This window comes from Carassius auratus, chromosome 3 (assembly GCF_003368295.1).
Source record: "Carassius auratus strain Wakin chromosome 3, ASM336829v1, whole genome shotgun sequence".
NCBI lineage: Eukaryota > Metazoa > Chordata > Actinopteri > Cypriniformes > Cyprinidae > Carassius > Carassius auratus.
Window position 1 is genome coordinate 2,877,843 of NC_039245.1, and position 143,560 is coordinate 3,021,402.

The window sequence follows — 143,560 nt, forward strand, 5'->3', positions numbered from 1 at the left end:
AACATTCACTTTTTATAATGGCTATAATTAGGGGCTTATGAGTGACCTTAAAAAGGTTGGTTAGTTGACATCTGTTTGGTTTAAAAACTGAACTTTCCAGATACATCAGTCATGTTAGCATTTTGCAAAGTTAGGAAATGAGGCCTGAAATATTGTTGCAACCACCATCAATATTTCTCAGCAATTTTCCTAAAATATATAACGGTTGCTGCACCCGTAGGAACAAGGCAAATGGACTCAAGTATAATGCCAGTGCCTCCAGGGACGTGTAGAGGAAAGGTTTTATGGAGCATGGAAATAATGCTTCATAAACAGAAACCATATTTAGGTACAGTTTATTTGTGAAATAAATGAACATTAATAGTTCCTTTCACTAGAAATTCTTCAATCCTACAAATTACATTTAAAGCTCTGACCAGAGCGTAGCTGTTTTGTGCATGTGAAACATAAAAAATCCAGAGAGCTTGTGGTTCGATGATGAGTTGAGAGGATTTGATGGATGTTCTACCTACAGTACATAATCAATTAGGCCTGCATGACGGTCTCCACCACAGCACACTTATGAACCCTTTTCCTTATTTTACACCAATTTTGCCATCTGATAAGCCATAATATATGGCACACCACACACTGACACAACTCAAAAACTGTATCTATGTGATCACAAATTATAAATTGACTTCAAGCCGTTTTTGATAATGCATTTTCCAGTGGAGAAATCAAACTCACATTACTTGTAAATGTTCTGATAGTGTGGGCTCTCTCTCCTTTATTATATTAGGTTGGAGGACATGCCTTGTCTTATTGTTTTCTTATGCATGCTGTTGGGCCTGCTGAAGTTGTTGGGATTCTAGGAGCAGTCTGTCATTGTACAGTTTTCTGAGTGCTAAAGCGGATTGGACAGAACAGCTTCCCCGGGCTGGAATGAGTGTTGCCCTGAGCGACCTCTCTAGGCTTCCTCTAATTTAAGATTGCTCTTTGAGGAGGTTTATTCACCTCTCTTTCTGCGACATAGCTTTGGACACACTGCATAATAAGCATATTAAACAGTTCTACATGGGGCAAAAAATATAAGTCCTTTGCAAATAAGCACAGACAGTGTCAATGAAAATACTACTTTACAACTTTACATCATTGCAGAGGCAGGAATTGCTATCACTGGTCAAAAACCTTGCTGCTTACATATAGACTGTTACCCTCTAAACTAATCAGCTTACAAAAATATGTTCTAAGAACTTTTAGCTAAAGCCATTCTTTTTATAGTTTTGTAAACATTAAAGGAAGGTTAGTTTTGAATGCTCTCTGAACTTTCTGAAACAAGTAGTAACATTTAAAGGGGTCTTATGATGTTGCTAAAAAAACATTATTTTGTGGTTTAAATAAAAAAAAAAACATTATTTTCCACATACTGTACATTATTGTTTCTCCTCTATGCTCATATGCAAAGCTTCTCGCTCTGAAAAGCAAGTTGTGCTCTGATTGGCCAGCTATTCAGCTTACTACACTGTGATGCCTGTGTCCTGGAGCGCAGAGACAAAAACATTAAACCCATTATAAACAAGACATTTATTGCATCCAGTGGGAACATTATTACAGATTATAATGACAATACCAGCAGTTTTGAGTTCCTCAACTGGAATCATGGCGGAATATCCAGTGATGTCCACTTTGCAGGGCACTTATGTTTGAAATTAGAACAAACATCTGAAGCCATAAGAGAAAATTTGCAGAGCAGGGGGACGCGAGGTCATAACACTCCAAAGAGAAAGGAAAAATTTAAATTGCATCATATGACCCCTTTAAAAAATTGACAAATATCCAACTTAAACATTTCAGAATGAAAAAAATCCAATGAACTATGTATGAAATTTTGTTTTTGTGCTGATATTTTGAGGACATTAAAGAGCAGGTAAAGATCCTAACCATCATGACACTTCATAAGTGATCAGTTGGGGACGCTCTACTAAATAGCAAATATGAGCACCGCACAAATCGCAAGCTTTATGAGAGATGCAAGCATGGCCAATACTCTAGTAAGCATCCAAACCATATACAATAAGTGTGAAATAACCACTTTGTAATGACTCTAAACTCCAAAATTGCACAATTCACTGCAGTTTTCAAAAGAAATTAACACAACTGGCAGTTAAACCCCACAAATATTTATTTTCACTAGAGTTGGGGTATTTGAACTCCACTCAGGTGGACTTGTGGACAGGTGGACACTCGAACTTGACAATGACTTTTTTTTTCACTGAATACACTTCATGTGTAATATGAAAGATATAAAAAAATTAACAACATAAAATTAAGATGATAAGACATTTATAAATGTCTCTCACTCAAACTGGTTAAGAACTGTCTGAAGACTTTTCATGCCGTCCCTTGCACAATACTGTTATCATCACCTCAAATCACTTTTACCTTGTTGCATGATTTGTAAACTAATACACTTTAATGTTCACATAACATAACCAGCTCTACTTCTCTAACATAGTAAAGTTGCCCATGGTACAGTGTTGCACTTGAAAAACAGAGCAATCAGTATGAGTCCAGTGAAACACAAGTCATAATAAAAGAGCTCAAAGAATTGCAGACGTAAGCTAAAATGTAATAGTTGCTTCAGCAATGCATTTTTACCATATGTTTGCTTTTATTACACCATCAGGTTTAATATATGGATTAGTGTATGTAACGTTATTTTAAAACACGTTAGAGCATTAACCTACTAGAGGCACTTACCAGATGTTTCTCTTCTGAAAGTAATGAAACATCGCCATATTCAAATTTCGAATAAAACTGAAGGCAGCTTTAGAGCCACTCACCAGCATTTCACTTGTGTTGCAAAACCTGCAAAAAGCTACGTGATATCATTCTGCAGATATTGTTTCTAATGAGCCTGGGTTGTCTAAAGAATTTTGTCAGTAAAAATATTGAATGAAATCCAAGTTTGTTGGATCTGTCGTAATTAATTGCCTTCGAGTTAAAATAGTCATGAGAATTCCTTACTTTGCTGACTCTCTAGGCATCTCTCTTGATTTTTGTAACATAACTCATACAGGTTTTGAAGAGGACAGAGAGAGAGAAGAAAAAGAGAAGGAGTCCAAGAGAGCCTCATGGGGGGTCAGACACAGAAAAGGCGAAGGTCATGCACATACAGGACCTGTCACACAACAATTACACAAAGGTGAAGGAGGAATCTTATAGGCTGCAGTTTGCTTCTTCCAATCCAGTTCTCAAACTGCCTGGGGCTTCCGCTGCTGTTTCTCTTTTCAGCTGAAAGACATCCACTTTTACATTATTCAGACTAACCACTTAATGGAACAGGCAATTCCACAAACTCTCTTCTGATGTGTCAGATTTAAAGGGGGGGGGGGTGAAATGCTCGTTTTCACTCAATATCCTGTTAATCTTGAGTACATATAGAGTAGTACTGCATCCTTCATAACTCCAAAAAGTCTTTAGTTTTATAATATTCATAAGAGAAAGATAGTCTGTACCGATTTTTCCCGGAAAAACACGACCGGCTGGAGGCGTGACGTGTGGGTGGAGCTAAAGAATCACGAGCGCGAGTAGGCTTTTATGTTGAGAGCGTTTGGAAGCTGTGACATTACCGTGAGGGAAAACCCATCATCCAAAACAAACCATGGCTTACAGTCAGATTCAGCCGTTTATTTATGATCCAGAATCAGATCCAGAGGCTGAAACTGAACGAAAGCAGCAGCAGCAATGACTCGCTCTGAGCGGGGCTCGAACCCGGGTCTCTGGCATGGGAGGGGACGCACTAACAAGTAGGCAGAGATATTTTAAGCAGTTTTACTCACCGCCTGCGGTTCCAACACACGATCGTGACCCTTTTTCCTTGGGATTGCATCATCCTTAAGAAATAAACGATACGCAAATCCGTCGTCAAACTGGGCCTTGTGAACAAGCATCGTCGAAATGCAGGGAACAAACACAAACACTTGCACAACTCCGTTGATGCTCCGTAAAAATAAACTCCATCCACTGGTCCCTTAATGCTGTTTTTTTTTGGTAATCTGTGCAGGGTTGTCTTACCCTGGCAACTAAAAACACACTTCTTTTGTGACTTTTCGCGACGCTCTCGCTCTGATCAGTGAATCGCTCTGATCAGTGAATGTCTGTGCTCTCAGTGCTCTGCTATACGGGAGCGTGCGCTCTTCCGGCAGACGTGCCCTAGGACCCATATAAGGTAATTCCGCTCCATCTAACGTCACACAGAGCCATACTCGAAAAAAACTTTCCGAAACTTGTGACAAACCGGAAGGAGTATTTTGGGAACAAAAATACTCTTTCAAAAGTACAACTTAATTTTTTAAACTTTGTCCATGTTTAGCATGGGAATCCAACTCTTTAACAGTGTAAAAAACTCAGTATGCATGAAATAGCATTTCACCCCCCCCCCCTTTAAAGTGAAATAAAAGATTTAGCATTCTTTTCTTCTCGTATGTTGAACTGCAGGAGATCTGTAATTCCGTTCTGAGTCATCTGATTGGCACTGAATCATCTCATTTGAATAAATCTTCCTTTTTAACCTACTTAGTCACTGATAGAGTTTCCGGTACAAAATTTAAATGTTATTGTATTTAATACTAGACTTCATAGGTTACACTCATTTCACCCCCCAAAAATAAAGAAATTAGGAAACACAGTTAGGCTGTTAGGGGTTGCACTTTATTTTACAGTACGTGTACTAACATGTACTTATAGTGTACTTACAGTGTATATATCTAAGAAAGTTCTGGTAACACAAGGTAACTACTTGGGGGTAGGGTTAGGTTTAGGGGTAGGTTCAGGGTTAGTACCTAGTTATTACATAGTTATTGTAATTACTATAATAAGTACATAGTATGTACATGAGGAACAGGACTGTAAATTAAAGTGCTCCCCTATAGGATTGTTTATTTGTATTGTGATCAAATATTGCCTATTATAGTTATTGTTAAAATTATTGTTACATTATTTTCAAAGATTATTCCCAGTATTATTTCATACTTTATTTTTTTAATCAACATACATTAAAGACAAGTAATGCCTGATGTATACATTCTTTACCATTGAAATAATGTGCTTTATTTACAATATGACAAAATTGAGCTAAATCCAATTATCTGTCAAATTTTTTTCAAGATTTTTTCCCCTTTCGTATTTATTTATTTTAATTCCCACAATTCTCAATGGTGATTCTTATCATGACAATGCCGTCATCTCTCATACTTTATTGATATTAATATATAGGTTTCAATACATTGTTCAAGGTTTTTTTTTTTTTTTTTTTTTTTTTTTATCACAATGCGTTACATGTTTTAAAATTATTTAAATATGTCTTAATAAATTAAATCTGCCTTTACCATCATGAGAATTTGGGGCAACTGTACTTATTTCCTGATGAAAATAATGTAAATACAAAACATCTTACCATTGTCTTGTCTTGTTATATATATATATATATAGAGAGAGAGAGAGAGAGAGAGAGAGAGAGAGAGAGTTTGGTTCCAAAACGCAATAAATCCATTTTGATGCTTTTGAGTGAGAAGTTTTCTTTACCCAAGAAAGTGGCTAGATGAAAACCACTATTTTTTGTTTCAAACTTTCACATAATCTACGACCATGATGCCATCTTTCTGCCAGGTTGTGTGAGATTCTGTCCTTTACAGAAGACATTGAGAGCAACCCATACAAACACCATCCTTTTTTCCTCCTGTGAACTGCAAATGCTCCCTGAGTGACAAAGGCAAGCCATTGGAGACATTGATCTCCTTCCACAATCACCTCTGTCGAGCATGTCCTGTAAATCTGGCCGCCTAAATCCTGCACATGCCGCAATTGACTAGTCTCGAAATGGACCCAACACACAGTCTCAACTGGCATTTACCAAACCCATCGATCTGTGTAGCCCAAATACTCTCGCTTAGATAGGAAATGTAATGACCTCCGCCTGGGGAGAATTAGACGGCCAAGTGCTGTGAAGAGCAACAGAGCTGTGATGACGATGGTGGAAAAACAAAAGCAAACTCTTTTCAGTATGTGAAGCATCGTCTTCCTGTCAGAGGTGTAATCCCACAGATGAATGTGTGCAGGGACGTCCAACCCTGATTAAACTTTGTCCAAAAAGCCATAACATCGCCACATAATACTCATTCTCTTACCCACCATCTATCCCTGGCTGCTTTGCTTAACTGGCTCAATAAATTAGCTTATGTTTGAGCCTAAGAAGCAGCTCCATATGAAACATGTTCCATTTAAAAATCATCTTTTTCTCTTTCTCTCTCTCTCTTCCGCACAGTGTGAGGTGTGACTGCTAATCAGCAAAAGCAGCTGACGCTTGTTAAATTGGTCTAACCTGTTTGCTGAACTGTGGCTGGCCTATGAGAGTATCTTGGCTGGCATGCTAGGTTTTTGTCCCTATTCTATTCAACATCCATTCTGTTCCATGCTACTATTTTTATTGCTCTATCAAAGTTCCGGGCAGGGTGTGCAGGAGAGCTGCAGGTGCCTCGTGGGAAATGGATGGCCTCGTCATGGCTAGAGTGCCCTTTGGAGCGTGAGGGGTGTCGCCCCAAGGACTAGTGGCAGCTGTGGAAGGTCACAGAAGTGTGAGTAGACACCGGTGGCTCACAGTGGAAAGAGACTGAGTGACACATCTGACAGACCTGACCTCCACTGCCGCAAACTCAGTATGCTGTTTCTAGTTTTTGGAAACTGCATCTCTCTGCATCTTTGCATTCCTTTGGCTCAATCCTCGTTTGAGAATTAAAAAATTTTCTCAACACAAATAATTCTCTGAACATCTAGTTTCTTGTTCACAATAGATTTCAATTTCTGACTCGTTTACAGTTTTTGTTTAGTCTCCAAGACCCATTTCTCTATACCTAGGTCATTTTTTCAAAACTCTTCACACATTAAGCATAGTTTATGTTGGCTAAAAATATATATATATCTAACGACTACATCAGTCAAATTATAAGAATTGTTTTCTTGGACCTATACAGGCCAATTTGCATGTTACGTTTTCAAACGTGCACTCTGTGAGCCACATGGAGAGGATATAGATGGGCTTACTGAGTGTATCTCGGACTACATAAATTTCTGTGTGGACAGCATTGTCCCAGCAAAAATTGTATGTTGTTACCCAAACAACAAACCGTGGGTAACTAGGGACATTAAAGACATTCTGAATGCCAAAAGGAGGGCTTTTAGAGACGGGAATAGGGAGGAGATGAAGGCCATTCAGAGGGAGCTAAAGATGAAGATCAGAGAGGCTAAGGATAAGTACAGGAGGAAGCTGGAGCGTAAACTCCAGCAAAACAACATGAGGGAGGTATGGAGCGGCATGAGGAACATCACTGGCTTCAGATCGAATGGCTGCAGTGGAGTTGAGGACAGCTTGGACAGGGCCAATGAACTTAATCTGTTTTTCAACAGATTTGATACTGTCTCTCATGCACATGTACCCACTAACTCTGCGGCTGTCTCACCTATTATCCAACTACTCACTTCTCCTCCTCACTGTCCTCCCTCCTCATCTTGGGACATCCTTTCACCCGCATCCTCCACCCCACAGGTTAATAGCACTCTCCAGCCAAATGACTCATCTCTTCTTCCTCCTCTTCCAATCTCTGTGTGCCTCACTTCTGAGCAGGTGAGAAGACAGCTGAGGAGACTACACTCAAATAAGGCTGCAGGGCCTGACGGTGTTCGTCCTGGGGTGCTTAAAGCCTGTGCCTCCCAGCTGTGTGGAGTACTTCATCATATCTTCAATCTGAGTCTGAGTCTCCAAAGGGTCCCTGTACTGTGGAAGACATCTTGCATAGTTCCTGTGCCAAAGACGCCACGTCCTAGTAACTCCAGGGACTACAGACCAGTGGCACTGACCTCTCACATTATGAAGACCCTGGAGAGACTGGTCATGGAGCAGCTGAGGCCTATGGTTAGTTCCATCCTGGATCCACTCCAGTTCGCATACCAGCCCAGAATTGGTGTTGAGGATGCTATCATCTTTCTGCTCAACCATATCTACCCCCACCTGGACAAGCCGGCGAGCACGGTGAGGATCATGTTTTTTGACTTTTCGAGTGCTTTCGACACCATCCGGCCGGCCTTGCTGGGTGAGAAGCTGACAGCGATGCAGGTGGATGCTCCTCTTGTGTCCTGGATTGTTGACTACCTGACTGGCAGACCACAGTATGTCCGCCTGCAACACTGTGTATCAGACAGCATAATCAGCAACACCGGGGCCCCGCAAGGGACTGTCCTCTCTCCCTTTCTCTTCACTATTTACACCACGGACTTCAACTACCATACAGAGTCTTGCCATCTTCAGAAGTTTTCTGATGACTCTGTTGTGGTTGGATGTATTAGAGAGGGTGATGAGACCGAGTACAGAGCTGTGGTGAGGGACTTTGTCACATGGTGCGGGCAGAACCATTTGCAGCTCAACATGACAAAGACGAAGGAGCTGGTTGTGGATCTAAAGAGAGCAAAGACACCGGTGAACCCAGTTTCCATCCCGGGGGTCCCTGTGGACACTGTGGAGGATTATAAATACCTAGGAGTGCACATTGACAAGAAACTGGACTGGGCTAAGAACACTCAAGCTCTCTACAGGAAGGGCCAAAGCCGTCTCTATTTTTTGAGGAGGCTGAGGTCCTTCAACATTTGCAGGACGATGTTGAGAATGTTTTATGAGTCGGTGGTGGCCAGTTCTATCATGTTTGCTGTTGCATGCTGGGGCAGCGGGATGAGGGTTGCAGATGCTAACAGACTCAATAAACTGATCCGTAAGGCTAGCAACGTTGTGGGGGTAGAGCTTGACTCTCTGGCGGTGGTGTCTGAGAGGAGGATGTTGTCCAAATTACATGCCATCCTGGACAATGTATCCCATCCACTTCATTATGTGCTGCTCAAACACAAGAGCACTTTCAGTGAAAGATTTATTCTTCCGAAATGCACCACAGAGCGTCACAGGAAGTCATTTCTCCCTGTGGCCATTAAGCTTTATAACGCCTCCCTCTAATTGCCTGATACACTGACATTTAGTTAATTTTTAACTGACAATATCCCTGTTTCTGTGTAATATTATATTTAATACTTATATGTGAAATATTCCATGTTGCTTTTTATATTTATGTTTATTTATACTTTTATACTATTTATATTTTTATTTATTCATTTCTTATGCTTGAAAGGCGGGCTATTGTGACAAAGAATTTCCCCTTGGGGATTAATAAAGTATTCTGATTCTGATTCTGATGATTCTGAAAACTGTTGAAACTGTTATAAACAATTGTTAGGACCCATTTTCAATCCTTAGGACACCAACAGAATACAACAACAGTCTATGTGTTCTATCCTCAACTTTCAAATGCTGAATAAAACAAGCAATTTATCATAAGGTGGCAATAACACGAGAAGTGCTAGCAATACGGATTTTCAAACTTTGTTCAGAATAGTACAAAGAGGGAGGAGCTATATAAGAATAATAAAAGCATAGAAAAAACGAAGTGCTTTTATAACACCAAACCCAACTATGGGTATCTACATAAAAGCCAATAACTTAATAATTTTGTACTGTAATGCAAACATGGACCATTTGCATATACAGTAAAATGAATTCTATGAGTTCTAACAGTACAGAAGGATGATTAATTAAAAAATAAAATAAATAAACTGTAAAATGCAACCCGTTTTTAGGTCATTGTTTTATAAGTGGAATAGAGTGTTTGTTGGGTCATAGTATTATGGAAAAATGTTTGATTTTAGACAAAAATGCATAATGTGTTTTGGTAGTTTTAATGCATTTTGGATGTGAAAGTTACAACAGTGCCAAGCTAAAAATTGAGAACTGTGGGAAGAGTTTTGAAAAACTGACCCAGGTATTGAAGAATATGTCCTAGAAAGTCACAAAAAAAACACACACATAAGAGTAAGTACAATCGTCTGAAATGTGCACAGAAAATAAATGCTCGTGGCTTACTGATCAAAACTAATGAGTAGATTCTCAGTGTGAACCGTCAAACATTTCAAAATATATAAACTTTCAGTCATCATGAGAGCCATCGTGTAAACTAATCCATCCAATTATACAAATCTGACAGTCTGTTATATTAGCAAATGAAGTGCCATAATAATGAAATAGGAATTATAATTTTTACAATCAACTTTCTTTTCCCAGTAAATCTAAAGAAAAACACAGTAGCATTAAGCTAGAAAAAAACTGACATTGTTAGTAGAGTATAGTTAGTAAGCAGCCAGTCTCAACTAAAATGTGTAACAAAATGAAATTTGTATATAACAAACATTTTGACCCAGGCATGCAATATATTGGACATGCAATAGAGTTTTGATGACCAGTAAAACAGCTTTGATAGTTGCACTTTAAAATTGAAGGAATGTTAAGACAAAAATTTGCCAAAGCAATTGAGAAAAACTGTAATACAAAAGCATCTCTTCCAGGTGCTGGAAATATTCCCGCCTCATAACCCACAATGTCATAGCAAATGCAAACAAAATCAGAATGAACTCAGGCCTAGCCGTCACAGGAAACATGAGCAAGAGAAGAAACAATTTGTCAATTAACAATGATAAATTATTCAGTGAATCAATGATTCGGGATAAAAAAGATCCCTGTCTATAAGCACAGGATCCGTATCAGCAGCCTGGATACTGACAGATGCGAGCGCTGTGACAGATGAGAGCCTGGCGGTGTCTGAGGTCAAAGTCAGTGGTGGGGCCGTGATGGGAAGTGCTCTGTGACTTCAATCTCACACTTTCATTGAGCAATACCATAAATCAAAGCTTGCATTAGAGGAAAGTGCACAAACAAAAGGCAGACCACGCTGCAACAGAGCTTTTCCAATGAGAAATTAATTTACTCTTAATTTTTGCGTAATACAGTCATTTAAATCCGAGCGAATGTCATTCTTAGAAATGCTTGAGTATTTCATGATTGACTCTGACGAGTGTCACTGTTTCTTTCCCTTGGGGCTGTGCAAGGGGTTCAACCTGATGATGCGTCACTTGCCCCGGCTCGTCCTGATGTTGCTCAGCGGCGGATCTGATGTATGGAATTAAAACTGTGAATGAATCAGCCAAGGACAAACCATAGCAGGAGGATTCAAAGTTACTTGAAATGACGGAGAGGTATAACAAGAAAAGAGTGCTTGGAGATTTCTGTTATCTAACTCTACTTGAATCTTAGATCTTTTGCTCTTTATGTTTTGTTTTTTTTTTGTTTAGTTTTGTTTCTGATGATGGTGGTGAAAATTAAATGTGATTGATTTAGCATGCATGACGACCTTTTCAGCGAGGGATTCACTGATCCATGGATTTATTGCAGCGGAGTTCTTATCAGCGTGACCAATTCAAATGCCCTCCGCGGTCTTAAGAGAGTGAATGAAGTGGCAGTGTGAGGCTAACTATGAGCTCAGACAATTTAGGAGATGCTTCAGTAACTGCTGGTGAAACTGAAACAGATGTGTTTTACAACCCAGCAGGCCCAGATGATCCGCCTGTCAATACAAGGAGGACTTGTTTGTCACTATTGACAGAAAGGTGGACAAATTTTTTTATCGTATTTCTTTAAAAAGTATTTTTAGATCAAGCAAATAATGCAAAAATAGCGGACCCCCACCCATTTACTCCCATTCATTCATCCCATTTGTCACTTTGACAGCGAATAACTTTACATCTGAGGCATTTAAAGACTCCATTTGACCATTCATTATTTCTAAAGAAACACGAAAATGTATAAAAGGCCCCATTACTTTGTATCTTGCGTTGTGGCCCCATAGAAGCAGTTTTTGTAAAAAAATAGGCTAACGATTGTGTCATAACCTGTGACTCTCAGTCGCACAGTAGAGAAATTACTGTACTATCTATGAGGCAATCGGGTGGACGTGGAGGCATGAAGCCAAGGGAGAAGCCCATAAAGAGTCTGTAAAAGCAACTAGAGCTGTAATCGGGCCTAAAAAGTTTGGCCCAACAGGATCCGAGCCCAACAGGTTTCGGCCCGTGCCTGACAAGTACATTTGGATAGACAGCTTTTTAAAAGACCGAACCCATTTACAGCCCGACATTATTCAAATGAGCGTGCACACACAGCTCTTTTTCCTTGTGTCAAGAATGAGTCATTTATACAGTATTGTTCAAAATAATAGCAGTACAATGTGACTAACCAGAATAATCAAGGTTTTTAGTATATTTTTTATTGCTACGTGGCAAACAAGTTACCAGTAGGTTCAGTAGATTGTCAGAAAACAAACAAGACCCAGCATTCATGATATGCACGCTCTTAAGGCTGTGCAATTGGGCAATTAGTTGAAAGGGGTGTGTTCAAAAAAATAGCAGTGTCACCTTTGACTGTACAAACTCAAAACTATTTTGTACAAACATTTTTTTTTTTCTGGGATTTAGCAATCCTGTGAATCACTAAACTAATATTTAGTTGTATGACCACAGTTTTTTAAAACTGCTTGACATCTGTGTGGCATGGAGTCAACCAACTTGTGGCACCTCTCAGCTGTTATTCCACTCCATGATTCTTTAACAACATTCCACAATTCATTCACATTTCTTGGTTTTGCTTCAAAAACAGCATTTTTGATATCACCCCACAAGTTCTCAATTGGATTAAGGTCTGGAGATTGGGCTGGCCACTCCATAACATTAATTTTGTTGGTTTGGAACCAAGACTTTGCCCGTTTACTAGTGTGTTTTGGGTCATTGTCTTGTTGAAACAACCATTTCAAGGGCATGTCCTCTTCAGCATAGGGCAACATGACCTCTTCAAGTATTTTAACATATGCAAACTGATCCATGATCCCTGGTATGCGATAAATAGGCCCAACACCATAGTAGGAGAAACATGCCCATATCATGATGCTTGCACCTCCATGCTTCACTGTCTTCACTGTGTACTGTGGCTTGAATTCAGAGTTTGGGGGTCGTCTCACAAACTGCCTGTGGCCCTTGGACCCAAAAAGAACAATTTTACTCTCATCAGTCCACAAAATGTTCCTCCATTTCTCTTTAGGCCAGTTGATGTGTTCTTTGGCAAATTGTAACCTCTTCTGCACATGCCTTTTTTTTAACAGAGGGACTTTGCGGGGAATTCTTGAAAATAGATTAGCTTCACACAGACGTCTTCTAACTGTCACAGTACTTACAGGTAACTCCAGACTGTCTTTGATCATCCTGGAGGTGATCATTGGCTGAGCCTTTGCCATTCTGGTTATTCTTCTATCCATTTTGATGGTTGTCTTCCGTTTTCTTCCACGTCTCTCTGGTTTTGCTCTCCATTTTAAGGCATTGGAGATCATTTTAGCTGAACAGCCTATCATTTTTTGCACCTCTTTATAGGTTTTCCCCTCTCTAATCAACTTTTTAATCAAAGTACGCTGTTCTTCTGAACAATGTCTTGAACGACCCATTTTCCTCAGCTTTCAAATGCATGTTCAACAAGTGTTGGCTTCATCCTTAAATAGGGGCCACCTGATTCCCACCTGTTTCTTCACAAAATTGATGACCTCAGTGATTGAATGCCACACTGCTATTTTTTTGAACACACCCCTTTCAACTAATTCAACTAATTGCCCAATTGCACAGCCTTAAGAGCGTGCATATCATGAATGCTGGGTCTCATTTGTTTTCTGAGAATCTACTGAACCTACTGGTAACTTGTTTGCCACGTAGCAATAAAAAAATATACGAAAAACCTTGATTATTCTGATTAGTCACATTGTACTGCTATTATTTTGAACAATACTGTACATATTTTAACATAATTTATTCATAACTAATGTAGACTAGGCCACTTGGAAGTTGGAATAAAGAAATAAAATAAATCCTGTAACATTGTAACATCTCAGCACTCTAAATAGACATAGGCTCATTTAGCCTATAAATAGACCAACGCACCAATAAAAATGAGTTTTTTAAACAAATTAAATTAACATAAACTTTAAATTAAGATTTGTATTTGGCAATATCAGAATTAAGATAAAGGCTCCGCCGGATTTGCTTCGCCACTAGCAACTGACATTTAATAAAAGAATAATGCCAACATTAGCGTATATACTCTGTGCACATTATGCATTTAAGACTCAATGAATATTTAGTTATCATTTGAAAAACCTTTACTCACAGAGACCCGTCAGGTTCGGGCAAAGATCTTCAGCTCTAAAAGCAACGGGACATTATTCAACAACGTCTGCAAGACTCGGTGGGTGATTCAGATTTCTCTTGGCACAGCGATTAGAAGACTTACAATTGTCAGACAGGTTGCTCACGTGACATCTATGTCATCAAACTCAGTTTGAGTCTGCGCAGTACACTCGACCCCCAGAAAGTGCGTGCTTCTAATTGACTTCACTTGTCTCCGTTGAATCCAATGGGGTCACTGTGTCCATTTCTTTTAGTGTCTATGGATAGACCCGAACTAAGAACTAATCAATTCTCTTTCCGGCTCAAGACAGCATTGACTGACACAGGTGAATTACTACTAGCAGAAAATAACCTATAGAATATTGTGCATGCGCGACTGAACGAATCCCTCCCTAAGACGACTCGTTCTTCTCGAGTCAAATTAAAGATTCGTTCAAAATGAATGAATCGTTCAAGAACGACACATCACTACAGTTCCATATCACTTCGCATAGTCAACTGTAATAATGGTCACTCAATTTGCTCAAAAAAGGTGTTGTCAGTGCTGCCCTGACGATTTTATCAGTTAGCCTATATAGTGTAGCAATTTAAAGGCTATCTATGACATTTTTCACTAGCGAGGTAATAACAGCGCTGTTAAGAGAAGCTGTTGCAAAACACTGTTGAGGGACACAGAGGTGTTACAAGCTCTCTCTTTCCCTCTCTCTCTCTCGTTCTCTTTCAAATAACTTAATTAATAACTGCATTAGAATGCTATCAACGGCTCAAGCTCAAGACTCACAATAGCAATTTAAGTGCAAAAACTGGACGAATCCCTTTAAATATATCATCTGATCGATTTCTTGAGGTGTGGCAACAGTATACGAGGAATAATTGACTCTGGGCTTTGTATTATTAGAAAAATAATGCACACCGCTTCACGATCACCACCTCAGGTGTGCATTATTTTCTAATAATTCAACGGCCTGGAGTCAGTTATTCCAGTTATTCACAGCAGTTCAGTCTGTGTACTGTTTGAGTACATGAATTACTCTGGGATATTGGTTTGTTTGAACTCAGAGGGAGGGTCAGCCACATTAAAAAAGTTAACAGCTTAAGTCATTTGTGAATTAATGCGTATTGGAGACTCAAACCGTTTTAAACGATTCAGTTCGATTTGGTGAACTGGTTCAGAAAGATCCGGTTACATCAAATGATTCGTTCGCGAGCCGCATATCACAAGCTGCTTTGTTTTGAACGCCTAACCTGATTTTACCAAGTGAGACATGTTCCTGGGACAACATCGTTGTTGACCCTGGAACAACATTGTGATTAACCAATCAGATTTGAAGAACCAGTTTATAGATTTTGTGAAGTTTACGCTTAAAATCAGTGTTTGGTGCTTGTACATCAGTGTCATTCATCTATCATTTCCTCTGATTTTAGGGATTACTCATGGTTAAGGTTAGGTTTAGGTGTAGGGATATGGTTAAGAATATATTTTTGGAGTAAAATGTTGTTCCAGGGTCAACAAAATATGTTGACCTAGGAACACATCGGACTTGGCAAAATCAGGACGTGCGTTTTGAACTCTCTCACAACAGACATGGAAGAGAAGACAATGATGAATAAAGTCGTAGTTTTTGCTATTTTCGGACCGAAATCTATTTCCGATGCTTCAAAATCTAAAATATCTTAAATTGTGTTCCGAAGATGAATGGAGGTCTCACTGGTTTGGAACGACAAGAGGGCTATTAATGACATAATTACATAATTTTGATTTTTCAATGAACTAACCCTTTAATATTCAAAAATCATATAATTTCATATAATTTAATCCTTCAAAACGTATCATGGTTTCCACAAAAATATTAAACATCATGACTGTTTTCATTATTGATAATAAATGTTTCTTAGGCATCAGATCAATATATCAGAATGATTTCTGAAGGATCATGTGACACTGATGTTGTAAAATAAATAGTTTTTGCATAAATGTTGCTGATAATTCAGCTTTGACATCACAGGAATAAATTAAAATATATTTTCAAGTAGAAAACAGTTCTTTTAAATTGTAATAATGTTTCAAAATAGTTATTATTACTGTTTTTTTTATTATCAAATAAATGCAACCTTGGTGAGCATAAGAGACTTCTTTCAAAAACATAAAAAATAAATAAAATAATAAAAAAAAATGTAATCTAAATAGGTAAATGTTACAATGATGACAAATTTTAGCTATTGATATTTTATGTTCACTCAAGATATTTAATGCAAACAGTTTCCATCAAGCAAAGAAGATTGGTGTAGAGACCAGGGGCATCGGACTGGGGGTAAAACCAGTACTGATTACCAAGGCCCCAAAGGAAGAGAGGGCCATTGAAAAGCCTGGAATATATATTATATTACGGGCACACAGACTGCCGAACATCTTAACCCTGAATATATAGCCCATTAGGACTGCCTATAGGCCCGGGATCTTGTGCAGCGCCCCTGGTAGAGACTACTGTATGAGAAGTTCTGTCAGAGAAGGCATATGGAGAGAATATCTGCCCAAGGGCACCTTCCTGACTTCTTACTCCAGCTCCCCTTCTGCTAGATCTAACGACCCATACGTGCTTATACTGACAGCGAATGTCGACATGCGTAGCCCCTTCATAACTGCACACCTCGGTGTCTTCTGCCCGAGGGAGTTTCTGCCATTTCTGCGAGAGGAATGAAGTGTGACTTTGCCCCGTGCTTTCTTTCAAATTCATCGAAGCCTTGTGATCTCCATCTCAATGAGAGAGTGGTGAATTATAGAGCAGCAGCGTCGGGGTAGCAGATTCAACTTTAATGATGTCAAGAATGCTGTGAACAAACAGCAGTGCTCGGTTAGCTCTGAGATGTCTAAGCAGAATCGCACTCTCACATATCTCTCTCTTTATTTCTCCTTCTCCTGAAGAGGGACACAGAGGGTATTCCCATGGAAACCGTGTCTCCTTGCCGTGCAAGTCTGTGCAGTGCTATGAGGGATGAAAGATGGTCTCAGTCTTGATTAAAAAACTGTAGGCAATGCTTTACCTGGGTCCATTGTATCGGGAAGTTATCTTGATGGCTCCCCGGGGTTATCTCTCTTTTTCTAAATCTGACAGGTTAACACTATCAATTAGCAGCCATTGATCGGGTGAACAATAATAAAGGCTGGTTGAAAGATGATGTAGCCATTCACCTTCACCCTGAGGCTATACTCACTCATACAGCTGCACACACATCAATGTGAAACCACTCAGCAGAAAGGGGAACCTCACAGTCTTGAAACTTGCTAAAGTTTCACACAGACATTACAGTATTTTGTGGGGGGGTTTATATATATATTTTTGCCAAGATTTATTCTTAAGCAATCATGTTTTTTCTGGTCCCTTCTGAAAACTTCACATGGGTATTTCCACTAAAAGGTTGGGTTTTGTGCCCCTCCCTATGAGTAAAAACAGACTTTTAATGAATATGTGATACCAGTAAAAAAAAAATATATATATATATATATATATATATATATATATATATATATATATATATATATGATGCCATTCTTTTATTGTATTAAGCATTTTTCTAAACACTTATACAAAAATCCAGTAACTTTATTTTTATTTTTATATGATTTAATATCTTCATTCTTTCTGAAAAGCTTATCCCCACTCATGTCTTTCTTTCTCCATGCTGTATTACAAATTGAAATTTTATTTTAAACAAAAAATGGAAATAAGAATGTAGTATTTTTATTTTCTCCATATGTTTCAATATACATTAGTAAACACATTTTAATAAAAAGACAAAATGTACATGTATTTAATGTCAACACTGTTATCATCATAACTTTCTCTCTTTTAAAAATAATGAACAACACCACTCAAAAAAGAAAAACATATTTTCTTAGGGTTGTCTACAGACGAAGATATATCAGTGTTGAAAACAGCAAACCAAAACAGCATATGTGTGTATATATATATATATATATATATATATATATATATATATATATATATATATATATATATATATATATATATATATAGTAGGCTATATATAAAGGAATAAATACATAAATTATCTGTATAATAAGTACCTTGTAGTATGGTGACCTTGCCTTGAGCATGCCTGGTAATTAACTATATTTGTCACCCTGTTGCTTTTTTAAAGGCACAGCTATATCTCAACATATCAAACCACCTTAATGTGAGACAATGCAGGTGAATAGGGTAAAAAAATAAAAAATAAAATACTATTATTTATCGCCTTATCCACCTGATTGATTACATTGATAATTGCAAACATTTTTTTGTATTACAAGTTTTCTAAAATGTTAGGTGTACATGACCAAATGAGTCATTATTTAATGAAATATGCGCTAATTTGCATAGATTTCTAGTACACAACTCTAAACACTGGATGATGTCAGTTTCAAAATTCTTGTTTTAATCATTTTAATTTCAGCATTTTGGGGAAAATACAATGTTGTATATAATCAAGCAAATTAGGTATATATGAACAGCTATAGACAGGAATAAAAATGTAAAGTTTGGTGTGTGTAAGTGGTACTGAGGAGATTTATGGAGAAAAATATGTATTGTAATTGAAATATGTTGACACAAATAGATAAAGTGCTATAAAAGAAACACTTAAACGTGTCTTTTGGATGTTTTCCTTCCAGTAGTCTGAAAATAAAAGAAACACTTTATAAAAATATATGTTTTTGCCTACAGTGTCTCCCTTAACTAACTAACATAACATAGTTCAGGCATTATTTATCTGATAAAATTTGATTTAAAAAAAATCCCCTTTCCAAAATGGAAAAGGCACCCATTTCGGGGAATGACCCTCGTGTAGTTTACATGTGTCACCACGAGGGGGCGTATTTCCTCCACTCACTCTCTCTCTCTCGCTCTCCTCCAGCGGAGCACTACCTAACCGCCCCCTCTCTCCCTCTCTCCCTCTCCACGCTTCTTTCGCGACGCCGAACCACAAAGCGGACTGTCGGCGCAAGGCAGTGGCCCCTCGCCGCTTCAGGGTGAAGATGTTCGGCAGTCTGTGTGCCCGTAAGCTGGCTCGCCGATCGCGGTCAGCGTTAATCGCCGCGCTGACAGTGCTTCTGGTCCAAACGCTCATCGTGTGGAACTTCAGCAGTCTGGACACAGGAGAAGAGCGAAAAGACAACGGCAGAGAGAAGAGGGACCGAATCAGCATCAACAAAGCCTGGAGCGAGTACCCGAAGAGCGGCTTCCAGAGGAGGCATCAACATCAGCAGCCGCCGCTGGGGAAAGCGTCTGTTCGACACAAACAGCAACCGGTAAGGCGGAATATCCCCGTTAATCGCGCTCCATTCATTCCTCACGGTGCGCCGTCATAGCGGGCCCGTTCTCGCTCGGAAATGATGCCTGATCCCCAGACCCCGCGTCTCGGGGTGTTTCTGCGCCCTCGAACGCAGGCTGGATGTTTTGTTTATGATGTGCTGAAATGTATTCGCTCTTGTTGTCATGACGACATTCCGCGGCTGAGAAGAATGTGACAGTCGCGCGCGGCGCGCAAGATGCAGTTTTGTTGGATACTTTAGCATCTCGCGTGACGGATCGCTGTCCGTTAAAACTCACATTAAGTTGTAATCGTGTATACCTGCGGAATAGGCAACTCAGGTATTCCGCGGTGCTTTAAGATCATGTTGATGTCATATTATAAATGATATGCGCTGAGAATGAGCTCTTCATGACCTTTATAAAGAGTGAAAGAATGCATGATCAGTAATCTATGGATATCTTGTAAATGCGTCTGATTTCTTATTGAATGCGCTGCATTTCTTTTCCTCTTATTATTGCATAATAAAAACTATACACGTGTTTCGTCAAGTAAATTAAAATGCGTTTTATGTAGTAACATTAACTTATTTAAGTCAAAATATAGACTGAAGTAACCTGACTGGGCAATTCTGCAGAATCGTCCTCTTGCTATTCAACATGTCTTTAAATGTATTTCATTTTTTAAACTTAGGTTGCAGTATGAATTTACATTTGTAACAGATAATTGTCTCAATATTTAATCTGTCCTTAAAAAATGTAGTTCATAAAATGTTATAAATTAATAGAGTAAATGAAATTAAAAACCTTTCTTTATCATATAAGACTCTTGATTTAAAAAGATTTGAGCAGATTGTCCAAACATGGGCACGAAAAGCACCACAGAATTTTGTCCTCACTGACACCTTGGATCAAAAAAAAAAAAAAAAACTTTAGTGGCAGTTTCAACTTAACATATTGTATTATTGATTTTGTGGATTCATATCAACCTCGAGGATGGATGGATGGATCCATTCAGACTGAAATACTGGGCTGTCTGTCTGGACACGATGCTCATGCTCTCAGTCTTTGCCTGTGGCTTCGCTTCGTTGTGGACAATGACCCGACTACATTAGGTAACACGAGTTAGAGTAGGGTCAGATCAGTTAAAAATAGCTCTTTATAGTTATGTTGAACAAGTGTCTGCTTCTAAAAATCTGATCTTTTTGCAACAACAGTTTTTCACACCACTTGAGAGCATGTATCCATCATGATTGTGTCTTAAAATCTAGTTGGCTCCAGACGGCATTTTTGGGGTATTGATGTTTATGTTTTATAATATTTATAATGCACATGCCTAGGAATGCCTCCGAGGCATCTCTCTCAGTTTTGATACACAGCCAGAGTGTATAAAACATTAAAGTGTTTCTAATTAATTCACACAGAATTCCTCAAACGCCCCACCTCAGTGAAAGCGCTACACTCCCTCATCAGTCTGCCTCGTTTTTTTTTTTCTTTTTTTTACAGTTAATTGATCCTAATTATCATGTATCATCTCATTAACATAATTCTCTCAAACATAGGTTTGCCTAATCTAATTAGAAATCGTTCTGTCATCAGTAGCTGTGTTTGAACAGCTTTTTCCTCATTGAAGAAAAAACCATCCTAATTGTGTTCATGTATCTGGATAATGTAAAAATACAGAGGGCTGGAACAGATTTCCACTGCAGGCTTATACTGACTTCCCCATTTGGCTTCCATGTGCTACGGTTCTTTTTAATTGCAGAGGTGTTCATTTAGCTTTCTAATCCAGGTGTAATGTAAAGTACAGCGAGCCTGGAGCAACGTTCCGTCTCATTTAGTCTCTCGCTAATAATAATATCCCCACAGACTTGTTGCTCTGTCTGTGTCTAATGTGATAATTCTATTCTTCTGTGGTCGTATTTAAGCCCGCAGTCTAAAGTGCACGGTATAATCCCTCCAGCACTAATCGACGGCGGAATTCTCAGCAGGTTTTTGCTTCTCAAACAGTTTTGCCTTCAAGTTGTCGCAGTTTGGCAGGAGTGTTAATGTCCAGTAAATGTTTGCATGTCAGCAGAATGGCTCGATGCCATCCTGCCTAGGCAGTGTGAAGTGTGTCCGTCTTTCAGTGTCATCTGCTCCAAAATGCGCCCTGTAGAGCCATCATCCTGCTTGAAGCCGGCTCTGCTGCATGAAGCGCCCTATACCAATCGATTCGTTTGAACATAGCTGGTAGCAATAATAATAGAGTGTGCTTTGACCCAAGCGCCGGTCACCTTTCTGTCCGTGCTGGGTTGATGAGGTGCTCTTGTGTACACTGTCTGCTCTTCCGTATCTGTTCTGCTCTCGGATTTGTTAGTGGCCTCGATGGGCTGTTTATTCTAGCGAACAGGATTGGCAGAGGATTAAAGCGGGCACCAGTTACCGTGCGATTGTATTAGCTGTTTATCTCGATCTTCGTCCCGAGACCGCATGGATACGGCGAGGGGGGATGTCTGGAGCGAGAGTTGGAAACATGAGAGTGTTTCAGAAGATGCATCTGAACCCCCTGAAGGCTCTTAAACCTGCCGAGTCCCACAGACAGGAAACAGACGCCTATTGGTTCGATTTTGTCTGAAATGAATCTTCATCCTTAAGTACTGTGTCTTGTTCTGACTTTCGTCAGTGCAGATAATCAGAGTCTAGGGTGTTCGTGCCTGTTTAAAAAGCAGCGTGAGTCTTTGTTGTCTGGTTATTTGGCTGTAGTGCTGCACTCTACCTGGCCTGTGTTGACTCAAAGAGAGCAAAATAGATAGGAGAGTGATTATTCCCTTTTTGTACTGCACTTTGCGTAACTGTCGACTGCTCTTTAATACCACAGTTACAACTCTGTCGGCTCAAGTTGTCTGCTTTTCAGCCTTTTTGATTAAAGAGATGTGAGACACAAATAACCTCTCACCTATCGTCTGCTTAAACATGGCATTAACCCAAGCCCACACACAATCTGTGCCCAGCGGAAACTCAGCAGAGTTGAAGAAAAATACAATCTTCTGTTTAGCGTATATTTAGACTCATTTGGCATGATTAACATATATGACAAAATCGGCGCGGAAAAGTCTGAAGACTTCGGCTGGTCCCCAACATTTGCATGTTATTTTGTTATCCAGTTCTGGATTTCTTGTTTGGTTTCTTTTGCATGTTCCTTCCTAAAACTGAAACTGGAAGTTCCATTGCTTGTGGAAATGTTAATGTTGGCTATGCATAATGGGAAGGGGATTAAAAAGTAAAATGTATGATTTTCTGTAAAAGGTGATATTGGTTCAGATTTTATTTATTTATTTATTTACTTTTTGAGTCCATTTTAGTTGCAACTTTGTGGGGATTTTTTACTTTTGTGAATAAATACTTTTGTACCACCTTGAGCAAAGAATTTCCCAACCCAAATGTAAAATCAGCTATTAAAGCCTGGGTTGAAATTAAACTACAAATGGGCAAAAAAAAAATTATTTTCAAAATCATCTAGTCGGTGGATTGGTTTAATGACTACTTGACTAACTGGTCTTAAGGAAAGCCTGTATAATTAGATTGCATTTATATAAAAAAAAATGTTTATAAAACATCAAACACACACACACATGTATATATTTATTTATCTATTTATAATACAATGCAGTCTTGTATATCATTTATTAGAAGAAAATATATATAAATTATATATATTTTTAATATTTGTATTATTATTTTATTATGAATAATTGTTATAATTTATATAACAAAATATAAAATGTATATATAATAGGTAACTGTAAGAAAATTTATTTGTAAGAATTTATAAGAAAAAAAAATAAAATATATATATATACACACACACACATTTTTACGTTTTAATTTGTTTTTACTTTTTTTCTCTCTTCCTCTTTCTCTACTAAAAGAAAAAATCTAGATAAATTAGTCAACCTCACTAATTGAAAGATTTGTGTGGACAGATGTACGGTTGATAAACATGGCAGTGAAGGGCTGTGATGTTGGTGATTAAGTTAGTTCCACATGTCCTTGGCGTGTTTTGAGTCCTGTGTTAATGCAGCAGTAAACGGCACTTCCTTCATTTGCTTCAACACGCTCTCATTAGTCAGATGCTGCTGCGCACCAGGTGAGCAGAACACCACATTTGTCCTGTTACTGCATGTTGTGATTCTCTTCAGGTCAGCCGGTCCCACATGCTCAAACACCGCTCGGGTCCTGATGAGGGGAGTCAGGTTTGATGGTGATCAATCTCATAGGTTGTGCCCAGCGTGTGCTGAATGTAAATGTGTTCATTATCTGCCGACCGGTCGCCACCTGAATTAGCAGTGGGCTCCCAGAGGGAGGGGCTCTGGGGACCGACAGTGACATAATTGTCCAGACACACACACACACACACACACAAGTTGACTAAAACTTAAGAATAAAAAAAAGCATATTCTTCACTAGCACCCTTATCACACAGCCAAGCTTTTAGGTATATAAGAGGGTTTATGTGTGTGTGTGTGTGTGTGTGTGTGTGTGTGTGTGTGTGTGTGTGTGTGTGTGTGTGTGTGTGTGTGTGTGTGTGTGTTTAAAAAAGGTTTAAAAATTCCCAATGACACAATGTCCGGGTTAACACAAAATAGTCAAATAATTTTTTTGTTTTATTCAAGTTAATTTCCTAGTGTGGATGTCAGAGTAGTTACATTAATAGTAAAAATAGTACAAATTACATGATATACACAGTAATGAGTATACTAATGGCCATTACTTTTATCAGTAACACAATAATAAAGCAATTTTCATAATAATCATTAATAATAAAAAATAATAACTATAACTGACCAGTTGCACCAGACTAATGCTTAATCAGTCATATGTTATTAATAATATGACATTTTGTGACCTAATTTGACATATTTTAATTAGATAAATGAATGCAGAGGCCCCCTTTATTCAAGACAATATTTAGAGGCCCCCTCATTTACAGTAGGTGCCCCCTGCGTGTTTCCTCTGGTTGTTCTCCTGTAATGATGACAAAATGTTGTTTTCAAACATTTATTATTCACAGAAACTAGGATTATAAAGCATTACACGAGTGCCATAGAAACAATGAACAGAGAATTTTTTTTTTTTTTTAATTACAGTACATTCATTTCAAGAACTGTTTTCCACTTCAAAAAAAAATAATATATACATTATTATAAATATACATTCACTACTGGCCATAACAAGATGCACAACTGTGTACATGCACAAATCAGGATAACAAGCCAAAATAATCCATGACAGAAATGTTACAACTCAGTAAGTATGTTACAAGTCAGTCAGTAAAGTAGATAATAATTATTTGTTTGTACAACCTCTACTGTACACAGTCCATCATGCTACCGTGTTAAAATAAACACAAACATTTTTCCTTTTTTGTCCGGCCATCTGTGTCATTCCTAGTCACACATCAGAAACTCTGTAGTGGATACATTGTCTTTCTCTCAGTCTGTTCCTGTTATTGAGTTGTTCCATCCTCTCCTCCCCGTGCAGTGCTGACTCACACTCCGTCAGTATGTCTGAGTGCTTACAGGCCTCTCTCTCTCTCTCTCTCTCTCTCTCTCTCTCTCTCAACACTTAATCCAGGCTGGTCATTGTTTTGCTTGATCATCAGAAGTTGCCCCAGGGTGCTCATTTGCCCCAGCTTCACTTGGACAGCTGCCCTGTTAGGATTTCCTCCTCTCCATTAGCTCTTAAACAAAGAGGGGAGCATATCTCAGACCTTGTAAAGATTGATGACGGTGAATCGGGAAAGTTGAGCCAGGTTGTTTTTGCATGGCGAAGTCAAATGGTTTTTCATAAGGGTACCTTCGTTCCAGAAGAGCAGAGAAGACCAAACAGAGCACTTTCATCTCTCTCTGACTGTTACGTAATGAACCGAGCCAACACCTATTGATTTGTTTCTCTGTGTTAAGCTGATGGTTATCAGAAACAATTCCATGATGTGCTCTCTTAATGAGCGGGCTTGGTCCTGTTGCCTCGCCAATGACTTCATCTAGTAAATAGAAAGTAAGCGCTCAGGATGATTTTATAGTTTACACAGAGCGCGGTGATAATGACTTTCTTTTCCTGGCGCAGCCACCGCCGAGAAAATGCTTTCAAGCGGCTGAATGTCTATTGTGTTAGAGTAGAATATTTTGCTAACAGTGCTTTATGTCCTTTGTAAACATGTCCATAAAAAGTGAGCTAATTGTTATGTAAGGTTGACAGCACAATAGTGGCCTGTCACAGATACTTGAGAAACAGCAAATTGGTGCACCGTAATGCTACCATTAACATAACTATGGTCGGTCGCTATTTATACTTGGATAAGTATGTTTCTTCAGGCCCTTAATTCCGTCTCACCCCTGTCATTGTTGACATCTATTTGTTTTCACTCATTGTGTGGAAATGGAAGAGGGCGGGGCTTAAGGATGCTCTGTGAGTAGTGGGCGGGGTGATGGAGTGACATTTGTGCATTGACTCTTTTCTTATTTTTATTTGTTTATGTGTGCGGTCATGCGTCGATGAATTCTATGCAGAATATTAGGGATGAACTGATAATAAAATTATGAATGAAGCTAATACAGGGTTTCCGCGGGTCCATAAAAAGTCATAAATTTAACAATGAGAATTTAAGGCCATAAAAGGTCATAAAAACGTCCGGATTTTCCATACAAGGTCATAAAAAACATTTAGCCACGTCTTAAATTGATATGCTAGTCCATTAATTTGTTCTTCCATCAAAATGCTCTCGCAGCGGCAATGGCATTCATTTGTTTTGCCTGTTGTAGTTCTGTATGAGGAATCTGGGTGGTATCACACTGGTATCACAGCGCTCCAGAACTACAAGGTCCATGCGGCAGCATACAGACTTGTCAGAAGGACTTTCACAGAAACCTGCGCGAACTCCGAACATAGTGTATCATACTGAGTCAGTGCTTAGCTTAATTGAAATCATCCTGGCTAACACAATGGGAAAATTTACCTTTAACGATCCATGACTCGAAGACGGTGCGTTAAGTAGCTGGCTCAAGCCCGTCACTAGCAATCGGTATCAAGCATCCAAACACAAGACGCGGAAAAGCTGAACTGAGTAACTGGTTACTCACGCACTCTGTGTTCGGTGCAGGGAGAGAGAGCTGCGTATCACGGACAGTCCCTCCTGCACATGATCGAACAAATACTAATCGCAGTTTTGAACAAACAAAAATATGTGAAAGAGCCCAATTCAGTACCACGGTGTTCTGGGGTTCAGGGCTCACGCAGAGAAAGGCGTCTCAAAACGCTTGTACGCCGAATTTGCTTCTTTTTGCTCTTGTGCCGACAAATACATACAAAATATGTCAAAATACACGCCTTGGATAGTATGCTCGAAAAAACTTGTATTTTTTAAAACCGTTATTTCTTAAGTGAAAGTAAACAGTTGAGGAAAACGATGCGTTCATCGTCTCTTAAAGTGACCGCGCCTATTTTAGCTAGCTGCTGTAATGTTAATCCAAGAAAATGAAAGAAAAATCACTCACTGCTCTTGACTGCATTACTTTGTAAGAATTTATGCACAGTCAAACCAAAAATTATCCAGACTCCAGATATAATTTTTGATATACATATTTTTTCCTAGTAGGTACAGAACACTAATACATTTATGTAAGTGAGTATAAGCAAACTGTGACATATTATACCCAAAGAATCTTCATACAGTGAACTACTAGTGAAATAGATAGATATAAATGTTTTGTCTATCTATATAAAATTCGGACCAAAAATTATTCAGCACCTTATAAAGCACCATGCATTGCTTATGTGTTTTTTTTTCTGAATTGCTAATGCAACCTTTTCACACCACAGTCTGAACAAAATGAAGCATTGCTTGGTAATTGGTCAACAAAGTATTGATAGTTGTGTAAATATTATCATAATAACAGTTGTCTGTAGTTTTGGTTGATTGTAATCCATTACATACATTTCTATTAAAGTTATGACATTATCCAGATTAATTTGTTCTGACAGAGTTTAACTCTAAATTCTTGTCATATTTTATAACCATTTTAGAAGCAATAGCAAATACACTGTAATAATGTGAAAAATGTTCAATGTGTCTGAATATATTTTGGTTTGATTGTATATTTTATTTTTACATTGAAGACTATCCAGTGCTATTTTACATTTAATTATTCGGTTTCTGTACCTGGACACCTACAAACTTGAAAAAAACTTAAACATTGTGCAAATAAATAAATAAAAATAAACAAACATACAAATTAAACAATTTCAAACAGGGCTCACTGGTACAACCTTCACCGGGTCATATATCTGACCCCAGCTACGCCCTGTGGGTGTTGAATACTGTGACCAAACACCAATAACACTTGTTATTTTGGAAAGTAATGCCATAAAATAATTGTTAATATTCAATGTTACTTTCCAATGTTACAATTGTTAAGTGTTCCTGTGTTCTTGATACTCAAGAAAAATAAGGTGAAGGCTATAGGGAATAATAAAATAACTCTAATAATAAAACTTGTTACTTTCAATGAAAGTCAATAATAAAAAAGACTTTTGAAAGGAATTATTTAGATTATATTAGAAAGTTATTTATCGTAATCCGTGTAGGTCATAAATTCAAATCCTAATAGTCATAAAAAGGTCTTAAAAAGTCTTAAATTTGACTGATTAAACCCTGCAGAAACCCTGTAATAATTAGTTTCATGCTATGGCTGAGATTAAATTTTATGTATAAATTAATAAAAATAAAAACTGTAATCACTCATTCTTCAAATAAATTTAGGCATCACAACATATATAATATTTATATATTATATTAATTGCAACTACAATTACAGATGCACAATAGCACAATAGTGTAATCGTTCAAAGTGGAAAGTATACTTACGTTATTCCATGTGCTTTAAATGTTTGTTGTTGTTCTTTCTACAGCTTATCTTATGGGTTTTTCCATTGTTTAGTTTTGGTTATAATACCATGAAAATGTTTACTTTATTTATTTAAAGAAGAAACCAATCCAATGTATAGTTGACATTTGAGGCTTAATACTATAGAAAAACAATAAAAGTTTTTCAGTTAGAGGGTTTTCAGCTTCTTTATTTTCATACTAAAAATATGTCATGAAGTTGCTTTAACTGGTATAAACATCATTCACATTCAGTGTAAATTGTGATAATCACAATTACAGTTGCAAGGGAATAATTATGATTTTTCTCTTAATCGTGCAGCCCTAGTATAAAATATGGATATTCATGTGGAGATGTACTAAATTATTATAAATAATTATTGTGTACTTCTAAAAATACAAAGGATGAACAGCATGCATATACAAAATCAAATGACACTAATTTTTCTTTTCAAAATCAATATGTTATATAGGCCAAAAACCAAAATGGTACTGATACAGTATATTATATATTTCTGTAATACATACACACAGAAATACTGCTTAACTGGTTAAATATACTGCAATACAAAGACATCAGTAAAGGCACTAATGCTGTACGTGTTACAGTTCAATATTTTAGTGTTAAATTGATGACTGAAGAAGACGGCGGTTGCGCAGGAGTCATCAGGGCGCTGCAGATGAAGAGAGGGGTTCTGTATTCATGTGAATGTCTTCAGTGTGAGCGGTGGAAAGCGCTGGTCAAGGTGTGTGACTGTCAGTGTGACTGTGTGTCTGTGTGCTGCTCATATGAATGAGGCTAGTGTAAAATGTGTTACAGCTCAGTCAGTTACGGCCGAAAGAAAATAAACTCTGGCGTTCACCGACTACTTTGCAACCACCATCCAGACAAGTACACCCCCCAACACTACCCCCCCCCCTCGCCCTGTCTATGTGCTTTATTAGCAGGACATATAATTGTACATCAGTATGGCCAAAACATTTGCAGCTTTGCAGCATATTGGAAAAAATATCACAGAAATAAATAAACAAATATCTTCATTATGGATCATTCTTAATTCATATTACTTTACTGATTTATTATAATCTAGTTTTTGTTATTTTTATTGTTCACAATTTGTTTACTTTGAAGTACTATGAATTGCACTGAATAGTTTGAAAGTTTCTCTATGAATAAAGATTGATTTATTAATTATAAACAACATTTTCCCACAATTTATAATGAAAAACTGTTATTAAATAACCCACTGTAATATATAAAATCTCAGCGCTCTTCATTATGTAAATTATAATGCCATGATACCTAAATTCACTTTTTGATTGATTTTTTTAGTTTTTAGTTTTTTATGGTTTATTTATTTACACAAAATATTATAGAAATATTGTCCGTTTATCAGTATCACCTATAACATTAATATAATTATTGCCTGATCTGTGTTCTCTTTTCTTTTTTTACAATTCTATTCAGCTTTATTTTCAGCAGTGTATACTGCAGGTTTGTTGTGGATCGTGATCATGTTTTAGACTTTTGTCAATTTTTATTGAGAGTGGTTTTAGCAGTTTAACCAGAGTAAATATCTGAATTTCATCAATGTATTTAAATCAGACAATATTCAGTGAAGTTTCTCAGTCTGAATATCTCTCTTTCTGTCTCTCTGTATTCAGCCTCTTTTAGTCTGTCTCTATTTCCCCCACACCACCGCACCCCCCCAGTAGCACTCACACACATCCAACTATCTTCTCACACATGGCATTCAAAGATATGCCATACACACACACACACACTCAACTAGAGTAGATCAGCTGTAGTCTAACAGGTTGAAGGGTCTCAGTACACAGGGTCTCAGAGTTTGTTATGTCTGTCCGTCTCTCTCTCTCTCTTCCTGTCTCCTCTCTGAATAGGTCTCACAGTCTGTTTCTATCTGCTGTGTATATTGGGTCCTGGGTATATTGCATTCCTGCGCTAAACATGGGCCAAACCACCATAATCCCCCCAGCATCAGATAATCACGCTACTCCACAACAACCTCATTACACATGGCCTAATATCAGCCACGGATTTTAGCAGATGCAGTAACAAATACTTCAAATCCATAATCCCAAGAGTAGACTAAAATCCCATTGGTAAGCATCTTAAACTAGTTTTTGTGTTTGTTTGTTTTTGTCTTATGCAGATAGCGAGAGGCATCCTGGGAATAAGGCCTGGTGTTGTTTTGTGCTTGAGTGTGAAATTCAGAGAATTTAAATCACTCCGTGAATTTCCAAGGCCTCGTTTGCGGCCGTCTTCTGTTTTGAGAGACCTCTCATATTTCATTTTTGTTTTGTAAACTCCTTCGACACCAAAGCTGATGATCTTCTTGTCATTTCTGCATGTGATGGAGAATCATTTGCGGATGTCTGTGAATGTCGGCGATGAATTTAAGGTGGTAAATCTGGAGAATATTGTCTTATTATATCATAATCACAAAAAGCTTTGTCTACAACCCAAAGGGTGCTCCCAAAACGCCTTTTTCCGAGACACAAATGCAATTTCACCCATTCCATTGTACAATATGCATCCCACAACGGAGACCTAATTAAAGTGTGCTGGAAGGGCATAATTCTAGGCAATGCCTGCTGGGGCTTGTGAATCATGTCGGCTGCATGTGACCAAGACGCAGACTCTTTCACAGCCCTGATCACGTGACTCTTCCACTCTCTTTTTTAGCGGCGAGCGAATGCAAGTGTATCACACGCTGGTGTGAATTCCCACCGAGCCTCTGAATGTCCTTTAGTCTGCAGGCTAGGTTATGCTAATAAACCCCCTCTGCCACCCATGGTTAAATTCCCCCGACTCATCCCGGCAGGACAGAGGGTCCCGTTTGCACTCTTTTAGACAAACCCCCAATGAATCCCTCTAAACAGCTGGTCTGTGAGTTTCTTATCGCTGTTTGCACAAGCAGTGGGTGCAAATGCAAAGGTTGCAATTGATTTCTGACAGGGATCTGGAGACCCCCAAGCCCACTGTTGAAGATACAGTCATAGACCAACCAGAGAAGAGTCTCAAGCTTCCAAGCCCAGTCTCTAGCAGTGATTAAGTGCATGCTCCATGTTCAAGGAGAAAACCACAATTTATCTGTATTTTCTCCTTTAAAAAAAAAATCTCTTAATCCAGTGTCTACTCAAATCCCTGTAATCCTCAGCAATCCCACAGGGTTTGAGAATACTTTGTGTGTTGCTAGAGTGTCTTTATTAACTCTTTGTCAGCCCAGAGCACTATACTAGAGCTTCTAATATGAGTGGTATATTATTTATTTGTTTGCAGATCGTCCAATGCATATTTCATACAAACCTAGAAAGCAACTTTCTCAGTCTGGCAATCTATAAACTGACTGAAGTTAGTAATGCACAGTATATACATAATATAATGTATCAAGTTTGTTTTTATCTGAATTTAAGAGTTTTGGCCAATATTAGATATTTAATTGAGCTCATTTCCTCTTTTTTTTTATTTCAATTTCCTTTAATGTCATCTAGCACTCAATACCGAGTTAATTTCAACACTGATAAATAATAATAATAATAATAATAATAATAATAATAATAATAATGTCTGGGGTAAGTAATATTTTTACTATACTTTTAATCAGCAAGGATGCATTAAATTCATCAAAAGTGACAGTAAATGTATCACTTTAGAATAGGTATAACCTATTAGTTGCTTATTAGTATGCATATCACTAGATTATTAGCCATGTATTAGTGCTAATTAAGAACATATTAATTCCTTATTCTACTTGACCTTATTCTACATCCTTACCCAATACCTGAACCTAACAACTACCTTACTAACTATTAATAAGCAGCAAATTAAGAATTTGTTGAGAAAAATGTTGTAGTTCATAGTTAACAAATGTTACCTGTTCTTAAGTGTTACCGACATTTGTAATGCTATGTTACAAAAGATTTCTAATCCAAGTCAATGTTGTTATTGTTATACTTTCTATTCATTTATGGATTTGAAAATACAGCTTCGCCATCACAGGAACACATTACATTTTAGAATATATTCATATACTAAACAGTTACTTTAAACTGTAATAATATTTTACAATATTACAGTTTTTACTGTATTTTTGTTATAATAAATGATGCCTTGTTGAGCATAAGACTTCTTTCAAAAAAACAAACATTTATAATGACCCAAAACTTTTAAGTTAATTGATGACAAATTGCAGAATGAATATCTTTTTATGCTGTACATTACAATGTGGTGATGCCTGAATTCACTTGTGCTATTTAAAGTGACTGATTTTAGAGTTTAATTTTAATTAATTTAGGCACCTTATCCTTTAGGCAAGGCAAGTTTATTTATATAGCACATTTCGTACACAATGGTAATTCAAAGTCCTTTACATAAAAGAAAGTAAAATAATCATGAAGAAAAATAATACAAAAATAAAAACGAGCCATTTTAAAACTTTGGAAATTATTAAAAAATTGACTTGTGTGATATGCTCAGATTTTCTGGTTCTAGTCAGAATCCTGGCAGCAGGTTCTGGATGAGCTTCTGCTGTCTAACGGTCTTTTTGGGAAGGCCTGTGAGGAGCCCATTACAATAGTCCATCCTGCTGGTGATAAAGGCATGAACACGTTTCTCCAAGTCTTGACTGGAAACAAAACATCTAATTCTTGCAATGTTTTTTAAATGATAGTATGCTTTACACACCTAATCCTTTCTAAGTGTGCTTATCTTACAGAAAATGTGGACCAGACCTTTAGCCATTTCGTTGAACATGACTATAACATGGTTGGTAGCTTTAGTCTTTTGATTTGAGTATTATTCGGTGGACAGGTGAATCATCTGATTACGATCTGTGCTTCTTTGCTTTAAGCTGTGGAAAAAGAATTGCTTAATGTCAAGTGTCTGGTGTTCAGGGATTGACCAGTCACTGGAGCACAGCTCTCAGTTCGACTTTTTCACTTTGGGGTGCCCTTTTAGAAACTCCAGAGAAGAGAAATGGGGTATCCATTTAAGGCCAGAATGAAAAGAATACTAATGAAGAGGGAATTGGCTTATTCTGACTTTGCTTGTGCCCTCTATTTCTCCATAGATGATAATGGATGAATGAGGCCACTGAACTGAGAGGTGTCAGTTTATGGTCAATTAAAATTTTAAGCTATCTTTAGTTTTGTTCGCCCATTAGTCTATTAGACTACTAGGTAAAAAGTCTAAATTGAGATCTGTCTCTGGTCCCTTTATCAGACACAAGTCTATAGGACCTTGATTTTGTTAGCATTATGTTTAAGCACCTGAATCAAGGTAATAAAATGTGTTAGCTTGGAGAATAGGCTATAGTTTTGTCCATGGTGTTTTGGAGATTTCATGCAGTATAAGTGCTTCATACCATCCAGGCCTTGTAATATCACAAGCACCACCAAGAACACCATGCACATGCTGATCCGCCTGAACACTGATGCCTTTGAGTGAGTGGAAGAGCCTCCCAGATGATCTTGAGCTCGCTGAAAAGATCCAATTGAGACACACCACTGAGTAATGGTGACTGAAAGCCTGCCAAAGCACTGGCTCTAAGAGTCGATCTTTGCTTCTGTAATCCACTCTTGAGCCAATAGGAGGGGGCAAATAAATGACCGTAATTATCCTGAGAGCTGTTATTTGCATATCTTTGCATCCTTTTTCTCTGACATCAGTTTTCAATCATTTTGCCATTTAAGTTTCTGTTTAAGTTGATTTAGTGTAAGTGTTAGTTACAGCCTCCATGACTTTAAGGTAGCACTGTTCATAAAAGATGTCGCCAAGTGTGTAAGTATTGCTGCTAATCTACCTCAGCCCGCTGTTATTACTCTTCAACACCGAGGCGACCTGGAAGCATTGTGCCAGCCTGCCACTGTGCCCGCAGTGTGTCAGAACGGCCTGTGAAACATTTTAGGGCAGTTTATGGAGCACTTCCATGAACTTCCATAGTACTTCCCTTCCATAGTTAGTGTAATTAAAGTCTATGGCTGCCTCAAAGTTCCCTAATCATCATTTTCCCCCTGGAGTGCTCTCTCTCTCTCTTTCTCTCTCTATCTGTCTCTGCCTATATCGCTCATCCTTTTTCTCTCTCTTTCTCTGTAATGGGAAGGATTTAGTCATCTGATGAATAGCACTGCACTGGCTAACTGATCCCATAGGGTCTGAAGGGATGCTGATTCTGGCCAAGAGAAAAGGCCACAGCCCTAGAGATCGTCTGATGACGGCAGTCACACACTCCTCCAGCTGCATCACTTCAGGGCTCTTCTGCTCAAGAGAGAGAGGCTACTTCTCTTTTACAGGTCCTCTGTTTTGCCCTTTGGGCTCCACTGTGATCAAGTAATGCCGAAAGCCTCATTGCACACTTTTTGCCACTTGGCTTAAAGCCATTAGGTTGAATTCTGTGGAATTTAAGCAATTTTGTCTCAAGGTACAGGGTTGTTCATTTATTGCAAGTTCATACGATGATCCCGTGTAAGTGGGGTTGTAACAAAACATTAGCATTAGCATTTTTTTTTTTGTTGAAAATATTACAGTTATTTGCAGATCTACATGTAATTATGAATAACTTTATATATTTTAGGAATTATGTTATTAACATTTAAACATCATTTAAACTCCCGATAGAGTGGATAAGTATGTGATTACAAAGTCCTATTTCTGCCACATTTCTGTATTATCATTTCCCCAGTAGATTGACCTGATGGTACTAAAACATTAACATATCTTTTTTTATATATGTCATCCAAACATGCCATGGCACATGCCCACCTTACTGCTTTTTAATACTTTGCTCGCAGGGACAAATCCCTCACACCAGCAGGAAAGTGCATTGTGGGATTGCATCTGTAGTCACAGTGTCAGTCTCATCCATAAACCCCAGTGTTCTTTTTTCCTTTCTCTCACAAGCACAGTGATGTACAATGCAACCACATTCAGCACATAGCCCTGACCACAGCCACATACAGTAAAGGAAATCAATATTTCATAACAGCTCCCAGGCAGGCAGGGAATCCTGTATCGGTGTCTACAACTTGTAGGGAGAGACAGAAAGACAGAGAAGTTCAGGTGTAACAGGATCAATGGTAGGAACTACTGTATCACACACACACACTCTCACATACAGATAAGTCTCCAGATATGATGCTGGACTGTGTAGAATGGCAGCATGTAGAATGGCAGCATGTGGAGGAGCTGTCAGAAAAGCTCAGGAAAAGCCTGGTATGAGGGCCAAAGGTTTAGGCTCAGCCCCGATCTGAGTATCCATTTTCTGCTTGAATTCTTCACAGTCATTCTTCACCTTTGCATTCAGAGCTCTCTCTCTCTCTCACACACTTAATGTGAGAAATAAATGTGGCTTTTTTTCTCTCATACCCTGGCAGTCCTTCTGATTGTGTCATGTGAAGAGTTGTTCTAATCTATTCTTCCAAATTTTGTGAGGCCTTTTCCTCTTTTTATGAGATTCTTTTCAAGTTTTAATAGCCACATGGGCGGTTTGAGTCTTTGAAGTGGGCTTCTCCACTCCATGTCCCATCATTGTTTCAAATTAAGGGCTTAAAGATAGCACAGTTCCCTACATCTCAGCATTTTTGCACAGCCTCTCCTCTCCTCTCATTTTTTTTTTACTGCACAGTCAAATTGAAGACCTCTGTGTAAACAGTTCTTAAGATAAGTGTGTCTGAAGAGTGTAATGGTGGGACTATGGATGCCCGTGATAATTCTTTTTATTTTATAGCTAATAACTGATTAATGGAGATAATTCGATTTTTAAATAAATGCACTTATATAAAATTAATGAAAATTATGCATTACAAATTTATTTAATAGATTAAACACTTTAAGTAAACAGTAAATAAATCACTTTTTTATATGATGTAAGTGAATTTGCAATAATATTCACTTTTAAGCATTCGACAAAGGCGTTTCTTGATTAAGCTGGTTGACCAATAAAGTCCTGCTAGTTAAGATGCCAGGTGGGGATACTAGCATGCATCAGGATTAGTTGTGGTTGAATATTGGAAAGATGGGTGTGCGTGTGCAAGTGGTGGGCAGGTTCATATAGGAGCCTCCAGCTACCTTCTACATTTACACAGCTCTGGCTGGGCAGAACAGACATGTGGGGAACAATGAACAGAACTTGGGTACCAGGTTGGGCTTTTTTGGTGAAAGTGAATGTGTAAATTACAGGTTATTGGTCTGGTACTGGTAGTCCTGGTCAATTACATCATAAACTTTGAATTGTGTTAACTTCCTATGCATGACACCCATTCACAAAGTATGCATGCTTTGATATAACCAAAATTACACTACTGAAGTTTTTTTTTTATAAATCAAGGATGCATTCAGTTGATCAAAAGTAACAGTAACAACATAAATTTATTAGTGATTTATATATATATATAGAGAGAGAGAGAGAGAGAGATAAATTTTTTTATTTTTATTTTTTATAATTATATTATTTTTAACCTTACATTTATCCTGGAAAAAAAGTGTATCATGGTTTCTGCAAAAATATTAAGCACCATTAAGTCAACATAATAATTCAAATGTTTATTGAGCAGCAAGTCAGCATATTAGAATGATTTCTGAAGACTAGAGGAAGGATGCTTTCACAGGAATACATTTTTTAACCAGGTATATCACTTATTCTTCATTACAAGGACGCCCTGCCAAGAGGTATTTGGCTTCTTGAGGGAATACTGAGAATTAAACTGCTGAGACCTGAAAAAGATAAATTAAGCAAATGCCAGACAGAGCTTGGATTCACTGCAGAACTGGGATGTCAGATGTGGATAATATTGTTATTTGGTTTCCAATCTGAGGGCACATTAATGCATGGACAACAGCCATGGGTTAATATCAGAAATGAATATCAGCTGATGGAATTGCGAATTTGTGGGTGTGATGGATGGATATAATTGAGATCTGTTAAGGGAGATGGAGAAGAGAGGTTATTGGTACTTATTCAGGACGTATATGCAGATTTATTGAGCTCTGAAGTAAAAAAGACTAACCAAAAAAGAAAAATGGTTTTGTTTCAGACAAACAACAGACCTCAGAACTCTTAATCGGATTTAAAGGTGTGTAAATATTCATACAGCTTGTTTTCTTTTGCAGTTGCAGCAGAGCAGAGCGAACAACAAAAGTACTGAGTCATGAACAGAAGGGAAGTGTCTTGAGCATCTGCTGGCGTTGAGTGCAGATGCATTGGTCGGCTGCCCGTAAAAGGGCACCCCGATACCGAACAGGACTGTTGCATCACTATTCTTGCCATTGATTTTCTCATATCGACATCCACTCTGCGTCACACTCAGATAAATGATGTAGAGTGCATGCTGCCAATGTTTGTCTAAATTGGTTCCCTCCTCGCACATCTAGTCTATAATTGTAATTAAATATTTTTAGATATAGGCCTACAGTGACTTGTCGCGGAGGAGCAAAGAAATTTGGATGTACCTTCTGCTCTCTTTTTCATCTAATTATAATTTGGCATTCAGTTTGCTTCTTTTTACTGTTTGTTTACTTGTTTTGTATCAATGCACAGTTTTATAAAGTAGCTCTTAATGGGGAATAATTAGGAAATGTTTTTATTTATATGATTGTATGTAATCAACACAATGACTGCCATTGTTGTATAATTAGATTACTATAGTTTCCCAGATGCTGGTTTTCTCCTGATTAGTTGCTATTAAAGCAAAGCTGCCATATATTTTATTCCATTGCTAGCTATTTAAATGAATGCAGTTTGATCATTGTATTCAGACAAAAGTTTCCCCCAGCAGAGGGTTGGCAGAGTTTACCTCACCCTGTGCCCCAGGGGTGCAGGGGTCACCTTCCTATTGTGGGTCAGCATACTAATATGTTAACAGAAAATCTAACTGAGACCTGCTGAGTTGTGCCATTGGTCAAAGAGGCCATCCGTCAACTCCCATGTGTCAAGCCAAACTCCACATCTGCAAAGTAGGGGTGTTAGCATGGTACCAGGATGTGTTATAAAAGCAAAGCTGGGGGAGACTGACCATAGACGGGCTCTGTCACTCAGCTTCTGGGAGTTTGTTTGATGTTTTTATTCCTCCACATGGTTCCACAGACAACCGCCTGGATGTTTGAGTTCACTTTTGGTTGATACCTTCCAAATAACAGGCCTCCAAAACCACCTTTTGGCTGACCTTGCTGCTGTCATTATGTCCAAATCTGGGTTGTTCCATGCATGTGCCTTACTATTAGCAATCAGCGAAGAGATTAGCCCAAAATAGTCCCCGTTCCAGTGTGCCGCTGGTGGTGATGTGGCTGAGAGAACCCAAGGAACCGAGCCAGGGTGGGGCTGTTTTTGGTCCTGGTTCATGGAAGAGTATTTCTGAGCATGGTGGGTTTCAGCATATTTACACCAGCGGAATGAACAAGCGATCGTTCTTCCTACACAGACCTGCTTTTTAAACTTACGCCCGCGGTCCCGTCGCCCACACAAAGCTGTATCCTAATTCTCCCACACTTCCTGACTAAAAGGGGCGGTTATGTAAAGGTATTGGGTCCTGAGTCCCAGACCACTTCGTATGCGAGGAGGCTACATGTCGAGCAATCTGTCTCACAAGCAGCACCTCAAGCATTCATTAAGAAATCCTTAGCTGAAAGTGGCTGCATCCATTGTGGATTCTCTAATTACTGCGCTGCCTCTTTTGTATGCCTCTTTAAACATTCTGCCTACAAGGCTTTACCCCCCTTATTAACAACGGTTTCCTGTCGACAGAAAGGTGGTAGTTTCTTTTTTTTAACTAAAGAATGTGCATGGAACATGACGTTGTTCTCTGATAACAATAAGCGACTGGGTTCATAAAAATCCTCTTAAGAAAGGTCAGATCATTTCTTAAGAGAAAGTCTTGAAAAGTTTACAAAGATTTTCTTAAAAGCATACAGGTTTTCAATGACAAGAATTTTGAGTGAACTATCCCTTTAATAAATATACTTTTTTCGACCAAGGTTGAAGTACATTTTATTCCTCATAATGCATTGCTTATGTTGAATTTCTTTGAATTACAGTTCAGTAAACCTCTTCCTGTTATTCCAGTTCAACTTCCTGTGAAATTTGTCCAATTTTATTCAAATTCCAGCTCATTAACGTAAAGGGAGCCATTTCTTCAGTACAGAATTTTGCCCAAGCCTGCTACGGAAGAACAGAATGTGTAAGACTGATGAGATGTGGGTTTGGCTACTGGAAACCTCTTAAAACAGGTCAGCTTTCACTAGTTGAGCTGCGTGACTCCGTATCCCTCAGACTTAGGAAAGCATTTTCTGAGACAGTGCCAGAAATCCCTACCATAATGGATTACTGTTGACCACTTGATACAAAAGCTGAGGCCTTAAACCTTAAAGCAGAGGGCTAAGCCTGGTTTAATGTTTGCTCATTTGCACTGGTGAGAGCTGTGGGCCTTGTGCTTCAGAGAGAAGAGGATGATGCCAATCAGGCCGTGCGCCAACAGGTGCTCAGCGAGCTAGGGGCTGCGTTCAATAGGAAAAATGCCGCAAAGCGCCTCAAGCGGAGGCTTAAAGGGAATCTCAGGGCTCTTCACAGTGAACTCAAAACTGATGATTCTGAGCTTAGTCCACCAGCTGTGAAAGGCAGCTTAGTGCAATAAATCACAGACCAGATAGAAGTTCAAATGTAAATCTTCATGCTTGAGGCACTGTTGTTAATAACCAAACAATTAGAGCTCATGCATTTGTATTAGTTATGTTAATGTATTAATGGTGAAGTCTGTACGGATGTATCATAGCTAAATACAAACATTTAAATAGAATTACTGTATTTTTTCTTAAACTAAACACATTATTGTCAGTAATGAAGCACAAAACAGCATTTCTCTATCTCAAAATAAGCCTGTTCTGTAGCTACCATAATAAATCCTAAAACAAGGTTAATTTTTTTTTCAGTTTGTGGAGTTAATAAAGCAAGCATAGCAAGGAAGTAGGTCAGGGTGCTTTGCAGTGACTATTCGGTACTTTGTGCTACATCTGTGTACAAATGATCAGTCATATTGTGGCAGGCCATGATCAAGCCAAGGACTGAAGATCGCCTCTATCTTAACGTGCTTGAAAAAAAAGCTCTATGTGCTTTCAAGTTCAGAAGCTCGATAAACATTGAAGATGTCGTTCGAAATCCCGTGATCATGTTCCGTAGCTAGTTATCAAAAGGCTGTTTGAACTAGTTACATTCCCCATCCATCATGACTGTTTGTCAGGAGTATAAATGGGTTTATCTGAGTGGTTTTGTGTGCATAGTGGAAAATAGCTAAGTGACTTAAAATTACAGACCATACGGAAAGTGGAAATACGATGGAAGCTGAGCTAAGTGCTTGTTCTTGGTTATTGTGAATGTTTGATTGTGCATGTTTTTCAAAAATAGCAATATTTTGTCTTGAATCTTTAATCCATCTGTAATAACTTGCTCTCCCTTTTAAAATTTGGGTAATTGGATAATGTTAACAGATATAGAGATGGGAATTAATTTACCAAACTCTCATTTGGTCTGGCTTCATTCTGTTATGTAATTTTCCATAATTCAGACAATCGCAATAAATTGTTCTATCTCAAAATTTTTCACACCGTTTCACTCTGAAATGTCAGATTATTGAAGTAAATGTGTTTCAAAAACATGTGCAGGCTTGTTTCCATTTGTCATCTTTGCTTTTTTAATTTTTCTTCTCCTCTTGCCTTTTCTCTCTCTTTTTCACCTCTTGTAAAGCCTCATCTGCTTTTTCTCTCCTCTTATGCAATATCCTTGTTCTTGCTTTTTCAACATGGTCTCTCTGACTCATGTTGGTCGTGTAAAACGGGTTCCCAAACTTTTCCATTCCACGACCCACCTAGAAAAGTGTAATCAATTTCACGACCCACCAAAATATTTGAAAAAAAAAAAAAACGGTTGACTACTTTAAGCCTAATCTTACTTAAAAGTTTGATGACAGAAATTAAGTAGTACAACTGAAAAATTTCACTACTAATATTTAACTTTAAATTTTTGTTTACAGGCGTTAAAATATGTAGTGTCCATAAAAACGTGAAACAGGCTCACTCCAGTGAACTGTAATCTGCGCTGCTGTGTTTTGTTGCTGAAAATGCATTCATGATCCTTCCGTGTGTGTCTGCGAGAACGCAGCACAATCCAACACTTCTTTAGAAAAGCATAAGAAGCGAAGCAGAACTATCTAAAACAGTTTGGAGATTAAGATAATTGTGAAATAGGTAAAAATAATAATAATAATAAACAGATGTGTCTCATTTTAAATAAACAAGCCAAAAAAACTGGATGACATTTAGTTCAGGCAGAAATTAATTTTTACAGTCGTTAAATAAATGTTCAGCGATATCTTCAAAAGATTTCTGAACTTTGGCAAATTTACCACGGCTGTCGGCCCGCCCCACTTGTCACATTCGTAAACTAAATTGTGTGAGTGTGTCATTGAAACGCAAATTTAGCTGCCGCCAAGTGACTTTGTGCGACCCACCTTGTTCCATTCAGTGACCCACAAGTGGGTCGCGAGCCACAGTTTGAAAACCCCTGGTGTAGAAGAAAGTGTTGTAGCTCTGACAGTCAGCTTGGCTGAGCTGGGGTTATTTGTCATCCCTAGTGCAAGGTGCTTTTCTCTGTTATTCCCAGTAGCCCACTCAGAGCTGTGAGCTCTAATGGCTATGGTACCAGACAAGAACATTGTTCAGATTAAAACCATGTAACAGATGGAAAGAGGAGGACAATTTCTCAAGGTATGCAAATACTGTACTGCTAGATCATGTATTCTTAAGTGTGGTTGCATGCAGGCTTGTTGGACTGCATGTCTGGCTTGACAAACAATGAACGACTTCTCTTGAAAGAAAGGCTAGGTTAACCATCAAGTTCTTTCTTTCTGTCTGTCCTTGGTGTCTGCCTCTTTTTTAGGAACAACTGTTCTGTTTGGAGCGGTGATGAAAACCCAGAGGCAATTTTCACTTAATCTACCTATTATCTGAATCAGTTTTAATTCAGTTCGGTTTAGCTTGGCTACCACCACCAACAAGAAAGCACAAGATGATAGCAGATAAGATGAAGATGTGAACACTTTGAGAGTATTGTAGAAATTTTGGGTTACACCACTGACGAACATCTAGTGCTTGGCTTTGCTTAGCCAATATCGTACTACTTTTTATAATTTTGGTAGTAAATAGTTTGAATACTGTGCACAATTTGCAGATTTGCTGAATGTGTAATGACTGATATTGGCCAAATTCAGAACAGAGTAATTGGCTTCCTTTCATGAGTATGAATTTGAATAATATAGGCCACACCCCACAGGAAGCGGAGTTGGGAGTTTGAAGTGAAATTAAGGAATTTATCAAATTACATAAAAAAAATGCTGTTCCAATATGATCCATGCATTTCTTAAATTTAAAAATACAAATATATATATACAGTATTTTTACATTTATAAAAAATTAGGTTTGTATCATGCACATTCAAGTCTATCTTCAAAAACGTGAGTGACAGTTAACAGGTTAATACAGAAAATACATGTATTTACATGAATGTTCCTTCCTTTTCAAATGAATTTCTGTTCATTTGAATTTTTAGAATTGTTTCATTCATTTTTATTCTGTCTCCATAAATTGCAATTGCTGTTCTGCATCCAATATGCTGCCTAATAAAAAATAAAAAAAAATTGGAATTTAATTACATTCCTTCCTATTCAGTAATAAATGGCACATTACCTTTGATAACCTTATGTATCTCACATCGCAGTGTACCTTAACTGACCCCCTACTGTACTTCCATGTGAGTAATATCAGCCCTAATTCACTTTCATGGCTCATTATTTCGAAAAGTCTTGAGTGTTAATGTTTGAAATGTTTATTGTGGCATGTACTGTGCTACTGTTCAGAACAAAGCCCTAGTGTTCCTTTGTATTTGTCCAGAGTTTGACCTTTACAAGCAGGTCAGCTGTGGCTGTTTTTATTAAGATTCAGACACACACTCTGTGAATGAGGATTTGACGTGGATCGCTGGCATCGGTTCAGTTTGATTGAGTAACTTGTAGTCGGTCACAGTGATTGATGGTGTAGGAAAGGTCAGAGTTGGGTTTCAGTGCCTGTCCCGCATACAATAACTAGCTCACAAGCTCACCTTCTGTGTCTAGTCTGCACATGTGCCCCTCTCCCCTCCCCCAGCTCTCTCTGGCTCATCCAGAGCCACTTAGGCTGAGAGGCCAGTGAGAGGGCACCCTTTAGGAAGGTGACCCCTGGGGCACAGGGTGAGGTAAACTCTGCCGACCTTCTACTGGGGGAAACAAACTGTGACGTGTTACATATGGTCATAAATAGCATGAATGGTGATTGGAAGTGACTTGGATTTGCAGTGAGCATTTCCTAGTGCATACTTATTGCATTATTAATTTTTGGTAAAGCAAACTGTGGGGTGTTCGATTTAGTCAGAGGCTGTGAGATCATTCATGGGAAGTGACATTTTAGTACTCGCCAATTATCTTGGGTCATAGTCACATAGTTTCTTTGCATGAACTCTTTTCATGTCTATATCCATATGTGCACCAACTCACACATCCATTCCCCATCCATATTTTTTTGCACAGTTGCACAGTCAGAGCTCATATCTTGTAGCCTTATGCTGAGTCATGTAATGTTTCCTGATGTCTTTTTGCGTCAGCTTCACAGAGGACTGAAGAATTTATGACTGTCCTAATAGTGTTTCCATTCAGTCCCAGTGCTGTTAGTACAACAAGCTTCTGCTAAGATGCGATTCACCCTTTTGTATCCAGACGACTCATAAATATATTAAATAAATAAATGTATGCGTTTAGCAAAGCGACTTACAGTGCATTCAGGCTATCAATTTTTACCTATCATGTGTTCCCGGGGAATCGAACCTCCAACCTTGCGCTTGACATCGCAATGCTCTACCAATTGAGCTACAGAACTCATGGCCTGCGTTTTGAAGTTTGGTACATGACTTGTGGGAATTGTGGATGGCGTTTTTTTTGTTTGTTTTGTTTTTTGCATATTGAATTTTAGTGGATATTTAATTATTATCATTAGTAATGGTGCATTCTAAAAGAAAAACATCCATATTATAGTTCATACTGAATAGATGTTAGAGTAGTGGTTTTCAGCCTTTTTGACTCCAGGGCTCCTCTTTGTTCAGAATTTACTGGATAAGAATCAAGGATTTGAAAAAATATTTTTCACTAACAATTTCTAGCTTATAAAATATTCTAGAGCTTAACTAAAAAATATTTAATTATGATTAATTAAAAAAAATATATAAAATACAATTTATAAATGTGACATTACCTGGACTTCCTGGTATGTTTTGCAGGACTTTGCATGTAAAGGTAATAAATTCTCATGAAAATATTGTTTTTCTTTAATAGTTTTTTTTTTGCCCAATATCAGTCATTTTCTTTATTTCATTATTGGTTTCTTTAAGTTTTGAGTTGAAATTATGCTCTTAGGTTTCTTGACCCTCCACAGGGCTCAGATCGAGAGTTGCAGTTGGCCTGGATCAGAACAGATCAAATACATAAGTAGTATTTTATTATTCCCACAATATCCACGTATCACTTGCTAGACTGTGAAGTCGGAAGAAAATCAGAACAAATTAAGGGAGTGTTGTTTGGTGTTATGTTTCATGTGTGCACTCTCCTTCAAACCTTATTCATTCATTTAAACCATTAAGGTGTACAGTTACATATGACTATAGTTGTCAAACAGTCTCTGACGTGAGGCTTTGAGAGAACAGGCAAGGCAGCATTCCAGTGTCGGACCATTCCTCGCCCGCCGTGCCAATGACTGCAGAGAAATCTTCTCTCAAATATTTTGTCATTCATATCAGCGGTCATAACTACCCAGAAACACTGCACTGGAAATCTCTACTAAATGGACTAAATAGTTCCTATTGTAAGCAGTGACGCTGTGAACACTAGAAGCGGCTGTCTGCGGCACAGTAGACTGTACTTTTCTGTTTCCTTTCAGATTGTTGAAATCAGAATCTCTGCCAGCTGACCGCCCAGCTTTAGTGTTCGTGTGTGTGTGGCCTGTGATGTTCTTCGCCATCAGAGAGGGAAAAAAAAAATTCCGATAAAAGTGTGCTTGATAAACGAGTGTGCAACTCCCACCATTCCTGTGATGGATGATGCAAGAGAGAGGGGAGCCTCCTCCCCTTGAGAGAGAATACAGAAGGCCTGCGACTGCCAGGGTGCTCAGCGGTGCAGAGCAGGCCTCCCAGAGCACCTTGGGAAATGACAGATTTTTGCAAGCGATCGATAGTCTTCTCTCCAGCAGCCTAACTTACCTCCTGTGGCTGCTCAGGCACTGTAATTTCCTCCTGAAAGCTCCTGAAGAAGGAGAAGGAGGAGGAGCAGACGGGAGTGGAGTCTGTTCTAAACGGTAGCCTTTAGAGGGCCAAAGTGCAGGTGACGCGACAGGGATTTGTCTTCGAAAGTTTTCCCTCACAAATAATGCACTCTGCTGGTTCACAAACAAGCTTTAATAAATGCTTTGTAGACAAATTGCACTGTAACGGTAAGGAAATGAGAGTTGCAGCAGAGCCTCGTCTTAACTTCCTGTCCTCATTTCCTTTGCTTTGATTTTCTCTGTTAATCTGTCTCCATTTCCTCCTATTAATGTCTCTTTTGCTGTCTTCTGCTATGCACAGCGTCCTTTAAGCCCAGCCCAGTAAACGGTGGACAGAATGAGTTTTATAAGGCAGCGATCATCATGTCTGTCTCGCAAGATCCTGCAGAGTTTAGCTCCTCTAACCCTAATCAAACACACCTGAGTTTTGCTAATCAGCGTCTTCAGGATCGTTAGAAAATCACAGGTAGGTCTGTTTGATTAGGTTTGGGGAAAAACTCTGCAGGAAAGTGGATCTCGCGAGCCAGATTTGAGGATCACTGCTCCAGAGTGTGCATGGTCATGTCAGAATATATTTGGGGTGGTTTAAGCTGGGTTTTTATTTTATTTTTATTTTTTTTATGAAATGTAATGTATGCAAACAGTTATGTTCGGCCTTTATTTATTCAAGTAAATAGGAGTTGTATTTGCATGGCTGAAAATCACTGTTAGCATAAGTGGCAACAAATTGAACTGACTTGCAACTTGTAATGGGAATGGATGCAACAGCTGTGAATTTTCAGCATAATTTGTCCAGTCTGCAGTGTCACATGATCCTTCTGAAATCATTCTAATATGCTGATTTTATGCATAAGAAACATTTATTATCATTGTTGAAAACAGTCATGCTACTGCAGTTGTAACATTTGATATTTAATGAATGCTTGCAGAATTTTTTTTTTTACTTTCAAATAAAAAATAGTTTACACTTAAAAAAAAATGTCTGTACTTTAAAAAAAAGTTTTAAATCATTTGACAGTAACCAACATCTTGAGTTTCAGAATGAGACTGAGTTGGTGTTTGACTTCGAGCTGAAATGGGCGAATAACTTGCTAATGGAATCAACAAAAGATATAAAGAGATTTTAAAAAAATAATAATAATAGCACAGTTATTTGCAAAACACCATATAGATAGCCGTCCTGTCATGTCAAAGATCATACCCTCTCCTAATGCTTTCACAGGTACAGAGACGTCTCCTGTAATCGTAGCAGCGCTCAGGGCATGGCTGCGGTCTCCTTCCTGTTGCACACACTGTTACCAGTTGGATATTTCATCAACAGTGACACTTGCAGGAAACTGCAAAATATCAGAAATGACCTGAGGCCATGCTCCCTGTGAATTACTGTGTGGTTAAAGGCTGATAAGGTTATAAACTCTTCTGAATTGTTTCACTGTCGTTTTACTCAAATACCAGCAGACACCTGTCTGAATATGCCATCCTTTCAGAGCACATAAGGAACTAGATGTTTTCTGAATTGTAAAACTGTGAGAAGTGCTGTGGGTGGTTGCCAAGTCATTGGTGTGTGTTTGCTAAGGTGTTTTGTGAGACTGTTGATATGCAGTTCCTAGGGAGTTCTATGTGGTTGATAGGAGGTTGCTTATTGACCCAGGTCAGAAGAGCCCATCTCTTATTCTCTGTTCATCCTTCAGTGTAAAAATATTAGATTTGTATTTACCGTTATATTGTTCAACCAAAAAAAATCTGATTGCTTGTAAAAGAAATTGAGGTATCTTACTTGATGGTGTTGTGTTTTATGTGGTAGCAGCTACTGATTTTGCCCGTTTTGTCTTTATGTTTCAGGACGGCTACTACTCACACCGGCCCAAGGAGAAAGTCCGTGTGGACAGCAACAACGAGAACTCCGTTCCCAAAGACTTCGAGAATATAGACAACAGTAATTTTGGGCCGCGTACGCAGACTCAGAGACACTCACCCAGCAAGCACAAACAAGGCCTTCTGGAGAAGGCGCATGCGCAGCAGAGCCTGAGCAAGAACTCCAATGAGGTCATTCAGTATGCACAGAATAAAGGTGGCTTCAATCAGACACACACCAAGCTTCAGCGAAGGGCCGATCCAACCCTCCGTCCACAGCAGTCTCAGCAGCACCGGCACCACCTTCAACAGGCCAAGCGATCGGCTACGCCCACCGCCGACATCAAGTACGATCAGCCGCCCAAATGCGAGATCAGTGGCAAAGAGGCGATCTCCGCCCTTTCTCGTGCCAAGACCAAGGAGTGCCGGCAGCAGATAGCAGAGGTTTACTGCCGCCACAAAGAACGGCAGCTCATGCCCGAGAAGGTCACCCGTTACTGCCCCGCAGAGGGTGAGTAGACTCTTGATGGGAATTTTGTGACTTTTTGTCCATTTATAAGCTTTGAAACCTTTCATGAAGAGTTCACATGAAATAAAACTTACAGCTGTCTGTTTTAGAAATGCATGTTATTGATCTTAATGTGAATTATTGTTTCATGTGTTTAATTTCAAATTAGGTCTTGATATATAATGTTAATAAAAATGATAAAACTTGTTATTCCAGTCAAAAAGACAGACTTATCTCTGGTGATGGATGCCAGACATCATTATTCTAGTCCGCAGAAACCTCACCCCTTCACAATAGACTGCAACATTTATTAATTTTTGAGTGCAATGTCTACATTTTTCCAAATCCAAATGGCAACCAATTTATGAAACCGCCTTTTCTTTTTTTTTCTTTTTTTCTATAATCCATTACACTCGAATGTACATCAAGTGGAAAATGGACCAAAAATTACTGATAACTCATACTGCATGACTCTATAGAATTAAAATGACCCGCCCCCTCCAGCTAACTAGCAATAGCAAATGGGTTACGGCTTTGACGTAACTAAAGCTTTTGGAAAAAAAAAATGGGCGAGCCATTTGATATTCACTGGCCAAACTTCCTTTTTAAATAGTAAGTACATCACCACAGGAGAGAAAAACTGTACTTGTCAGGTCTTTAACTCAATGTCCTGATGTTTTCTTTTGGGATAAGCACTGATTATAATCATCAACCTGCACTGGCATGAAAGGAGACATTAGCTGGAGTTTATGGGAATTTAAGATAAATAATGCTCAAAATAATGATGGTTTTCCTAAAATTAATTGCCATCCTGTCTTTGGAGGTTTATCGAAGTAGCACATTAAGAGTCACAGGGCTGGTAACAGACATTCACAACACTTGTAATTACAATCAGAGACAGGCTGGAAATGAGATTGTGGATTTCCGCACAAGGTTAGACGGATGTAATTGCACCCCCCACCCCGTCTCCATCTCCCATAGATGACTGCAGAAACCGTATTCATGCAATTATGCACTGCTCAGTCATCTGCACACAAATCAGGGCTGTGGATGCGTTCAAATAGAACAGTGACAGATCTTCTCAGGCCTCAGAGCCTCTGCCCGGAGAAACTTCTGGAAGCCAGAATGTGTTTTGACAGATATGACAGGGACATCACCACAGAGACATAAGTCTGGGACATGCAGAGGTTGAAAGGGGTTGGGGTGGGGCATGAACGCATCTATTTCCAGCAAGTACAGTAGACCGAACAAGCCACAAGGATGGTGTTTGTATTTATTTATAAACTGTAATTGCATTATGCAGTAACAGACGAAGTCTTTGATGGCAAACACGTGAGTGGTTTGCCACAGTTATGACAATTAGTACAGATTTTTCACGAACCGCTGTGACTTCCATAAAAGTTGACATCAGAATTACAGTCACCTCCTTCAGTCACCACCCGCACTGTCCCATTTTCCATCTGTCAAACCCCCAGACAACTTTAACTTTAATCACGAAACCATATCGGCCGACCTGTAACGTTACATTCTCACTCAAAGGATAGACAATCCGACAGGATTGTTACTATGAGGTGGATCACATCTAACATGTTCAGTAAAGACAAACTCATCGTGTCTATCTAGTCATGATGAATATGTATACACATTTCAATTTCAGCAGGCAACTCATTTTACAGCTACATTATTGTTCCAGCCACAATTAATCACAACAATGTATATAAAATTACAAATGATAATATTTAAATCGTCAGTTTGTTGTTTTACAGACTAGAGCCTGACCGATATGGATTTTTGGTGGCGATGCCGATATTAACTGGAAAAGAGCCGATTTATGAGCCGATATTTTGATTTTGAAAATAAACTGGATATTAGACCCATTTCCTATAAACTGCACTTACACAGCATTCAATAGCAAAATATCTGCCTGTTCTATGTATGTGGGCTGTATAAACCATTTTCCAGAAGGGATTATGTAAAAAAAAAAAAAAAAGCCTAAGATTACAGTCTCAATGACTAGACAATTGCACATCAAAAGTATATATATTTTTAATGATCAAAAAACAGTCTGATTTTAAACATTTAACACTTTTACTTTCTTCCAGTTGAAACTGGTTTTAACAGTCTGTGTGTGTACTGTAAATAAATTATAATACTAAAGTTAAAGTATTTGCAGAAGTAGTCCCACACTTTGCTGCTACAGCATTCACTTTTTTCAGCCATCTGTAGGGCAGAAAGAGACAGAGAAATAATAAGCATGTGTATTAATAATATCACCATGTATCATTACTCATGTCATCATTAGAATTATAATAATAATAAACAGGGATCTCCTACATAGGCAAAAATGAGAAATATATATATATATATATATTTTTTTTTTTTTATTTGTCAAGCAATAGGTATTACCTACTTATATTTAACAATATTATTACAATCTCAAAAAAAAAAAAAAAAAAAGCACTTGTTCAGCTCACATTTATTTACATGTCCCCTCTGGTTAATCATTTCTGACGCACCTACTCGAAGTTGAATGGTTAACGTTAGTGTCATGAACACAGCGCTGTCAATTTTGAGAAGAACCACCCTCAAACAAGTTAATAGCAAGCATTTAAGGGACCTGCTAAAAAGGAAGCTATATTAGCGTTAGAATAACATAGGGCTGTAGCTATCGAATATTTTAGTAATCGAGTATTCTACCAAAAATTCCATCGTTTAATCGAGTAATCGCATAAAATGTGTTTTTACTTTAAATTAAAGTGCAATATTAATTATTCAAGAGAAAATAAGACTCCTGGGTCTCTTAAAATGAACAACTAAGTTTCCTTTTTTAGAATTTATTATTATTTTTTTTTAAATGCATAGAATGCAATGCATACATGAAAAATAAACATTTAATTATTACCCATTGTTTTTCTGTCTGTACTTGTAGTGTGAACAATGACAATAAAGTTGACAGATGAATTAAGTTCATTTAAGTGCCATTTAATTTATCTTTTAATTATTGAAAATTGACTTAACTTTTTGGTAAACAAAGGGGATTTACTATTATAAAAATAAAACATGGAAGAAATGTTGTGTGATTAAAACTTTTAAAAAAAAGTTTTAGTGATAGCTATGTACATTCTGCTGAACAACAGGTCTTTAACTGGACTTTTATTTTGACGGGTTGATATACCTTTACAGTTCTGTGTGTGTGATGTGACGCTAGTTTTACTCAAATCAAACAGTCAAATGCTCATGAAGTGACTGTCAGAGCAGTTCTGGTGATGTTGTTCATGTGTTCACGTCTTATTTGGTGAGACAGCAGACGCTGAATTCACCGCGAGCTTAATGCGCGCTTACTCTGCGCCATTCATTAACAGAGACACATAGAACATGCAGGATTCATATTTAAACAGACTATTCCGGCTTAATATTTACAGATATTCGTCCATATCGTGATTTGATGTAAGTGCAATGACATATTTTTAATGAAATCATTCAAAATTTGGCAAATTCCTTGCCATTCCACGTTAAACTGTAAATTCCGTTTTCATGACTGGATTCCACGATTCCCTCCGCGTTTTCTGCATCGCGGAAATCATAGGGCCCTAGTTATGGTATGCCAGCTCTATCTTGCAATGGACACACGCCACGACGTTCTCTTTACGTTTACCCCCAAATCAAAACATTGCTGACTCCTTGCAGTATGCCATTTCGGACGCAGTGCTTGTGTCTCCTTCCGCTTTGTGGTTGACGTAAACGCGTTGTCACATAAAAAAAAAAATCATTGCCAAAGAACCTGATGTGAGATTTAAAATAAATCAAAAGAGGCTTCGAGGCAGAGGAATTTGCCTCGATCATTTTTTTTGTAATCGAGTTACTCGAGGAATCGTTTCAGCCCTAGAATAAAATAACAGTTGTTGTTTTTTCGAGGCACGCTGTACATAACTTCTAGTCATTGACTACACGCGCCCCCCTGCCACAGTTACGTGGTCATTGTGTGGGAAACACTGCAGATATATTTAGAATAAGTTAAACGCTAATGTTATAGTTTGACCTCTTATTAACGTTCGCGCTCTTCCACTGATAAACATGGATTTAGATTTGTGGCTAACCTAATATAGCAATGCATTAGCGGCTGTAAGTGATGTTACAGAATATTTAGAAGTGATAATGAAAGGACCGTTAGCTAGAACTACCACACCGTTTTTATATAGAGTGTATAAACTAAATCATTTCACATGACGAACAACAGACTCACCGTCAAAACAGTACATCTCCGTGGCTTGGCTGATTGCTTTCTCCTGTAGTGGATTTCTGGCGCTGTTGTCAACTGGGGAGTTGCAGAGCTCCCTCTAGTGGGCAAACTATGCAACACTCATAACATGAGTGAAGCATGAGACTCTGTTTCTCATGTTTCATCAGCAGTTATAAACGCCAATGCCGATTTAAATGCAATAAGATATATCGGTCGGGTTCTATTACAGACATGCACAGACATTTTTTCATGCACAACATCGTGAGATGCAATAAACATATGGCAAGAAATCTCGTCCATAACAACAAAAGACAATACTTCATTTAACCTTTTTAATAAGTGTGCGCTGCAAACACAAGCATTTTTGCCAAACGTTTTTGTCCAGTCCACTCATTTTATTGCATTTAACCATAGCTGTCATCAGTTTGTTTGTCTGGCAGTGGAAACAGATACACGATCAAATTTCTAATTTGAGGCTGTATTACATCGATTCCGGCACCCAACATCACAACAATATGATATTTTAAGTTCCTTAAGTAGCCAAATCTGCACTGGTTTGAGTGGGCCGCCTCCAGTTTCCCCTTTGTTTTGCTGCCCACCAGCTAGCGCTGTGACATTGGCTGACCCTAGTTACCTGTGGTTGGCCTGGCCATACGTCACTCAGAAAACAACTGGCCAATCAGAAGAGAGCCTCATGAATATTAATTAGACAGGCTAAAATTGACCTGTTCTTAGCAGACCTCCTGAGAAAGGAGCTGTAAAAATATATATTCTTAAGGACATCAAAACCTTAAATTAAACTCCAGAAAAGTGTACAATATGGAATCTTTAAAACAAGCGATGTTTTTAAACAGAAGTTGAGCTTTTTTTAACTGAACGGTAGGATGTTCATTCTTACAGCTACTATATTGAAAGTTCATTCATTTTTCTTTTTTCTACTCTTCAAACTGTTTGTATATTTGCTCTGCTCCACTCTTCTCTGTAAGATTTCTATCATTACCTCGTTATGTAATTACGCTTAATGTAATTACACTCATTATGTAATTTTCCTCTAAATACACTACTGTTCAAAAGTTCAGGGTTTAAAATATCAAATATTCCATGAAAATATTAAGCAGCAAAGTTGTTTCCATCCCAGTTGTTACATATAACAGTGTTGACTGAATTTTGATCAAATAAATGAAGCCTTGGTAAGCATAAGGGACTTTTATATATTTAAATACCAATCAACCCTAAACTTTTAAACAGTAGTAGATTTTAGATCAAAGTCTTTTAAGGCTGTTTAACTGGCAGCGAATTCTTGCATTGTGGGCTATTGCCTTGTCATGCTTGTGATAGAGTGGTATTGGAAAGATCTTGGCGCAAGAGGCAATACAGATGCTCCAACCTTGAAAATGCTCGCTGCTTCAGGCGAAATCTCCATTTCTGTTCCTAAACGTTAGTATAGTTTTATAGCAGGAGCAGTGTTTCACTGAGAACACACAGGAAACGCAGGGACAGGTGATGGTCAGGCCTTGAAGACAAAGGACACAGAGGGGTTAAGATGGTGTAATTGCTTTTAATAAAACACCTTCATGCCTTTCCCAGCCTCCACCCATCCAGGAATGGCCATATTCTCCCTGAGGGCCAGGAGCGGTGCCTTCTCCTGCCCCCGTTCAGGCTCACAAGGTCTGGGAGGCCGGTGCACTTTGAGACAGTAACGACAGGCTCAGATAGTCAGATTATAGTCATTACCCCTCATGGCCCATGTCTTCAGTCAGCATGGCCTTGCGCCAAAACATAGTGCCTTCTGTGTAATTTTATATGAGCATTTAAAATTAACCTCATGGCCTGTAATGAGTAATTCAGCTTGCCCTTCTTTAGAAGTGGCAGGCTATACCATTACATGGAGAGAGAGGCAGTCCGCCACGTATTTATTCTGTGGGCATTTTTAGAAAGCCACAAATGACCAAGGCTCAGCCCTTGTGGTCTGCGCCAAGCTATTTGTGAGTGCTGAATGCATGTCCGAAGGAAGGCGGGGATGGTGTCTTATATCAGCCGTTGTGGAGATGGTATCAGTGAATCACTTATAGGCCAATAAGTGATCATGTGGTGGATCCCTGCGGTTCTTGATTCTGGCGTTACAGCAGTGTCTCGGATGGACTGAGGTACCCTCAACTCGGTTTAAGTGTTACAAAGGTTTTTCTGTTTCATCTGGACCATTGAGGGACACTCTCCATCTCTCTGACTGTGTCACAGTCAGTTTTTGAGATTGATGACTGTATTTATTGATAGGAGTCTGTCCTGAAATCTCCTGTTCTTACACTAAACAAAGACCCTTTTATATTCCTGTAGTTAGAGATGTGAATAATGACTATAACCATATTTGCAAAAGTTGGTGACCTACAAAATACACTCTAAATACATGTAAAGTAGGGATGCACGATAATATCGGCACAACATCGGTATCGGCCGATAAAAGCTTAAAATGACCATTATCGGTATCGGCCGATATGAATATTTCTGCCGATGAGCCAAACCGATATTCTCCAAGTGAAATAATTGACCTGTTTTTCAGATGTGAATGTCTGTCTACATTTGTAAAATAATAAATTTATGGTAGAATCAGTACAGAAGAGATACATGGATTTCTCTTCAGTAAAATTAAAGTTTAAATATATCAGTATATATTTGTAAATATATCAGTATATATTTGTATATATATCGATATCGGTATCGGCATCGGCCAAAATTATTTAGAAAATATCGGCATATCGAATATCGGCCAAAATCCAATATCGTGCATCCCTAATGTAAAGTATTTAAATATTTTAACAATATAGACCAAAACCTGTAAAAATGAATATTCAGGACTACTCTAACTCTTCAAATCAAAAATGGAGACTACCGTTTAAAAGTTTGGGTTAGGTAAGATTTTTTGAAAGCTGTCTCTAGTGTTAACTAAGACTAAACTTTATTACAGTTATTTATTTATTTGTTTATTTATGCTATTTTATTATATTTTAAAATATCATGTATTCCTGTGATGCAAAGCTGAATCTTCAGCATCATTACTCCAGTCTTCAGTGTCACATGATCCTTCAGAAATCATTCTATCATGCTGATTTGTGTATTATTAGAAAACAACATGCCCCTAATAAACTTAAAACCAGAAACAGGGTGCAAATATTAATATAATTTCTGGCAACTGACAATATGTTTTAAGTTCAGATGTGGCTTAAAATTCTAATAAAAAATGTAGTCTTGAGTCCATTGTGGCTCATGTATGTGTGTATGTGTGTTTGTGCAGGCAAAGTGAATATGAATGTGCAGTGGGAGGACGACTCTATGGAGACGGTTCCTGCTGTACCGGTTCGGATAGCCTTCATGTTGGTGGTCCATGGACGGGCCTCACGCCAGGTGCTGCGTCTCTTCAAGGCCATATACCACACGTCTCATTTCTACTACATTCATGTGGACCAGGTATGTCTTCAGCACCCATCCAGTTTTATAAATATTTACTTTCTATAATGATAAGAAATGACCGAACAGCAGGAGAGGAGTTGTGGGGTTGTTAGTATGTTAACACTACAAAATACAAAATGTAAAACATGTTAAAAAATGTTTATATAAAATGAATGTATAAAAACTATTTGCACTATTTGTATATGTATAAAAACTATTTAAACTCACTCATTAACTAATCAGTTGTTGGGTGAATAGTTAACCATCTCTAAAAGCAATAGTGGGGGATGGAAGGGGGGGTAAACAGTGGCCTCCAGCCCCTCTATTCATTCAGTTCAAAAACCTATTGGAGGTTTATTAAAGTGCCATACTTCAGTCTCTTTCACACCATTTACTCTCTCAGCTTGGCAAGTGATAGAGTGTGAACATGAAAGGCTGTTTGTTCACACACACACACACACACACACACACACACACACATATGATGCTGCAATCCCCCTCCCTTAATTACACACATACAAAAATACACTTAATGAGCTACTAGGATTTATGGCAGGAATGCGTAGGGTAAGTGCGCTGTCTTGTAATTTCAAAAGAGCAGGATAAAGAGCTGCGTTTCAATCAGTCCATCATTGTGGAGACAAGCTTTATTACTCAATAAAACGAGAAGAGGAAAAGAGAGGAGTTAAAGGTTGGGTGGTATAACACACAAAACACAGGAAATCAAATCTGTGATGTGTATATCTCAATAAGGACATAGTGCTTCACACAGTTCTTTACTTTTTTTTACCCATTTTTTTATTTTATTTTATTTGTTTGTGCATTTTTTTTGTCTTTTCCTGTTTAAAAATATTTAAACATCCCAAAAACAATACATGAAAACTTGAGAAAAATAAGATTGCGTTAGATCAGTAGCTCTCAACCTTTTTCTATTCACAAAAACCTTTGTATTCTAGTGTTGTTACTTTTCAAATTCCATGTTATAATTTTTAAACAAAACAAATTCAAGATAGATTTAAACATTCAGTGATCAAAATATTTTTGCCAAAATGTCACTGAAGATATTCTGTACAACCTGCCATATCAAACAAGACCACAGGGAGATGTCGAATGACTGCATATAAACTACTATACAGATCCATTCAGAATCACTAAACACACCAAAATACAAGTGAAAGTTCCTCTGTCAGAACAACTTGATCGTGTCTGTGTTTGGAGCGTTTAATGTCCATATGTACATAAACACCACTGATCCTCACAAACTTTTCCAAAACACGTATATTGGATATGTATCAGTCGATTTTGGTTATTTAATTGTGCATTAATTGTGTTTAGATGGCAAAGGTAATAAAAAAAAAATCATTTAATAGTTTTGTGTAATCTCTAGCAAAATTTTCAAATTAATATTTTCATATTGTACATTACAGTCTTGTTTTGCTTAAATTCACTTGTAGCATTTCAAATTATTGATTTAAATTGTTAGTGTTTTATTTTTTATTTAGACAAAATAATATTGGATAATAATATTACATATTTAATGACCAAACTTCAAAGTAATTGTTGGCTATTGGATTGAATTTTAATACATGTGCATGCATACTAAATGATCTTATGTTTGTTTAAAATGTTTTACCAATGGGCTAAGAGAAGTCCATTTAATTTGATTTAATTTCTTTGAAAACAAGTCCTATAATATATTGTGCAATTTAGCTTTTCAAGTAAATGCCTGGAAAACCAGACAAATTCACTGACTAAGAAAATGTTGCAGTGTACACCCATTACAGGAAACTCTGTGCCACTTTGAAAAAGCCTTATCCATTTCATTCAATCAGTTTTTCACCCCACAAGGTGCCCTTAGTGGATGTCAGACTTTGTTTATCTCATAATAACACTGGTCACATTTGACCGACTGATCCCAGATAAAGTTCGCAGGCTCTAAATTATCTTATTTCACTCCACAGCGATCCAACTACCTGCACAGGCAGATGGTGGCTCTAGCTCACCAGTATCCTAACGTCCGGGTCACACCGTGGCGCATGTCTACGATATGGGGTGGTGCCAGTCTGCTTACCATGTATCTGCAGAGCATGAAGGACCTGCTGGCCATGCGTGATTGGTCCTGGGATTTCTTCATCAACCTGAGTGCTGCTGATTACCCAATCAGGTGAGTCAGCGTTATCTCGCATTACTCCACTTTTGACTGATTATTCTGTTGATATGATTTGCATTGCTTGGATTGTCATTGTTTTCTCTCAGGAATGATTCAAGATTATTGGTTGCCACAGAGAACAACTGAGTTAACACCTGACTATAGCATTTAGCTGTGGGCTGCTGGGAGATTAGTTCCAAGCAATGTCACAATTTAGTTTAGCAGGGGGATTATGGGTAATTGCGATCACCATTGGCTGTTTGATCTGGTGTAAACAAGCTTGATGGTTCATAGAACTGTTAAGGGATTACATTTACGCATCTCATGAAGATTGTACTTGTTTATTCTGAATTAGCTCAATTTAAAATTGACAAAGCCCCACAACACAATAAAAAAAAATACAAGGAACTTGAAGATAGTGAACTTAAAGGGGCTCTAACATTAAATGAAAGCTTGTGGACTTTATTTAAAATAGAGAGATTAAATAAAGAAATACTTAATATTAGAAAGGAGCTGCGCCAGAAACTGATGCGTAGTTAAAATATATGTAAGTAATGTATATATGTATGTATATATATTTATATATATTAGGGTTTGGCGAGTTAACTTGTTATTATTTCATTAAACGCATTAATTGATTAACGCAACAATTATTTTATTGGGCATTAACACTGTTTTTTATTTTTATGAAAGTCCGTTGCTCACTGGCTCTGAATACACACAGAGAAACCATGGGTCACACTGGAGGGGTTGGATGTTGATCAGTACTGGCTTGGGATGGGCGTCATCATGTGTCTCAACCAAAGAGAGCATTGTGGGTGGGCCTAAGACTTCAGCAGCGCTCACTTGAATGCTCCCTATCAAATTATTAAGGCTAACAATCAACACTCACAAACCACTGTCCACTGTTATTTTTAACAGAAAAGAATGCAAAGTGCTCGTAATCATGACTTCATAAATGGGAAATAGGATGTTTCCGAAATGAACGTGAAGACAGCAGAGAAGCGCTCACGCTCAGCAAAGTGGAGTGCATTGTTTTGTTAATTTTGTGGTTTATTACTTTGAGTTGTTTGGGATGCGGTAACACACAGACGCACATAATTGTTAATGTCCTGGCAGTGGCAAATAGCTTGTTTTATATTTAATTTGATTACATTAATGTTATAAGTTGAGATTTACAAGAAATATTTTAACTGCCACTGACTATGTAAAAGGAATACTGCTGTAAAAAGCACCTTACTTGTTTAAAGTGTTTGCGAGCCAAATGTTATTGCTTTTTTGTTCATATAGCATTACTTTCAAAGAAAAAAATGCACAATACACTACTTTTGAATGCATTATTGAATTTTGTGCATAATCCGATTAATCGCAATTTAATTTATTAATGTTTGTGTTATATTAACAGATTCCTTATTTGCAGCCATCTTAAAATTCTAAATAAGCAACTAACTAATAAATACTTACAATTATGATAGCTAGTAATACAAATAATTACTACTGGTATTATTATTATTGTTATTATGTGGTTTAAATTGCATATTGAACATAAAATAAAAACATGTGATCATAATTAGGATTTTTTTTTTAAAGTCCACTATTTTTCTTTCCCAAATTTTCTTCACATAAAAAAATAAAAATGAAAAAATTATAATAAAATGCCCCAGTATTCCAGTATCTCATCACATCACCTGTAAGTCAACGTGGCAGTTCTGTAAGCCGAACTGTGTCTTGAGATTTAAATTATCACCGTGATAAATGCCATTAGCGTGCATAACTCTTCAGTCTGTAATGAGAGCTGGATGAGAGGTAGAGACTCCCCCGGCTATAATCAATATTACAGCCATGTCATTTTCTGCAGCCCTCAGAAATCAGGGTGTTAGAGATCGATACAGCCGTGTGATAAATTCTGGCCCATCCTGCGCAGCCGTTCAAGGTTAATCCTGCCTCTCTATCCCTCTGTCGCATGCCACAACCTCCAGACCGGAGAGGAAAGTTAGCTATGAGCCAAAGCCCCTTTAAAGCGGAACATCAAGAAAAATAAAATGATTCTTTTCATCTCATGCTCGGAGCAGGTTCAGGTGCAAGCTCTAAGTAGCCTGTCAGGGTGTGTGTGTGTGTAGTGCAGTGATATAGTTGCTATCATTTGTATTATACTGTGCAGAAACACCATTTCTCTAAAACATGAGTACAAATCGGTCCATTAAGGAGCCCAATCCAGCTCTTCTGGTTGTGGTAATGGAGAGTTATTTCTCAGTCCACTATCACAACAGAAACATGGGTCAGCAGAGATTAAGCTGTGAGGAAAATAAATTCGTCAAACGATTTGTTGAAGTCCACAACATGCAAAAGTATGTTTATATAAGCATGCTTATGCACTCTCAATTAAGGGTTGCTACCACAAAGCATCATTTTGTTTCTGTGTATCTGAAGTGTATTGAAGACTATAGAGTGCAGCAGTGCCTGCCCACTTGGTTAGCAGCCGTGGTTTTGTAACTATTTTTCCCATTCAAGTCTTTATATGAACCAAACCAACTAGATATAATGTGAACTTTGAGTTGAAGCAAAGAAACATCTGAATTTTAATATCTGGGCATCCTCTAAATTCTTAAATCTATGCTTGACACTTTTTACCAATGGGGCAAGAGAAGTACAGGTTAATATCTTCTGATATCTTTGGCAGTTTTGCTTTTCATGCAAAGTGATTTTATTTTCCAGGGGGGGTTTCCTGAAAAAAAGTTATTTGACATACCTGGGTGTGTTTAAGGGTAAGTAGATAAACTCAGCATTAGGCTCAAATAACGCAAGGTTTGGGTAAATCAATTGAGAGTTCAGGGTATATGTGACTGTAAGTTAACCTTGCTTTCTGGAGTTACACACATTGGATATTTATATACAGCAATATTTTATATTTATTGTAAAATATGCATATTAAGTATGCAAATATTTAAGTAGTTTGAGAGCATAGGGAAACTGACTTTACATAATTTAGTGCATTGTGGGAGTGGGCTGGCACTAAAATGCTCCTTTGGCGCAATTTCTAAAGAGTAATTTAGGCATAGTTATATATTATTTGATTGGTGGAGATTTCTCTGCATAATCCTGGGTCATGTCGATTTTACCTGGGTTTTCTGCTGTTGAACTATATTTATTCAAAAAAGAAGTTGAAATAATGCAGGCTGATGGCTTCAACGAAAGCATGTACCATCAATTACCAACCTTGTAGCTCACCCTACATCTGTCTTTAAAGGTTTGCAAGTTATCCTTGTTTCCCCTATGGAGAACCCAACTTTTTTACTTCCAGAACCAGACTGTTGCTCTCCAGCGCTGTAGGTGTAAGATCTCCTCTGATTGGACAAAAGTGAGCACAGACTGATAGATCAAGAGCGGGAGAGGCCTGTTGGGACTCCAAGAGACCAAATCACAATTTGGCTAGAAAGATTTGAAGGGTTATCGTCCTGATATTGAATGTTTTCTCACTCTTGCAACCAACAGCCTTTGACAGAGTAAGCTTGTGTGAGAAAGTAAGTGAGGTGCGAGACAGTCAGACGGAGATAGAAACAAAGCCATAGACATTGTTCAACTGCATGCCTGACTTCAATGTGTTTGCAGAAGGTTGACACTTGCGGAAGGCTTTGTCCGCATGTCATGACTGCGGTGTTGAGGGGTGTGCAGTACCTGTCTCTGCTGACTTAGCTGCTTGTTTCCCCCTCTAATTCCCTCCTGATGTCCGTCCTTCTGCATGGATGTCTGTGAAAGGGGCTGACAAAAAGCTCTCTGCTCTATGTGCGAGCCTGGACGCCAGGGGTGGAGGGCTCTGTTACACAGTGGCTTTGTTGCGAGCGCCTGGCTCTTTTCTTCCATTTATCCGCACCATCTTGCTCTTTTTCTCTGGCCCTGTTTTTAAGTCAACGCAGCTTTATTTATGGACTTTTCATGAAGAGAGAAAAAAGAGAAAACAAAGAGTCTGGACTCTGTTGTTCTCCTCTTCCCATGTGGTGACATGGGCTCAATGACGCCCTCTTCTGGAACGGAGCAGCTCTACAGACCGTCTCAGAATGAAATACTGTGAAGTACTATGCCGTATATACTGTATTTAATATATATCAGTGCTTCCCACACATGGACTTTACCTGCCCAGGTATATTTACACATGTTAGGTTTCATTTAATTTTTTTTTTTTTTGTGTCTTAATTTCTGAGCATTATTGATAGTTTGGTTACACAATTAATTGTATTTAATTTAATTCCCATTTAATTCATTGTAAACTATTGTATTTTCTGCCTGTTATTACATATTAAATGTAATAATAGCCTATGTAATTAAAATTAATTTAATTAAATTCAAATATTGTTATAAAATTACACATTATTTGTTATTTGTCACATGTAGTAGACCATTTTTTTGCCATGGGTAAAAGTAGGATTTTCCACCCGGCTACCACTGCAAGTATATTTCATACCTATGGGAAGCACTGCTCTGGGTGTGTGTTCACAGTGTGTGTGTGTGTGTGTGTGTGTGTTCACTGCTGTGTGTGTATACTTTAGATGGGTTAAATGCAAAGCACGAATTCTGAGTATGGGTCACCATACTTGGCTGTATGTCACTTCACTTCACTTCACTTTATATACTATAAATAGTGTATTCAGGTTCCTAAATGAAAAGAAATAGTGTGCATACTTGAGAATGTTCTCTCCTAACTGTAATTTGCATATTGTGTTATGATTGGTCTTCTTGCATTTATTCGCTTTTTTCAGAGTCTGATTTAAAAGTGTTCAAAAAAGATATAATTTGCTTCCAGTAGGGCACATTGCATTATGGTATAAAGTATTCCTCTTGATGTGCTCTGTTTGCAGTCTGTGCAATTGTAGCAGGTCATTCAAGTATTCGGTGCCTAGAGAAAATTTGAATACCATGAAGAGACATCAAAAATTAAGCGTAAACATCCACTCTGTCTGTCTCTTTCTCCTGCTCCCTCCCACTTGGACTGATGCTCATTATTATTGCACTGCAGTCAGATTTCAAATCTCACTGGTAGCTCGGTTACAGAATACAGCACTCTAATAGCCTGAGGTCTGAGTTTAGCCAGTGCGTGGGGTGAATGGCAGCTGTACATGCACTGAGCGCTGGAGCAGGGTTTCATTTCAAATGCCACCCTGGGTTCTGACACTGGAGGTCAGAGTGCATTTGTGTGTTGTGATCTTTTTATCACAGCAGTTAAACATTTAATGTGGCTGTATAACATAGGAATCTTAACAGGGTCAAATGATGCGATTTAATTTTTTTCTTTCTCTTTGTAGATCAGTAAAGTTTAAAACACTAAAGTCTCAAATCCAAAGATATTTTCTTTATAAAAGTTAAGACTCGTCCACACTAGTGTTGTCACGATACCAAAATTATTGTTTCGATACCGATACCTAGTCAAGAATTTCGATTTCGATACTTTTTCGATACTTTTCCTGAAAAGGGAAAATACACTCTCAAATATAATTGCTGTGCTTTATTTTAAAACCGGGACAACATTCTAATCATATAACACACTAATAAATGAACATATGAAAAGCAGATAAATTAAACATTAGAACAAAATATGAAATATCAAAATATATCATCAAAATAAATTAGAGCAATGACATTCAAGGTAAAGAAAGAATCAATTTAGCAGCATTATCTCAGTTATCATAAGAAACATAAGAGTAATAAATGTATCTTGTCTCTGAACTTTGAATAAAAATATGAACAGCGATTACATTAAACAATGTTTCTGAACTCAGAAGATTAAAATGTCAAAATATAAATAATATCAATTAAGCAATGGCATTCAGGTAAAAAAACAAAAAAACAAACAAATAAAATTTAGCAGCAATATCTCAGATATTGTAACTTATTCTGTCAGTTGTGCAACCTTTTCTTTCAGAAGAGAAAACTCAGCCAGTGAGCTTTAATGACCGTCATCTTTAGTGAGCGTCAGGTTTTTCTACAGTCGTGGACCGGCGGCCACAACAGTATCACTTGTGCTCGCTCATGCAGCCTAGTGATGCGCCTGTCGGGTTTTTTTCCAACCCTTGAGTCCCGACTCCAACTTTTATGAAATTATTTGGCCCACCCCAGCCCGCAAATAAAGTAAAATTTATTTTCTCATTTCTCGTTCACTGAAGTTCCTCCCTCCTATACTTGCTGGAGCTCGGCGCTATTAGCAGCGCATGCGCAGCTCGTGAACAGTTCTGTGAATTGTTTCATCCTGTACTCAAGCATGTGATTTGTTGAATGTAGTGAACGAATCCGCCCTTCAATGAACGAGATTCGAGAGATCTTGTCATTCGTGAAGAGTTGAATGAACTGATACATCTCGTTTATGAAGGAAATGAATGAGTATACAGGGTCAGAGAGCCAAGCATGTAAATCTCGATCAGCAATCAGCAGATACAAAGCGCAGTTATAGGAGCTGTGCAGTTATGCTCGTTTTCATATTTAGCATACTGATAACTCCACGTTTAATCCCTGATTTATGTGCATATTATATATGAACTGTCTGACCAAACAATTTAAATGTTAATTATGCAAGAAAACCTCGTGCTTTGTTCATCTGAACAATTTATTTAAACTATTTAATGCATTTATACACACATTTTAGTAAAGCCAAATCAGTTTAGTAAAGCCACTAATGCAGCATCTCGCTGTAGTGCTTTTTTTGTAGGAGATTGTTGTAGACTTCAGGAGAGCACACACTCAGCATGTTCCTCTGACCATCAACGGTGCGACTGTGGAGAGAGTGAGCAGCACCAAGTTCCTGGGTGTGCACATCACAGAGGACCTCTCCTGGACTGAAAACACCGCAGCACTGGCCAAGAAATCACAACAGCGTCTCCACTTCCTCCGCAAACTGAGAAGAGCCAGAGCCCCACCCCCCATCATGTACACCTTCTACAGAGGCACCATCGAGAGCATTCTGTCGAGCTGCATCACTGTGTGGTATGGCGCCTGCAATGCGTCCTGCCGAAAGACTCTGCAACGCATAGTAAGAGCAGCTGAGAAGATCATTGGTGTCTCTCTCCCCTCCCTCCAGGACATTTATGGAACACGTCTCACCCCCAAAGCCCTCTGCATTACAGGTGATCCCACCCACCCATAACACAGCTTCTTCAGCCTGCTACCATCAGGGAGTAGACTGCGGAGTCTCCAGGCCAGGACCAGCAGACTGAAGGACAGCTTCATCCACCAGGCTGTCAGGAAGCTGAACTCCCTCCCAAACCTGCCCCCCTCCCCTCTTCTTACCCAGGCACCACTGAACTTTGAACCCCCCCCCCCCACTACTTATATGATGGCATGCACTAGTCACTTGTGCAGCATTGGTCTGCTTACTCACCGCTCACTACCTCATTCGGCATGGAACTACCTCATCAGTCAGTTAAATAACTGCTCTTGGTCACTTGTCACTTGTCACTTTAATCAGACTTAATAAGATATTCTAAATAAATGATTTTTTGCACTAAAAAATCTTTTAACTGCACTGTTGTTCACTTCATTGATTTGCACTATATTTGTCATTTACCTTGCGCTGCTTTATTTAACTTTATTTTTAACTTTATTTTTAATTTTATTATATGTCTTTTTTTTATCATTCCCCTTATTGTATAGTTGTATCTACATTTTATATTTGATCTAGTTATTTTTTAGGCTTTAATGTTAATGTTATCTGTATGCACCGGGGTCTGAGAGTAACACAATTTCGATTCTCTGTATGTATGTACTGTACATGTGGAAATTGACAATAAAGCAGACTTGAACTTGAACTTGAACTTTTTTCTGCTTGCGTGAGGAGAACAAACAGACGTCCATAGGGAGGCACTGGAAGCATGCGTTCCACACACCAACATGAAATACGTCTATTACAAATCTGGAACGCAGTCATTCTTTGAAGTATCGATACTAATAAATTTAGGAATCGTGACGTTTTTAATTTCCGAGAATCGCGATTCTTTTGAAGTATCGGTGCACGGTGAAGTAGGACACGACTGGACATCATGTTTATATCATGTTTCTAATGGGGTTTAATGTTAATGTCTTGTCGCTCTGGCCAGACAGGGCATCACAGTATGTTGAGGTATTCGGCCAATCACAACGAATGGATAGCTGGCCAATCACAGCACACATCACTTTTCAGACCAATGAGTTTTGTAGAAAGAAAATAGAGGAGAAACAATAATGTACAGAATGTGGAAAATAATGAGTTTTTTTTTTTTTTTTTACCTTAAACCACATAAACATAGTGTTCCTGTAGCTCAACTGGTAGAGCGTTGCGTTAGCAAGCAAGCTAGCGCAAGGTTGGGGGTTCGATTCCCCGGGAACACATGATAGGTAAAAATTGATGGCCTGAATGCACTGTAAGGCGCTTTGGATAAAAGCGTCTGCTAAATGCATAAATTTAATTTAATTTTAATTTTAATTTAAACACATTTCATTACACCAGATACACCAAATAATGTTCTTTTTAGCAACTTCATATGACTCCTTTAAGCTGAGACGTGTGAGATAAAGTAGGTATGTGATTGACGTGTGCGGCTGTAGGCATGTAGATGACATTTTGCAAGTGATGACAGGATGACAGAGCGTTTACTATGGAGCTAAAAATCACATCAACAAATTCACCTCAGCTATTTATAACTGTTTGGTTGCAAACAAACATTTGTTGCCTTCTTTTGGACACAAACTAGGAGACAGTTTTTTTCACTTTTTTTATTTTATTTTTTATTTATTTTTTTTAATTCAGAACCCACCAAACCTAGTTAATTTTAGTGAATAAGACTAAAACTTACTGTCTTTGCGCATACAATGTATAACAATTTTCATTTATTTTTATTTTTTCTTGTTGGGGTTTTTATTCCTGAGCTTGTTATACTGTACATGCAGTGTTCCTGGTCAAAAATGACTGGCCTACAAAAAATTGCTTATAAATTTCTTATTTTGCTATATTATAGTTTTGTATTTGTTTTTTGCTTCTTCTTTTTTATATACTGATGGCCTTATGATCCGAGCTTATGCACCACATTTTTCGCAATCAGTTCCAAAAATAAAAATAAAACCTGTGCTAACTGAAAGAAAACAAGTTGACAAAAAGATTGAATCCCAGATTTTGTGATCATAAAGCATAATGAGAGATTTGCAAGACATTTTTAAAGGCTGGTCATTTTTAACTGGGAACACCAAATTAGACAAATGATTTTCATCACAGTACAAGGGTTAAAATTTGTAAGCTTTATAAGAAGCTAATTTTTAAGGTTATAATAAAAATTTAAAAGTTAAATATAATGGTACAGCCCCTTTAATATTGAAGTCTCTCATTGACCTTCATTGTAAGAATGTTAGCAATTACTATCTAACAGTACTTTGAAAACTTTATTGCGATTCTTGTTCATAGTCGTGGCTAGTAACCAAAACGTTACTGGTTTGAACCCCCGAAAATGTGAGCTATGACTGACATTTTTCAAATTCCACTTTCCCTGGTATAGCGATAAATAAAGATTTCTTCAGTGTGATGTTCTTTCCTCTGTACCAGAAGCCTGCAGTGAAAAAAACAAATGTGAGAGAGGAGTGTGTATGGGGGAAAATGACTACAGATGTTCAAGCAATGCATTGCGACAGGCGTTGAAACAGGGCAGCTGGCATCAGGGGCTGAATCTGGCTCTGTTTGTGAGCTTGGACCCAGAATCCCTCATGCTCCGCGTTCATTTACACTGTGGCTCATTAGCCTGATTAGCAAACTCTCTGTTGCTCTTTCTCTCCAGCACTTGTTTTCTGGTTTCTCTTTCAACATTTTTTCAATGTCTCCTCAGGACCAATGATCAGCTGGTGGCCTTCCTGTCCAAATACAGAGATATGAATTTCATCAAGTCCCACGGGAGAGATAACGCTCGGTGAGTGTTGACGTGTGATCACGCTGATGGCTTATGGTGCCCAAGACACTTAACACGTGCCAGTCGCACAGAAGGGTGCCTTTTTATAAGGGATAAAAATACATTTGTAATTTGCATTGTTGATAATCGCCAACAGATTCATCAGAAAACAAGGTTTGGACCGGCTTTTCTTCGAGTGTGACACCCATATGTGGCGGCTTGGAGACAGGAAAATTCCAGAAGGCATATCAGTTGATGGAGGCTCTGACTGGTTTCTGTTGAACCGAATCTTTGTGGAGTATGTCATCAACTCTCAAGATGACCTTGTGACCAACATGAAACGTTTCTACGCATACACACTTTTACCTGCGGAGGTGAGACACCAGAATAATGCACAATTCATGTCAAAGATGAAAAATGTGTTGTTTTCCAGCAAAAATATCTAAATATTCTTAAAAGGATGAAAATGTACTTGCCTGAATACGATTATTTAGAGAATGTATATCACATTACATTTATTATTGGATTTTCTTATTTTTAACAAATCTAAATAAATTCATGACTGGGGTTTAAGTTTAAAATAAGTGAAGGTAATATTTTCTCATATTTGCGATTATATTTTATATTCAAGATATACTTAAATATTTTTTTTATCTGAGAAAATTTTCATTGAAAATCAGATTTATTTTGTTTTAAGGATGTTTAGATATTTTTTCCTATTAAAACATGATAATAATAATGATCAAGAAAATGACTTTGCACAATATTCCAAGGATTCTGCTACATTAATTCACTAGATTAATGTTTCATTAATATTTCTCACTTATTCACGAGTTTGAAGTTTACGATGATAAATTGAGTAAATTTCCAAAAAAGCGAGATGAATTTGCATAGTTCTGTTTGCTCATTTGCATTGTGTGTTTGCTCATTTGCATTGTGTGTTTGCTCATTTGAAATGACTGTGTCAATGTGTTAGTTTTAATGAAGGGCTTTTTGACGTGCTGCGGCAAAATTGGATTCTTCGCTCCATCTAGGTCTAGTTATTCACCGCTGAGATATTGGATATTGTGGCTTGAGAAGGCAATTGGCTCTTTTTTACTGATGTAGACATTTAACACACTAGACCTCCTGACAGGGCCATTCTGTTAGACATCCATCTTCGTTTTATCAGATGTCATTATTCTGCTTCAACCTCTTAGTCATCTGTTTTCTTCTCTTTCTCTTCACCTCTCACCATCCCTTCCCATTTATCATCCTCCTCCCCGATCCTCTCTCTGTCTTCACAGTCGTTCTTCCACACGGTTCTGGAGAACAGCCCACACTGCCAGAGCATGGTGGACAACAACCTTCGTATCACTAACTGGAATCGAAAGCTGGGCTGCAAATGTCAATACAAGCACATCGTGGACTGGTGCGGCTGCTCGCCGAACGACTTCAAGCCCTCGGACCTGCCCCGTTTCCAGGTGAGCGTCTCGTACCCTTCCCGCGATGCTCTCTCGCTCTCAGGCGCCCTCTTGGTGTCTGACTGTATCAGTGCAGCCGGCGCTAACAGGAACGGTTCAATGAACCTGATCAGTAAACACTTTTAAAGCCGTTTGCGTGACAGCGCTGACCTCATGCTCGAAGGAGACCTAGGCTACGTCCTGTTTAGTCTGAATAAGCACAATAGGCCTTTAATTTACCTAAAACAAACACCTAATAGTGTGAGACCAGCTCTTCAGTCAGTAGCGATTTCAATCATGATTAGAAATCCAATGAGACTCAACTAAAGGAAAGCCTTGTTAACTCGTGCCTACACAGGGGATCTGTAATTAACTCTGGCCGGCAGAAAAGGACGATGAAGGATCAATGGCAAGGCGGTCTCTCATCAAAAGGATTCTGGCAGTGAGTCTAGTGTAGTGGAATGAGGCTGTGGAGCTTGACCACAGAAGCCAGTTCCCTACCTTTGGTCTGGAAGTCTCTCATTAGTCTTAAAATGGGCATGCCCGACTCCAGTGACTCACTCTCTCTACTGTAAATGGAGCTACAGACCCAGTCTGAATGAGTTTTAAAGTTGTCGTTCCCAGTCTGGTGATTTTCACATTGTGAATCACACGTTTTCCATTCTGCTGCAACCGAACTGCAACTTTGCATTTTCTCTCTAGGCCTGTTTTTCTCCATGTCGTGTTGCTTGTGGTATGGTTTCACATTCGGCAGGCCGTTTCCTCATAAACTCCTTACTGTGCGCTTGTGTGCCAAACCTTGACATCATCACCGTCTGCCACATCAGGCAGCTTTTGCCACTTGCTCGCTTTTTTCAAAACCAACCAGCTTATGAAGCCACTTTTTTTTTTAACCCATTTAACCACAGTGGTGGATCTTGATGTTCATATATTCAAATTAAAGTACAATTTCTGTCATTTATAAGTTATTTTGGCCCTGTTTTATTTATAGCTAGTGTTTCCTGCTCTGAAATAAGGGCTGAAAACCCAGCACAATCATCTGCGTATTTCGAGCATCGCTAAATGTTTACAGCCACAACTGCTCTACATAATGGAGTCCTTTCACAGAGCCTGCTGTTAACTCATTCAGGCCTGTGCTGGGGGAAGGGTCTGCGAGTGTTTAGCAGGTCATTATCACTGAAGGCATGCCCATAGTGAGTATTGAGTAATTACTGCGTGACAATACTTCCTTTCTCACAGACAGCTCTGAAGAAAAAGGACAATGGGAGAGGAAGGGAGGCTTGAAATGTGTCATGGCAGTTCAGTTTTTATCCAGGCATTTCTCACCCCTCACCCTGCAGAGGTCTAAATTGTACAAAGAGCTTCCTCGACATGCCTCTCCAAATCACTTTATTATATTTCTTATGCTTTCTCTCTTTCTCACATGTTCTTTACCTTCTATTAACGGTTATAGCTGAATTCTGTTTAAAGGGATAGTTCACCCAACAACAAAACTTTTATCATTTACTCACCCTTGTGTCACTCCATATGACTTTTTTTGTGGAGCACTAAAGGGAAATGTTTTAGAGATTTGTACTGTTCGCTCTTTTCTATGCAATAATAAAAATTAAAAGAATCATGAGTTGCGATGTCCTATTCATAAACAGTTTCCAAATAAACACATCAGTCCAGTTTAATATTCTGAATGATTTATGAATCAGTCTTTTGAATCAGATCTTTCCAATGAATCACTTGATTTAGTTCATAGTAGACCTTAGTCAGGTTCACTGCTGAACGGAATTTAAGAACAGTTTTTACAGTGGCACACCCTGTATAAATGTTCTAGATCATATCTTTTTCACAAATTGCAACTTTTAGCATTATTTTATGGAGTTTCTGATTACTTTAAGTACACCGTGTCTATACTGGATAACAAATCCCCAACAGTAAACTGATGCCTTGTTCTCTTTATGACGTTCTGCCACAGACTTGCTGTTTCAGCGCGTTGCGACACGACAACTGTCGCATCCCGTGTAGACATAGTGTAAGATTTTTATTTTCTCAGAAAGACGTTATTTTAGCTGAACAATCAATACGTTGTTAAATAACAGTGCAATCTCTTGAATGCACTGCATTTCTGTCCCTCACAGCCACTGTTGGGAACGTTACTTTAAAAAAGTAATTAGTTATAGTTACTCACTTCTTGTTCCAAAAAGTAACTGAGTTAGTAACTGAATTACTCTATAATAAAAGTAACTCGTTACCAGGGAAAGTAACTATTTGCGTTACTGTAAAAAAAAGTTGCTATATGTCAAATATATATATATTTTTTTTGCAGTTTTCACAAGTCAGCTAAAATGAGTAGAACAGACAGGTGTTCGTATATAACTTACGATATTTATTGCATGTCAACAGACAGCAAGAATTAAATCCTGCACTTCAAGTATTATCTTTGTAAGAAAAGTGTTTTGGCCACTAGCTTTGTAGATGCGTGTGTCACACATTACATGTACACATTACATGCACGTTCTTGAATTGACGACAATGAATTTGAATTAGTGCTTATATCTGCACCTTGAAAATGCCAACTTTTCATCGCTCGCCTGACTCGACATCTCGGCTGCTGCGAATCTCTGTTTAGCTGTTGCGTTCTTGCATGTGTGTGTGTGTGTGTGTGTTTGGCGCCGCTAGCGCACTGGCTCTGATTGGCTACCATGAAACACTCTGCCTTAGCCAATCATAATCGCTTATCTCGTTATTAACCCACCTGCTCACTCGCTGTGTGAGCCAGGGGTACGTTCGGATAACATAGTTTATTAAATCAATGCATAGTAACGCACCGCATTTAACGTTCAGTAAACGACGGGAAAAGTAATTAGTTAGATTACCCCGTTACTGAAAAAATAACGCCGTTACCTAACGCCGTTCTTTTAAACGCCGTTATTACAAAAACACTGCTCACAGCCTTGTTTTCATTCCTGTCAGAAATGATGGCACTACCCTGGCTGCGGTCTATTACTGGTTTAAATTGTTTGTTTATAAGTCGCACTGATTATGTTCTTCTGAACTTTCTCTTTAGTGTTGCATGGAAGAAAGAAAGTCATGCGAGGTTGGAAAGCTATGAAGATGAGCAAATGATGACAGAATCTTAATTTTGGGAATTTCCATTCCTTTCATGATTGTGTTTTGATTTTTCCATCTTCTAGGGAGGTCTCCTGAAATCTGTCTGTCAGGGGTCTGATGTTGCCTGAAAACTATTTCAAGCATGAATATTTTTGGTTCTTCACAGATGTTGTCCCTCTTCTTATCTGTTTTACGTTACATATGTTAGTCTGCGGGGAGGCGAGGTGGATGTGAATAAAAAGCAACACCACCGTTTCATACCAGAGATATGCCACTTTGATTTGTATTTCTTGCTGTCAATTATCTCTGGAGAATTTCCGTTTTTGATTCTTTTAGCTCCCCCCCCCCCTTTTCTAGCACATTATACTGGATGTTGTGCCACGCTTTTCAGTTTTCAGTAGCTTTGCCCTGTCACTATCTCTCTTTCTCTTCCTGCTTCTCCCAGTCTCAGCAGGTTGTCTTGTCTGTCAGTGTCTCTCTGTCTACACACTCACGCTCTCTATTTCTTTCTCTCTCTGTCTTTGTCTCCATCAGCAAACCACCAGGCCCACGTTCTTCGCCAGGAAGTTTGAAGCCAGTGTAAATCAAGAGATAGTGAATCAGCTGGACGCCTTCCTGTTCGGGAGTATGCCCCAGGGCACGCCGGGTCTCAAGGCCTACTGGGAGAATGTTTTTGATGAAGCGGATGGTATTCACAGCCTGTCCGACGCGCATCTCACTCACTATCATGCCTTCGCCCGATTGGGTCTGGCACGGACTGCCACCTCTTTACAGGGTGACACAAGTGACAACAGCTGCAGGTCAGTACACAGTTTATTTTAATTTTCCTTGAAGTGCAAAATGAGGTGTCAGGATTTGCTCTTTTGGTTTAGATGATCTAAATCTGTTGTTTTGACTTGTTTGGGATTTGCCATTGGCTTTTGTTGAATGGAAAAGAGCTGCTTGTGCCTTTCTGAAAATCAGTGGGTTTACATCAGGACCCAGATTTTACACTGGAAATCATGAGACGACTTAAATTTATTGATGGTAGTTTAATGATGATGGATTCATACTCAATTGATTCATAATCAATAAGTCATAATTGCACATAATAGTTGACACAAACCGTTTTTAATTCTCATTGCAAGAGAACTTGTTTTTAATGTAGTTTACATGATTTTACCTTCAGTTGGGGCTGTTTATAGTTTCTAACCAGTGACAGAGAGATTTGCAACAAAATTTACAAAGAATCTGATTGGATGCACAGATCGAAATATTGAAATATTGTAATATTGTAATAAAGTCCATTTTCAGTCATTTATAAAAGTGATTTTAAAATTATAGATCATTAATAAATAATATTAATACTACACCCTCATTTTGAGTATATATATTTAAGTAAATATAGTAAGTAATGTTATGTAATGTAATGTAATTAATGTTAATGTTAATGTATTTAGTTGATTTTATTACTGTTGTACTCCATTAAAACCCATTCATATTTCTCCATTAAAACCTCCATAAATATGTTTGGACTGTGATATGTTTTAGATAGCTTATGACTTTGAATTTCAGTTGAGTAATGATCCTGCAACTCTAGACCATCCTTTCTGATTGGCATCCCACCAATCACTGCTCGTAATAAATCATTGTTTATTAAACAGCACATTAAAACATAATTTCATTTCCAGTGAGTTGTTCCACTGGGTTTTTCTTGTTTTTTTTTTGTTTGTGTGGGTTTTTCATAGTAATTATTATGGTTTGTTTAGAACCGTATGTATATTGGCATTCTGGCTATTCTGAAAGCTGAAGAAGTACACACTCATTTGTGCTGTCTGCCGAGGGAAGCGCAGCTTTGTTTGATCTCACTTGCAGCAGATCTGAAGTTCCTCAGCTGTCCAAACATCTGTCATTACTGAGATAGAGAAGAGAGAGAGACGGACGGACAGAGTCTGGCTGCTGTGTTTATGTGTTTATCAGTGCAGTAATGCCTGGCGTCGCTGCTGTTTCTGTGCGAGGAGAGCCCGGCGCATTCAGACAAGTGAGCCACAGTATTTGGACCCTGCAGTATTTGGACTCATCAACACAAGGAGGTGGTTGTTGGTGGCCGGTGGGGGTTGGGTGGTGGTGCTCAGGGTCCACGAGTGAAGCAGCGCTCTGTTTTCGCAGCCCTCTGTGACATCAGCGGTGAGAGGCAGAGGTGGGCCGCTTGAATAGCTGCTCTGTTAGTCCCAGCTTGCTGCCCACCTCCTGCAGTGACAGAGGACGGGGGAGGAGGGGGTGCCGCACCGGTGTAAATATTTGCTGTTCTGCTTGTCAGGCGAGCGGTGTTGGAATGGAGCACCTCCAGCCTGTGCTGGAATACTGATGAGAGGTGGAGACCGCTCCGCTTGGCCGCCTGTGTCTCTATCAGCTCCTGCTGCTCCTCCTTCTGTCTGTCTGTCTCAGCGTCTCACAGCACAGCGCTTCACTCACCGCTCTACAAGCCCACATCTAGAGAAAATAAACTTCACTCAGAATACACAATTATTGGTTTGGTTTCTAAGAAGTTTTGTCAGGGGTTTTTTTTTTTGCGGTGAAAAGCTTGTTAACAAGGCCAGAGGAAATTATGAAATACTGAAGACAATTACTAGTCGAATAACTGGTGTTGGTTTTTACAGTGCAAACTCTCTTAACCGTTTATTAAAAAAAAAAAAGATATATATATATATATATATATATATATATATATATATATATATATATATATATATATATATATATATATATATATATATATATATACACACACACACACACACACACACACATACATAAACTACGGGTCAAATCTTTGGGGTCAGTAATAATTTTTTTAATAAGCTGAACTGAACTGCCTCTTATGCTCACCAAGGTATTTATTTGATAAAAAAAATACAGTTAAAAAAAGTAATATTGTTATGTATTATTAGCGTCTTTAAAAAAACATTACTTCAGTCTTAAGTGTCACACGATCCTTCATAAATCATTATAAAATGCTGATGTGATGCATAATGAACAATTTTGAAAAAAATTGCAGTGCTTATTATTTTTGTGGAAATAATGTTTTGTTTTTTTAAGAAAACAAACTTTTTTTTTTTACTTTATAAATCCCTTTACTCTAACCTTTGATAAATTTCATGCATTGTTAAAGAATAACAGTATAACTTTATTTCAAAAGATCCCAAGCTAACAAAAAGTAGTGTATACAAGGTATGAGTGTGTGTGTGTGTGTGTGTGTGTGTGTGTGCGTGTGTGTATGTGTATATATATATATATATATATATATATATATATATATATATATATATATATATATATATATATATTTCCAGTAAGAAATATTATTAACATAATTCCCCAATGAAGATGGCATTGATAAATGTGGCAGAAGTTAATTTTGCATCCTAAATGCAAGGCTTGTGAATGATTAAATGAGGGTTATATGACTTCTTTTGTGCCTTTAGGTATTTTGCCATGGGACATCCTGTGTCTGTCCACATCTACTTCCTGTCTGATGAGTTCCAGGGATACCTGGTCAGGCATCATGCCACCAACCTGGCAACCAGCAAACTGGAAACCCTGGAGACCTGGGTTGTGCCCAAACAGTTCTTCAAGTTCACCAATCCACCCAATACCTTCAACAGATTGCAGTTTGCAGAGGTTAGTAAACTCACTGTATTACAGTACACACACACACACACACACACACACTGGAGAGGAAAGGTTTTTGTATATTCGAATAGTTAAGGGATGATGGGTAGCACATTTATGTATTTTCTGTTTGTCGTTTTTATTCCTCAACAAACTGTCATCGTGCAGTTTTCATAAATAAATATTTTAAGACATTGCTTATTTTCTTCTGGCTCAGAGCAGTAGAAATGTCTTGGCAGTCTATAGGTGCAGAATCGCCCCCACAGTACCCTCAGAAACTATGCATTGCGAAGAAAATTGACCTCCGAATATTATTGGCAATCTTACACTGCTGCACATTGTGCTTGACATACTCTGTTAAACAACCAATAATTCAGCCGTTCTTCATTGATTTAGCTGTCAGGCAGCGCCATACCTGTCATCTTGCCCTTTGGCGTAATCAGTGATTTGTCTGCCACGAGTATGGGGATAAAATAATGACTTCACGCTGAACTGCCCTCAGTTTATCTGTTGGAAGCTGAGGGTACATGTTCAGTTTCAGACACAAGAGTTAGATGCAGATGGATGACTTGAAGCTGGATGTGCACATCTCGAACTAGCGAATGTGTTTTAGAAATATCCAGTACAAATGAACAATTGCTCAACTCTATTTTTAATTAAAATATTTCATTTTTATATCTGTTAAATGATAATAATAATGTGAGTAATAAAAATAAATAATCTTTGTTTGTGATGCATGCAATTTTTCCGGATGTATGTTTTTCAATTGAAGGATGAAGTTATGGTTGCTGATAAAGTATTTTTGCCATCACAGTAATAAATGCCATTTTAAATAATAAAATAGCAAATAGTAATTATACAATGAATACATTTATACATTGTCAAGTAAATTTGAGTTTTATGAGAATAAGAGACTTTATATAGACTAAAAAATCTTACAGACACCAAACATTTGAGTTTTAATGTTAATTATATATTGTATATAGATGTATAGCTAGTAAGTGTACTTAATTCATCTGTGTGGCAGACATTTTGGAGCCTGTCTGGACTTATTTCCCAGCATCCATCATCGGTGGGACACCTGTAGACAAGACAGCAGAGCTGTAAAGTGCTTAAAACAGATCCAGCTGGGTCTCAGGCATCTTCCCAACAGAATGATCAAACTGATTTGCCATGTTTTACTGAGGTGTGAGCACGGCCAAGGAGGGATACGGGACAGGACAGGTCAACCGTCAGAGACTCCAGCTGTCGGTCACGTCCTTCTGTAGAAAGCTCTGTTGTTTTGTGGCCAGGGTTAGGTAAAGTTAGACGCTCCTAGCCACCGGCACCCAGCATCCCTCAAGTCAAATTACCTCACAGTGGGAGAAACATTACACTGGGCACTGCTGATCGTTGGATTCAATTATGCTCATCTCAGCTGGTACTGGCTGTCCCAATTGATGCCATCTGTTTACTTACGATGGAATCTTGTGCAATTTATTTGGCTGTATGTGCTTCTCTTAGAGAGCTCAGAAATCCCGGTACTCTGGTTTCTTAGGGCACTGAATTTCAAGGATACAGAAAGCTTGCACTGCTTCCATAGCAATGAGGGCCTGGAGAAAAAAAATAGAAAGAAAACATGATTTTGAAAGAGATTTATTTTGCAAGGATTCATTAAATTGCTCAATTATGTGACAGTAAATTATAATGTACAAGGTTGCAAAAGATTTCTATTTTAAGTAAATTCTGTTCTTTTAAACTTTGTCAAAGAATCCTGAAAAAATGCAAATCAGTATATGAGGATGATTTCTGAAGGATCATGTGACACTGACGAATGGAGCAATGATGCTGAAAATTCAGCTTTACCATCACAGGAATACGTTACATTTTAAAATATATTCAAATAAAAACTACTATTTTACATTATAATAATATTTCATAATATTAAGATTTGTACTGTATTTTCATCAAATTAATGCAGCCTTGGTAAGCTTAAGAGTAAAAATAAAAGATTTAGTGAAAATTAACATGTGTATGTGATCTGTCTGTACTTGATCTGTTATTCACCCACAGCATTGATTGTTTAATCATTTATTTAAAAGTGACTTTAATATCATTCATTTTCATGATAAATGATCTCCAGAGTGAATGAGAACATTGGTCTGTGTCAGTACTTGAGCCGTACTCACAGAGCTGTGAATGTACATTAGTCTAAAAGATTGGGGAGGAACTGCTCTTGACTTTCTTATTAATTATCTGTTCTTTGTTGTTTTTTTCTGAATCATCAGATTGGAACAGACTGGGATGCTAAGGAAAGGATATTCCGGAACTTTGGGAATCTAATGGGACCCATGGACGAGCCTGTGGGAATGCAGAAATGGGGGAAAGGGTCAAATGTGACCATGACTGTGGTGTGGATTGACCCCACCAATGTCATCGCTGCCACCTACGACATCCTGATCGATGCCAGTGCTGAGTTCACTCACTACAGGCCTCCGCTGAACCTGCCCCTGCGGCCCGGCATGTGGACCGTACGTGTGCTGCACCACTGGAGCCCTGTGGCAGAGACACGCTTTCTCATCACTCCCCTGACCCACCACAAACACCTGCCCATACGCCAAGGTGAGCGTTCCACTGTAGACTGAAGATGACATGATTCACCAAACGGTTCTTTTTGATGATTCAGTGGAACTGATTCCAAAGTGGGAGAATCTTCAGTGTAAGAAATTAGTTTGGGAGTAAAAATGTGAGTTGGCGACATGATAGAATTTACGTTGCCTTATTAAAAAGTTAGTGATAAACCATGTATTTAACAACATTTTTCATATAAAAAAAGAAGACAAAAATACACTGCATGATGATTCAAATAATTCAGTCAATCATTAATTAAATCAGTTTTTTTTTTTTTAACAAACCATTTGAACAAAACAGTTCCCTAAAATGAACTAAACTTTTTAACGCTACTCTTTTACAGCAGTGTTCTTATTGTTATAAAATTTTCTATAATTAACGATTTAATGTACTACCGTTAATTATATTAATATAAATTAAATTACATTTATGCATTTAGCAGACGCTTTTATCCAAAGTGACTTACACTGCATTCAGGCTAACAAATTTTTCCCTGGGATATGAACCCCCAACCTTGCGCTTGCTAACACAATGCTCTACCACTTGAGCTACAGGAACACATATAACTATATAATAACTGTTTCATTTCATTTAATATCAACTAATAAACTATTTAAGATATAATAAAAATACTTTTTGTCTAATTAAATAAAGCTAAAATATAATAACATAAATCTTAGATGAAAATATGGAAATTAGAAAGTTTTCTTTGGCAAGAGCTGAAATAAGTATTACTAAGAACTAATATTATTTACTAATACTAAAATAAAATTGTTATTAAATCTAAACAGAACGAAAACTCTTATAAATTACATACTGTAACAAAATAAGATATAAAATTCAACACAATATATAATAAATACTATAATAGTATATAATTAAAATACACTGGATTAAACACAGAATTTTACCCAAACAAAAACAGTAGATAACCTCCCGTCCTCCAGCGTAAGCACGACACATACTCAGTACCAACTAAACTTAAAGCTAATGTGGATGTTAAAGTGCGTTCTCCAATCCAAGTTAACAAACATCAGCTTTAAAGTTAATGGGGGAAATATAAATGGCGACACAACAAACAAAATGGGTTTTTTTTCCAGTCAACTCTCATTGTGAAGGACATATGAAATCAATGTGGTCTAAACTTGCCATCGTAGTATAGAATATCACTGGAGAAAATGCTCTGTGTTTGAAGCTTTGATTTATGCCATATTGCAAGCTCATATATATTCAAAGCGGAATGAGACATGCTCCTTCCTCCTAATATAACGACTCATCCTCTTGCACTTTTGTATTTATTTATATTTTTTTTTTTTTTTTTTTGAAGCCCATAGTCTGACACTAAAGCATACCAAGCGTAACCACCCCCCACCCTACACCTCCACCACTTTCAAAGGCACTATCTGCCTTCACGTGTAGCTCTGTGCCTGGGCAGCTTGGTTGCCTATATATATCCCCAGCTCACAGTCACGAATGAGTTATACACCACACCGGGTCACCTTTCATTGGAATAAACTCAAAAACATTACTGTGCAGGGGCCGCGAAAGGTATCTTTAGCCCATTAGGAGCATTTCAAAATAAGTGTGGTGTGCGGTCATCAGCAGATCTGTCCTCAAAATGCTCCTAATGAGGGAGAGCTTGTGATTGTGTTTCGGTGTGCCCCTGTCGAGGGAATGGGCGGGTGAGAAACACATGTGATTTACCAGACTGTCGTATGATTAATGTCTACAGCAGGCACAGAGTCCTTTTGTGCGCCGTGCCTTTGCACCCACAGCTAATAAAAGTTTATGGAGTGTGTTTATGCGGACGGCCCAGGCCTATCCATGCACTTCCTATGAGCGTGAAATGGCATGTTCTGGAAAGAAGGTGGACGAACCTGGAGAGAGGGGTCAGGAAGAGACACAGAGGGTGATCTGTGAAGTGTGAGGAGCCCCAGGAATTCACAGCTTTACCTTCAGGGCCGACGTGTCTATCCTTACAGCTAAATGAGCTGTTTTTAGCCGTCTGATGTAAGATCATGTGATGGAGGCTGGTGGTCTAGTTTATATGTGAAGATGTGTTTAATATTGAAATATTAATAGATGTTTTATGACATTTTGATAGAGAGATTTTGTAAAATCCCAGCTGTACATTTCTTTTCATGTCCTCGAAAAGAGACTGAATGAATTCAAACTAAAACCGCTCAGTAAATGTTACGTTAAAGCATCTCGTCATCTTTTTTCATCATATTTCTTAGAAATCTTCTGTAACGTTATAAAATGTCTTTACTATCACTTTTGATCAATTAAACGTGCAAATAAAAGAATTAAAAGCAAATAAAAGAATTACTAATATATAGACTAAATTTTAAAAATGAAAAAAAAGTAATTCAAAATAATTATAAAGAATTCTAAAATAAAATAGCATTTTATAGATAGATAGATAGATAGATAGATAGATTTTCTTTAAAGTTCACTGCGCAAATATAAATCAGCAAGCAACAGCTCCCATAGATGAATAAAATGCAAAAAGTCCTTGAGTAGTCTTTTTTTTCTCCCAAAAAAAAAATAAAATCAGGAACTGTTCTTTTTTTTTTTTTCATGTTTAATAATTTCAAATTGTCCAGCAAATTCAGTCATAATCCTGGTTTTGCTTTGCTTCATTAAGTCTTTTTTTTTTCATTAAAACTTTTTTTTCTTCTCCCTCACAGAGGATGCTTTAAGAACGCACAACGGTCCGGCCAAGAACAGCTACATGGAGCAGAGTTTCCATGGCTTGAACCCCATCCTCAACATCCCGGTGCACCTGGGTCAGGTCGAAGCAGCCGAACACAACGCAGAGCTCACGGGGCCCGAGCTGGAGCGCTGGGTGGACGGTCTAGTGGGCGAGGTGTGGTCAGCTGTGGACGTGTGTTCAACAGGACCCAGTGGCTGTCCGGTCATGCAGACTTGCAGGGAAACGATTTGGAGCTCTCTCAGCCCGGACCCAAAGTCCCAGCTGGGCTCACCCAAAACCAACGGACGAATCAGGTAGCAGCATTCACTGCCCTGAAGAACCCGCCTTTTTTCATTCCTTAGGCCATCTTGTTTTTATTATTTATTTTCCAGCATTGCTCATGTGAATATGAGCAAAACGGCCCTCTTTCAAACGCAAGACACAGGGCCTCAAAAGTGTACGCTGGGACGTTTTTGATGATTCTTTTTTATTTTTAAATGTGTGCCCTCTCTAGTGATGTGAGTGCTGTCAGGCTTCTTTATATTTAATTTATTTTGATTACTGTGATTGAATCTTTGTCAACCAGAGGCAGCAGGTGATGCCTAAACGTAGGTGTTACAGTTGAATGCTGGGATTGGGATATTAAGCACAGAATGGACCTTAACTCTGGTTTGAAGACCAAAAGGGATGTTTGTATACGAAACCTCTTTATTTAAAAACAAACACACTTGCACCTAACATTAATGATTGTTTTTCGACCTATAACTCATTAAAACTAGTTTTTCAAATTGTATGTAACTGTCCATAGTTTCTTTCACTGGATCAAATGCAGTTAAACAGACATTTAAATTCCCAAATAAAGTCTCCTATTTAGTTTTAATCAGTTATTGGTTGAAAAACATCTGTTTTTAATAAAACCTGAGCTTCTGACAAATAAAAGAGATCCAGTGTCGTGCAAGATGCCAACCTCCACAGAATCATATGACCTTCGGACGCAAAGAGGTAGCAGTTTGACAGTTAGTTAAAAATGTGTCACTCTTCTATATAATCAAAATGGCCTTTTTGGTTATACTTTTGTAGCTACAATTAATAAAAAGTACAAATAATTAATGGTTACGTGTGTGTCAAAATAGCAGGCTGATCAAGTATCAGTATGCTAAGCTGGCAGTATAAATATTTAGTGGTATGCTAAATGCTAACAGGCTTATAGGTTAGAGATATGCAGAGCTAGCGGGTCGGATAGCTTATGAGCTAACAGAAAACAGAACAGGAAATGTTTTAATTGAGCATTTTTTACTTTCGTTATATAATGTGATATGTACTACCATTGAAAAGTTTGAGGTCAATAATATTTTTTAAAGAAGTCTCTTATTCTCACCAAGGCTACATTTATTTGATCAAAAATACAGTAAAACATTAATATTGTGAAATACAGCAAGAAAATAAATAAAAATACTATCATATTTAAAATGTAATGTATTCCTGTGATGGCCAAGCTGAATATTCAGCATCATTAATTCAGTCTTCAGTGTCACATGATCCTTTAGAAATTATTTTAATATGATGAATTGCTGCTCAAGAAACATTTCTGATTATCATCAGTGTTGATAACAGCTCTTCTGAATATTTTTGTGGCATTTATTTTTATTTTTTTAACAGTAGTGTAGAAGTGTAAAGACATCACAAAATCGTTTAGCTAACTTTTCTAATAAGGCATCAAATAGAGTACTCAATGTTATTTTAGTCAGTTAGTTAGCTTTAGGGTCCAAGGGGGATAGGATTCTGTGGAGAGGTCAAAACTTGCATGACTTCGAGCCACAATTGTTTAAGCGGGAGAGTCTGGAGTATCTTGTGCTCTGGAGTAAGAGACTGACTGAAGTGTTGTTCTGTCTGAATGCTGTTCCCCTTCAGGCTGTCGAAACTTGAAATGGAAGGTGCCAGCTGTGCTGGCACAGCACAAAAAAATATGTAATTTCTTTGCCTTTTTATAGTTTTCTCTTTTTTCCTTTCCCCTGAACAGAGGTACTGGGTAGCTAAGTTGGGTTGTAAGTTGGCTATTTATTCACGTGTTTATATAAATGAAATAGATATTTTTTAGTCAATGACTAATGTCTATATGCTGTTTTTACAGCTCATTCAATACCTTTTGTAAACAAGCTGCCTTTATTTACAAAGGCTATCATCCTAACCATATTAAAACTATAAACACAAGATGCGGCTCTAGTACGGGCGTTAATAAAGACCTTTCCGCCCCTCCACCTGAGGTCCATCTGTTCATTTCATAGACATCGAGCTCACCTGAAAACTAGCTGGATGAATGATCTTAAATGACCTCAAGAACTGAGATTCCAGTCATGCTGCTTGTCATTTTCTTTAGTCTACTGTTTTTATACGAGCCAGTGTTCGGTACTTTCGCCATATATTGCTCAAACGAACAAAAACAGACATCACTGGACTGATTGGTAGCATCCATGCAATTTTAACATGGTTCCTGAAGTTCCTGGGCTCAGTCTCCTCAGCCGTTTTTTTCTGCACGTACGACGTTTGGACGTCACATTTTCCAGATTGGGCCATCCGGATTACTCACATCCATAATAATGATAGGGTGGCCTCTCAGATCTGACTGAGATGTATTTTTAGTGAGGAAGATTGCAAGCTTGCTGGACTCTACAGTTTGCGTTTTGGACCAACATTTTCTCCATTTATACAAACCTTTTATGTTTCTACATTGCATATGTACAGCTCCATATTTAAACTGGGCTAGTGTGGCTTGTTGCACTCTCTCATTTGAGGAGCACCTCTCCTCTGGGACTCTGTGACTGTGGCCTAGACATCACTTTGTATGCAATCTGATTTTTATCTGGTCCTCAGAGATGTGGCGTCATGCCCGGGGTGTGCAAACAATGAAATGTCATTGCTGTCATGTGATCCAAAGGAGGATGCGACCTTAAATTTTCAATAAAGCCCTCTTGTCATTCATATGTTCCCAGCTGGGTGCGAAATGGGAATGCATTGTTATTTAAATTTTTTAATAAAGCGTCTAATGCTTGTCTAAGTGGTGTTAAATCTGTACTGTACGTGTGAAAGTGCAAATTATTTGATATTCTTAAAAGAGAAAATATATGAAATGATCTATTCACACACATCTCATTGAGTTACTTCTGAGTTACAGTCTTGGCTGTAAGTGAGGATTTACCACTGGATAGTTAAATATTAATGTCAAGAACCATTTTAAGGTGAAGTGTGTCATGTTCAAATAATCTCCTATCTCAGATTTGTGTGCAAATTCCTCCCAATGAATGCAAACATTTTTCTGAGCATTCCGGCTCAACCAGTGGCGTGAGTTTAGGGGCGGAGCTACTCGTTTATGAACGGTGAGAAATGGGTGTGGTCTAAGACCGTATGTGTTTGCCGCTTATAGTCACTGAATGAGTTAAAGCAAAGACATCAAGTCAGTCACTTTTTTTTGATGAACATGACACAATATAGCACTAAGATAATAGGAAAGTTTTTACTGTTACAAAAACAGATTTATGAGCATTTGCCCAACTGAAAGTGTCAGAATAAACACAGCCCATTATGAAACCACTGTGTCATCAACAGAGCTCGAGTAGCTACTCTGAAAAAGCTGCACAGACTAAGACTGCTCTCAAATCTTCTAACTGGCCCACTCTGCTTCAAGACAGAAGACAATCATTGTGTGAATGAGGTCAAACACAGCTAATAATATTTGCAGTTCCATTTGTTGAAACACAAATTACACACTTCACCTTTAAATGGATAGTTGTCAATGCAAATGAAGTCAGTGGGCTTCAAAACAACCCACTCACTTTCATTGTATGGGCAAAAAAAATAAAATCAATTGAATTACTTCAAATGATGACAGAAGTTTCATATTTTTAAGATGTCCACAGTGGGTGAATCTAACCTCACAAATACAGCAACATACCTCTTTCTTTCACATTACCTTCACAGAAATATCTAATCTAACATTTTCATTAAAATCGTATTTAATACCACATCCCTCAGACATCTCTTCTGTACTATAGCTATTTTGGTAGGAATGACAATGTAAAGTATTTTATATTGGACTGACGTTCAAAAAGTGTTGTAAATAACCTTGTTTTTAAAAAAGAAGTGGGTCAGGTTTTAATGTGTTGAGTGGCAATGTGGACTGTCAAAGCTTCTCATGTGAAGGGCTGTTCAAGTCTGAGTTTGTGGTTCAGGCTCTTGATGAACATTTTTGCCTTTCAGAGAATCATATGCCAGATTGCCGTTCTCTGTGCTGGAATGTTTTGTTGAGCAACTGTTGCACAATTTCTTTAAACTCTTCAGTCGGAGGTGACCTCTGTGCCTTAGCTGTTCCCAACCTTTGTGTCTGTAAGCATCAAACATGTCGTCTCTGTATCTTTCGTTTCTTCACGAAACCAAAAACCTGCTGTTGTAAATGCCTTCTGTATCAATGTTCTTTTGGTTTTGCTGTTCTTTTCTTCATACTGAAGTTCGGAATAAATAAAAAAAAACACCTTTGTCATCTCATTTCTCCTTATCAGACACAATTCTTCTATTTCACACCAGTAACAAGACAGGAGAACCACTTCTGCAAGGTTTCTACTTCTAAAGACTGTCGCCTTTGCAGTAGATAAAGCAGCTGACATGTGGAGCGCTGCTCTTTAACGCTGTTACAAGACACGAGGGTGGAGATGAGAATCTGCTGCTGATGGGAACCCTAAAGCTGTGTGTGGTCCCCTGCCTCCCCGAATCCCTGTATCCAGGATCAAAGAGCCACTTATAGCCCATCGATCTTGTGCTGCTTCCACTGACTTACTGAATAGGAAAAGGTGGTGTAATTAGCAGCTACACGGCACACACCTGTCTCACCTGCAGCATGGAAACACAGCTGTCCCCTTTTTAGTATGTCTGTCACCGCTTTGACAGTGTGTACTGATGTAATCCTGCAGGGCTAAACAGATAGCGATATGGGTAGTTAACCTCACCCTGCATCTGCAGCCTGCCAGATATACATACACTTTCTTAACCAATCTGTGTGATTTTAACTCTAGACTGAGATAATCCAGGGATGTAGGACTACAGCACTCGCAAATGCAACACTAAAAGAAAGTAGACCGTGCTGCATGCAAGGGATGATGTACAACCAGCTAAAATCATCCCAAAATAACCCCCGGCAGGCTTATCAGGACCTTGGCATGAGGAGGAAAGGGGTGAAGGGGTTCATTTTGCAATAATAGTATTTAAGATAATAATATAAAAATGCCAATTAATACTAGTAGCATTATTATGTAATACACATTTATAATAATATAAATAAGACAGATGTAATATGTAATACACTGCCATTCAAATGCTTGGGGTCAGTACAATTTTAGTTTTTTTAAAAAGCAATCACAAATATATAATTAGCAAGGACACATTTTAAGTGACAATAAAGACATGTATGTTACAAAAGATTTATATTTCATATAAATGCTATTCTTTTGAACTTTTTTTTTTAAATCAAAGAATACTGAAAAAATGTTTTAATAATAATCATGGTTCCCACAAAAATATTTAGCAGCACAACCTTCAACATTGATCACCAAATCAACTTATTAAAATGATTTCTAAACTTCTAACCCTAACTATGCAGAAAATTCAGCTCTTACATCACAGGAATAAATAGCTTTTTGAATACATATTAAACAGATTATCCTCTACTTCGCTGAATGTGCCTCTTACAGGTTCCTGGAGATATGAAAGGAAAACTGGTAGTGGTAAAATATAGAGTCTAGCAGTCATTAGATTAAAAATTGCTCAATGCCATGACTTACCAGGAGAAAAGTCCTTTTATACAGATATGTAGTAATATATGTAGTAATACTTAATCCATCTCCCTGATAAATACCTCTCCACATTTATTATATGTTCAAAAGTTCAAGGCTAAAGTGAGCTCACTGAATTGACTTTTCCCAGAAAGCGTTCAAGCATCTGTACTACTTCCTAGAATCAGAGATGATGTTACTCTCTCTTGTACACAGTGGAAACAGAGGACACAGGCACTTAGCACAACAGATTGTGTCCCTCACAAGCCCCCTTTCTAAGCTCTTCTCTCTGGCTGCGCTGATGTGTGCTAAGCTGGACATGTCTCTAGACACCCTGTCGTAGCGTGTGCCGCCGTGGTCCCAGACCTCCATTAGGTCTTGGTCATCTGAGTGCAGCACCAAAACAGCACACTAATGCATGTCCTCTCAGGATTCTGCTCCGGCAGAGAGCCCATTGCTTTCAGCCTGCTGCGTAAAAACCTCAAACAAGGAAGCAGACACCACTTTACACTGCACACGTCTCTGTGTACAAGGGCCACTTGCTAAATTTACTTGACCTAAAGCGCATTGTGCAACTGGAGCAGCACTGTTTGTCAAGCCAGGAAGGGTCTTAATAGTAGCATCTCTGTTGTGCTAGGTTTCAAATTTGGGAAAAGATGTTTTAATTAAGACGACGTTATTACATAGACGTTCTGGAGCTTTGAAGTCCTGACATCTCTGATCACCTAGCAGTCTGTTGACTTTGAAGTGAAGTTCAGAGGCTCTACAAAAGCAAAATCCACAATCAAGGTGCAGGGCTGCTTCTAAATGAGAGACTGTAAAGGGGAACAGGCTTTAGTTTTAATCTCTTTTAGAACGAGTTTGAGCGTGTTGGGTGTCTGTATCCAGTGGAGGTCTAAAAGTTGTTGCAGCTCTGGAATCCTGGTTAGTGAAAAAAAAAAAAAATTAAAACATTGCTGTCTAGGGCAAGTAGTTAAGCAAGGGTTTCTGCTTGCAGCCTAAAATATGTCCCTGCATAATGTGAATCATGTGGGAGTCCTAACAAGGTGTACACGTGCCCAGAGAGAGGTCACACACACGTTCCAGTTGATTTCGCTCATTTCTTTCTTGTGGCATGTCAACCACAAAGTGTAGTTTGACTCTGGCTAACAGTGGCTTCATTTACATTAACATGCGATAACCGTGATCCAATCAAGCAGATGGGATCTTCAGTCAATCAGGACACAGCGCGTTTACACTTGGCAACATCAAGTGACTTCTCTATCTGGATAACACATATCTGGATAAATTCACATGCAATATTTCTTTGCAATAAGTCTTTTGACAGTTTGGGAGAGTGGGCGGGGTTTGCATGATGTCAACCTTCGAATGCAGACACAGTGGCTGGATAGTGTTTACATTACATTGAGATCCTTGAGGTCCTCAACTCTGGACAAGGACACACTGATTGGATAACATTCCAATCAGAAGTGCCATTTCAATGTGTATATGGACAACATCCGGATACAGGTCACATGTTAAAGGGATACTCCACCGTAAAATGAAAATTTAGTCATTAATCACTTACCCCCATGTCGTTCCAAAGCCGTAAAAGCTTTGTTCGTCTTCAGAACACAATTAAAGATATTTTGGATGAAAACCGGGAGGCTTGAGACTGTCCCATTAACTGCCAAATCAATAACAGTCACAAGGTCTAGAAAAGATATGAAAACCATCGTAAGAATAGTCTATCTGCCATCAGTGATTCAAGCGTAATGTTATGAAGCGACGAGAACACTGTTTGTACACGAAGAATACTAAAAAAACAGACTTTATTCAACTATTTCTCTCTGTGTCTCTCCGAATCAGTGTAGCACCATTTTGGCAAATCTGAGTTGTACACAGACGGGGTATGCTCTTCTGTATCAGCCGCGTTGTGCCAATACACTGTTTTCTTTCAAACTAAAACATAAATACACTTAAAAAAACGTATCCTTGTGGCACGGTTGATACAGAAGAGTGTACGGCATCTGCGTACAGCTCAGATTTCCCTAAATGGGGGTAAGTGATTAATGACCAAATGAGATGGAGTATCCCTTTAATGCCAAGTGTAAACGCAGCCAGTGATGGCTTCAACGCTAGTTCAGTTTTATAGTTGCAGTGGTTGGTAAATCAGATTAACAAAATATTTTTCATATTCACTTAAAATGTGAGAATTTTTGTTTTAACCAAATGTAGTTTTAAAATCATAAAACAAAAACTGCTTTGTAGCCATTTTTACTGGGAAAAGCAAAATTTGCACAGCAAGAATATATTATATAAAATATTTGAATAATAATCTGAATATAAAATATTGTAAGGCAAAAAATATATAATATCACATTTAATATAATTGTATGTAATAAAATTAGGATATAAATAATAATGTGTGTGGTGAATACAGATGCAAATATAAATCATGGATTTTCACACTGGGGACCATGGAAAATTTGAGAGAAAAAATAAAGACTGTCAAAGTGAAACTGCTTTGGATACTGTAGAATTAAAATCTAAAATCGAATTATTTAGTTTTAGGGGGAAATAATTTTGTTGTCTTTATAACATCATACTTGCCATAATAATCGTAATAATTAGTTTAAATATTAATTAGTATATAAATAATATAAATTAATTTCTGTGTAGTTATAGTGGTGGAGAAAAATGATTAAGATGGTCATATTTATGTGAACAAATGGTTTTCAGGCTGGAGCATGTTGTTTTTTTTTCTTTTTGTTTTTTTTAGCAAATGTGCTTTTCAGGCTGTAAAACTTAACTCTAAAACTATTTAGGAACCTTTTAATTAAATTATTTTCAGGTTTGTGTATCTAACATTGCTCCAATTGTGGTTTGAAATATATATACACAAATTCAGTATTTTCCAGATAATATTTGAACTCTTTGCCTTTAGTAAGCTATGAATATAAAAGCCAATTAATTTATATCATTACACTATTTCTCACAGATGATAAACAAGTCTTTATGCATAAAAATATTTAGCAACCTTTATATTTTAGGAAGGCCTAAAGAGGCCCATCTTTTGCATGTAAAAGTCTGAAAATCTCTGATATGTGACCAAATATAAGCCATTTAGGATAAATCCAAAAGAGAAAGTCACAAAACTGAGGCCCTTCTATCCTTAATCATGTGACTAACCCACAGTACCGTCCCAACAATGTACACACACACTGAGAGAGCTGGAAACGAAATCGTCTCACTTCATTCAGGGGCCAACAGGAAGTCAGGAAAACCCATAATCCCCTTCACCGAGCCAACAATTAAGCAAAGCACAATGAGACACTTTCCACTTCAACCAAAAATCCAAGTGCAATGCGACCGCATCCACCCCGACGGAGACGGAGTACTCCATGTTCAGTGTCTCCTCCACGCTCCTTTCTCAGGGTTTGGATGAAAGTCACAGCTCTAGGATGCGATTCCACAGTCCCTAACAATATCATCACAGAGCCAACAGACAGTGGATCGCAGCTCTGTGGAAGTGTGCGAATAGAGAGATAAAACAGAGAGAGGAGATAGAGGCCCCACAGAGCCTTAGAACAACAGTGTCTTCATGACAAACAATACAAATAAGGTTGACCAGCCATGCACAGACTCAAATCCCCCAACAGAACGCCTGTCATAGCCGAGCGTTCACTTGGCACACAAACAAAGCCCAAGATGAGGAGGGTGGGACGGCAGCGGAGGGCCCTGCTTATTTAACAATTTATCAACAGAGCAAATGTGGCATCACACGGCAGCATCAATTAGAGAGATATCAGGGCACACACTGGCACGCTGGCATATTAAACAAGGTATTAAGCACTCCGCTAGCACGGAGAAGCAACATTGAGAACAGCTCCATTCATCACATGGCACCTAAAGTTAAGAGTTAATGCAGCAAACTTTGCCCATATAATCTAAAAAAGCAGCTTGTTCGGCAAGACTCCCCTCCTGTCACACAGTGGCACTAGTTTGGAAATGACGTAGTGGTATTATTAGGTGCCCGACTGTTGAAGCCAAACTGCTACTTTAAAAGTGAAAGTGCAGAAATGGTCATTACTGTAGGAAAACAGGAAAAGCTCTGCTGTTTCTCACCTCCCTATGGAGTCGCAAAGCTTGCAGCCATGTCTCGGTGTTGCATAATGGCTGGATAATGCATATTCCACATATACATTTCTGATTTAAATCCTTGTAAAATGATAAGTGCTCCAGTTTATGGCATGAGATGTAAATGTGTCTTGTATCACCAGGGCCTGTGATGGAAGGGCCACTAATATCCTCTAACCCAGGAGGGGCTGCCAAACTAGGGTGTCTGTTAGAAAATGTAAAAGAAAAATATGATTTGATAATGTAATTCTGGGACTGTCAAGGTGGCAGCACGGACAGTTTTTAAAAGTAATGAGGGGGGAAAAAACTATATACAGTTAAATATTTTCATGATAACATTTTAACAGTTTGTGCTTGGAGTGTCATATTTTTATGCAATGATCAATTAAATTGATCAAATGTGAAAGTAACATTTTATAGAAATCCTTTTATATAATTTTTTTCTATTCTTCAGAGTATCCTGAAAAAAGTCACAATTTCCAAAAAAACTATTTTATTTCAAGTTTCATGTCCTACAGCTTTTTTAATGTGTAACACATATAACACATATCACACAGTAGTTAACACTGCGTGTGGCCCCTTGTCAAAACCAGTGTCAGCACAACAGTGCCCTTTTTTAGCAAACAGCAGTCCAGATGTGAGCAGTACCTGATCCTCCAACGGTCTGGACTGTGATGACACTAGATTTGTACTGACCTGCTGCAGAGCTCATCTGTTACACACAGATCCATCAGCTGGGTCAGAATGAAGCATTCATGAGTTACAGCCCTTAATTCAGCTGCTGAAGGATTTACTGGACAACGGCTGATTTATTGATTCATGCTGATGCAAGTTTTGATCTGCTGCTTAAATACACAGTTTATTATATTGCAAGCTGCAGCTGATTGACAGAAAATGTCCTTGAAGTTGGTCATGCTGTCACAATTATTTCAAACTCATAAAGCCACTATATGGTCTCTCACATTCAAAGCATCGAGTCGAGTCTCTTTTAAATGGCAAGAGATGAATGAGGGGTGGGATTGGTCCCTTGCTCCTTCCATTACATTGCTGGATTAATGAGCTTTTATCTATGTGCTTGTAATTAACCCTCCTTGTAGTGGTGTGCAGCCCCAGTACTATGTAACTAGTTCTGGCAAATGTTCCAATTCCTCTCAGTCCACCCTGTGTGCCCGCAGTCATTATTCAGAGGGACTCACAGAATTATTCTGGTGTCCCTGGGGCTCGTACAGAACCTGGATCCACTCCATCATCGGCCTCTGAGACTGAGGGGACATCGTGAACACGTACAGACATCTGCCTAAACGACTCCAAACAGAACAGAGATGTAGCCAAGGACATCCACAGCCACAATTACTGAGGCACTAAATCAATATTGATAGAAGTCTCATTGATAGTCTGTGAAGCCTGTATCCTGACCACCTAAACAGGGAGCCTAGTGAATTTATTTTTTACTGGAAAAGTGCCCAAAACCAAGAAAACGTGGTGTGGTCCATATGGGTATGACACGGTGATCTGATTAAATTAGCATAGTTAAATCATGCACTGAACATTTCCAAACCTGTTAAATGAAGTAAAATAGGCTTGGACACTGTACAAATATGCAGGTTGATTCTTAGAACTGTAGATAGATTTGATAGTTTTAAAATATAAAATAATACATGTATCATCATGACATCATTACTCTAGGGTATTTTAATCAACTCGTTTAATTTTAAAAAATTTAACATTTTTGGAAGATGTCTCTTGTGCTCACCAAGGTTGAATTTATTTGATCTAAAATACAGTAAAGACACTAATATTGCGGAATATTAATACAATTTTAAAGAACTGTTTTATTTTAAAATATTTTAAAATGCAATTTATTCCTGTGAAGGCAAAGCTGAATTTTCATCAATCTTCTGTGTCGCATGATCCTTCAGAAATCATTCTAATAGCTGATTTATTATTAATATGGATGTTGAAAATAGTTGTGCTGCTTAATATTTTGGTTAAAAACATTGGGGGGGGGGGTCAATGAATAGAAAGTTCAAAAGAACAGCATTTATTTGAAATAAAAATATTTTGTCACATTATACAAGACTTCACCGTAATTACATGAATGCATCCTTGCTGGATAAATTAACCCAGTGTGCAACTGATGCTGAATAGTCATAAAATCGACGCCAAAAAAAAAGGTCCAATATGCACATCTAACTGATGTCAAAACCTTGACATGATGTTGATTTGATGTAAACAATGTCAAACCAATTTCAGCGTTGGATCAACTGCGAGAAATTGCCATCCAAAATGAAATTAAAATGATGTTACAGCTTCTTGATCAGCTCTTGACTAATATTTGACGTCAAATTGATACTAAGTATATATCAGATTTATGCTTTTTAAATAGCTAATATGCTGGTAAAACTAATTATGCAGATACTCACCAAAGGCCTTTACATTACATATTTGAAACATGAGGAATATTAACCACAAAAACAACATAAAGAGGTGTTAAAATACAGCCATTGCATATTAAATCAATTGTTACTGCAATTAAAACTGGTGCAGTGCACATAAAAAGCAGATAAAACATCCAAGGTTTAGCTCCACTGCCCCTGAGGAGTCAAGCCCCTGATTTATCTTGACTGATGGTAGAAGAGGAGGGTCTGTTGTGGCACCACACCGGAGGGCAGATGTGACAGTCTTCTAAATTAATCAAGTATTAATCACTAAAAGACAGGACAAGGTGTCAATTCACAGGGCCCCAGGGAGCGATCCCAGGCCTTTTCTTTAAAATCCATGAGTTCACCTTTAGTCTATGAGCAGGAATATGCATATTAAACAGTCTGCAATCTTGGCGGCCCATCAGAAAATGTAATAGGCTCCTCAGAGAAAAGACAGTCACCTTGACAGTTGCTATTATTCAAATGTAAACAATAATGAGAAAAAGATAGCTCGGGACACCTTCCCCCATTCTTAAACTCGTCCTTGATGGTTAATAATATTAGAGTTCAGGCAACTGAATGTACAGTGCTTTTCAAATGCAGTGCAATAGATCCTCAGTATAGCCAGTTTTCCAACCACACGACCAGCACACGGTTATGTGACTCTCCTCTTCTCCAAACCAGACAGCAGGATCAAGCAGTGCAGGCTAACCACAGATCCCAACGACTCAGCAGTCTAACACACACACAAAAACACATTAACTTGCTTAATAAGAACAAGGGAAGTCTATCTTGCACAGCACACAGGGAGTTTTGAAGGGAGCATGTTGGGACACGGCTGGTGTGGTTAGAGAGGGACGTCAGCGGGCCCAGATCCAGCAGAAATAGCACCGTACTGCGGCTTCCTTCACCCTGGACCTCCATCATCACCCTGCAGATGGAGAAGCATTAAAGCCATGGTCAATACTCAACACAGACTGCAGCAGCTGAGCCCATGCCTGGAATCTATCACGGCCTCCGCTTGCCTTTAGTCCCATAGTGACAGACAACAGGAGTCCTGAGACATTTAGGACCAGCTTCCATCTGTCTCTGCTTGTAGACATTGTCTTTCAGAAGGCAAAACTGATCCGGGAACAGCACTTCTCCAAAGTGAATCATCCTGAATATGCTTAAAGGGATTTCATATTCATGTTCCACTGGCTCTTAGGTCTGTTTTACATCACACACATAAGCTAAATAGTAGCACAATGCAACAGCAAACTACAACAGAACTTCAGTTCATACAGAATAACTATTTCTGTAGTATTATACTTTTAATAATTGTTTTATAAAATGCTTATTTTGATTAATTATAATTTTTTTATTTCAATACTTATTGTTTTATTATTAGTTTTTTATTCATATTTCTTGTAATAATTATTTTATTCAATTTTATTTTATTATTACATTTAATAATGATATGACTATTTGTTTTAATAATTCACATTTAAATTCTTATGCTTTAATGTAATGTTTATTTAATTATTAATTTGAATTATTTTATTTTTTTACACGTAATTGTTCATTTTAATAATTATTTTTAATATCCAATATTTTAATAATCATCACTTGTTATCAATTACTTGTTACTTGTTATCAATTATTTGTTTGAATAATTATAATAATTTAATTTAACTTGTTTTAATGCTTGTTTTTATTTATTTTCAATAATTATTTTAATATTTATTCCATCATTTCATTTAATAATTATTTATATTACTATTCAATTATTAGTTTTTATAATTTATATTTGCATGTTTTAATGTAATGCTCATTTAATACTTTATTTTAATAGTTATTAAGTAAGATTGCTTATAAAATAATTATTTTTTTTTCATTGTTGTTTTTATTTGTATATATTATATTTAATTAATTATGCTTTTTTTGTTGTTGTTTTGTTTAATGCTTATTTATTTTTTATTTTTTTAACAGTTCATCTTGGGTAGAATAAAATCACCTTCTCTAAACCACTAAAAACTAATCTCATATTTATCAAAAGTTGGGGGGGGGGAGGGGGGTGTAAACTAAACTCTCTGAAAGGTTGTATTAATCCAACATGTTATCTAACTGTGACATATTGTATTGGTATTATGTTAAAATTGTTATACAGGGAGAGATATGCTATAAAAAATGGTGCCTTCGTCCCATTATTTCAGATTTGTGTCTATAAGGAAAATGCTTGCTTAGCACAGCCCAGATCCACTGTAACACCTGCCCCACAGAGTGTACAGATTTGCACATGCATGCACATCACTGCTGCAGTCTGCTACAAGTCACCTGTAATGGCAGCATAATTACTTGCTGCTGTGCCAGGGCCTCATATGAGGCTCCCCTCGGTGTCGTTATGAGACAGGTGGCTAAGATAACCGACTCCTCTGTCACTCTGACTGACTCAATCTCAGACCTGCATTAAATGCAGGAACAGCAGTCGAGGGAAGCCACCGCATCAGCATAACACAACAGGAAAAGCTTCCCTGCTGAATGGGATCACACTGCTGGGGTCAAGGGAAGTCTACTTAAAAGACAGCCTGCTGTTTCTTTCTATGATTGAGCCAAACCACTCAAATATTGACCAGGAGGGCGGCAGCATAATGGATAACTTATTGCTTACCCTGGTATGACCTCCAAAAAAAGTGATTAGTAGCATGGAGTTCATAGCTCTTTACTTCAAATTAGGAAGTAACATATTTGGATAATATTTATTTTGATTAATGAGACATTAATGATAAAAAATAGTTTCAGATTCTTATTGCAAAATGACAGCTTGAAAACAGTTAAAGCCAGAGCCAGTGTTGAAAAAGGATCGATATATAAATATACTATCACTACAAAGTTTCAGGTCTGTATGATTTTTTAAATTTATACTTTTATTCATCCAGGATGAATATATATATAGACTGGAGTAGTGATGTTGAAAATTTTACATGTACATTAATACATATAAAAAACAGACAGTTATTTTAAACTGGAACGATTCACAATATTAATGTTTTAATATATTTTAATAGCATCGACTCTAAACTTTGGAACAGTAGTGTATATATTTTCAGATTGTAACAGAAATGACTCGAACCAGACAAATTAAAGAGTCGATCAGGGCTGTGTTTGAAACATGAGCCAAATTCCTCAGGATGTCATAAAACATCCACAAGTCCCAAGAAAGATAACCAACCAACCAACGCTTTCACAGAACAGCTTTCAACATTAACACCGCTAGAACTATTATTGACAATTTTAATTCGCAGAAGAGATTGTCAAATTTGTTGTTTGTAATTGAAATGCAACGCTGGACATCACATGAAAACCCATGAGAGTACTGCACAAGTTCCATTGACTTCCCCCACCCAGCAGAACCTTAATTCCTAAGGGGGAAGGGCTTTGAACCTCTGGTCTCCACAGAAGTCTTTGTCAAGAGAATGGCAAAGAAACTGTCTTTTGTACATACTGTATATATGGAACAGAATAAACTCAAAAAGACTTATAAATGAATCAGTCCATCGCTTCACTCCATATTCATTTATGTGTAACCCACACATTCGACTATCATGTCAAAATCACTTATTGTGTATGTCTTTTAATAACTATGGGATAGCTTAAGGATACATAGTCATGCCTAGTATCTATGTAATTGAATCTGCTTGCTTGAAATTGTCCTGACAATCAATTATTGGTCAAATGTATCATATTCGTGTTATAGGAATCATGTCCAAAATTAGACCCTGCAAGAGCGGGAAAATTCGGACCACATGCTTGATAAGATAACATATTATTTATGATACCCCTGAGCCAAGACAATATCCGATTGGTCAAGACAACATTTGAGGTGTGGCCAACAGGCCAGTTTAAATACTCAGGACACCATAAAATCTTGCTTTTAGTCTCTAGCTATGCTTCAGCTACTAGTCATGTCTGCTTTTAGTTTAAGCTTGTAGCTTTGCTACCTAGCTTTAGCTTTTAGCCATGCTTTTAGTCATCACTGTTAGCTGTTCTTTGAGCGCGGTTCCAGCGTGCTTCGGCCTGCCTGCTGCTACTTAGCCATGATGAGAAGGAACACAACCTAGTCTCGTCAAACTTTATTTCTTTTCTTTTACGTTTGAGAGTTTCGTGTTCTGAGTTAAGTTTTGTAACGTTGAGTCTCAACTTCAACCAGCGCACACGACTCTGCACTTTCAGCCAACGCCCAACAACCACGGGCTTCTCAAGACGTCACTTCAACGACTACTTACTTCCAGCCAATCAGCGACATCGGGATACCCCTTTCAACAGGGCTCCCTTTTCACTAGGGGTGCTCCGATCACGATCGGCCGATCGTTAATGCACATCTCGTCAGTAAAGCCGGTTTTCTAATCAGCGGTTAATTCCCTCAGGTGCGTGATTTCACATAGAGCAGCTGTTACTACACAGAGCCGTTGTTAACTGAGAAGATGGGCCAATAAACGCTGAAAATTAACGTGATTTGCGCATCTTCTCTATTAACAACGGCTCTGTGTAGTAACAGCTGCTCTATGTGAAATCACGCACCTGATGGAATTAACCGCTGATTAGAAAACCGGCTTTACTGACGAGATGCGCATTAACGATCGGCCGATCGTGATCGGAGCACCCCTACTTTTCACAGGAGAAGCAAGTAACCTCCAGACTGTTACCTTTACTGGTGTATCTAATATAATTTTAACCTCACTGAGGAACTCAATGCGAGGGCTAGTTACGTGATTGATGGTTGTTCATGTCTATGCAATTTAACGTATTGCTGTAAACTTGGCTTTCCCTAACTTTCGATCTTCCTGCAACTTGTGTGAATGTGTGAGTGCGTGCGTTTATGTGTTAGATTAGTTTATATGTCTTAGATTTATCTAATAAAGCCTTATTCATATTGAAAAGAGAAGTATCTTTTGTTTTGTGCTTACAAGTTAATGTCTTAAACTGCCGATCTTGTTACTGTGCTAATTGATAGTGTTTTCACTATAGTTTGGATATTAATATCCAGCGCAGATTTGATGTTAAACGGCTCGTTCAGTGAATAGCAGGGCGTCTCAGTGATCAGCCGTGAAACAGTGATTCTGTTCAAATTCCCTTTAAAATCTTAAATGATTCCCTTTGAGCTAAATTGACCTGTTTCCCTTACATGATATTAGTAAGGCTTATACACAAACAATTTTGCTTATCTGTTTATCGAAAAACCATTCATCATCAAAACATAAAATAAATCAAAGAATAAAATAAACTGCTATACTTCATCTATATACCTTGATATCATTCTGAAAGCTTTTGAAATTTAGCATGGAAAAGTTCATTTAATTTAATTATCCAAAAATCCTAAAATAAAAGAATGACTGCCTTCCTGCTAATGTGATCATATACAACCCCCCCCCCCCCACCCAAGGTGTTTAAATAGTGCGCCCCATTGTTTGCTTATGGATTGTTTCTTCATCAGGTTAAATGAAATTCAATATGGAAGTCAAATATGGGAGGATGCTCATCCAAGCATAAAAGGCACTTCTACATGTTTGTTGAGGGAGGTTTATATTTGCCTCAAGTATGTACACACACACACACACACGGTTTAAAATCATTGGCTCCAGCTGCAAACTCAGTTGGTAGAGTAGATAGAAACGGGCTGGAAGGGAGTGTGCTGGGCGCTGCACGTCTGGCTTTGCCCTCAGCAGCTGCTCTTATACCTCCTCATGTGAAACAGTTCCACAACAATAGTCTCGCTTTCCCAACTCAAGCTAATGATAAACACACTGGCATCTGGGAGGTTTGATAGCAATTCCCGGCAGTGTCATCTGCAGAGATGAGGAGATGCCATAGGCGGCACTGAGGGAGACAGCAGCACAGAGATAACAGAACCAGCTGCTGAAGCACAGATCCTTCTTTGGGCTCGTCTCTCTCTCTCTCAGAAAGGCCCGATCTGCGCAGTCAAGCAGGCTTATAGTTCTGCAGAAAGATGTTCACAGAACGACACCCAGTGAATACAATATGCTGTGAAGGCACTGGGACCTTGGAAAAGCAATGTATCTTTAGTAAGAGCGCTAAAAGTACCTGAAATTTTAAAAAGCCACCCACAATTGCTGTACAGAGACATATTATTGTGCATATTTTTTTTGAATGAAGTATTTCTAAACATCACTTTGACTTTTGCTGAACTAACCCTAATCCCAAAGTATCAAACTTCACCGCATAACCCATAAATCTGTGATACAGACTTGAACAAATCTCAGATTATGGGGTTTGTTAAGTAACATTTTTTGGTGACGCAAACAGAAGTTCACAATACATTAGTATACACAAATACACAATACATAAAATTAAGCCAACGACAAACAAAACAAAATATAACCCAAATGATTCAACTTCACAGCATGACTTTTCTCCCAAAATTTGTGCTACAGGTATGAACAATATTCAAATTATGGGATTTGTTGAGTAAACGTGTAAAGTGAAAGTCTGTAATAGAGTTAATGAATGGAGTATCTGTATTGACAGTAAACTGATGGTGGCACTACTGTTGGTGAAATTAATTAAATTAATTTTTCATACTTTCAAGTCGGGCATTCTTTATTACAACATGTCGTGAATTCAAGTTAATAAACAAAGCAAAAGAATCCGATTTCAAACAGTAAACCCGGCGCCCGGGGAGCAGTTGGGGGTTCGATGCCTTGCTCAAGGGCACCTAAGTCGTGGTATTGAAGGTGTACAGTTCTCTCTCCACCTTCAATACCACGACTTAGGTGCCCTTGAGCAAGGCATCGAACCCCCAACTGCTCCCCGGGCGCCGCAGCATAAATGTCTGCCCACTGCTCCGGGTGTGTGCTCACAGTGTGTGTGTGTTCACTGCTCTGTGTGTGTGTGCATTTCGGATGGGTTAAATGCAGAGCACAAATTCTGAGTATGGGTCACCATACTTGGCTGAATGTCACTTCACTTTCACTTTCCTTTTTTCACTTTCAAATAACCTGACCTGTGTTCAACATTAAATTTACATTTCTATTACTGATCTATTTATGGTATCCCACCTTTAAGTTTCTGTTATATATTATATAATCAATATAGATCAGTGTTTCTGCCATATTTAGACCGGCACGTCCATTTCTACATCAAAACTAGACATACATTTTTCCCAGTTAGCTTGGTCATCGATGTGCTCAGAACTCATAAGCAGAGCAACTGTCCCAAGTGGTCAGGGGCATATTCGTTTTAGTTAGTTTTAATTTTTTGTGGCTTGGTACATTGGTACATTTCTTTATTTTGTGAATCTATGTGGCACCGAAGAGGCATGCTGATAATATTTTTAATGATCTAATTACACTATTCACCTGGGGCTTGTTCTTCGTACGTCGCTCATTACATCCGAGATCAAATGACACATCCAAGATGATATCATCGTGCTAATCCTGATCCGGCTAATTGGGTTCTTCGAACACACCTGTTGTGTACGATTAGTATCGCTGGATTGAGTTATCTGAGATAATTGCGCGTTCATGTGTTGTCTTAAAAGAGGATATGTATCGATACTCTAAACCATGATCAGCAGTGCAGCGATTGGCTGGTGGCAAGACGGCAATGTAATGACGTCATATAATTTAAAACGACACCTGACGAAAAACTTGACAAATTTCTGGACTTTTATAAGGAAACAGCTAGCAAACAAAACTACATAAATGTCATAATAGATACATGAAACAGATAATAGATACATGTTTTTATTTTATTAGAATTTTTCTCATGATTCCCAATTATTTAGATTCGCAATTTATAATAGTTGTGCAGTCTTTACATTTTTTATTTCAATGTAGAAATTATCTATTCATTTCATTTCATATTTGGACAGATTTGTTACGTGACAGCATTAATGAAAGTTTCTTAAGGGTCAATATCATGTTTTCTGCATCTCCTGCGCTCCATCAAGCTACTCTTATAATAGCAGTTATCTCTAATACAATTATGAAGTAATAATTTTATGACAAATAAATATTTCAGTGAGTAAAACTGGCTGTCTATAGTAGGCTGTTATGGACATCACAGCATTTTTATATTATTTTTAAATAATATTTTTAATGATTAGTATTTTAAATTATTGTCCCTGGATCAGTACGATACTCTTATAATAAAGTAGCGATGGTAGCAGACATATTTTGAGTATCAGTTCTGATTGAAAAGAAGCGATCTAATCCTGTTTACATGAAACAAGCCTGCTCCCAAGCAGGTTTAAGTTTACGGACCTGTTGCTATGACAGCAGCTCCGGGATGAGCTTCGAAGAACCAAATTATCCAAGATCACGCCAAATCGTCAACAATCAAATCCAGCTAACTGAGTTAGCGACGTACGAAGAACGGGCCCCTGGTATATAACAGAAAACGTAAAAAACAAACAACCATATCTAGATTAAGAAGTGGGCTCTTTTGACTTGGGCTAGTAAGAAAACACCTAGCAGCCATTCAGATCATCCGACCATCTTTAGCATATCGACTGCTAAAAACGGCTCCGAACGCACTAGCTTTGTGATGGCAACCGTTGAAGGCGTAAAATCCAACATCCATCCATCCACTTTTCAAACTTCATGTCCTAGGTAGGGTCATGGGGAAGAACCAACACGTTCCTGAGTCGAAAAAATAAAAATACAATACTAGTAGCTAATAAATTGGTAAAGCATATCAATCATCCCTTGACTGATCATTTAGGCTGATCTTTCTTTGTGACCTTAGCTGATCCATCTCTCTCCTGTTTGCCTGCTGCCAAGGAGATGTGTGAATGAACAGGGAAAATTACGCTCTCCGAGACCCTGCTAATGAAGTCATGTCCCTCGGCCCAGCCAGCCAGTCAGCTTTTTAATTAGTAACTAATCATGTCAATACGGTACTCACCAACGAGAAGCGAGCTGGGCCTACACACACAAACCTGCCTAAGTCCCTGCGTCCTTCTTTCCCAGCGATAATATTTACTGACTCCTCTCCTTTGGCAGTTTGGGTTTAGATTACGTTAATTACTTGGGCCTTAGATGGCATTAGTGAAACGTGATCTCCAGTGTATCGGCTGTTCAGAAGTGTTAGATTGTAAATATAAAACCATAGCACGCTAAAAAGAGTTTAGAGTCCTTCTACTGTCTGAATGCAGAAGTCGAGGAAATGAAGTCAGAGCAGCTGCCTGAGAGAATAAACACAAATACACAAACAGCCCCCAGGAGATACATCTGACACTGTGTGAACACATTCTTCCCTTCAGTCGTTCAGCTTTCACCCATGCGATGTACAGTGAATATGACTATTTTTGGAGAGGACCTTCAAATGAGACAGATTTGAAATTGAAAAGAATAAATGGCATGACTTCTGACTAGTCAGTGACATTCTGTGGTCAAATATTTTTGTATAATTACCTCTAAACTGTACAATTAAGGTAATTAAGGTGTACAGATCCAAGAATACACTGTTTTAAGCAAGAATACAATATATCTATGGAGTACAATATACTATATATCTCAACTTTTCATTTCAAGCACATATTCAAGCAAAGATTTTAAATAAACTCATACTGTACTCTGTGGTCTCCGGGCTCACGGTGTCCCAGACACCAATATTTTATTGATTCAGAGAAGATGAATCACTGTCTGGCCAACTGAGATATCAGTATAACGAGAAAGGTTATGATCGTGATTTTTTAGTATATTATAGCACACTATGTTTTTGTTGTTTGCTTTTAGGATTTTTGGGACACAGAAAGGTGATGATTGCCATTAGACTGAACAATCAGATAGTTGTGATAGATTCATGTCTCACTGAACTGTCTGTTTCTTCTCACATAATAAATATTTTGGGCATGAATAGCAAGATTCCTGTTCTTGCTGTGATACTCATTCCTCTTAAAGATTCTGGCTCACGTGTTGTGATCTGTGCTTCATGAATTGATACACAACTGATGTTTGAAACTGGATCTTTGGATTCACCTGAAAAGAACCAGATCACAGGAGGAGTGATTTGTGCAGGAATCAGACTTCACTGGTGCTGTGTTTCGTGCAATCCCAATCCACTGAATAGTTAACTACCGAGAGCAGAAAAATGCACCAATATCCATATAATTTAGTTCTATTTTTTTATAGAGCTGTTTCTCTATCACTATAACAATAATAAGAGGGATCGTGTCAACCAGTCATTTCCCAAGATAAGCTCCTACAGGCTGATACAAGAACTCTTCTCGGTGTAATTTAGCGATAAAGACCAGCTTACTGTACGCTATTCCTAACATATACATTTTCTTACAATTATTTCACAGTTCTCCCTTTCTGCCACATTATTGTTCAGAAAGTTTATAATTACACACTTGCACAGCTATTAGATCCAGTTCACCCTCAGCCACTTATTATGCCAAAACAGCGCATGATGCCGTGTACTAGCGTTTAATACAGATAGCTTACCTGAGGTCACCTGATTGACATTTCATTTATCAACATTTATTTATTCACCCGAATCTAAGACCAGCAGATGGTTTGATAATAAAAGCATTTGATGAACACTTCCAAGCCTCATTTTGGCCCACTTCGATATTACAAAGCTAATTCTGTTATCAGCTGTACCAATCTTAATTGGGGTTTTAAGTCTTTCAAACACGGCTAGAGAGCAGTGCTACATGAGCTGCTAATATTAGGAAAGCCGCTACTGCCCCCAAGCTGCACGCTGTAGAACTGCATCCTTCGGTGAAAAGTGCCACACTCTTTTCATGAATAAAATCATGGATAGTGTTATCATGATCCAGTTATCCCCTGCAGGTAAATGTAGTAACAACACTCTTTTTCAGTGACGGACAATAAACAAAAAACAAAAAGAAAGAAAAAAGGTTAGCTGTGACTGTGATTAAGCATTCCACAGTTTAATAACAATGCAAATCTAGGTTTTTTTATATTTTCATTGTTTAACAGAGGTAATATACATTTATAACACTGCTCTGTGAGTGTTTCTAACACAAAGGCTCAGGGAGGCTTGACATCAGTTTGACATCTTTCTCTCGTCTGACCACCATAATCAGTTAATCAAAATTTTTGGAGTCGTAGAAATACTATAATGATTTCTTATCTGCTATTACAGCAAGTGGGAATGCAAAAATTTGATTAAGTTAGGTTTAACCAGCTATAATGAGAACCCTGAAAATGTGAATAGGGTCCATCCATTGCATTGCTCTAGTACCACTGCCACGTTTTATTGTGGAGGGTTCTTAAAGAGACAGTTCACTCAACAGTTATGATTTCACATTTAGCATCATACAGATCTGGGATGACATGAGAGTGAGTAAATGATGAACGAATGTTCATTTTGCAGTGTACAATTCATTTAAAAGAACAAATCAGCAGCCATGTTATCTGTAGTGGAGGGTGAATTTGATTTAGGGAGACTATGATCAGTGTCTAAAAGAGATTTGTAATGCTGGGAAATGCTCATAAAACAGCATCTTCTTGTTCTCTGTTTCTTTGAAGCCTGTTGCATTTAGACGTTTTTCACACCTATGGACCACAAATGCCTTCTTCAAGGTAAAAATCCATCAAAGTCTTTGAGTGTTCGATGGCGAGAGGCTGTTTACTCACACACCTCTCCCAGAAAAACAACTCCTTACAAGCGTTTTCTGAAGTCCACAGAGTCACTCTGTTCAGCCATTGCAGTCAGCCCACGTCCTGAACATCACCTTGGGTCCAGACGGGCCCTCTGCCTCTGTAAACAGCTCTCCTCACAGCTCAGCCCAGCTCGCACTCATTCATTCTCACCTCCAGTATCATACCAAATGTCACCTCACATGGCTTCATTCATAAATAATGATAATTAGCTCCTGGTTTGGTTTCAACCTCTCTTAGATGAACAGGAGGGCCGGCTGCCCTTCGACTGCTATAGCGCTAATTGACTCATCAGCTCCGTGCTTGGCCTGGCCAAACCGGCCATTTCAGCTAATGCCTACAATATGGTTCTCTGACAGGCAGGAGGGCCAGCCTTCTGTCCTCTGCTTGGTCTCTACAGGACGCCTGCTCTCTTATCACACTCTGAGAGAGGCTGGGACTGCTATTCTAAATGGGATAAAGAGAAAACAGTGATTGACTGAGTTATGTCTGACCTTTACAGGAAAAGTTCACCGACAATGAAAGTTCATGATTTATAAACCTGTATGACTTTTTTTTCTTCTGGGGAACACTATGAAATTCTGAATTATGTAATGTTCCATTTACAGCTTCAAAAATGACATAAAATCACTGTATAAGTATTGTAAAATAGTCTTCTGGAATCATACAGTAGCTCTGTGTCATCAACAGTCTAAAATGTAAGTTATTACTCACTGATAATATGATTACTGACTAAATATTTTAGATTACACTACTGCAAACAGACTGAATCGGTGAGTAGAACTTAAACCTGTCATAAAGTTGAATAAATAATGATGTAACTTTAATTCTGGTGGAATTAAGTACTTTTAAAGTCAGCATGAAATTAAAATCCACTCTTATCTATTTTCGAAATGCATGTTATTGATCTTATTGTGAATGATTCATCCATGCATGTTTACGTTTTTTAAACGTTTTTTGAGCTTGTACATTAGAATCCAAATGTCTATCTGTGAAATGACAAATTATTCGAAAGTTATAAATTGTGGAAAGGAAAAGCTGCGTTTACCATGATTCGGTCTATGGCCTTCTTAAACCTCTTCTTCCATTGGCACTCAGCAGTGAATAGAGGAATCATGGTCAGGTTCTACAATGAAGGTGTCAGGCAAGACAACAAAGCTCCAAATTAGTGTTTTGCTGACAGCTTATTTTTTTCATGCCAGTTTCTTGTTTCCTTGATTCTGAGTTTTGATAACTTTTCTTGATCAGTTCTATGCTGCTGCTGAAAAGCACCTATTAGGACGTCTGAGATGGAGTGAGTGCTACAGCGCAGCCATCTATTTCCAGTGCCTGTTTGTGCTCAAGCCCCAGGCTGCCCAACACTTTCTGTTTCTCGCTCTCTGTTGCATTGCTTTAATTACTAGTTGTGTTGTCACTGTCAGCAGGCTCTGTCTGTCTGCTACAATCTTCTCCTTTGTCTGGGGTTTCCTTGAAAATCCACCACGAGTCCTCCTATAATTTCTGTTCTATAGGGATCAAAGCAACAAGATATACCGCAATGCACCTAAACAGTATAGCATGCATAAGATTACATGTTACTAATATACAGTCATTTTAAAGATAGATGAGAAATTATACTCCACAAATGAGTAATTTTACCATACATCCAGTAGTTATTTGTATATGACGTTTGGCCAGTAATTATAGGCTGGAAACAGAAGGCACATGATGAGGCACCACTAATAGAATTATAATGAGTATAATAATACACTCTTTTTAAAAACTATATGGTACTATTGAACCATGGCATATTATTGCATTTAAATGTCTAGTATAGTATATGTTGACTGTATGAAAATAGTTTAAAAAGTATAATTTTTTATGCTTTTTATGTCAAATTTTTTAATGATTTATTTTAAGAGAATAGAATGGTGAAAAACAATTATATTGTTCTATAACCTGTTGTTTATTGTATACATGTAATATGACTTTTTTAAATAACTATACAAATAAGTTTAATAATTAAATAAAGAACTTTACATACTCTTTGGCAGTTGATGTGAAAAGACTATTCATAAGCGATTAGTTTCACTTTTTTTGTAAGTTAAAGAGCCTTGAGATGAATGTTTAAGCAAACTGACCAATATTTTGGGATTTATTTTCAGACAAAATGAAGAGTACTATGGATATCTTTAAGAGATCTCATGAAGGAGTGGCAACTAAACTTCCTTGAAACATATGAAGGCTTCATTCTCGGTTAATAGCATGAGCAAACTTTTAAATTCATGTAAACATTAGCTTACGACTCTCACGCTACATTTCCTTTGGTTCAGAATTGAACTACACTAGCTATGGTTTTGTTAGCATCACGTAGCTAATGTATGCACAGAGGATATGAATCGGGGAAATGTCACTTTAATCAAAGAGCATTAAGTTTGATTAATGACACAATTATGAACGTTAAAGGGTGACTGATGTAATTTGAGCGGACCGTTCACCTTTACATCAGCAGGGCATTGTGAAAAACCAGCATCACAGAGGAGCCCAGTCAAAGGGACAACCACATAAACTGCTGCTTAATACAGCATCTGTGAGATTCAAAGCAATACCCATCAGCCCACAGAAAAGGTCCTGTCACACAGACACAAACGGCCAAATGGGGCTGAACAGCCAACATCTAGTCATCAAATAAGCCCTTAGCCAGCAGGAGCAATGGCCTGGACCTGATTACTGTCTTCAGCAGAGAACACACGTCTGATATTACAGCTTCCATACTTGAAAGAAAAGTTATTATACGTGCCCAGGAGGAAGAAAGGGTGGCTGGATTTAATACAAACTGGGTTGTTGCATATTACAAAGTCAGCGGCTTTGAAACGGTATGATTTCAGCCATGCTGAACCTTTTTCTTTAAAATAACTTCTTCTGGAGAAGAACAGACCTCCGGGATAGATCTCGTGTCAAGAAACAAAGCTGACAGCACCCCCTTCTGGTAAATATGAGCAAGTGTACAACAAAAAAATACTTAATCAGAATTAAGATAACGCCAATGAAGATCAAGCAAAAAACAATGGTGATCTTTTACGAAGTCTGCTTACTCATTATTCATTAATGTTTGATCTTCATTAATCATAAAGTCAATGACGACATGAGCTTGATAAGCACGAAAATCCTAGATTTCTCTCTAACACAATGGAAAAAGACTGTAATTCCCTGAGCTCTGAAAATCTACTGTCAAGATTAATATTTATAAATCAGAACCTCACACATTCAGATATTTAAAAACTCCAAACAGTCCGACACTGAAGCAAGGGGCATTCGGTTCACATTTGGACTTTTTCCACTCTCAGACACACTCCGTTTTGACAGTCTCTCTCCAAACCACAGTCCAGTCAAGATGAGCCATGAATACTTCAATAAAGAATGTGCATTTCAATGTGAAGCCCATTAACACACTCCTATCATTCCTCTTGCAGTTGCCAGACATGAAATATTGCCACTTGAGTAAAAACGGAGCAAGTGATTGAAGTCACTGCATCTCTTCTGTCACAACCTCAGTTTCACATAAACATGCTTTTCCCAGCAAACAGACATAAAACACTCAAACCTAAAATTCTAGCAGTAACTGTAAATTGAACTGTAAACTGAAGCTTTTCATCTAGATCTGCATCATTTCACTGTTTGCTGTGTAATTTGTGTTACGACCGCATCAATAGACAATTAAATATTACACTTTCAGCCAAACTCAAGATGTGTCAATCACATCAAAACTGACAGAACAATAGTTCCCCATATAGAAATGCATCACGTTTCCTATGGTTTACATCTGCTCCTTTAGCTAGTCTGAATGAAAACATAGCATGTTAAGGATTAAGAAAGCAAAGCACACATACAACTTTTCTTCCACTCTGTTTATTTGATTTTACATGTTTTAGAAAAAGAACCCAAGGATTTTGCCTCCTGTGTGTTTTCGTCTGGCCTCCTCATGGTCCATGATGCCAGCTGAGGTTGTCAAAACAATGAATCTGCGGAGAATAAAGAGACAAAGCATGACAAGGCTGTCCAAAATGCTGCTGCCCTTTGAAAGCATCTCACCTTAGGAGCTTCTGTTCTACATAGCTGTTATTTTCAAGATATTTTTAAATAAAAAAAAAACAAAGCAATAAAAAGGGATCAATTGTCACAAATATAGCAGCCATTTATGCTTGGTCAAATTAACAACCTCCATTAAAAACATGGATTTTGATGCAAATGAGAAACAAAAGATTTCCTAAAATGAACATTTTGTACACTAACTGCTCCCCATAAAAGGGAAAAACGTTTAATCTATAGACTAGGGTTGTGCTGATAGACGACAGTATCGTGTATCGACGATAGAGATGGACATAAGCAGATTTCTCTGTTGATAAGACGATATTAGGCTCATTTTCCTAATGTATTAGATTATAATAATTATAATAACTATTATTTTTATTAGGCGGCTTATTATAATTTGGCTATCAAACTGCCCAGCTATTTCAGTTCAACACCACATTTCACTCACTCTCACAAACACCACAAGCGCAGGAGGAGCCTGTAGTCGCTAAAGTTGTCCGCTTTGATTCGGATAACATTAAATCCATGAAATGAAAGAGAAAACGAGGAGTTGGGGTCCCACACATTTAATGGCTGGTACGCGCTCTTCTCATTCATGAGAGATTAACTCTTTCTTGGTGTTACAAATAAAGTAAAGACATAATAATAACAAGGCGACAGAGGGAACTTATCCATAGTGGTTCTCACGTAGTCCTTCTCTTGAAGACTGATCACTTAACTTATAACACTCACTGTGTGGTGATGACGTAGAAGGACTACGTTAGAAGTTCACCTTATTTTCATGCACAACGCACTATAATGTGATGCATGCAAAATACAGAGTTTTGGCCGTTACAAAGTCTCCATCCACAAACAGACATACATCATCTGCTGAAATAAGGTTTTTCATTGCACTTGAACAAGTAATCTGAATGGCCTATATTATATATGTGCAATATAAAACAGTTTAATGCCACAGTTATGTTAGAATGCATCTCATTCTTGTTTCTGTGGCGGTGCGCCGGTCTCGTCATGAGGTACGCAGTCCGGAGCGCTGTATGACTGATGCATCCATTCAATTCAACTTTACTCCAAATATATGAACTTACCCGTTTTGAATACTTTTATATTTAGCATGTTCGATTATGCCTAATATAAGTGTTAAACTGTTGGACTTTAAATGAAAGCTACTATTGATTTTCACCGTTGACTGATTTTGCAGGATTTAGACTGACAGCTTCCGTGCACAGATGTGGCAAATGTGACAGGACACGCGATATGACAGTTGCATCCGACTTTATATGAACTAGCTGTTTTAAATACAACATTTTTATATTTAACGTTAGTTTATCAGTATGTTTTAAAGTATACTTTTTCGATTATTTGTGATTCCATATGCTCTCTCTCTCGCGCACATGCGTGGTTTAAAACACCATATAGTTATGCTATGACAAGAACAAAGAGTCTCTCTCTTGCTCAACCAATGCATGAGAATATCGTGTATCATCGAGATCACGGGCTGATGATATGACGATTTGAAAAATGATCATTTCGCCCAACACTACTATAGACATAACGTTTACTACAATAAGGTGACACACAGAGGAACCACCATGTTGGTTAAAAAACACTGAAAGGACACCAGCATAAAGCATGCAGGAGCTTTTAGATGAGATCAATCTCAAGATCACTGCAAGAGATTACAAAACATGGGCCAAATGACAAAGCTTAAATCTCAATAAATAGTACAATAACATGTAAGAGCCACTGACACTAGATTACAGAGTTCCATATACAATTTCTAGGCCAAGTTTTCTTTGTGGAAAAATTATACCACCTACAATAATTGGGGGGGGTTACACAATCATGGCAGAAGAACTGAGCAGCTACTGCCTTCTCCCACAAAGTGGGATATCGTTGACTTGATTGCAAATGATTGCACGGATACTATTTAAACTGAGAAGACATCACTGAATTCAATGATGAACTGCCTTTTACTGTCAAAGCGCTATATAAATAAAGGTGACTTGACAAAACAATGCACATGCTGTTGATCTCTTTAATTTGGGAACACTAAACTTAATATTTTTATTCATCTAGCCTTTTGCGGTCATGTTAAGTAACCTAAAGCTATAAGGATTTGGGTTTAGCATTTCTACAGAAACCACAGTAAGCTGTAGCTGTCAGATATCTATATTCAATCATTACTGAGCATGCAGCTGATGTTAAAAAAAATCTCTGAAAATTAAGTACGCACGACAAACCTAAACCCATCAGTATCTAGTGTGAATGCAGAATGTGAATGCAGAATGTATATAAAAAAAAAACAAAAAAAAAAAAAAAAAAAAAACCCAAATGTTGATAAAACAGCGTTTAAAAATTTTTTTGGTAGACACTGGCTATTACTCACCCGAACTGTCTGGATGGAAGGAGGTTGTTCTGCCACTTCTCCAGATCCTTCAACTGCACATCGAACCGTGGGCTGATGACACCACACTGCATCACATAAAATGTTTAGAGAACCGTTGAGTGCTTGATGCACATAACATATCTGTAGTCAAAGACAGAGTGCACCTACATCCCACCATTTTCTAGCTATTATGGACAATGTTTGCTAGCACTTCATGTTATTGTCCCCGTCAGATGAACTGCTTGTTGTAATTACTCATTTTTAAGTTGCTTTGGATAAAAGCACCTGCTAAATGAATAAATGTATTGTAAATGTAAAAAGATTCCTTTAAAACCAGCTGTGCCTTTCGCTTTTCAGTCTGTCAGCTGAGACTACAAATCACAAAAGATTCTTCAATGCATTGCGATTTTCTCTTTAATTCTGAGCTTATTTTTTTCTTCATATGTACAATGGTGTGTGCTGGAGACAGCCGTATTCTGCTTCCTGCCAATTCCATAAAAACAAACAACATCCATTAAGTAAATAATGTGTTATGGTTAAAGCGGGCAAATCACAGGCTTCGTTGCATAGGACATACACAGAGAAATTAGTTTGGTATTGCAGTATTTTCCCAAATCAGGTATCATTTATGCCATTTGGAATGCCGTACATCCTGGACACACAAAGCTCAATGCTTTCAAATGCTCACGTTTTTTTTGTGTGCGTTCGTTTCAAAGAGCATGCAGCTGTGTGTAACAAAAGTGTGCAATATTTTGTCTTTTGTTATTTGATCAGCATTAAAGTGCAGACAGCAGCACTAGGATTAGTCAACAGACATTATACAGGTACATTTCAAATTAGAATGTTGTGGAAAAGTTAATTTCAGTAATTCAACTGAAACTGTGAAAGTTTACTAACTAAATTCCATGCACACAGACTGAAGTCGTCTTTGGTTCTTTTGTGATGATTTTGGCTCACCTTTAACAAAAACACATCAATTCACTATCTCAACCAATTAGAATAAGGTGACATGCCAATCAGCTAATCAACTCAAAACACCTGCAAAGGTTTCCTGAGCCTTCAGAATGGTCTTTCAGTTTGGTTCACTAGGCTACACAATCATGGGGAAGACTGCTGATCTGACAGTTGTCCAGAATACAATCATTAGCCGTGTTTCCACCGCAGTAACTTTACCCAGGAACTAGGGACTTTGGGCCAGTACTCGGTGCATTTCCAATGCAGGAACCAGGAACTAAAAGTTCCGGGTGAAAAAAATGCCCCTCAGAAAGTCCCTGCTGGCCAGGTAGTACTTTTTCAAAGTTCCGGAACTTTCGGGGCCGGGACTTGGGCACTAAACATTCTGATTGGTTGGGTTCACGCAGCACTGTGATTGACCACCATTTATTCAGATCATTTTCAAAATATTACTGTTATTGTGTCATGAAATGTAATTTTAAATTATTTCAAATGAAAACAAAGGCAAATTGATATTTCATTTCCTTGTAATTGCTATGTATCCCTGAACTAAGTACATTTCTGCAGCTGTTAATTTCGGTGGAAACACGGCAATTGACACTCTTCACAAGGAGGGTCAGCCACAAACATTCATTGCCAATGAAGCTGGCTGTTCACAGAGTGCTGTATCCAAGCATGTTAACAGAAAGTTGAGTGGAAGGAAAAGGTGTGGAAGTAAAGATGCACAACCAACCGAGAGCCGCAGCCTTATGAGGACTGTCAAGCAAAATCGATTTAAGAATTTTAGTGAACTTCACAAGGAATGGACTGAGGCTGGGGTCAAGGCATACAGACGGGTCAAGGAATTTGGCTAAAATTGTTGTATTCCTCTTGTTAAGCCCCTCCTGAACCACAGACAACTTCAGAGGCATCTTACCTGGGGTAAGAGAAGAAATGGACTGTTGCCCAGTGGTCCAAAGTCCTCTTTTCAGATGAGAGAGAGTTTTGTATTTCATTTGGAAACCAAGGTCCTAGAGTCTGGAGTAAGGGTGGAGAAGCTCATAGCCCAAGTTACTTGAAGTCCAGTGTTAAGTTTCCACAGTCTGTGATCATTTGGCGTTCAATGTCATCTGCTGGTGTCGGTCCATTGTGTTTTTTGAAAACCAAAGTCACTGCACCCGTTTACCAAGAAATACTGGAGCACTTCATGCTTCCTTCTGCTGACCAGCTTTTGAAGATGCTGATTTCATTTTCAAGCAGGATTTGGCACCTGCCCACACTGCCAAAAGCACCAAAAGTTAAATGACAATGGTGTTGGTTTGCTTGACTGGCCAGCAAACCTGAACCCCGTATAGAATCTATGAGCCATTTTCAAGAGGAAAATGAGAAACAAGAGACCAAAAAATGGAGATGAGCTGAAGGCCACCGTCAAAGAAACCTGGGCTTCCAGACCACCTCAGCAGTGCCACAAACTGCCATGCCGAATTGAGGCAGTAATTCATGCAAAAGGAGCCCCTACCAAGTATTGAGTACATGTACAGTAAATGAACATACTTTCCAGAAGGCCAATAATCCACTAAAAATTGTTTTTTATTGGTCTAATGTAGTATTCTAATTTGTTAAAATAGTGAATTGGTGGGTTTTTGATAAATGTGAGCCAAAATCATCAAAATTAAAAGAACCAAAGACTTAAACTACTTCACAGTCTGTGTGCATTGAATTTAATATAGGAGTTTAACAATTTTAGTTGAATTACTAAAATAAATGAATTTTTCCTAATTTATTTAGATGCACCTGTATAGCTCAGTGCCTTTGCGCAGTTTAACTGTTTGTTATAGCTGCATTTTTCCTTACACAGCTGATATGCCAATGGTTGTAGATTGAGGGGGAAAAAAAACAAATTGAGGAAAAAAACAGACGAAAAATATCAGTGGCCGATACATCGGTGCGTCTCTAGTAAACACAGTCAGTTTTAAGTAGAGGACAAAACATCTGATTTGTTAAAACAGATATGTGCATTAGTGTGAATGCAGCCTTATTTAGCCTGTGTTAGACTTGCCACTGTCAAAAATACAATTAGTAATTTTACATGCAATTGTTTAGATTACCTTTTAAATTTTTTATTTGAAAAAAGAAAAACTTGGAATTATATTAAAAAGTACTAAAGCAGTCAGATGCCTTATTTTAAATCACAAATGTTATTAAGTAGAAAGGTTTGTTTGTGCATCGCTGAATTTCCACATTTTATTTGAACAAAAATGCACAAATAAATACGATACATCTGATTTAAGTCGGTAAAAAATTTATGAAAAATCATTTTGGAATCAAATGACTTTTTAAAGTCGTTCTAACATAGGAACCAAATAGTGATTCACTATAAGTCATAAAGTTTTCTAAATATTCGGTAGCTTATTGTAAATAAAGACATCGGTGTGGAGTTTTTATGTTTTCTCTGTGTTTACTTTTTTAATATTATTATTACTGTGAAGTGAAATTAATGAATAGCCTGTCTTTGCCCTGACACAAAGACCTCATAGCAAAGTTATTCATAGTGGAGTTTGTGGTCACCAGGATCAATGGCACGGATAAACTTATTATTAGATTAATCCTGGCCTGTCCCTGTTCTCTTGGCTCTATAGCAGGCTCATAATTGTATGGCTTTGGTCTGTTATACGAGTATGAATGAACATTTACAATTCTCTCAGTGTCCGAACTGTCATTGCAATCCAAAGTTTTCCTGTTGCTAAAATTGACAGCACTCCCTACCGTTACATCACTTATGGTTTTCAATTTAATGTGGAGGTAAAGTTTTCTCAAAAACGACTCCAGAAACCTCAAGTATTTATAAGTATAATTAAAAAAAAATCTAGTTCCTACATAATTTTTCTATACATACCTACTCTCATTGGGTCTCTAACCTGCAACATGCACTTAAAAGATTAAATATACTAGTAATACAACATAAGTTTATAATGTACTTAATATTTTCATTCCGCAGTAGCTATTTAATAAAAGCAATAAGGCACTCCAGGTTGTTCTTCATTGCAAATATACGTAGTAGATTATGATCTATCCAGCTAAGAAAGCTCTAAAGCGGTCACTAATTGCACAAAACTGTACAAGTCTCTTAGACTTTCTGGTGTAATTTTAGACATGTATTGTTAACATCCAAGTTGATTAAACCACTTACCTTGTTCAGCCTCCCTGTGAGATTGACTACAATTTTCCCGGCTCTGTGATCATCAATGATCTCAAATTCACCAATGTAACCTGCAAAAGACCACACGAGATTGAAAATTTCGTCAGTCATTCATTCACTCTCAACTGGCATTCTGGGTAACATCGCTCAGGTTCAACAGAAGTCAACGGTGTAGGTTCGCAACAACATTGGATGAAATATACATGTAAGACAGACCAATTCATGCTTTTCATAACACACAAGAGCAGAAAGCAGGGATTCTTGTGTCAAACTCACACTCTGAAATGCTCAGGAACTCACTCACCGTGCTTCATCATCACAGTAAGAAAGCGCACTATGACTTTAGAGCAGGGCCTGAGGAGAACCTGGCGTTTTCCACGTTTCTCTGCATTGTTGATGCTTTTCAACGCATCGGCGAGAACGTTCATGCGCACCATGATGCCTGCGGAGGAAGAAAAACACGTGGTTTATCTCATATATATATAGTTCATATACCAGTTAGATAGCCCAAACGTATCACTGGCACAGGCCAAGCGATACTTTAAAGCCAGGTACATATCGAAAAACCGGATGTATAAAAAAAATTTTATTACGTTTTCTTGGAAACTGAAACAATTGTTTAGAAGGCAAAACTGTAACGTTATTCAATTGCTCCAGAACTGTGCGCTATGATTCACGTTCTGGCGGTGCATTTAAGTTAGCCAGTTAAGCTATCGGAGTTTGTTTTAACCATAAACCTTCCTTTCATAATAACGTATATTTGTGATTAAAAAGAGGCACCGGACTGCTTGAGTACTTTGGTTTGACTCGGGTTATTCCCGTCCGTCCCTCAGAAACACGGACAGACGCTGCTGAACGCTGGAGAGGTTTGGACATCAGGGTAATATATACGTTCATACGAGCATGAGTGACCAAATGAGTCACAAACCTGGCGCTTAGGCTGCTCATACACATATATTTCGGTCTAAATGTGGATGATACACAACGATGTCCGTGATTTAAAACAGATTATACAAGCATTGTAGCGATCCTGGATCTTACCAGTTCTGCAATATGGCGGAAAGAGGAAGGAAGAGGGGCGCGCGGCGCGATTAGAGAAAAATGTAGTCTCGCGAGAACACAGAAGGACGCTGCAGGCATCTGTTTGACTGCCACCTTCTTGTTTGGAGCGTCTCATGACAACAGAAACATCTCTACATGTTCATTCACTCGAACTAGAGAATATTTACATTCATCAGTGCTTTCTTGTTGCCTTTCTCTATTTCTAATCCTTTTGTAAACCAGTAGACAGTCTCTAACTGTACTGTTCATTGCAACGCATTGTTTCCAGTCTCACTACATCCGACCTGACCCCTAACTTTTCACTTCTGTTTATAAAATTATTATATTCATTAATATTCACCATTCATTTTTAGTTAATTTTGTATTTCCATACTCTTTGAATCCTTAAAATTTTCTTTTAAGGCCGGATTTAACTTTTGGTAAAAAAATAAAAATTATTATTATTCCATTCTAATGAATTTTATTATATTCTGCAAATTTTATTTTATTTTTATTCAATCTATGTATATACTGCATATATATATATATATATATATATATATAGGGAACACGTTAGGAGAAAATTATAAGCCGGAATGCAATGTAAGTCGCCATGGATAAAAGCGTCTGCTAAATGCATAAATGTATTAATTTTTATAAATATTTATTTTAATTTATTTATATATTTAATTTTGCTTATCTATTTTTTTTTTGTCCTGTCTATTAAAATTTTTGCTTATGGTCCCATTTAGGATAGAATGCCTCTTTAAATTAAACACAGAGAGACAAAAAGTTACAACACATGCATACCATCTGTCTATCTATCATAAAAATCGACCAAACTTGACCAATGCACATTGTTTATTATTTCAGATCATGCTTTTAATCTCAACAGACTATTCTGTGTAGCAGTACAAAAAGAGAAAGTAAGCTTAAGGTAAAAAAAAAAATCAATAAAATGTATGTCTTTATATCAGAGTAAGCAGTGTTAGGGTTAATAAGTCTATCATTGACAGATTGCTATGTAGATGTGCAGTACAGTAGACACATCTGGTCAGGGTGCATGTCCATTTAGCTGGTTCTTCAGCAGGAGATCCATGTAGGCTCCCTCTATCAGGTCCTCCTCCTTCACTCCTAGGTCCAGCATGAGCTGATTGGCCATGGACACTCCTTCTTCTCTGCTCTGCTGCTCTTTCATCACCACCTCCAGCTCCATGAAGTCCCCCAGGCCCTCCACACAATCAACATGCACCCTGGTTTGTCCCACCATGTACAGCCTCCTCTCTTTCTTCACCTGCCCCACTTGACCAAGTGCATCCGTCAAAACCTTGACAAGCCCATGTGGGTCGTTGGTAGGGGTTATCGAGTAGTTTGACAGCTTTGGTCCTTCTGTATCTGGTCTCTCATAGAAGATCAACTGTCCAGTACCATCCTGGAAGTCCCTGAGTTTCAGGCGTCCTGTGGGAACTTTGAAAAACGTGTCCTGCTGACGGATGACAGTCCCGTCCGAACCGCTCAGCTCCTTTGCACGCTGCGTGAGATAAGACAAGTCACGTAAAACTGCTTTTATTTCTACATTTGACGGCATGTTTAAAATGTATGCCGATTACAGTAGAGTACTATAATGTAATCTGGTGTAGAGCAGCAGTGCACGCAGATATTGTGCTCGTGATGTTTGGCGCGCTTGACGCAAACCTCTTCAGCGCATGCGCAGTAGTGAATCCGCTTTGATTCATCCAAGTGACTCGGATCTTTTGAAACGAAAAAGAACCATTCACATCGTGTGACATCATTACGTTGTTGCAATAATAGTCTTTGTGTGCTATTTTAAAACATACTGTCATCTTTTTTTAATGTACTTAAGTGTTCGAAACCTAAATGTTATTGGAGTTATCTGTATTATCTATTTTGTTTACATAACATTAATAAAAAAAAAATTATTTTGGGGGTTATTTCATTTAACTGATTCGTTACAAACACTTATGTCGACCAAAACGCCTTTTTTACTTTATTACAATTTTCGTGTCTACATATTTATTAAAGACAATGTATTATTAATTATTATTTATTATTAAAAGAGTGTTTAAATATCAAAAACGTTTTCCACACAAATTACAACAAAACATTTCCCCTCCAGTTGACTGGGAATAACTGTAAAAAGTGGCCTAATAATAATAAATTGGTTTCAGACTTCTTACATTATTAACATACATCAAATAAGTTGATATGCCACTAAAAGCCAATTCACTTTCATTGTACCCAAGCCTAAAAACCCACCCTGGACTGGTGGTGTGATGAAAATATGAGTCAGTGCATTAGAGCGAACACAAATGACTCCTTAACTTAAAAGATTCATTCAGAACATCGATTCGTTCCGTTCACAATCACAGCGCATGCGTACCAGTATCGCTGTCACTACTATGACTTTAGTTAAATGTCACGTAGCATTCAAATAGATTTTTTAACAAAATAGTGACACGGCTTCAGTGCGTTAACAACTTTGTGACTGACATTTATTAATTATCGGAACTGCACGTAATCCGTAGCAGATATCAGTGTCGCTCGTCTTTTTTTGGCTCTGTAGAGACATGTTTACATCCCAGACCTCTTCCTTCCAGGAGTCCATAGACGTGGATGAAAGGGATGCAGACTTCGACAACGAAGAGATCGCAGGATACAGCCCAAAAATACAGCAGATTAACAGCTACTATGCCATATACTACTACCAGAACACAAGGTGCAGTGGTTTCCACATGTAACTATGCCATGCATTAGGTAACGTTATGCTAAGGAGGCTTTCCAAATGCTGGATCCTTTACAAAATTCTAGTTGTTTTTAGGAATAATTTGCACTTTTATCCCGGATATTAAGGAGTACATGAGATGTAAGCTTGCATAGTTAGCTCTAGCTAGTCTTTTGCATTTTTCTAGGTTATATTAACAATTCATTTGAATTAAACATTCACTTGCATGACTCAAAGCCATGCTCAAAACCAGGAATTTCTTTAATTTGAAGCATAGTTCATAATAGTGGTTTAGCCCAATGAAGTCATATGACTGTGTTTTGGATGAGTACATGGTATATAGACATTTTAAAACACCATGCATGGCCATGTAGGCCATTGAGAATCCTGGGAGATCTTAACATATTAATAATGCTTCTGAAGTATTAAACCCATTATCAAACTACCCAGATCTGAGGCTTCTGGAGAGAGTGTGGCCTGGAGCCAGAGGAGGTCAGACTCAACCACAAGTCAGGAAGACTTTAGGTAAAAAGGGTCCATCCGTCATTTTTCAGTCATTTCAGTCCCGTGGCTTTCAGTGTTCAGCTTCAATCAAAAACAAACAAAAAACGCTCAGGATTCTGCGTCTGGCTTTTCATCATGTTGGTTTGCACACATCATTCATAACCATTGAACTAATCTGTCTAACGTCAGACTGTGTACCATATTTCTGTTGGATTGTATCTGTTAGGTGCCGCTGGTGAACATCATTGCTTCATTGACTGCTTATCTGTCCAATTGTTCACTCTGTCCTTCATTGTTGATATTCTAGTTTAACACATGTTTTCCACTCTTAAAGTCTGACGCTGCTGGACGCCAGCTTGCCCCCCGAGGCCGAGCCGGAGCTACGAAGCTACATCTCCCGCAGGCTGAGCAAGGGCGCTTTGCTCGGGGGCATGGGGAACATTGCCACGGTGGAGCTAAGGTACATCATATCAGTGTTGTTATTGTTTAAGTCCCCCTGTGGTGGAAATCGAGTGTGTAACATTATTTACATGTCTGTCTGGGGTTTTTAGTATGCTTAAAGACAAACCATGCACAAATTCATCAGTCAACACATTGTTGAGCATTTTCTCCTAAAACCTGCTGAGTACCAAAGTATCAGAAATGTGGTTTGAAACAGCCTATTTCTTACCATCACAAACATGTAATCAGTCTCATCGGCTGTTTGGATGGGACTTTATGTATCATTAGCAAAGCGTTTCTACCTAAGGATGTTGATTTTTAGACGGTCGCTTCCTGAGATGATGAAGGTTTGTGTAACAGCAACACATGATTAGCTGTTTGATAACATATTCAAGTCAAAAGCTAATGATATCCGAAGTTGCAGAGAGCAGTACATACGATTCTGATACACTGACGTAGCGGACCATGGATAACGCGCTCTTCATCTTCTTTTCCTGAATCAGTTTTTTCATTCAAACATATATGGCTGAATTATTCCAGGGTCCTAGTGGGAGTGAGATACTGGAATAATTAGTTAATAATTAGTTTAGACTGGGACTAATTTGCATATTCGTGGTTCCTCGTACACTAAATGTGGTAGTTTCACAAATTATTGACTTCAGGGGGACTTTAAAACTAAAACTCTTGAAAAATAAGAGTAATAAAATAGAAAATGTTCGATGAAAAATAGAAAATGATAGTTGGAAATGTTGCTTTGGCAACTAACTGAAATAAGTCATTTTAGTTTGACTACTAAATCTAAAAAATAAAAATACATTTGAGCTTAATAGAAATACACAAAAATGATACGAACGTGGCAAAATTGCTAAAAATCAAAAACGTAAAATATCAAAATGAAAGCTAATTCAAAATATCAAAATAAATAATAGTGTATAAATAGTGCTAAAAAAAGAGTATAATATACTTATAACAAGCTAAAGAGTATAATATAATTAATACATTTGCATGACTTATTGTTTAGTATCCTTCAGTGCAGAACTAAATATCCAGATCATATCTCATTGCCGTTGTATAATCTGAAGTGATTGAGTGTTTGTGTGTTGAAGCGTCCCTGAGCAAGCGCTGGGCTGTTACTGCTGTCTGCTGGAGCAGGAGAAATCTCCAGAACAGCCTGAGGCCGACGGCAACGGCTGGGTGGTGTGTCTCCTCGGAGGATCAGAGAAGGGCCTAAATATATATCCTTAAACCACAAACGACTGACAATTAAACTGTAGGAAAAACAGCATTGTGCACTAAAGAATGAAGTGACATGAAATCTTAATAGGATATGTGAAACATTTTCTTTAACCCTGCAAACGTTTAGAATTGAACTAGACAAGTACGTCCAGGGTCTCCAGGGCTGTTTGACTCTAGAGGTGAGGACCGTTTTTGCCACTGACAGTGGAAATAATCATGTTGAAACCCTGCCAGTGTTTTGAAGTCCTGTCTGCTAGCACACAGCTTTTTATATGCATTTGCTGTAAATCTTTTTGGCAACCTCTGGCTACAGATGCAGAATTTGGAGACCGAAGTCAGGCCCTACCTGAACCGCTGGTATGAAGAGTCAGTTATGCACATTCACAGAGTGGTTCAGCTGCTGCAGACGAACCTCGGCTACCTTCTGCATGCTGTAAGAAACCACTGCTGTCTAGATCAGATACGTTTCATAAAATCATAATTGAAAGCAATAATATACTGTATTATATGAAATGGAACTACTTCTCTGCTGCAGGCTTTGAGTCACAAGCTTTTCGAGGTCACAGGGGCAGATGAGAAGACAAAAGCAGATATAGCAAGGTAAGTGCAACAACATTATATTCAAAGCTGCTACATTTTTACAGTTGTAAATTACAACTTCGATTGATTGTCTTGTTAGATTTATCAAAGCAGCAAGCCTGCAGGGTCTAGTTCAGGAAGACAGCACTGCAGCCTCCCTCTGTAAGGCCATCTCAGAGGACTCTCACAGCAGCCTGATCATCGACTGCTCCACCAGCCCACCTACACTCACCAACAGAGGTCAGCAGCAGCACCATCACCTCTACTAAATGCACAGACTTCCAGAAATGTCTTCTTTTGATAATGTTGTGTTGGTATCTCTGCAGTCAGTAACCGATTCTGCGATGACTGGATCCAGGCCTTCCTCAATGCTGCTGAGCGCTTTAACCCTTTCCTTCTCCGCCAAATCCTGGAGAACTTTAAACTTAAGGTTCATTTGCTTCTGATTAAGTTTTACTAGGTTAATACTAAAAATAGTAACCTAGTATCCAGACAATATATTTAACAGTTGTATGGCATTCACTGATCTGTGATGCTTACTTATTTTGCTTATATTAAATATACTTATATTTACTTATATATATTGTCACGGGAGGAGCACAAGACAGACACAGTGGGCGTGGCGTCAGGCCTCGGAGAGGCTTTTATTAACAGAAATCATAAAATAACAGGGAATAAAAGTGGCCAAAGGGGGAAAGTGTCCAAAATAACAGGGAATCTGGTGTCCTCGTCGTGCTGCGGGGTATGTGTAGGTCGGGCAGTGTTCATGGAGGAAGGGTCCAGGTAAGGGGCGGAGTCCGGCGGCCGCACGCGCTCCCCTCCTTGGTCCGGGGCGCGAGGGGCGGCGGCTTCCTCTAGCGGCCGCGTCTCTCTCGTTGGCCGCGGCGCTGGTAGGGGATGGACGGCCCGGCATCCTGGCCCGTCGGCCGTGTAAACGGGTGCGGTTCCCATCCGGATCGCGGGTCCGGCAGCTCACGTCTTGGTGGCGCGGGAGTCCCTCAACGCACCCTTCCTGGACCCACGAGGACACCAGCGTGCATGCACGGGGAAGAGACCGGTCTCCTGAGGAGAGGCGCGTTGGGCTTTTAAACAGCGGCGGTAATGAGGCTCCACTTCCTTCAGGTGTGCCCCATCACACGCCGCCAGCCCTGACTCGTCCAGCGCCCCTCCTCTCACACACCCGCTCCAGTCGGGAGCCTGGTGAAGGGCGGCGATTTAGGACGGGGTGCCGGTGATAATCAGGGAGGAGGCAGCTGACTCGTCACATTCCCCCTCCCAAGCGACATCCCCGTCATCAGGGCGCCGCCCACACGGGAGTGCTACCATCCTCAACCAGGCTCCAAACGGTCGGAGTGGGCGGGGCTTCCTCTCCGGGCGGTCCTCCCTCTCGCAGCGCACCAGAACAGGGACAGAGAAACCGGGTTTTAGTGACAGCCTCAACCAACCACAGGGTAAAATGACAATGGAAAAGTCACTTACCCCTTGTGTGGCTGGGAGGCTGTCCCCAGTTTTCCTCCGTCCCAGTCTGGGTTCTCACGAACGTTTGCAAGCGAGAGGGAGTGACGTCACCAGACGTTTCCCAACTGCGCTGTCTAGGCTCCGCCTGCCCGCATTCTCCACCAGTGTCACGGGAGGAGCACAAGACAGACACAGTGGGCGTGGCGTCAGGCCTCGGAGAGGCTTTTATTAACAGAAATCATAAAATAACAGGGAATAAAAGTGGCCAAAGGGGGAAAGTGTCCAAAATAACAGGGAATCTGGTGTCCTCGTCGTGCTGCGGGGTATGTGTAGGTCGGGCAGTGTTCATGGAGGAAGGGTCCAGGTAAGGGGCGGAGTCCGGCGGCCGCACGCGCTCCCCTCCTTGGTCCGGGGCGCGAGGGGCGGCGGCTTCCTCTAGCGGCCGCGTCTCTCTCGTTGGCCGCGGCGCTGGTAGGGGATGGACGGCCCGGCATCCTGGCCCGTCGGCCGTGTAAACGGGTGCGGTTCCCATCCGGATCGCGGGTCCGGCAGCTCACGTCTTGGTGGCGCGGGAGTCCCTCAACGCACCCTTCCTGGACCCACGAGGACACCAGCGTGCATGCACGGGGAAGAGACCGGTCTCCTGAGGAGAGGCGCGTTGGGCTTTTAAACAGCGGCGGTAATGAGGCTCCACTTCCTTCAGGTGTGCCCCATCACACGCCGCCAGCCCTGACTCGTCCAGCGCCCCTCCTCTCACACACCCGCTCCAGTCGGGAGCCTGGTGAAGGGCGGCGATTTAGGACGGGGTGCCGGTGATAATCAGGGAGGAGGCAGCTGACTCGTCACATTCCCCCTCCCAAGCGACATCCCCGTCATCAGGGCGCCGCCCACACGGGAGTGCTACCATCCTCAACCAGGCTCCAAACGGTCGGAGTGGGCGGGGCTTCCTCTCCGGGCGGTCCTCCCTCTCGCAGCGCACCAGAACAGGGACAGAGAAACCGGGTTTTAGTGACAGCCTCAACCAACCACAGGGTAAAATGACAATGGAAAAGTCACTTACCCCTTGTGTGGCTGGGAGGCTGTCCCCAGTTTTCCTCCGTCCCAGTCTGGGTTCTCACGAACGTTTGCAAGCGAGAGGGAGTGACGTCACCAGACGTTTCCCAACTGCGCTGTCTAGGCTCCGCCTGCCCGCATTCTCCACCAGTGTCACGGGAGGAGCACAAGACAGACACAGTGGGCGTGGCGTCAGGCCTCGGAGAGGCTTTTATTAACAGAAATCATAAAATAACAGGGAATAAAAGTGGCCAAAGGGGGAAAGTGTCCAAAATAACAGGGAATCTGGTGTCCTCGTCGTGCTGCGGGGTATGTGTAGGTCGGGCAGTGTTCATGGAGGAAGGGTCCAGGTAAGGGGCGGAGTCCGGCGGCCGCACGCGCTCCCCTCCTTGGTCCGGGGCGCGAGGGGCGGCGGCTTCCTCTAGCGGCCGCGTCTCTCTCGTTGGCCGCGGCGCTGGTAGGGGATGGACGGCCCGGCATCCTGGCCCGTCGGCCGTGTAAACGGGTGCGGTTCCCATCCGGATCGCGGGTCCGGCAGCTCACGTCTTGGTGGCGCGGGAGTCCCTCAACGCACCCTTCCTGGACCCACGAGGACACCAGCGTGCATGCACGGGGAAGAGACCGGTCTCCTGAGGAGAGGCGCGTTGGGCTTTTAAACAGCGGCGGTAATGAGGCTCCACTTCCTTCAGGTGTGCCCCATCACACGCCGCCAGCCCTGACTCGTCCAGCGCCCCTCCTCTCACACACCCGCTCCAGTCGGGAGCCTGGTGAAGGGCGGCGATTTAGGACGGGGTGCCGGTGATAATCAGGGAGGAGGCAGCTGACTCGTCACAATATTATTATTATTTTTATTATTATTTATACATTTATTATAACATTTCTGAAAAAGTTATGTTAACCTTGTTACATGAAAATTTGAAATTCTTTCATCATTTACATTTAACCCCATATTTTTCCAAACCTGTATGAATTTCTTTCTTTTGCTGAACACAAAGATAATATATTTTTTTAGAATGTCGATAACCAAACAGGTTTCATTCCCATTGACTTCTATAGTTTTTTTGCTCCATGCAATGGAAGTCAATGGGAACAGATTAAAAATGGTGACATTCGGAAATGGCAAATCATAATTTTGACTGTCTTTAACGTGCACAATGATTCTCCATGCAGGCCATTCAGGACATGAACCACCTGAAGCGCTTCATCCGTCAGGCTGAAATGAGCCACTACGCTCTGTTCCACTGCTGTCTGTTCCTGCAGAGCTGTGGGAACGGGGACGTGCTGCTGCAGAACGCACGGGCCGAGCACAGCAGCCTTCCTGAGGCCTGTGGAGTCATAACTGTGCTGGAGGAGTTCCTCGGGGAACATGCACAGGGATCACTGTACTGACACCACAGGGATTCATAAACTCACCTATCTGAGAGCACCTAGGGAGCAGATGCCCAGAACTCCAGTTTAACACCCATAATCATAGCAGTGTGGTTTGACAAACTTGAATTAAAAACACTAAGTATAGCAGGGGGTATATCTTTGTGTGTAGTAGAGGTTGAAGATTATGCTGTGCTTAAAAATTCTAAACTAAATAGATCCTATGAAATAGACCAATGAAAAAAACCTGTGTGATCAAACTTTATTTTAATAATTTTTCTCAGTAATGTGTATATATTAATACAATACTATTTATATGTGATTCTAGAATGAAGTCTCTATTGTGTAGCAGTCATTGTTTTGAAGATGTGATTTTTAAAACAGACAGTCCTTTACATTTATTGAAATTAATTAGGAAACTAGTCACATAATCATGAAGCTCTGCACAACCCAATAGCCTGTTAACAGTCTACTATACTCTACTGTACCATGACCTGCATGGCATATTTCTTTATATTTTAAATTCTTAATCATATCCTATTCTTTTATTCTTAATTCCTATAATAATAATTTATTTGATTTATGTTCTTGTTTGCTATTTCAGAATGTTTCTTACCAAAGATAAAATATCTGATAATGATAAAACTGGGTGTAGCGGTTGAAAATCACAGAATTGGGAGAAAAATATCCCTTAAACGTATTTGATCCAGTTGTAAATGGTGATAATGTGTATTAGTATCATGATTTATGGTTTGACATGACCGTATTGTCAATAATTTGTTCCAGGAACATTTTATTTGTGTGAATTTGTAAGAATTAAAGAAATGTTCAACACTGTGCATAGATTCGCTGTTAATACACCTAACCTTGATTCTTGAATTCATGTAAATAACATATTGTAAATTAACACAGGAAAAGTTGTGGGGCAGGTGTTATTTTAACAGGATTTCAGCAGATTTAGCATTAGACTTGGATAGAGGGCACAATAATTTATTACCAAGTTCAGTGTATCACAGGAGGACAACAGAATTGCAAACTGTAACATCTTCACCATAAACCTATTCCTTATATTTTGTTATACAATAGTCTGCACACGTCTACAATTATTGAATTTTACAGAAAGTCACCAGCCAAATAATGAAATGTATATATATAGGCAAATATCACTAAAGGAAATAACACTAAATAACAATATATTTTGTACTTCTATTAAATTGGTTATATGTACCTACAGTGTTAAAGTATGTAAAGTAAAAAGTCTTGAAAAAATATGATTTAACATACCAAGGTTAAATAAAACAACATTATAATCCATTTGCTGTATACACAACCACACAAAGGTTTTTAACATCATACATACTGTTTTATGAGGCACTAATGGAACAACATTAATATACAAATTCAAAACAAATCCAGATGGATCTTATTCTATACACATTTATATAATGTAGCTCTCTTTTAATGATACTTTATTTTCATTTATTTGGTATGGTTGAATATATTTGATAAACTCATCTTTTGGGAAACTTAATTGTGTTTTAAAGTATGGCAAGTATCACTCTGCAACCAATGTCAAAAGCTACCATTCCATGTAGAGAAAATCCTAGGTAGAAAGTCACATTCTCATTTGAATTTGGCAAGGATGCAGAAAAAAATGGAATGATTCTGATGTTGCTTTGATCAGACACCCGAACAAACAGATTTTCCATTTTTAGTGTATCCAGTATCTCATTTAAGCTCTTTTACAATGTCTGGGTTTCTCCACACTTATCCACCTTGCCACTTGAGGCATCTCTCACTGAGGGTTCCTTTGCAGAGAGCAGGTAAAGGACTATTGTAACGTTACCACCTCCAAGTTGGAAAATGTTCATCTGTCTCATTAATGGTGAAGCCTCCTCCTCTTGAACGATGTGAAAGAAAAAATCCTTTAAGAGCAGTAATATCAGTGATGTCCTCTGGTTGAATTTCAGCTGTTGAGCAACAAATGCATCCTCATTGAAACGGGTGTAAGCTACTTTCAAAAGGTCAATTTCAAAAGGTCAATTTCCTTCAGCAGGTTTTCAACAAAGCCTGTGATGTATGACTGTTCAAACTCTTCACTCATGAACACAAAAGTGAGTATCAACTCTGGTTTCTGCTGGCGATAGTTTGTGCATAACTCTGACTGTGCATAACGGCAAAGTTTTGCACATCCTTTCTGGATCAAGAGACCTTTTACAACAGAGAATGATGAAACACAGTACACCTACTCTGTTGTTTGACACAGGTATAGACACCCATCCAGATGACTATTGAGCTAATAGACTTGAACTGTAGCATCTACATGACTCATTGGCATACCAACACCACTGATTTGTTCAAGAACGTGAGCAAGTGATGGTGAGCAAGACACTTGGGCAAGGCTTGACCATTTCTTATTATTTAAGAATTAAATTAAAACAAGCTTCATGGACACCTCACTGCCTCAATCTTGCCTGAAGGGCCAATGCAGTGCAGAGTTTTCCTCCAACCCTGATCAAAGTCATCTGCCTGTGATTTTCTAATGATCCCAAAAACATTGATTAATTGGTTTGATTAAAATTTATTTTGAATTGTGACAAGACAAAAGACATGTTATTGACACTTCACTGTTTAGCTTAGATGATCGAGGACAGTTTGAAATTCCGCAACAATCAGTCATTGTTCTACAGTGATGACCATTTGAATGGAAAACGGATGTATGACAAACAAAATTAAGGATTACGGCAACAACAAACATTTATCATCATCCCAGTCTTGCTCAAATTGACCCATCACGGAGGAGCAGGTTTGACCCAGGCAGCAGATTCACTGTCCAAACAGGCTATCATGTCATTTAGAAGACCACCACTCTCAGGCCTCTCACTACTGCTGTGAGATTCTGCAAAAAATAAAACATGACCACTGGTTTGGTAAATACATTTCATTTTCAGGTACAAAATATAGCAAATGCGTTAAGATGACCTAGTTATTCCCCTGACACATAGAAATCCCATATTCTTTATGCCATGCTCACAGGAGTCAACACCAATATTGTAGGAATGACCAGTCATCCTGTAATTTTCAAGATCTTACCAATTGTGTGTTCAGTCAATTTTCTAATCACAGGGTTTGGGAAATCATAGATGCAATCAGCCACTTCTGTAAATGGAGAACAATTTCAGCACACTGGGCTAAATATATGAACTTTTACCGTGTAAATCTATAATGAGAGTCGGCAGAGACTTAGGCCCACCATGTTCTCCCACACTGGTTGACCATTGGGGAGTGTCATAAAGGGCTTCTTCAGCAACTGCAATTAATCATTAGAAATCTTCATCAGTCATTTTTGGAACAGATTAAAGCAATATACAATAATTTTACCAATGACTCAGTATTATACAGTGGGCAAGGCAAACATACATGAAGACATTTGAACTCAAAAATAAAGTTATTATACACACATTTTCGAGATGGTAAAACATCGTAGTCACAGTCCGTCAGTAAAAACTCCTCTGTGCTTTGCTCCATTTCATTGCCTGTGTGCAAACTGTCTTGTGTCTTATCAGCAACTGAGGACAAAAATTGTAAGAATGATTCTTGTAGGAATATACATCGATATCCATAAATGTATTTCAAATGTTCTTTTGCCTGGGAAGTTTCCCAAACACACGATTGACGAGGATGTTTATCTCCTAAAAGGATTAACTGGTTCCCCCCAAAATGAAGAATCTGTCCTATTTAAGTCCTTCCAAACCCATAAGACTTTCATTCATCTTCAAAACACAAATGATATTTTACTGAAACCTTAAGAGATTTCAGTACCTCCATTTAAAGTCCATTAGACCAAAACTTTTGAGAAACAAAGAGATTGTTATTGAACACTTATCGATATGACTGAATTGACTCGACACCACTGGATGAGAACAAAACATGAACTGAACTAAACAGGATGGTGGCACTATTGTTTTATTGTTTTCTGTAGAACTGCTTTACAGCTGAATCACTTCCTGCAACACTGACACTATACTGAACTGAATCAATACTGAACTAACAACATTGCTGCCTATTCTATTGATCTGAACTGACTTGAGATAAATAATGACACTATTGTCTTTTAGAGCTGCTTTTAGCAGAAGCTGAACTGTCCCCATGGCTTAGTTGGAAATGACTATTTCCTGTTAATCTCTGTAAAGCTGTTTTGACGCAATCTGTAGAATATTGTATAAAAAATGGCGACTTGGCCTGACAGTTCTGTTAATGGTATTACAGAAAACAATCAAAAGTCAACGGGAGGAAGAAGTGGAGAAAGTCGCATCCCAAATGTGGGACATACCAGTGAAGGACTCTTGATGGGTGCTGTTCACTGAAGTGCTGCTGGTCTCATTATTTGACTCTTCACTCCGGCTAGAAGGAATTTCAGGGTTGTTATCTGGCACCAGCTCCCTAATCTCAATAACACACAAAACACATTCAGAGCATTATAAATCTCATACAAAAACAACCACTGATGAGAAGTGTCATAAAGAGCAGTGGTACCCATCGATGATAGATCCAGATCTGTCTGGGCCATTGAGCAGCATGGCTTTCCACAGCTGGTCCATCCACTCCTGCCTGACATCAGCTGTGTCTGCAGCCTGACAGTACAAAGTTCACAGATGTTTATGGACATAAAGAGAGTATTCATAATTCTGTCTGTCACAACAAGCACAATCCATGTTCCTTTTTAAAAACTACTACGTCCTACGCCCTGCCTTAGTCTCAACAAAGTAACATTGTTCACATGTGGTTACTGGTAGACCACATCCTCAAACACAGATTACAGACACTCTCTTGACCATCATGAAAACTCGCCAGCATTTTCTTCTTCCCATTTTCATTGTGATCTCAAATAGATAGCGATTGTTCTCCGATCTGCTGACCTCCCGCACAGACTGAACCTGTTTGGCCATGTGAAGAGAACATGTCATTAACACGAGAAGCACTTATTTGGCCTTCTAATGACCAGTTTAGCAGCATCCACACAATGAAACATTACAAACCGACTTTACCTCATATATGTAATACTGGCCCCTGAGGTCTAACTGTTGGAGTTCAAGAGAAACAGTGGATTAATCATAGCAACAACAGCTTTTGGCCGAATAACATTCAATTTTATTTTTAATCTAAAGCAAGGGTCCTCAACAGATGGGCCACCATTTTTTAAATCTTAAACATTGCAGAAAAATACAGTAATATCTTCATGCAAACTATGGCATAAGAAGTCCACAATGCACCATACAAATTTAAATATTAAATCAAACACTTGAATACTTACAGCACTTCCGTGTTTTTTAGTGTAGAAAAAAAGAGTTGTATTGTAAAGCCTGAACCAGTAAGTCACCCACCGAAGCCTCTGAGGAAAATACATTAAACCACTGAGCAAAGAGATCTCCTCAGGTGGACATATTATGTAGTAATTAGTATTGGGGGTAACTTGAGTTACGTAATCAGATTACTTTTTTTCCAAGTAACTTGTAAAGTAACGCATTACTTTTTAATTTATAATAAAATATCTTTATAATAGAGTTACTTTTCAAAAAATTAATGCCAGTTATTTGTTTTACCATTTATTGACTGACACGTCTCCTGTCCCCATATTGGGCGAAATCGCAAGTACAGAGGCGTTGTGTGTGTGCTGTGTGAGCATGATGTAGTTCTAGACTAAACGTGAATATGCATTAATTCATCCCACTCGCAAAAAAACTGATTTAGTATTCATCAAAATGAATTAAAACAGAATATGACAAAAACTTGCAATAATTAACACACATGTATCTAATCTCATTTTATTTATTAATGTCTTTGCTGCTGACCTTTGATGAACCAGTTCAACCATACTAATAAGCAAAAATGACTTTAGATAAACTAACAATTGTGCTTCATTGTTATTTTATTGCTGAAAAGTGTTGAACCTTCTTCTCCTGTGTTCTACTGTACAGACATGAATTTACTTTTCCTTCAGCCTGAGGTTTATTCATTACATTTTTTGGGGTGTGAAAGGGCTGTACATTTGCTGTAAATAAAACTTCATATATTTAAAACAATGCTCACATTTAAAAAGTAACGCAAAATTAATATAACCCACTACCTTCCATTAAAAAGTAACGTAATTATTTACTATTTTAGAGAGTAATGCAATATTACAACGCAATACTTTTAAAAGTAACTTTCCCCAACACTGATAATAATTGTATAAATTCCGCAGTAAAAATGAGAAAAAGTATTCGGCAACAACTACTTTTTAAATCAAGTATTTGAAGCTTTCAGCAACAACTGTTTTGACACTGTCTAAAACTGAAATGATTCCTGAAAATAAGACATGAAACACTAGCAATATGTACATTATGTACATACCATTTTGTCTTTCCGTTTCTTCAGAAAGCCCTGGCAGAGCGGAGCCGGCACTACTCCTCTAGTCGACATGCTCATGCTCGGTGTATGCTGAAAGTGTTCATACTTTACAATAAACATAAATCAACATCATAACTTCCCCCTGAAACTGTCACATCCTCCCTTCTGATCTTTGTATAATAAAGAGATGCTGTTCTTTGTCAAATGCCAAAATATGGGGGAGGTTCTTTTTAATTTTCTTAGCAGTTCTCAATTTAATTTATTTAGAACTAAATGATTTCCTCTTATTGCAAAAACTCAAAAAATGGACACACACACACGCACAGAAAAACCCCTATGAAGAATAATTGAAGTAGGCACAGTCTCTCAGAAACAACACAAGACAGATTTATTCACACCATTATTTATTGTAAATGTCTGAAAACCAACAGGTGCAACAATCCCATGGTTTTGAACAAGGAAACTGCATTGAAAGTTACATATGCATGAGATCTGAAACATCAGAACAAACATGACGTTGTCTCTACATGATTGTTAGTTGGGAAGAATTCATAGTCTTTTTATAATGTAGCAAGCAGGTCCTTATAAGTCTGGTTTGGAAAAAAAAACCTCACTCATAAACATTTTTTTTGTCCTGTGCATAATCTTTATAAAGGCCATGGGTAGAAAAGAAAAGAAAGACAAACATAACTTACTAAAATAAAAACCAAATATTGCATAAAAGAATCCATAGTTGTATGCATGTTTCAAGCAATGGCAAAAAAGACAGAGATAAGGCTAATAAATTAACATAGCTGAGACGTGCAAAGGGTTAAATGACCTTTACTTGTGAGAAATGGCTTTGTTTCAGTGCTTCTCTAACAAGCACAAGTGTATCTCTGTGTGATACAGTTCAAATATGGTTTTGTTCAACTATCTAGAGACGATCTTCGAGAGTCCAGTAAGATATATACATAGTGTTCAGTCACCTATCAGTAAGCTCCAAAGTTACGTGAGTTAATTGTTATCTGGCTTTGATATGAGGTATGTGAGATACTAATGGGGATTAATTGAGACTGTTACTCACCATTGGGCGAGGCGACGGACTGGGCAGGCGTGGATCAGGTGAGTGGCCTCGCCACAGTATAAACACAGCCGCTCCTTGATACGGCGCCTCCGTTCAGAGGCATCTAGGCGGTAGGAGTCGGTGATCATGGGTTCCTCCTGGTCTCGTTGGGGCGAGGGCGTTCTGGCCGATGGAGAGATGGCATATGAAGCCGGTGAGGCACAAGCCGAGAGGTGCTGAGCAACATTTATTGTCTTTCTAATGAATGTCTCTAGACTGACATTATCGTCGTAAATGACCATTTGCTTTCTGATCTGGGGTTTTAAACCTTTACGGTACGCAGCTAGTAGGGCAATTTGGTTCCAACCACTGGGGCGGCTAATGTTCGGAAACGGAGAGTGTAGTCGTGTATTTCAGCGGCTCCCTGCCGGAGATTTAAGAGTTCATCATGGGTTGAGAGAGGAGTTAGAGCCACCCCGAACACTTCCTGGAGGTGAGTGACGAAGGCGTCGAATGAGGATAGAACTGGACTTTTGGAGCTCCAAAGAGCCTCTGCCCATTGTAGCGCTCGTCCGGTGAGAAGAGAGATCACAAAGGCGACTTTGGTGGCCTCATTGGGGAATTTACAGGTATTTGCGTTGACGAACAGTGAGCACTGCAGAATAAACCCACTGCAGCCACTCGGTTCACCCGTATAGCACGTGGGACGTGCAAGGGGCGTGCTGTTGGTGGCGGAAGCACCGGTTTCGGTGGGTGGTGAAACTGACTGTAGTACTTGGCGGAGGGCAGTCACCATTTCGGTGAACGGGTCCGGAGCAGCTCCCTGAGCTGCAGCGTTTACATCCATGGGAGATATGAAGTTCTGTTTTGGGGCTGGAATCCTGTCACATCCACACAAGGAGAGGAGAAGACGGGTAAGTATTTTCGTGAAGCTTTATTAGCATAGCACTATAACAGAGCAGGTAAGTGTGGTCACAGACGGTGAATCTTCAAGCACTGATCAACTGGTGAGTTCAAGTACAGAGCTAAGCCAGTACAACAAAGAGTCACTTCCCTTAATCGATGTGTCTGAATCTCCACAGAGCCACAACTACGGTCCACAAGGAGCAGGCAGAAGATCCACAAGGAATGTCCATGCAATCTTGATTCCAGCCGGTGAGTGAGTGAGTGAGGTGAGTATTTAAAAGGTGTGGTGATTGCTGGTGCAGGTGCAGGTAATTAGTATTCAGGTGACGGTTCACGTGGCCGGTGCATGGGAGATCGAATGGATGGTGACTGGCAATGGTGACTGGGGCTGAGGGAACGAGCTGAGGGTGTGACAAAGCTATTGTACATCATCAGAATATAGCACATAAAAACATTTGGATTGTTATTATGATAGTTGTAAGATCATTTGATGGTGCTTCTGCATCCTTTTTATAACTGTCAAAAAGACAAAACAATTTTTCAACGTATTTTCCTTTTGTGTTCAACAGAAGAAAGTAAATCATATTTGTTTGAAATAGAAATGCTACCCCCAGTGGAGTACTGGAGTACAAATGCCATCCATAACTGCTTTGCTTTCCTAAAACCACCTATTGGGACGTCTAGAAATAGAAAGATGGTTGCTTATGTCAGCAGCATTTTGTAAAAGATTGCGAATAAATATACGACAGCTTTACTTGACCCCACTGCAGCAGTGAGTGAGTGGGCAGGAATAAAGTTCTGATAATTCCACACGCTAAAATAGATTTCCATCCCTCATTAAAACTCATAACGTAACAGCCTCAGAGCCGCATAACATTTCCCGTTATCTTGGTGCTTCATAAGCAATGTGCCGTAAATTTGGGGTCTTCTCCACTATCAAACCACGGCAGTATTACATCTCTGAGTCAGACTGCAGCTGCTATTTTATAAGCTCTGCTGGCTGAGCTTCTGTTCTGCTGGCCTGGATTTACAGCTCTTTGGAGTATTTTCTCTGAATCTGCAGCTGTTAGAAATAGGTAAAGCTTCTCCGCTGTAGGTTCTCACTTCTGGAGCGTGTAACTGGCTAAAAACAGCAGATCCATAATTCAGTTGCAGTGACAACCTAATTAGCCTGTGCTTTAGGAGAGATTGTGCATTTTCAAATGTCACGCTTTTTTATACATTTGAGGTTGAATAAACATTTTGAAGGTTTTGAGTATAACTCTTAAATATACATTTAAATGTTTCAGTCTAATGAAATGCACTGTAAATGTTAAAGGTAAAAGTGGATACAGTTTAGTAGACAGTAGGTTTTGCATTAAATGAACTAAGACAGTTATTATGCATGTGACCTTTACCACTTGGGAAATATAGAGCAGCAGAATCTTGGTATATACAGTAAGAGAAAACTCACACACTGTAAAAAAATGATTGTGATTTTAATAGTAAAAACTGTAAAATGCTATAGTAAAATCATGTTGTTTGGTTAGCTATACGTTTCAGTACTATAGACAGTGAATAACTGAAAATGTTGTCAAATTAACATTTATTGCATTACTACTGTATCAAGTGTGTTACCATGTTAGTGTTTGTGTGAATGAAAAATACAATGTTATTTGAAATGAATTGCATTGAAACAATTTAAAAAGGATTGTTTTGTGCATTGTCGTTCAAAATGTGTAAGACCTTTGTTCATCATTGGAACACAAATTAAGGCTCAGAAACCTAGCAAGGAGTTAAAATGTTAAAATAATCCATGTGACATGAGTTTTACGAGAATGCTTTCCCACAAGTTTTTATATTGTGGCCACGACAAAATTAATTGAACCGACCATGTCTCCTTTTGTACGATGCTAGGGGCACAGTACACATGGATTATTTTAACAATCTCCTTGTTATGTTTCCATGCCTTGATCGTGTTAGGATCGTTGCTGTATATGGGATGTTCAGAGAAAGCTCAAAAATATTGTAATTTGTGTTCAGAAGATGAAAGAAAGTCTTACAGGTTTGGAACAACAAGAAGTTGAGTAATTAATGACAGACTTTTCATTTTTGGGTGAACTATCCCTTTAAGTTTGAAATTATTCCTATATATAAGCTGTTGAATTGCCATAGTGTTATGCGGCAAGCCATAATTTATATTAATACTTTTTAAAGCTTCTTTGAGTTAAGTATGGCACAACTGGTCATTATTTGCAGCATTATTATTTTGCATTTGGCATCCCATAATTTATATGTTTAGCTGCAGCATACATGGATAAAGGTAGAAAAAGAATTGGCTTCTTAATTGCAAAGTCAGTAGAGCATTGTGGAGAATTGTTCTGACAATACAGAAAACACAAATGAGCCGGTTTTCTCTTGGTCCCCTGCTTTTTGCTCTCTAAGTTATAATCATAAACAGTCATTTAATGAGACCACGTGCTTTTACAATATCACAATTCAATACAAAATATTCTTTTTCTTTTTCATTTACAGGCACATGGGTGACATTTGGAGGACAGATTTCAGATGAAGTAAGTGAGAACTGTTCCGCTTCACTGCACTTACCTGAAGCAATGAAAGTATTACAATGTTGAAAATAACAGCCAGAGTGACAAGAAAAGCCTCCAGATGGCAAATGCATGTATGTGTGAGTACACATGAGGCAAAATACCCTGACATTTTGTTCTCAAAGTTGTGTAAATCGTACAAGCACACAGACGCAGATGTTGTGGAAGGGACAGTCACGTCAAACTGGAGGACAAGCGGGGATGATAATTTGCTTCTGAGGGCATGCAAGTTTATATAAAACAGCCTGCTGTCCTTCTGCCTCGATGGAAGGGTTAAAATGTCCTCAGTCTCTCTGGTCAGACAGCCCCTTCCTTTCTGTGCTGGTTGTCAGGAGATAGAGTATGAAATGCTGGAATCGTCACCCCATCCTAAATATGAGCACCACACACAGTTTTCACCTCCCCACGGCAGTGGAATGACTCAGCGTCCTGTCATCTGAGTCGATCTGACTGGACTCCTAGCGTAGAGTGACAGGGCAGTTTGTTTCTCTGCCGTCTTAAGGGATTTGCTTTCTCTGAGGCATTGAAGTGTCAGTGGGCAACATCTGAATCAAGCATTTATCTTAGCACTTTGTGTGAGTAACACTCTCGGAGTGTAAGAGTGTGTGTGGAAGTAGTAGGAAGAGGATTAAAGGAAGTGTAAAGGCTTCTGTTAAATGAAGTAGAGTTGACGTTTGTATTAAATGCAAGGCTACAGACTGTGAAAACTGCTCTTTTCTCAGGTCTTGTACAGATGATCACACAGGACTGTGAACTGAACACCAGCCCTTATATTTGAGTTTTATTAGATTACCTCATTGAAAAGGAACGACACAGATAATCCAAGACATCGGGCCTCAATCATGAAACAATTATTTGCCGCTGCTGCTTTCCACCATCTTGTCTGACATCTACAGCCGGTCTCCATAGACTCCATTGACTGATCTGTCCATAGAACACAAGATCCAGGGTTCTTGTTTGGATCCACATCTGTGGGGTGGAGATTGGTAGGTTTAGGGGTGGAGATGGGTGGGTGGGTTTAGGGATAAGAGTGTGGAGACGGGTAGGTTTAGGTGTATGTAAGATGAGAAGAGTTGGATCTGGATTCAACCATGCTCCCTGGATCTTGTGTTCTGCAGTGAGAACCATCTCCACAAATCAGACAGTAGAGTAGATTACCTTTATGAAGTGGATTTAAACTTTAAAAATGGTGTGTCAAAGAATTTGTTTCAAATTGGGTCTTTGCAAAAGGCCAATTTGCGTAGTTATAATTCATAGATGGGGATTAAGCCTAACAATTGTTTGTTTCACCTGCGTGGAGAGCTCTTTTAACTGCTTGATGTGGATTTCAGAGCAGCAGCTTCTAAATGCAAATGCCTCACTTAGAATCAACTCCAGAACTTTTAAAAATGATGCAGAAATAATGAAGAAATAGCCCACGCCTGTCCATGAAACAGCTTTTCAGTCAATTGTCCAATTACTTATGATCCCTTGATAAATGGCGGAAGTACATATATTAAAGAGCTGTCATTCCTTAACCTTTCATTCGTTTTTAATGTGACTACCCTCAAATTAAAGATCAGGTGTGCACTTTAAGCCCATATTCATTATATACATGTAACCTGAAAATGTTTTGGTCAGCAGTTAAAACTATAAAAAATTTGTTTGTGTCCAAAAATATATGGACCTTACTTTTCCTATAAATATAAAAACCAGAGAAACTGATAATTTTGCAGTGGTATATATTTTTTTCCAGAGATGTATTCATTTAATTGATTCTGAATCCCTTTCATTTTTACCATTTTTATTTTAATAATTGACTATTGACTATAATAACTGAAGCAACTATTTATATAATTGATAGTCACTGCTCTAATCTTCTTTAAAACTCAATTACATGACATGACTAAACTCCATGCTGCTTTATAATATGTCACTGTCAGAGTACTGTACATGATTCCTTTCCCCCAAAGTTGTCCATTGAAAATTACACTGAGATGAAAACCTTTAAATGTAATTTCTTAAAATCTAAAAAGTCTCATTAAAGGTAACATTAGCATTACTTTCCAAAATCATTGAAAGCAAGTACGATTACTGTTTCACAACAGCTTCTATTCCGTATGTATCTATATGGACAGAAAATGTTTGGTGCTTTTGCAAAGTTTAACAAGACCAGGTCAATCATTTCACATAAAAGATATTAAAAAAAGATTTTTAAAACATTTAAATGTGTGTACCTTGCATGTTTTAGCCATAGGCTGGCCTACATTGTTCAGGTGTGATTGTGTTTTATCTATATACAGAAATCCTGTCGACGGTTAGCAGGTTTTTGGATGTCTTTGGCAATTCTAACAATAGCTGTCAAGAGGCCATTATCATTTTGGGCCAGATTTACTAACAGCTTGCGCCAGCACAAACCATCTTTTGCTGTTAAAATAGTACTTTCAGGATTTAATAAAGACATGCAGTGAAGAATTAGCACTGAAAAGGCGTGGACAGTTATTTTTGCGCCTGACCTTATTGAATATGCATTTGTAGGACTTTCCATTTTAGATGCAAACGGAGTTTTAAAATTAATTACGCAACATGATTTATTAACGTTTGAGTTTGTCAATTTTTTTAAAAAAAGCAGGCAACAATTTGTGCTGCTCTTGGTAGATTTTGCTGGTCATTATGGAAATTATCTGTCTGTGTTATTTAATGTGTACATTGTCAGTGAATCACCTGCAGAAATTTCCCCTCCCATCTGTTCTTTTATGGAATTGCGATCTAATGCTAATTTGACCTGTTTAGTAAATGATGCCCTTGGTGTGTATTTTGTTGTTCAGGAGGCTACAAGTGAATTTGCAGCTAAACCTGCAGGGTGAGAGTGGGTTTGTGGGTGAATCTGTTTGCATGAGAATGCGTGCATATTTGCATAAGAATGGGTATATGTGGGGGCTTATTTGATTGTTCTCCTGCCTTCTGAGTCTCTCATGCTTTCTCACAGGCCTAAATCACTTGATGAATCAGCATCAAATGATTTAGGGGCATCAAGTCTTAAATGGGACAAAAGCAAACCACTGGATAAATGATATATATATATATTATATATATATATATATACATAATTATGCACAATAGATAGAAGAGTGTGAAATTTTAGATACAGTTTAATTAACAGTTTAGATAGTTTAATAATCAAGAACATACTGTGAGGTTGTTGCTGATACAGGAGCTAACAAGTCGCTGAAACATTCAAACACTTGACTAGTGTTTGCTATAGCAGTAGCTGCACATTTCAGAAACCCTGAAATGCAGAGGTTAGACAGATTCGTCCACAACATCAAAAAGATACTATGTCCATTTTTGAAACAATTGATAGCAAAATTCTGGAAGACATAGTCCAGCAACTAAAATCGTCAACCTGTTGTCTTGACACACTTCCCACATCTTTTTTCAAAATTGTGCTTAACAGCTTAGAAGCAGATCTCTTAGAAGTGGGTGAATGCCTCACTTCTTTCTGGGACATTTCCAAACTCCCTAAAAACTGCAGTTGTTAAGCCCCTCCTGAAAAAGACCAATCTTGATAACACCATTTTGAGCAATTTTAGACCAATATCTAATCTTCCTTTTATAGGCAAAATTATAGAAAAGGTAGTTTTTAATCAGCTGAACAAATACTTAAACTCAAATGGATACCTGGACAATTTTCAATCTGGTTTCCGACCGCATCACAGCACGGAGTGCGCACTCATTAAGATAATAAATGATATTCGCTTAAATTGTGACTCTGGCAAAATATCGTTGCTGGTTATTGCTAGATCTCAGTGCTGCGTTTGACACTGTCTATCATAACATACTACTAGAGAGACTGGAAAACTGGGTCGGGCTTTCTGGGATGGTACTCAAATGGTTCAGGTCATACTTAGAAGGGAGAGGCTATTATGTGAGTCTAGGAGACCATAAGTCTAAGTGGAGGTCCATGACATGCGGAGTCCCACAAGGCTCAGTTCTTGCACGCTCTTGTTTAGCCTGTATATGCTTCCACTAAGTCAAATAATGAGAAAGAACCAAATTGCCTATCACAGCTATGCTGATGATACCCAGATTTACCTAGACTTATCTCCAAATGACTACAGCCCCATCGACTCCCTCTGCCAATGCATTGATGAAATTAAAAGTTGGATGTGCCAGAACTATCTTCAGTTAAATAAGGAAAAACTGAAGTCATTGCATTTGGAAACAAATATATGAAGTTCAAGGTGAATGCATACCTTGACTCTAGGGGTCAAACAACTAAAAATCAAGTCAGGAATCTTGGTGTGATTTTGGAGACAGACCTTAGTTTCAGTATTCATGTCAAAGCAGTAACTAAACAGCATACTATCATTTAAAAAACATTGCAAGAATAAGATGTTTTGTTTCCAGTCAAGACTTGGAGAAACTTGTTCATGCCTTTATCACCAGCAGGGTGGACTATTGTAATGGGCTCCTCACTGGCCTTCCCAAAAAGACAATTAGACAGCTGCAGCTCATCCAGAACGCCGCTGCCAGGATTCTGACTAGAACCAGAAAATCTGAGCATATCATATGACACCAGTCCTCAGGTCCTTACACTGGCTTCCAGTTACATTTAGGATTGATTTTAAAGTACTTTTACTCGTATATAAGTCACTAAATGACCTAGGACCGAAATATATTGCAGATATGTTCACTGAATATAAACCTAACAGACCACTCAGATCACTAGGATCGAGTCAGTTAGAAATACCAAGGGTTCACACAAAACAAGGGGAGTCCGCCTTTAGTTATGCTGCTCGCAATTGGAATCAGCTTCTAGAAGAGATCAGATCTGCTAAAACACTAGTCACATGTAAATCTAGACTCAAAACCCGTCTGTTTAGCTGTGCATTTATTGAATGAGCACTGTGCTATGTCCGAACAGATTCCACTATATTTTCACTGTTTTATTTTATTTATTTATTTATTTATTTTTATGTAAAATAATTTTCTAACTTTTAAATGTTTTAATCATTTTAAAAGTTTTAAAAATTGCTTGTTTTATTTTGTTATTATTTTTCTTCATGATTATTTTACTTTCTTTTATGTAAAGCACTTTGAATTACCATTGTGTACGAAATGTGCTATATAAATAAACTTTGCCTTGCCTTGCCTTGCCTAAATTGAAGTACCACCTAAATAAAAAAAAGAAAAATTGGTTCTAGACTCTGCAAGCCATATTTTAACCTGCCACAATAATATAATGGTCCTCCTTCGTGAAACATTCGTAAATATAAGAGTAAATTCAGAGTAAATTGCATGTAAAATGGACCTTCCCGAAAACTCTCCTCTGGATTAAAAAACGCTTCTTAAACTTCCAATTTTATAATTCATTCAAATTCCAGTCATTCATAAATAGCACACCTGTGCATGCTCATTCACAATTAAGCTTAAAAACAAAACAAATAGAGAGAGAGAGATAGCCCGAACATTAGGAGCAGCCAAATCAACAGTTTGGTACATTGTGAAAAAAAAAAAAAAAAAAAAACATACTGGTGAGTCAGCAACATAAAAAAGGCCTGAATGTCCACAGCGGTCATTAGTGGTGGATGATTAGATGATTATCTTCATTGTAAGAAAAGACCCTTTCACAACATCCAGCCAGTACCTAAATGCATTTCCATCTCATACGTATATAGCTGAAATTATGAAAATTGTTGTGATACAGTATAGGGACCTATCTGTATATTTTTCAATACAATGCACATTTTTGTTTATTCTATAAACTACTGGCAACATTTCTTCCAATTTTCACTTAAACATTGTCATTTAGAGCAATTATTCACAGAAAATGACAAACTGGGGAAAATAAATGAATCAAAAGAAATCAATATTTGGTCTTTCCCATTGCTGTTGGGTGACTTTAAGCTGCTCCTGGCACAAAAATTCAAGCAGCTCAGCTTTGCTTGATGGCTTGCGGACCATCTTCCTCTTCATCACATTACAGAGGTTTTAAATGAGGTTCAGGTCTGGAGATTGGCTGGCCATGACGGTCTTGGTCTAGTGGTCCTCCACCCTCACCTTGATTCCCCTGTGTGGCATTGAGCATTGTCCTGCTGTAAAACACAATACTCAGAGTTGGGGAACACTGTTTTCTTTCAGGACGACCTTGTACATTGCTTGATTCATGCACCCTTCACAAAGCCAAATGTGGCCGACACCAGTCTAGCTGAAGCACCCCCAGATCATAATCAAT

The 143,560-nt window shown here is 38.5% G+C and overlaps 3 protein-coding genes across 4 annotated transcripts; 2 read left to right on the forward strand and 1 right to left on the reverse strand.

Annotated features, from left to right (window-relative positions):
- The first annotated feature begins 19,219 nt into the window (after window positions 1-19,219).
- Window positions 19,220-82,841, forward strand: LOC113043299 (xylosyltransferase 1-like). The gene is made up of 11 exons (XM_026202574.1): window positions 19,220-19,492; window positions 47,663-48,185; window positions 55,712-55,884; window positions 57,828-58,030; window positions 67,846-67,926; window positions 68,063-68,279; window positions 69,192-69,368; window positions 72,984-73,249; window positions 75,914-76,109; window positions 78,368-78,701; window positions 81,401-82,841. The coding sequence occupies exons 1-11, from the start codon at window positions 19,220-19,222 to the stop codon at window positions 81,721-81,723; spliced, it is 2,766 nt and encodes a 921-aa protein (XP_026058359.1). The 3' UTR covers window positions 81,724-82,841.
- Window positions 82,842-109,271: 26,430 nt separating this feature from the next.
- On the reverse strand, window positions 109,272-117,183 carry LOC113043310 (40S ribosomal protein S15a-like). Its single transcript, XM_026202586.1, has 5 exons — window positions 117,033-117,183; window positions 116,296-116,433; window positions 115,983-116,062; window positions 111,860-111,945; window positions 109,272-109,400 (listed from the first exon to the last, which is right to left on the reverse strand). Exons 1-5 carry the CDS (start codon window positions 117,166-117,168, stop codon window positions 109,307-109,309), a joined length of 534 nt encoding a protein of 177 aa, XP_026058371.1. The 5' UTR covers window positions 117,169-117,183; the 3' UTR covers window positions 109,272-109,306.
- A 2,234-nt stretch (window positions 117,184-119,417) lies between these two features.
- LOC113043323 (protein Njmu-R1-like) lies at window positions 119,418-127,253 on the forward strand. 2 transcript variants are annotated; one of them, XM_026202611.1, is made up of 10 exons: window positions 119,418-119,769; window positions 120,226-120,300; window positions 120,614-120,739; window positions 121,827-121,955; window positions 122,078-122,135; window positions 122,270-122,389; window positions 122,492-122,556; window positions 122,636-122,775; window positions 122,862-122,965; window positions 126,217-127,253. In XM_026202611.1, exons 1-10 carry the CDS (start codon window positions 119,621-119,623, stop codon window positions 126,433-126,435), a joined length of 1,185 nt encoding a protein of 394 aa, XP_026058396.1. In that variant the 5' UTR covers window positions 119,418-119,620; the 3' UTR covers window positions 126,436-127,253. The 2 variants fall into 2 exon arrangements, with proteins under 2 accessions (XP_026058396.1, XP_026058404.1); XM_026202619.1 differs by lacking the exon at window positions 120,226-120,300.
- The last annotated feature ends 16,307 nt before the right edge of the window (window positions 127,254-143,560 follow it).

What these genes read in the sequence shown, in the direction of transcription:
- LOC113043299 (XM_026202574.1), top strand. Translation starts at nt 19,220, where the DNA reads ATGTTCGGCAGTCTGTGTGCCCGTAAGCTGGCTCGCCGATCGCGGTCA. An exon ending in CGGACCTGCCCCGTTTCCAG is followed by an intron (nt 69,369 to 72,983) that starts GTGAGCGTCTCG and finishes TGTCTCCATCAG; the next exon opens with CAAACCACCAGGCCCACGTT. An exon ending in ACACCTGCCCATACGCCAAG is followed by an intron (nt 78,702 to 81,400) that starts GTGAGCGTTCCA and finishes TCTCCCTCACAG; the next exon opens with AGGATGCTTTAAGAACGCAC.
- LOC113043310 (XM_026202586.1), bottom strand. Translation starts at nt 117,168, where the DNA reads ATGAGACGCTCCAAACAAGAAGGTGGCAGTCAAACAGATGCCTGCAGC. An exon ending in TCACAGGGAGGCTGAACAAG is followed by an intron (nt 111,946 to 115,982) that starts GTAAGTGGTTTA and finishes TATGTGATGCAG; the next exon opens with TGTGGTGTCATCAGCCCACG. An exon ending in CTTCCATCCAGACAGTTCGG is followed by an intron (nt 109,401 to 111,859) that starts GTGAGTAATAGC and finishes TATTCTCCGCAG; the next exon opens with ATTCATTGTTTTGACAACCT.
- LOC113043323 (XM_026202611.1), top strand. Translation starts at nt 119,621, where the DNA reads ATGTTTACATCCCAGACCTCTTCCTTCCAGGAGTCCATAGACGTGGAT. An exon ending in TCAGAGAAGGGCCTAAATAT is followed by an intron (nt 121,956 to 122,077) that starts ATATCCTTAAAC and finishes AACCCTGCAAAC; the next exon opens with GTTTAGAATTGAACTAGACA. An exon ending in TGGAGAACTTTAAACTTAAG is followed by an intron (nt 122,966 to 126,216) that starts GTTCATTTGCTT and finishes TTCTCCATGCAG; the next exon opens with GCCATTCAGGACATGAACCA.